This window comes from Lepidochelys olivacea, assembly GCF_965140295.1.
Source record: "Lepidochelys olivacea isolate rLepOli2 genome assembly, chromosome: 1".
Taxonomy (NCBI): Eukaryota; Metazoa; Chordata; order Testudines; family Cheloniidae; genus Lepidochelys; species Lepidochelys olivacea.
In genome coordinates, this window is record NC_140411.1 from 139,255,248 (window position 1) to 139,391,610 (window position 136,363).

A 136,363-nucleotide genomic window follows, 5' to 3' on the forward strand; every position below is an offset into this window, starting at 1 on the left:
CCCGGTGAACCTAGTTTAAAGCCCTCCTCACTAGGTTAGCCAGCCTGCTCGCAAAGATGCTCTTCCCTCTCTTCGTTAGTGCAGCAGTCTGTTGCACTTTAGTGGGACAGCAACACATGGGGAATTCAGAAGGCAACTGTTACACACTGCAAGTGTTTCTGCTCTCATAAGACAAATTGTTTCCTTTATACAGGATTTGTTCTCACTCAAACAGAAGAGAAAATAATAGAAAACAAACTGTGATAGTAGGTGTAGTACAAAATGATTTGTTCAAAATCAGTACTATTGAAAACCTCTGCTATATTACATGATTCCCGCCCCCTCAGAAACAATATGAAAAACTATAAAGGCTAATGTGACATCATGGTGTTTCTTTAACGCATTTCTCTGTGACTTGTGACACCTAGTTTTGTAATCTCGTATTTTTAGTTAAAAATGGGTTAAACAGCCCAGCTGACAATGTACCATACGTTTATTTTTCTTAAAATGTATCTATTTGACAATTGAATGTATGTAACTGCCTTGTTTCCCCTCCAATTTAAGTGCTATCAGTATTATTAATAATATTGCCATTTTTATCTGCCTTTGCATTACTTGGGAAATTGTGGAGGGCCATGGTGATTGACTCTGAAGAAGAAAAAGTAAGTTTAACGCTGAAGAAAAGGATTTATAAACTTATTTCTGCAACATTTTACTGCAACAATTGTCTGTCATTGGCAGCCAGGAGAGAAACAGTTCCAGCCTTGGAAAAACTGGCACCTGCAGGATTATACTGCAATCTCATGGAAGGGACAAATATCTGACAACAAAGGTATCAGCACCACCAGAGACTGGACAGAGCTCAGCCTGCTCCTGTATCCTCACTGAACACCCCACAGTCTCTGGCAAGGACTACACCAGCAACTGTCCATGTGCCCTTAAGCAGCATTGTGCTATAAGCTCCTTATTGTCCACATCTAAATCCTGAAAGCACGTGTCTGAAGTGATAGCGTGAGTAAGCTGAGAGGGCAGGTGTGTGGGGGTAAGAACACGCCTCAGGCTGTAGCACGGCCCCGTGCTCATGCCAGCATGAAGTGTGATCAGGAGAAAAGTTTATGTACCAACTCTCAAGTTGCAATAGTCCTGCACCCTGCATTCCCACAATGCACTGGACCCTTTTCTGCCTGACCCTTACCCAGTCTATAAAGTTTCCACTCCCCCTGTTTTTCACCGGTAGTAGCGAGAGTCAGAACGGCTTTCTGCTGCACTCTTTTGATCAATACTGGGGAATGTGGATCCTGCTCTGAGAGCAGCCGCCTGGCCTGCTAACCGCACCTGGGTGCTGATCAATGTGTGGTTGGAGTACAGCATCCTCCACATTATACCCATATCCAGTACACCATGTGTAGACACTCGGTGTGGGTATGGGGAACACGCATGAGCATGTACACAGTCAAGTAATTGGGTATGCACTCCAGGTCAGACATCGTCTCTGTTTGACAGGGCACAGGAATCACTCTGACCTCTGTGCCCTTGTGTTCCATGCTGAAGAAGATGAGATGGGACAGAGAAAACCTGAGGCCATGATTTTTATTGGGCCACAGAGCTGATCATGTGCAGGAGCGGCAGCAGGCTGTGCCATCTCAAGGAATCATGTACCCTGTGCACTCCCTCTGCATGCCAGGGACATGGGGGAGGGGAATAGTGCTACTTGAAACGCAGTCTCTGTCGTCTCACCTAGATTGATGCTGCTCTGACCTTGTTATATTTAACAGCTTCTTCTGGTCTTATGAACTCAAAAGGTCACACATCCGGCTACCGTTAACATAGCTAGCAAGTGAAACAATACTTCCAGTGACCCCCCCACCAGTTTTCCCTCCTCACTTATTAATATTGTTAATTAGCATGGAGGTAGTCCCTACAGGCCCCAGTCAATTTCATGGCTCCATTGTGCTAGGCACTGCACAGACTTAAGAGGATAAAGTCCTGGTTCCAAAGAGCCTAGAGGTTATTTTTACACTCCTGAGCCCCGTAACGTTAGAACGTGTATGCTACATGTCACATTGTACTGGGCTTGGCTGGTAGCATCTTCAGTTAAATACATTCAAATTTAAATCCTACACCAGCAGCCAACAATTGTTAAGTTTTGCTGTTCTGTCTACGACCCAAGAGCAGTAGCAGGATTGAGTTGATTAAAGTGCAAGGTCTCAAGCATGCTCCTTGTGAGATAATGAGCCCATCTGAAGTGTGGGTTTTCCTGACCCTCACCAACACTGCTCTCCCCTACTTCCTCTACATCTAGGCTCAGATCCTTCCCTTTCTGTGTAAAAAGACATGTTGATTTAGTTGGGGATTGGTCCTGCTTTGAGCAGGGGGTTGGCCTAGATGACCCCCTGAGGTCCCTTCCAACCCTAATTTTCTATGATTCTATGATTCTAAGAACATACATGAAAGGTAGTTCAGATCCTGAACTCTTCAGGATTCTTTTAGTCACTTTGTCCCTTATGGAAACTGGGGCTTGAGTGATAAGGTTCTAGGAGAAGAAACCATGTAAAATAAGAAGATTCTAGGATCCACAGGATTAACAGAGGACAAACCTCAAATGCCTTGCTTTCTACGCATATGGACTCTGGCTCACACCCCACTACCAGTGGCTCATGGCTAAGAACACAGGGATCACATACTGGATCTGACCAATAAGTCCATCTAGTGTAGGCTTCCATCTCACGTCCCAGAGGAAGGTATGAGAAATCCCATGAGGCCACATTTTCAAAAGAGCTCAGCATGTTAGGTATTGAACTCTTCTTGAAAATCCGGCTGTGACAGTTTGGGGAATATGTGTCTGTCAACTCATGAAATCTTTTTTGTATGTGAAATACGATCTATGGTTGTAATACTCGTGAATTAGCTCATCCATTTGGTAGCAGTGACCTGGCACATAGTGAACAGAACAGATTATGCCTGGGGAGCTGAAACAGGGCCATCAAGAACCATCAACAGTTGAATAGCTCTACCCTACTAGAACAATTGAGTTTCTGTCCGCAGAACCAATGACTTGTAAGGGCTCTCTGCCAGCAGTCCCACATGGGTGCATGGAAAATCCCAGCATAAAGGAGCAACAGTCAAGGTGTCTCAGACTGCTTTTAAAAAGAGATGTGCTCTCTGAGTAAGGACAGCCATCCCAAACACAGGAGACAGCTGGAGAGGTGGGTAGGAGGAGAGAAGGGAGCTTTGACTTACCACAGAGACAATGATGAAGACCCAGGGACTCTCAGGAGTTGGAAGGACTAAGGACTTGCATTCAGGTTTTATTGTCTTGCCTAGATCCGTAACTTTCTTATGCTGTCTAATAGTGAAGTATGTGTTTGTTTAAGAACTCTCTGTGCAAAGCCTATGTTCCCTACTTTACCTGCTGTGTGTCTCTGAAGAGTTAAACTATAAACCATAGAGCCTACAAGGGTGCAGCTCTGGGGGAGTGTGCCTAAGCAACTGGAGAGGCTTGGGAGATTCACCACTGGTCTCGGGGCTTAGGACAATTGGACTGCGGAGTGTCATGTCCCAAGGAAGGATTTCAGACAGGGAACTGGCACTCAGTAGTATGCTCTAGAGACTTTGAGCCAAAGATAGTGATTGAACTCTGCCCAGACCCAGTTAGCTCGGATGCAAATATGATCCAAAGGTTGGTATGATTATGAGTCTGGTGATCATCCACTATGGGGCTCTGCTAGGGGTGTTGTGCTGACCATAGCTGTCTCAGTGGGTCTGCTGAGTTCATATGAAAATCTGTCTCCATTTGTGGAAGTTTTTAAAAGGGCCTACGTGAATTAGGTCCCTAAGTCTTGTTGCCTTTCAATGGGATTTAGACACTTTTGAAAATTCTATTCACTGAGCTCTTGACTATCTAGCCCTGAGCTCTTCTGAAAAGCTGGCCCATTGTGGCCATTCATGGAATAAGGATGAGTTTGTTCCTTATAGCTGTCTATTAGTGGTTGGCTTTATGACCCTTTTTAAGAAAAAGTCCTATATGTGACTTTGGCTAGTCCCATTATCTGTCAGAGAGACACTGTAATGCAGTTGATAGGAACAGGGTTAGGCTGCAGGAGACCCGGATTCTATTCCCAGTTCTGCCAATGGCCTGCTGGGTAACTTTGTCCAAGTCACTTCACTTTTCTGTGCCTGAGTTTCCCCATCTATATAACAGAGGTAAAGGTACTTCCCTTCCTTTGTAAGGAGACTTGGCATCGAAAGATGAAAAATACTATCTAGGACCTAGCTTTTGTATAAATTTGCAATCCCTTTACCTGCCCATTGTGAGTAAATACTACAAAGAGTGAGTGTTGTGCATGATTAAAGGAAATATCCCAACCATATACAATTTATGGTAAGAATGAAAAGACCTCTGGGAACTATCTTCATTGTTTCAAAATTATTGTTCTGAATTTACAAAGGCCAGATGTTGAAGTTTCGATAAGGTCTATCAGTGAATGTTATATGCTTTGGTACAGTGAAATGGCAAACTAAGGGTATGTCTATACTATGAAATTAGGTCAATTTTATATAAGTCGATCTTTAGAAAGCGATTTTATACAGTCAATTGTGTATATCCCTACTAAGCACATTAAGTCGGTGGAGTGCATCCTCAATACCATGGCTAGCATCGACTCAAGGAGTGGTGCACTGTGGGTAGCTATCCCACAGTTCCCACAGTCTCCACTGCCCATTGCAATTCTGGGTTAAGCTCCCAATGCCTGATCGGGCAAAAACATTGTCGCGGGAGGTTTTGGGTACATGTCATCAGTCTCCCCTCCCTCCCTCCGTCCATGAAAGCAACAGCAGACAATCGTTTCATGCCTTTTTTCCTGGGTTACCCACGCAGACACCATAGCATGGCAAGTATGGAGCCCGCTCAGCTCACTGCTGCTGTTGTGACCATTGTAAACACCTCGCGCATTTTCCTGTAGTATGTGCAGAACCTGGCTAGGAGCCGCCAGCACGAGGACGACTGTGAGGAGGGCATGGACACAGACATTCCTGAAAGCACGGGATATGGCAATTGGGACATCATGGCGCCAGTGGGGCAGGTTGATACAGTGGAATGCCGATTCTGGGCCTGGCAAAAAGGACAGACTGGTGGGACTGCTTAGTGTTGAAGGAATGGAATGATTCTCAGTGGCTGCAAAACTTTTGCATGCATAAGGCCACTTTCCTGGAACTTTGTGAGTTGCTTTCCCCTGCCCTGAAGCACAGGAATACCAAGATGAGAGCTGCGCTGACAGTTGAGAAGTGAGTGGCTATAGCCCTGTGGAAGTTTGCAATGCCTGACTGCTACCAGTCAGTCGGGAATCAGTTCAGAGTGGGCAAATCTACTGTGGGGATTGCTGTGATCCAACTACCCAATTCAATCACTGACCTTCTGCTAACAAGGGTAGTGACTCTAGGAAATGTGCAGGTCATAGTGGATGGCTTCGCTACAATGGGGTTCCCTAACTGTGGTGGGGCAATAGATGGAACACATATCCCTATCTTGGCACCAGACCACCTTGCCAACCCATACATAAACCACAAGGGGTACTTCTCAATGGTTCTGCAAGCATTGTTGGATCACAAGGGACATTTCACTGACATCAATGTGGGATGGCCGGGAAAGGTGCATGACGCTCGCATCTTTAGGAACTCAGGGCTGTTCGAGCAGCTGCAAGAAGGAACTTACTTCCCAGACCAGAAAATTACTGTTGGGGATGTTGAAATGCCAATAGTTATCCTTGGGGACCCAGCCTATCCCTTGCTCCCATGGCTCATGAAGGCAGGCAGCCTGGATAGTAGTAAGGAGCAGTTCAACTATAGGCTGAGCAAGTGCAGAATGGTGGTAGAATGTGCCTTTGGACGTTTAAAAGCTCTCTGGCACTGTTTGCTGATTAGGTTAGACCTCAGTGCAACCAATATTCCCATTGTTATTGCTGCTTGCTGTGTGCTCCATAATATCTGTGAGAGTAAGGGGGAGATGTTTATGGTGGGATGGGAGGTTGAGGCAAATCTCCTGGCGGCCAATTTTGAGCAGCCAGACACCAGGGCGATTAGAAGAGCACAGCTATCTGTGCTGCACATCAGAGAGGCTTTGAAAACCAGTTTCATGACTGGCTAGGCTATGGTGTGACGGTTGTGTGTGTTTCTCCTTGATACAAACCCGCCCCCTTTGTTGATTTTAATTCCCTGTAAGCCAACCACCATCCCCACTTCAATCACAGCTAGCAAAGGAAATAAAGTCACAGAAACCATGCATTCTTTCTTTATTAATTGAAAAAAAAGTGAGCATAACTGACAGGGTAGCCTGGGTGGGGTGGGGGAGGAGGGAAGGACAAGGCCACATTGCTTATTGTAGCCACAATACACACGAAAACTGTTTGAATGACAGCCTTCTGTTGCTTGGGCCATCCTCTGGAGAGGAGTGGCTGGGTGCCCGGAGCCTCCCCTGCGTTCTTGGGTGTCTGGGTGAGGAGGACATGGAACTAGGGGAGGAGGGAAGGTGGTTATACAGTGGATGCAGTGGCGGTCTGTGCTCTTGTTGCCTTTCCTGCAACTCCACCAGACGCCTGAGGATGTCCGTTTGCTCCTCCATTAGCCTCAGCATCGCCTCCTGCCTCTTCTCATCACACTCACTTACCGCTTTCCTGGCCTCTGCCACTGAATGCCTCCATGCATTCAGCTGTGCCCTATCAGTGCGGGAGGACTGCATGAGCTCAGAAAACATGTCATCGCGAGTACATTTTTTTCGCCTTCTAATCTGCGATAACCTCAGGGATGGAGATGATAGGGGGAGCATAGAAACATTTGCACCTGTGGTGGGATAAAAAGGAAGAGTGGAATTTAAGAAGATACATTTCTGAGAACAAAAAGGAGACTCTTTCACAGTGAATCAAGCAATTCACAGCAGACAGCACATGTGCTTTAGGTACAAAGTCTCATTTTGCCTTTTATATTGAGCTCCTGCTAATATGGTGACACATCACACACAGCTGGGCAACAGAATTCAGTTTCCAGGCAGCCATGGTAAGCCAAAGGGTATGCAGGGTTGGCTTTTTACACCTTCATAACATGTGGGAATGGTTTCAAACTGCAGCACCCTCCTTTCCCATAGCAAGCAATGCCAGTTGGGTTTGCCATTTAAAAGGAGGGGCTGCAATTTTCGGGTGGATGTGCAGCACACCCCTCCCCCCACCACTTGGTTATTCTCAAGGATGATCACTTTTAACCAAGCGCAAACAGCCCAGCATGAACGGGGTTCTTTTACTGTTCCCTTACAAAAATTCCCCTATTTCAACCAGGTGACCATAAATGATATCACTCTCCTGAGGCTAACACAGAAAGATATAGACCGAATGTTGCTTGAATGCAACCAAAACCCAGGACCATTCGCTGCCATGCTTTGTGCTGCAAGGATTCCAGACTACGTGCTACTGGCTTGGCATGATAAAGTGTCCTACCGTGGAGGACGAAATAAGGCAGCCCTCCCCAGAAACCTTCTGCAAAGGCTTTCAGAGTACCTCCAGGAACGCTTCATGGAGATGTCCCTAGAGGATTCCCGCTCCATCCCCAGACATGTTAACAGACTTTTCCAGTAGCTGTACTGACCGCGAATGCATCCCGCTTCTTCAGGGCAAATCAAACATTAAACACACTTGCTTTTAAACCCTGTACTGTAGTTACAAATGTGCACTCACCAGCGGTGCCTTCTTCAGCTTCAGGGTCCGGGAACCCACCTTGGGAGGGTATTGGCTCCAGGGTGATGAAAAGGTCCTGGCTGCCGGGGAGAACGGATTCTCCGCTTGTCTGCTGTGCATTCTCCTCCTCCTCTTCCTCATCCACAAAATCCTCCTCCCTGTTGCGTGAGACACCCCCCTTGCAGATGTCAACGGACAGTGGTGGAGTAGCGGTAGGGTCCCCCCCTAGAATGCCATACAGTTGATCATAGAAGTGACATGTATGGGGCTCTGACCTGGAGCGACCGTTTGCCTCCTTTGTCTTTTGGTAGGCTTGCCTGAGCTCCTTGACTTTCACGAGGCACTGCTGTGTGTCCCTGTTATAGCCTCTCTCCACCATGCCCTGTGCGATTTTGGTATATATATATTAGCATTTCTTCTTTTTGATCGGAGTTCAGCCTGCACAGATTTTTCTCCCCATACAGCAATCAGATCTAGCGTCTCCCGTTCGATCCATGCTGGAGCTCGTTTGCGATTCTGGGACTGCATGGTCACCTGTGCTGCTGAGCTCGCCACGCTGACCAAACAGGAAATGAAATTCAAAATTTCCCGGGGCTTTTCCTATGTACCTGGCTTGTGCATCAGAGTTGAAAATGCTGTCCAGAGCGGTCACATTGGAGCACTCTGGGATGGCTCCCGGAGGCCAATACTGTTGAATTGCATCTGCACTACCCCAAATTTGACCCAGCAAGGTCAATTTTAGTGCTACTCCCCTCACTGGGGAGGAGTACAGCAGTCGATTTTAAGAGCCCTTTAGGTTGACGGAACAGGGTTGGTTGTGTAGACACATTGCTTTTAAAATCGACCTAACGCAGCTAAATTCAACCTAACCTCGTAGTGTAGACCAGGGCTAAGTTTGATGTAAACAACGCAACATTTTTGTAACATAAATACTGTTTCAAGCTTCACAGTATTTGGCTTTTCCTTCTCTTGCTTTGTTTCTTGAACTTTCCATTCTCTGGATCTCCATTTCTAATCTTCATCTTTTCCTTTTGACAAACCAGGTCAGTGCTCCCAGAACTTTTATGAACTAAAGAACTTTTCAATCATTTATCAGTGCCTAGTGTCATTTCTTGGACATCACTGAACATGATGAGCTGACTGGATTTCCCTGTCTGGCTACAGCTGACAAAGGCACTGCAAGATGATCTCCAAGAAGAAGTGAAAGAGAGGGATGGCAAATAAAGGAACCCGCTTGACAAAGACAGAGTTCAAATAATTGTCCCATCTTTACTTATTTTCCTTTTATTTGTTTGTCCCAAATAGTTTGAATGAAGGAGACTTTACATCCTAAATTGTGATGGGTTGCGGACTTATGTATTCAAAGAAATGAGACTGGCAAGTGCTGTGATTTGACTGTATTTGTTGTTTAGATTTTTTAAAATGGCCTATTATCAGAAGAGAAGTTATTACAGATCCAGCCAGAAGTTTCTAAAGTAGTATTAATATACATTGGTGCTCACTGAAAACATACCATGCTGCATGGCTGTTGTCCAGTCTCTTTTTTATAGAATCATAGAATCTCAGGGTTGGAAGGGACCACCGGAGGTCATCTAGTCCAACCCCCTGCTCAAAGCAGGACCAATCCCCAACTAAATCATCCTTTTCTCCAGCAATGTTCCCTTTCCCATGCAGTAGGTGCTATTATTAGAGCCTCTCTTCTTTTCTGCATAACCACATGATCCCATTTCTGTTGGACTCCCATGATTTGGCTCCCCATTACCCTGAAAGGAAACAAAGGCTGCTACAGTAACTAACAACAGAGTCTGATAGAGATTGTGTGTGTATCCATTTTTTCTGGGCCAAATGCATGGTATGTTCTGAAGAGTAAACTTTAACTTTTGTCATACCTTTTTGTTTCAAATGGGAACAGTGAGATTTATTTCTTTTCCTACTCTCTTCCAGTAGGCACTGGGGCCCCGCTTTGGCAAAGCAGTCATTCATGTGCTTAACTTTAATCATGTAAGTAGTCCTGGTTAAAGTGAAGCATGTATTTAAGTTCATTTCTGAATCGGGGCCTGAATGGATAGCAGCAAAGCTAGCATCAAGTGCTTACGTAGATCACATGGTTGAGTCAAAACCCAGTTATCAATATGCTACAATGCTCCCACTGACCCTTAACCTCATTTTAGCATGCAACTCATGAGTATCTGGCAATTAAAGTTTGTCCAATTATATTTGGAAATATTCAGCTCAATCTAATGGTCAGTATTTATGCTTTTTAGCAAATGTATTATTTGATTCACCCATCCCTTCTTGTGAATAATTCTGGTAATTGATAGCTTATTGTTTTACTTGCAGAATTACCAGGGTGCAATCCAGACCAGTCAGGGACTGTATCACGACATGCCCCATAACCCTCACAATGCTTTGCTGCTATAGCTCCCAACCTGGGCCACTCACAAACAGCCTGACAGCATGCAGGTCACACCCTGAGTGTCTGTGTATAGCTATAGCCCTGGTCCAACATCTCTGACCCCAGGAGCCTGTCAGCAAACACCAGCCGCATTCTGGCTTCCAGCAGCCTTGATTACTACCGGCAGGGCGAAACCAATCCACTCCCAGCTCTTATTTTTCCCAAAATGTGTGTTATGCACTGTCCAGCGTTCTCCTGGGCAGTTTGGATATTAGAGGTCCACTGCCCTTGTAAGGGTCAATATTCAACAGTTTGCTACTTTAATTGGAGTTTCCACACAGCACAGTTTAACTGCAACACTGGCTTAGTTTATATTAAAAATAAAACAAGTTTATTTCACTACAAAGAGATAGATTTTAAGTGAGTACAAGTACAAGGTATTAAAGTCAGAAATGGTCACAGGAGAAATAAAGATAAAATGGTTCCTAGTAGCTAAAACTTAACAAGCTAGACTTGATTCAAGGTAAAATCTTTACCACAGGTGCCCAGCAACATAGCTGACCAAATTCTCAGGACAGGATCTCCCCCAGAGTCACAGGGCTGGTTCCTTTGTCTTCTTAGGTGAAAGAGAAAGAGAGACGCCTTGGGATGTTTTTGCTCCTCAGTTTTGTAGTCCAGTCACCCTCTGACGTGGATTCTTCTGAGGATTACCCTCAAATCAAAGTGTATTCAAACAGTAAAGAAGGCAATAGGGAGTCTCATGGAGAAAATGGCTCCATGCTCTTTCTTCTCCCCTATGAATGCTGAAATGCAGATTTCATTGTCTTCTGCCATTTCACCTCTCTTGCTGTCTCAAGGACCCTGTTTACTACTTATATGTAAATTGAGGTAAAGATACATTCCTTTGTTTAGGATAGACCTGTATAACACCTTTCTCCTAGTCAGGGCTTTGTGGGTTTGAACATGTGCTAACAACAGCAGGCAAGGAGAAGTCATAACTTTACAAATAATGTTCCTACATATATTTCACCATGATATTATTGACTAGCAAGTTATTAGTTTTTGAATGATACCTCCCAAGGCATATTTTATACAAAAATTATTACAATAGTGGGTAAGGAGTGAATATAGGGGTGCTTTCAGTCAAAACCAATTGCAAGGGTAACTTTCAAATTACATAACATCATTGAATTTTGTAGTGTGATTTAAATTTACCCTTATTCCTTCAGAAGACAGAGTCCTCATACTGTGAGTTGCATTTCTGTTATAAAGCAGTGAGGAATTAGTCATAATGGTCCCTTGATTAATTTATAAGAAAGATCACCTGCAGTACTTGGAGTGACCTAGATACATCATCCCCATGCTTCATCTAAATGTGTATTAGTGTTCTGTGTATACAATTACATTGAAGAGAAGTGTTTGGATCACTAGCATGAAAGGCACCTCAGAAATAGAAATTCCTGAGTTAAACAGTAAAATTTACCACTCCCCATGGTTGCCATGGAATTCCTGAATTATAGTGATGTTTCCAATAATGTGCAGATTTCAGGCTTATGGCAGTTGCTTAGTTTTCATAAGTGTCTACCTAGGCTACCTGTAATATTGATTTTGTCTTAATTGGTCAAGTTCAGTGGAGTTGTCCTGGGGGGTGATTTTATTTTATTTTATTGAAGCAGATTGAATATTAGAATGCCAGCACTCTCAGTTGCAAAGGTATAATTGCTGGGCAAATCATAGTATTTGCAGGCTAATAAAACAGTCATTTTTAAGGCATTCCCTGAACCACATCCAAGAGTGAATTAAATGAGACAATGAAGCTCTTTTCGCTTATAATACTGAAAAAAACAAGAGGTAACAATAACAGTTTTATTGGTCTAAAGAGTTAACAGCGACTTCTTTCATGATCAGGCAGTGATTAAATTGTCCAGCAGGTGGCTGGCATTCTCCAGCAGAAACCTGCAGCTTCCATACTATTATTGTAATCATTTAAGCAAGCTTGCTACCCTCCTACAAAGCAGGGAGAGTGTTGACGTCCAGAGGTTCCTGCCTATAGGATCAGAGTCTTTAAAAGAGCTGTTCCCTTCCCTCACATTTAAACCCAGCCTACAGCTGCAGGTTCTGAGAACCGGAAGAGACTGGGAAATGCAGTTTGACAGCCACAATCAAAAGTTTTTGCAAAATGTAATTCATGTAATTCAGACTGAACTCTGCTCAGAAACAGTGTGCTGATGCTGAGAATTTAACTAGCCTGGATTCTGAAAATGCCTTGCGTCTATTTGTCTCTTAATTTGGTAAATGGCCTTTTAGAACTGAGTAATATGTATTCGCAAGCCAAATGAATGAGAGGGAGAAAAGTTCAAGGATCAAACTGATTCCAGATTATGGAAATAGTTCTGTTCAGTGACTTTTAAAAAAAAAATCACACAGTGATGTATGAAGTTCAGTCTCTTCTGTCTATTTAAAACAAGCATACAGCAAGAAAACTCAACTCAAGCAGCTTTATGTGAGGATTTTTGAACAAGAACATTATCTTCCAGTAGAACTGAATTCAGACAATGGCTTCTGAAGAGTGTTTTCTTCTAGACTTGGAAGTGGATAACTTTATTCTTTGCAACATCTCCATCAATCAAAGTGCAAATCTTTCCATCCTGAGTGATGATTGGTTCTACCCAGGTTTCCTGTATGCTATTCCAACTATTTATGGAATCATCATTTTGATAGGACTTATTGGCAATATCACTTTGATTAAGATATTTTGTACTGTGAAGTCCATGAGAAATGTTCCTAATTTGTTCATCTCCAGTCTGGCTTTAGGAGATCTACTCCTCTTAGTGACCTGTGTCCCTGTGGATGCCAGCAGGTACCTAGCTGATGAATGGCTCTTTGGTCGGGTTGGATGTAAACTTATCCCCTTTATACAACTCACTTCAGTGGGGGTGTCAGTCTTCACACTTACAGCTCTCTCAGCCGACAGGTGAGCTTCCTACTGAAAGCCTGAAATGTGATCTAGACTTTTATGGACCCACAGGCCATAAAAGGTACAAATGCAGATAGGTAAAATATATACTGTTGCCAATCTAACATAGTAGATTAATGCAATTTCAGTTTATTTCTGGTGTTCATGCCTCCAAACACAAATGTTAGTGGGGAAGTTTTCTGAGGCTACACTGAGTCTTTGTACAGATTAGTTAACATGGTCAGTTTAATTTAATGCAAAGAAAAATGATAGCCGATTAAGATAAAGTTAAAGCCTGGTGAGAAAAGTATCCATTAGTGAAGGATAATTTGTCCTAAGGCAGTATTACAAGTTTTTTAAATAAGATGATTTAGTCACAGGTCTTTACCAGGTCATATTTCAAGAAGTTTGAAGAGACTGAAGTAGCAATTTACTATAGGTGAAATCATTTCTCTCTGATGGCTCAGCTTTCACACAGCTGATTTCATCTGAGGCAACAGTTTATCACGTATGTTCAAAATATTCAAAATTAGGTGCCTGACGTTAGGGACCTAAATCTGTATCAGACACCTAAGTGGTCTGATTTTCAGAGATCCTGCCCTCAAAAGATTTGCCCTGGTTCACTGATTTGCCATTATCTAACCAAAACTGATCTGTGCTATAATTTCTGGCAAACGTGTTTTTCCAGTTAGTGTTCAGGTTATCTATCTATCTATCTATCTATCTATCTATCTATCTATCTATCTATCTATCTATCTATCTATCTATCTATGTTTGACTTCTTAAAACTGCTGTGAGTGTAGGAATCAAGCTGTTTTAGATTTATGTAAAGCTTTTTGAACCAATTTTATAAACTTTAGTTTTCAAAAGTCAACAGACATTTGAATTGTAATATTACTTGCAAGGATACAGCCTACTTTTCTGATATATTACAAGAATTCACTTGCAGTACAGCTCTTACATAAATGCATGCCTATGTCAAACAGCCCAGACTGTCTCATTTGCACTCTGGGCTGCAGAATTGAAGTAACAGATTAATGAATACTGCTATACCTGCTTTAAGTTCTGAACCCTCACAAAGGTACCAACTCTGCCAGTAAGAAAAATAGTGTCCGTTTTGTTCTGCACAGAAAGACATTATGGATGGTATTTTCCTATTCATAAGGAAATCAAATATAAGCTGCTGTGCGAAGATAGAATTAACCATGTGCCAGTCTGGTTGGGCTTTCCTTCAAAAATCATTTCAAATATTTTCATTTCACTGTAAAGGGAGTTTACACATCGACTCCTACATATGCTCTGTGGTTTTAAAACAAACAAACAAAAAAACCCAGTCCATGACACTTCAGAGCATGGTTGGATGTCAGTGGGAATGGAATACAGTTTTGTAGTCACAGTGATTCGACGACTGTATATTAATGCACACATAAAGACACCATTATCAGTGTCAGTCCTAGATAAAACATACACCTTAATGAAGCCAATACTCTCGCTGTAAGAGAGGCGAGAAAATGAGCAAAGCTATATCAATACACCAGAACAGATCCTGCGATCCACCTGTGCTCTTCATTTCTGTGTGACAGGCAACAGGGCTCTTCACCTAGCACAGCTCATTTGAGAGGTTACTGAAAAGCAGGGATCTGTCATGATAGTATTTTTTTCTCGAGAAACTATTGAAAACTAGTATCCTTTCTATGGGTTTAATATAAATCACTCAAAACATGTCAGGAAAAGAAGAGTTCACTGCAAAGAACAAATTACACCAAGGGAAAGATTTGTTGCTACCTAATCACTTGCCAGTAAAAGCAAACAGTGCAGATGTTTTTTACTGAACAATCAGTGAACACAAGCTACTGCTGGAACAAGGGAGCTGAACAGAAAACTGCAGCTGTAGCAAGCTGTTTTCCAGAGATTGAAGCTTTTAATTTCAGCCCCATTTGAACTCAAAGCCATTTGCCCATCATGCTGTGCTGATAGTTGAAAATTGCACCACACTGAAATGTCATTTTGGGAAAATGACTTAAGGAACTAAGGCACCCTTCTTTCTGGCACAACCTGCCCACTCTCTGAGGTAGATTTTGAACTCACTGTATGAGGCTGTATCCATGGAACTACTATTAACCTTAGAGTGAAGAAACTTAAATCCTGTGCATCATACTGACACTGTTCCTTTAATGGCCTTTTCTGTTTAGTTTACTAAGATTTTTATTTTGGTTATTGTCAGTGCTGCTGGGACAATAAAGTTGCAAAAGAACAGAGGGTCACATTGGCCAGTTTGCAGATGCTCAGTAATATAATGTTTATTTTCCGGAGACTGTCAGCTTATGTTCCAGAATCCAATTAAAACTTACAGAATGGTTTAAAAAAAAACCCCCATCTCTCTAGACTCTAACCCTCATGGGCGCAAAGAAAGCTGTCCAAGTGTGAACCACCTGTAAACCAATGCAGTGATCTCTGCCTGAATCAGCAGCCAGACTGAGATGGTAGCTTTGATGTGTATGAACTTTGTCATTCATCTCAGTAAAGTGTTGACACTTAAACCCAGTGATTACAATTTCATTGTTTACTATGTCAGAGTTGATCCAAGTATGTTAGGAAGGACAAGGAGGGTCATATTTCTGAGGAGCTGCTCAATCTACTTTGAGCGGCATCCAAGCCCCACTAAAAGTGAGCTTAGTCCACAGAACTCAGCTGGGCATCTGAGCCTCACCAAGGAGGAGCATAGCCCAAGGATTCCAGCAGGGTATGCCATCCACACGAAGGGGAACCAAGTCTGAGGGGCCCCGTAGGGCATCTGATGGTCACTAAGGGGAACTCAGGAGAATCTGAACTCCACTGCCCTGTTATACCAAAGCTGTGGAGCCAGGAGAGCATGAACATCTGCACAGCCTGCTTTTATGTCTCCAGTGGAGGGGGTTTGTCATAGCATGGCAAACTTTTTTCCCCAGTTCATCTTTTGCATAAGAGTAAACTCAATTCTAGTGTACCTCCGGCACCACTGGCAAAGTTGCACAGTGTGTTGACAGTTAGAAAAAATACTATTATTATTGTTTATTGAAGTAGTACCTAGAGGCTCCAATTAGGGATCAGAGCTCCAGTGTATTAGCTGCTGTAAGAACATATAGTAAAAATAGAGTCCCATGCCCAGACAGCTTACAGTCATATCTTACAATCTAAGCACACAATGAGAAACAATAGGTAGAATCAACAAACAGATTCGGGGGCAGGAGGGTAGGAGTCACAAGGTAGCAGTGAGATGAGTATGATAGTATAATAAGCAGTAGCCACAGCACCCCATTGTGTAGGCATCATGCAAGAGGTGAGTTTTAAGGAGATTGGAGAGAGGAGGGTGAAGTGATTGGGGAGCTGCTGCCTTGCAATCTTGCTCTGGTATTTACATTAAGCTAATTTGATATGGAAATCAGGGATAAGGAATAAATAGGAAAACCCAGATGTTTGACCATAATGACTCTTTAACCACTGAGCCACCACACTATTTTAAGTTCCTTTTAGTAGAGAAACCAGAAGAGTTACAAAAACCATAATCAGATTGAGTGCCACATAGGGTGACCAGATGTCCCGCTCTTATAGGGACAGTCCCGCTATTTGGGACTTTTTCTCACATAGGCACCAATTACCTCCCACCCTGTCCCAATTTTTCACATTTGCTATCTAGTCACCCTACAGAGAATTTTATATATTTATTTATTCTACTGATTTTAATTGCCAAATGCACTGAATTTATCAGGCAGGAAAAGTTTAATGAAAGTACAATGTAGAAGGAATGCAATTTTTAAGCTCAAGATAAAATAATTGAATGAGTTGATTCAAGTCAATTTAACATATCCTGAGCTCAGAGGAAGAGAGCATCCCAATTAGCAGAGTCCATGACAAGCTTACTGCAGCACATGGCAATAAATAACCCTTTAACCTTGACAGCCCTACACACATACACAGATTTTTTTGCTAAGTGCAAAGTAAAATCGTTATTTAATGACAGTAAGAATGATGGAAACTGCAGGAATGAAATGTGACTTTTCTTAACTTTTTTTCATTAATGAAAAATTAAAGTTTGTATTTTATGGGCAAATGTTCATACTTCTCTGGTTTTCTGAAGTTAATTTTAACATCAATTAATCCATGGTTTCATCACCTCATGTGATCGCTCTCATGTCTTTCCACTCTGTTGAAAAATCCATTCCACCAGTCTCCAGTTAGATCTGGAATCTTTAAGAAACAGCCCACTCAAAAAAATGCCACTCATGATAAGCTTTCAATGAAGTGTTCTTCCGTGAAAGGTCATTTTGACTGGCTTGGAGATATTTGTATTTCCTTTTGGCTTGGTAGCACCATTAGTTTTATATTTTCTTTAGGCTCATTCTTCCTTTTGAGCCTGTCATAACGAAGAATGAACTCACTAGGACAGTGGCATGAAGTTTGTGATCTTTAAGCAGTTTGTTTAGCGTTCCCTAGAAAGGATGAACAGAACTTCTCTGATGAGCGACCAGTTGTGATCTCAGGCCACAAAGAGACGCAGTTCAGCAGTGTAAGAAACAGAATGTTTTAAATCAGGGGTGGGCAAACTTTTTGGCCTGAGGGCCACACTGGGGTTGCAAAACTGTATGGAGGTCCGGGTAGGGAAGGCTGTGCCTCCCCAAACAGGCTGGCTCCCACCCCCCTGACTGTCCCCTTCAGAACCCGTGACCCATCCAACCCCCCAGCTCCTTGTCCCCTGACCTCCCCCTCCTGGGACCCCTGCCCCTAACAGCCCCCCGGGACCCCATCCTCATCCAACTCCCCTGACCCCTATCCACCCCCCGGGACTCCCATGCCTATCCAACCCTCCCCCCCACCACTCCCTGTCCCCTGACTGCCCTGACCCCTATCCACACCCCCACCCTTAACCGCCCCCCAGGACCCCACCCTCTATCTATCCCCCCCTGCTCCCTGGCCCCTGACTGCCCCCCAGAACCCTCTGCCCCTTATCCAAGCTCCTCACCCCCTTACCAGGCCACTCAGAGTGGCAGGAGCTTGCAGCCCCGCTGCCCGGGTAGAGCCAACCACACCGCCGCGATGCCCAGCAGGAGCAGTAAGCCAGAGCGCTGGTGGTGCAGTGAGCTGAGGAGTGGGGGAGAGGGACGGTGGGGAAGAGGGGACAATGGGAGGGGCTGGGGCGAGCCTCCCTGGCTGGGAGCTCAAGGTCTGGGCAGGACGGTTCCATGGGCAGGATGTGGCCTGCGGGCCATAGTTTGCCCATCTCTGCTCTAGAGGAACAAGCACAGGACTAGGAGCAATGAATTCTTGCTTTCTAACGGTAGATCTGATGTGGACTTCCTCTGTTGACATAACTATGTCACTTAATCTTTCTGTTGTAGTTTTCCCATCTGTACAATAGGGATCCTACCACACAGAGTGTTTGTAAACTACCGTATGAATGCTAAACTTCACTAACATACACACAAACTCCTCCAGGGAGTGATCTGCCCTCCAGGGACCTACAATTTATTTAGACTATTGAACTTTCACTTGCAAAACTTCTGGCATTGTTAGCAGCTATGCACAAACACCAGGACAAAGTTCTGAGCTCTATTTCTCCTAGAGTAGGAGACTAGGATGGGAGCTGAAAAGCCCCTCCCCCTCCCCCCAAATTGAATTGGTTAAATGTGGGTGTACCCTGAAACAAGGGTTCTCAAACTTTTTCTTTTGGAGCCCCCCCCCAACATGCTATAAAAACTCCATGGCCCGAGGGGGGGAGGGCGCTCTGGGATCGGAGAAAGGGGGCTTACGCCCCATTGGGCTGGGGGTAGCTCAGGGCTTTAGGCCTGCAAGGTGAGGGGCTTGGGGCTTTGTCCCCATGGGGTTGAGGGCTCCGGGTTTCTATCTTGTGGGGAGCTTCTGCCGAGGCTCAGGTCTCCGGGCTCAGGGATTCTGTCCCGTGGGGTGCCAGGGCTTGGGACTTCTGCCCTGTGGGGCAGCTTCTCTCAGGGCTCGGGGTGCTGGGGCTCCTGGCTTCAGCCCCACAGGGTGCTGGGGCTTGGGACTCTGGGCTGTAACTCTGCAAGCGGGGGCTCAGGGCTTCAACCTCGGAGGGTGCTGGGGCTTAGGACTCTGAGTGACAGCCGTCAGGGCTCAGGACTCCAAGCGGCCCTGCAGGGTGGACCCCGTAAAAGGGCTTGCAGTCTCCCAGTGGGCCATGGAGCTCCGGTTGAGAATCACTGCCCTAACGAATCATCTCACAAACTATCCGCTAAACCCTTAAGCCCAACCTGTGAATAATAGTGTGATCATAATAAACAGGAATCAGTTAAATTATAGGATGTGGGGAAACTGTTTTGCTAGATGGGGCATGCTACTGACTCTTTACTGTTATTTACTCTTTGTGTTCCAGTAAAGCCCAGAGGCCCCAATCAGGGTCACATCCCCACTGTGCTAGGTCTGTACAAACCAATAATAAATTATTTAGCACATAGACTGTTTAAAGAAAAGACACAACATTTGAATGAGACAACAAGTGAGGGAGGGGGCACAAGGAAGAGGTAACAATAATATGAACGTGTTGTCAGGTTGGCTACATTGTGCACACATCTGCTCAGCTGTGTTGGGTATGAGCAAGGAAGGTTGTATCCTGTACAGTTTGGCTTTGTATCTACCTGGGTGGCTTCTGGTTTCCTTTGAGCACTTCAGGGGTGTAAGGGCAGATAGGAAAGCGTTAAAGGGTGTGGGGTATTTGAAGCTGTGCTCCATGGCCTATCAGGCACCATTGCTGGGTACAAAAGAACAGGAAAATAAGTCGTGGCTGTGTGGTGGGAGAGAGATCAGGCTAAAAGAGGCTTGGTGAGTCCTTGGAGAGAGAGTGTGTATGTTTTCTAAAATCTGTGAGTGAACCCCGCTGAAGGAAAGCCGTTCATCAGGGTTATTGTCCTGTCTTGGCAGAGGACAGGAGTTTTTGTAATAGTGTTTATTAAATCCCACACAAGGACCGACTTTGTCTGCTTGGGTGTATGCTGGACACAGCTATGTGGCGAGAGCTCACACGTGTGACACTGGCCCACCCAGAAAAGTCAAAACTGTCTGTGTAGATGATGCTCTGTGAACTAAGAAAAAAGGCAATTCATTTTATTGTCCCTGTCACCGGAGATTTCTCTGTTGGTTTGTAAGAGTTTTCCCTCAGAGCATGAGGCTGACAGGCATTTCACTTTTTTTTATTTAAATGAGCTGGGCTGCCATGCACTGAACACGAACTCTCAGTTTTTCACAGAGATTGTTAAAACAAATGTCAAGGTTTTCATGCAGTGAGTTACAAGCCTTTCATCTTCCCAACATAATCTTGTTTTCACAAAACACAGGAGGAAGAAGTGTAGTTGCAGTGAGTTTGCAAATGGCATATTTATTTTAAGCATTCTAGGACAATTTCAAATGGAGGTGCGGACCCCTTTGGAAATCTTAGACATAGTCTACAGTCCCCAAGGGGTCCACAGACCACAGGTTGAAAAACACTGTTCTAGATTATCAAGGTGTTAATACTGGCAGTGTGCAGGGTTGTGTGCCACTCAGCTGTTTCAGAAAACTGCATCGTTATAGAATACAACAGCATTTGATAAATTTATGTGCAGGAGTTGCAAGCATACAGTGATGGGCTAGATCTACAAATGGGACTCAGGGTCACCACTGCAATGTCTAACTTTAGGTGCCCTGACACCTGATGGACTCCACGGCCCAGAGTTAGGTGCCCAGGTTCCCTATACAATGCCTGGGAGAGTTAGGCACCTGAGACTCCAAATTCACAAAGCCCAGCATGCTAAGTGGGGAGCTGTCTAAGCTAACCAATAGGAAGATGAGGGGTGTGGCCCAAGCTCCACCCCTCAAAAGGACTTGGGCAGCTTCCTTTGCTTGGGATTCTCAGCTGTGAGCCTCTCCTGAAGTGAGGTGCCTAAGCCATATCAGCCCTTTTTCACAAAAAAGTGAGGAGGTAGACCCCCATCCCCATAGACTAATATTTGAACACTCTCTCAGGCTGTAGGAGACCTGGGTTCAAGTCCCTACTCTGCCTGATTCAGAGCAGAGAGCTGAACACAACTCTCCCATTTCCTGGTTGTGTGCCATATCCACCAGACTATTAGGTATTGTGGGATGGGGCTCTCTCCTGTTGAAGCTGTTCCACTTAGTATAACTATTGATTGAGCATGAGAGTGATGCTATGCTCCAATGGTGAGGGCATCCACCTGTGATGGGGGAAAGTCAGGTTCAAGGCTCTCCTCCAATACTTATTTAATTATTTATACAAAATGGAACAGCTTCAGCAGGAGACCTCAAGATATCCAGAGCTCAGAGGTTCAGGTACTCTCCTAAGAGGTCTGGGGTCAAATTCTTGCTCCATGTCAGACAAAGAGGGGATTTGAAACTGGTTCTCCCACTGAGTACTCCCAGTGAGTACTCTAACCACTGGACTATGGGGAGTGGAAAGGGACTTCCACCTGTATTTTGTGGTGGTGTGTCTGATCTGGTAGGCATGCTGTATGGTGGCCCCTGAGCAGTCCTCCCATATTGGGCTCTGCAGGCAAGGTAGGTGGGGAAATGCCTAGTCTGAGGAGCCTGCTGGGACTTGGGCATGCCCAAGGCATCAGACCTTAGGTAGCTGTGCAACACTGGCAGAAATGTAGGTACCTAGGGGACTTTTCTTGGTGGAAACTCAGTCAGCGATGGGAGTTTAGGTGCCTACTGGATTAGGCGGCAGCTGAGTGGAAGTTTTGAGGATCAGAATTTTGGACTTAGGTGCCTAAAGTGGTAGTTAGGCACCTAAATCCCTTTGTGAATCTAGACCTTGGTTGTTTACAGTTGAAGACAGTGGTAGCTGCAGTAGTTCAGGGCTTTGAAAATCAGGCTTGAGGTGTCTAAAGTTGGGTACTCAAAAATTGAGGCTACTTTTGAAAACGTTGGCCCTAACACTTGGCTTTGTGTTGTCTTGGGCAGCAGCAGAAATGGAATGAAAACTCAGACACACCTGACTCTCTGTCCTGTGCTTAGACTATGTTGTGTCCCTTACAGTAAGTGTGACTATACAAACAATGTGTGCTTCTTCTATGTACTGTTATAGCAGTTTATTGATCTCAAGAAAACCATGGAAAGAAAAGAAATCCACATCCTTTGGGAAGATATTTCCAAGGACTGAAAATTAGAGAAGCCAGTCTCCTTACCTGTTGAATTAACCTCTCCTGCTCCCTGTAGGCATACAGTATACTTTAGTAACTATATGTATAATACCAGAAGAAAGGGTAATGCCTGTAGATCCATTCAGCTGTCCAATTTTATTACTAGTGGACTATAGTGTCTACAGTGGGATTAAATAAAACATGCCACAGGGAAATAAAACCACAATATGGCTTGCTTTTCGACTCAGATTGGATTTCCATGCTATTGTTTTAAAGGTTTGATCTTTTGTGGGTGAAAAAAGCTTGAAATCATTTTTAGCATGGGTTATAAAACTTTAATGTGCATCTGGGTTATGAATGTATTCCAGGCAATCTAGCAATAACACTTCATAAACTCTGTATTGCTTCCAGGGCACTAAAGCACTGTTTTCAGATAATCTGCTTGTTGTGCTATAATTTTCTGTGTAGTAACGGGAAGCTTTTGAGTAAAGTCTGAGTAAATCATTTTCTGGAATAGCAAAAGATTGCCTGTTCAAAGCTATGAAAATTTGCTGAATAGTTCCCTCACAATTACTTTCTGGATTCAGATATGAGAGCTCTGAACCTGAACATTAACACTTCCGGTTCAGATAAGAAAATCTGAACCTGCTGAATGGCATAGGGTTTGATCCAACTTCTATTGAATTCAGTGGAAAGTCTCCCTTGACTACAGTGGGAGTTGCATTGGGCCCTTAATTAATTGTTTCCTCGTGATTGCTTTTGAATAGTTCTTATTGTGCTGCATGCACGGTATACATGTAGATATGCGTATCTCTTTTGCTTGATGTACAAAATCTTACATCCTGTGTTGATTTCCACTGTGTCAACACAATACAAACTCTTATAACAGCCGTGGTTTTAGTTTGCATTAGCTCAGCTCCCTTGTCCATCTGCATGAAGAAAAACAGCACAAACAGCATGAGCTTTCTTAATATTTTGATTACACTTCCAGTTACACCAGATGGCCTAAGCATGGTGGATCCAATTCCATTATCAGAAACACATACAATGGGACTTGTGGATGAAAATCTGAGGGCAGAATTGGTGCTAATGGGCCAGTGTGTGTCAATATTTAAGCAACAGCGGATTATGGGTGGGTTATTGTTTAATATTTGATGTTTTTAGGCATTACTGTAACACAGTCAGGAACCCTGGCTCCATTCTGCTAGGCACTGTCCAGACAATTACCAAAAAGAGCCCTGTTTCTGTCCCAGGGATCTCACAATCTATACATCAGATGGAACACAACAAGGGATAAAACAGAAAAATAGGATGTAAGTGAATTGGGAGGGTGAGCTTTCTGTAAAGGGAACAAGTGTTTGTGACAGATATTAGTCATGGCCATCAATTTACTACTGGAAGGCACTTGTGCCTGGATCCACAAAGGGATGGAGACATTGCAACGCTCAGCATCGCGGCACCTAGAAAATCCAGGGACAATATTACAATCCACAAAGTCTGAGCTAGGTTCCCTATACAACAAATGGGGAGAGAGAGGCACTGTAGAATGAGATCCACAAAAGCCAGCATAGATAGCAAGGAGTTACCTAAGCTAGCCAATGAGAGATGCCAAGAGAAAGGGTGTGTCCTAAACCCTGCACCTCTCTCGGACTGAGTTGCCTAAGTCCAGGCTTCAGGGAGGTGCCTATCTCTGCTTAGTGTTCCATAAACCAGAACCCCTCTCCTGGAGTCAGACAGTTTCAGCACCTAAGTAGTTTCTCATAGGAATGACTTAGGTGGCTGCTTCGTACTGCACAAAACAACTGCTCCACTGTGGATAAATACTTACAATAGTCTGTGGGCCAGAAAGAGTGGGAGTGTCATAAATATAAAGGGAAGGGTAAACACCATTAAAATCCCTCCTGGCCAGAGGAAAAACCCTTTCACCTGTAAAGGGTTAAGAAGCTAGGAAAACCTCGCTGGCACCTGACCAACATGACCAATGAGGAGACAAGATACTTTCAAAAGCTGGAGGGTGGGGGAAACAAGGCTCTGTGGGTGGGTGTGATGCATTTGCAGGGAACAGAAAGGAATGGAGTCTTAGAACTTAGAAAGTATCTAGCTAGATATGCGTTAGATTCTGATTCCTTTAAATGGCTGAGAAAATAAGCTGTGCTGAATGGAATGGATATTCCTGTTTTTGTGTCTTTTTGTAACTTAAGGTTTTGCCTAGAGGGATTCTCTATGTTTTGAATCTAATTACCCTATAAGGTATTTACCATCCTGATTTTACAGAGGTGATTCTTTTACTTTTTCTTCTATTAAAATTCTTCTTTTAAGAACCTGATTGCTTTTTCCACTGTTCTTAAGATCCAAGGGTTTGGGTCTGTGTTCACCTATGTAAATTGGTGAGGATTTTTATCAAGCCTTCCCCAGGAAAGGGGGTGTAGGGTTTGGGGAGGATTTGGGGGGGAAAGACGTTTCCAAGTGGGCTCTTTCCTGGTTATATATCTGTTAGACACTTGGTGGTGGCAGCAATAAAGTCCAAGGGAAAAAGGAAAATAGTTTGTACCTTGGGGAAATTTTAACCTAAGCTGGTAAAAATAAGCTTAGGAGGTTTTCATGCAGGTCCCCGCATCTGTACCCTAGAGTTCAGAGTGGCGAAGGAACCTTGACAGGGAGCGAGAGAGTGAGTGATTCCGTAGCCTTGTGGTTAGAGCACCCACATAGGATCCAGTCCCTCTGCACCAATCACTCTTTCATTGTTTATCCAGCGGAACAGCTTCAAAAGAAGAGACTGAGGAAGCTCCAACATTGGAATATCTTATAGTTCAGTGATTAGAGCAGTCCCCTGCAAGGTGGGAGACCCCCTTGTTTAAATCCTTTCTTCCCCCACTTCCAGAGAGGGGGGGAACTGAATCTGGGTCTCCCGCATTCCCAGGGATGGCTCTAACCACTGGGCTAAAAGTTACAAGATGGGCACCACCTCCTCTAGCTGGATTGTGAATGGGATTTTGCCTTTTCCAGACAGATTTTGAATGAGACCCAATCCAGCCTGCAGCCTCTGCGTACACCTAAAGCAGAGAAGTTAGGTAGATGAGGATATATCTTCCCCTGGTTCATGGATAACATAACTCTAGGGCTTAGGCAGGAGGTAGGAATCCAGACGCCTAGCGTGAAGCACCAGTGCACATTACCAGAGACAGAAAGTTTGGTGCTGAGGGAGCTTTCACATGTGAAAACTTAAATGTTGAGTGAGTGTAGGTGCCTACACGGCTCAGTGGGAGTTTTGTAGTTTACAGTAGAACTGTAAAACTTGGACTTAGGAACCTAAAAATGAGACTTGTGGATCAGAGCCTTAGATACTACTACGATGAGGGAGGCATAAGAACCTACCTGAAACAGAACAGAGTTTAGCAGAAAATCATAAGCATGCAATCATGAAAAATGGACTTGCATCAAACATATTGACACATCCTGAACAATGGATAGGCACCATTGTTTTAAATTGTGTTTTCTTTCTGAAAAGTGACTTTAAACATGGTATTGTGTGAGTTCCATTGGGCTGCTTTTCACTGGTTCCATATCAGATGTGCTTATTTTACAAGTAAAATGATGGGCTCTTTCTAAATGTGATCCTTGCAAATTCAGTCTGGGATTTTAAGTTAACCTGTATTTTCCTTCTCATTTATCACCACCACTAACAAAGATTCTTCAGGTTTAATTAAGCTGTTAGCTAAACAAGAAGCTCTTTTCTCTTCTTTTCTGTCTTTCTTTTTTTTTTTTTTTCATTTTACAGTTATTTTTATATACTCTCGTATCCATTTTTATCCATGAAGAATGCAGGATCTGGGGTTTCACGATGTGGAATGGATTGTTAATCTTCATCTGAGTGACTTGTGGTGCTTGTGCAAGATACCATATAGTCAGACTAAAACATAGTACAGGCCTCCATAAATTAGGAAGAGCAAGAACAGGGGCAGTGTAAGCTTCTCCACCACGCCACCAATGCCTAAAAACTGTTCTAGAGCAGATCACTTCCAAGAGCGTAAGGCCATTTTTGTCTCCATGCTTATTCAGTTCTTGGCCTCAGTGCTAAGACTGCCATAATTGCTAAGACTTCCAAATTTTATAATGCTTTTAAATATACGGCTACAACACCTACTAGGACCTGGACTGAGACCACATATCTCATTTCACAAAAGGCAACAAAAAGCCATTAAAAGACAAACCATGAAACCCTGGCTTCTTTGAAGTCAGTAGAGTTTTACCAGGTACTTCAGTGGGACCAGGATTTCATGCAAGGACTTTTGACTGATAATCCCAAGTAGAGAACAGGGGCACTATTTAGGTGGAACAGGGAGGGGCTTCTGCACCTCCCCCACCCCCACGAGTTTCCTACAGGAGGTGTGCTCCCAGGCAGAACTCTTAACAACAGCACTGCATGCATGTGGAATGTGAGTTCTGCAGAGAGGTGCTGCTCCCAGCTTGTGCCCCTGGGGCAGGGAGTCAGTGTTTTGTTTACAAACAGAGGCAGGGTGATTACAATAAGAAAGGGCTGGTAATTAAATTAAGGATCTGGAAGTTCTTAGATGAGCCTGTAAAACAGGACTCCCTCTGCAGGGGGTGGGAGGTGTTGAAGAGAGAATGCAGGGCACTCCAAAGGAAGAAATGCAGCCAAGCCCTCTGAGCCAAGGTTACATTCAGAAAAGAGGGAGATTTGAGGTATGTGAGCCAAAACCAGGGAACAGCCAAAACCCAGGGAAGTTCCCACTCTACCTGTGGTACATATGTGGCCCCATCACCATACAGTCTGAACGCCTCAGAATATCTAACAAAAAGAAAAGGAGTACTTGTGGCACCTTAGAGACTAACCAATTTATTTGAGCATAAGCTTTTGTGAGCTACAGCTCACTTAGAATCATAGAATCATAGAATATCAGGGTTGGAAGGGACCTCAGGAGGTCATCTAGTCCAACCCCCTGCTCAAAAGAAGGACCAATCCCCAATTAAATCATCCCAGCCAGGGCTTTGTCAAGCCTGACCTTAAAAACTTCTAAGGAAGGAGATTCCACCACCTCCCTAGGCAACGCATTCCAGTGTTTCACCACCCTCCTAGTGAAAAAGTTTTTCCTAATATCCAACCTAAACCTCCCCCACTGCAACTTGAGACCATTACTCCTTGTCCTGTCATCTTCTACCACTGAGAATAGTCTAGAACCATCCTCTCTGGAACCACCTCTCAGGTAGTTGAAAGCAGCTATCAAATCCCCCCTCATTCTTCTCTTCTGCAGACTAAACAATCCCAGTTCCCTCAGCCTCTCCTCATAAGTCATGTGTTGCAGACCCCTAATAATTTTTGTTGCCCTTCGCTGGACTCTTTCCAATTTATCCACATCCTTCTTATAGTGTGGATAAACTGGACACAGTACTCCAGATGAGGCCTCACCAATGTCGAATAGAGGGGACGATCACATCCCACGATCTGCTCGCTATGCCCCTACTTATACATCCCAAAATGCCATTGGCCTTCTTGGCAACAAAGGCACACTGCTGACTCATATCCAGCTTCTCGTCCACTGTCACCCCTAGGTCCTTTTCCGCAGAACTGCTGCCTAGCCATTCGGTCCCTAGTCTGTAGCTGTGCATTGGGTTCTTCCGTCCTAAGTGCAAGACCCTGCACTTATCCTTATTGAACCTCATCAGATTTCTTTTGGCCCAATCCTCCAATTTGTCTAGGTCCCTCTGTATCCTATCCCTGCCCTCCAGCGTATCTACCACTCCTCCCAGTTTAGTATCATCCGCAAATTTGCTGAGAGTGCAATCCACACCATCCTCCAGATCATTTATGAAGATATTGAACAAAACCGGCCCCAGGACCAACCCTTGGGGCACTCCGCATTTATACTTGCTGCCAACTAGACATGGAGCCATTGATCACTACCCGTTGAGCCCGACAATCTAGCCAGCTTTCTACCCACCTTATAGTGCATTCATCCAGCCCATACTTCTTTAACTTGCTGACAAGAATACTGTGGGAGACCATGTCAAAAGCTTTGCTAAAGTCAAGAAACAATACATCCACTGCTTTCTCTTCATCCACAGAACCAGTAATCTCATCATAGAAGGCGATTAGATTAGTCAGGCGTGACCTTCCCTTGGTGAATCCATGCTGACTGTTCCTGATCACTTTCCTCTCATGTAAGTGCTTCAGGATTAATTCTTTGAGGACCTGCTCCATGATTTTTCCGGGGAATGAAGTGAGGCTGACTGGCCTGTAGTTCCCAGGATCCTCCTTCTTCCCTTTTTTAAAGATTGGCACTACATTAGCCTTTTTCCAGTCATCCGGGACTTCCCCCGTTCGCCACGAGTTTTCAAAAATAATGGCCAATGGCTCTGCAATCACAGCTGCCAGTTCCTTTAGCACTCTCGGATGCAACTCGTCCGGCCCCATGGACTTGTGCACGTCCAGCTTTTCTAAATAGTCCCTAACCTCCTCTTTCTCCACAGAGGGCTGGCCATCTATTCCCCATGTTGTGATGCCCAGCGCAGCAGTCTGGGTGCTGACCTTGTTAGTGAAGACAGAGGCAAAAAAAGCATTGAGTACATTAGCTTTTTCCACATCCTCTGTCACTAGGTTGCCTCCCTCATTCATTAAGGGGCCCACACTTTCCTTGGCTTTCTTCTTGTTGCCAACATACCTGAAGAAACCCTTCTTGTTACTCTTAACATCTCTCGGTAGCTGCAGCTCCAGGTGTGATTTGGCCCTCCTGATTTCATTCCTACATGCCCGAGCAATATTTTTATACTCTTCCCTGGTCATATGTCCAACCTTCCACTTCTTATAAGCTTCTTTTTTATGTTTAAGATCCGCTAGGATTTCACCGTTCAGCCAAGCTGGTCGCCTGCCATATTTACTGTTCTTTCGACACATCGGGATGGTTTGTCCCTGTAACCTCAACAGGGATTCCTTGAAATACAGCCAGCTCTCCTGGACTCCTTTCCCCTTCATGTTAGTCCCCCAGGGGATCCTACCCATCCGTTCCCTGAGGGAGTCGAAGTCTGCTTTCCTGAAAAGTCCAGGGTCCAGGGTCCGTATCCTGCTGCTTACCTTTCTTCCCTGTGTCAGGATCCTGAACTCAACCAACCCGTGGTCACTGCCTCCCAGATTCCCATCCACTTTTGCTTCCCCTACTAATTCTTCCCGGTTTGTGAGCAGCAGGTCAAAAAAGCTCCCCCCCTAGTTGGCTCCTCTAGCACTTGCACCAGGAAAGTGTCCCCTACGCTGTAGCTCATGAAAGCTTATGCTCAAATAAATTGGTTAGTCTCTAAGGTGCCACAAGTACTCCTTTTCTTTTTGTGAATACAGACTAACACGGCTGTTACTCTGAAACCTAACAATATCTAACCTATTTCTCCTCACAGCCCCTCTGAGGTAGAGAAGTGCTGTTATCCCTATTGTTCAAATGGGCCACTGAGGCACAGAGAGACTAAGGCCCAGATTTTCAAAGGTATTTAGGCACCTAACAGGATTTTCAAAAGCACTTAGAAGGTTTGGTGCTTTGTAAACCCCACTAGATGTTTAGCTCCTTTTTTGGGTGCCTAAAAGCCTTTGAAACTCTGTCCCTAAGGCACCAGCCTGAGGTCATTCAGGAAGTCCCTAGGGGAAGTAGAACGCAACCCAGGTCTCTCAAGGCTAACTCCGCACATGTGCTTTCTTCTTTCTGGGGGGGGGGCGTGAAGGGGGGCTCCACCCTCACTCCACTCCTTCTCCCAAGGCTCCACCCTTCCTCCACCTCTTCCCATCTCCGCTCTGCCCCCTCTCCCCAACACCTCCCACACACCACTGAACAGCTGATTGGCGGGTGACTGGTGGGTGCTCAAAACTATTTTTTTCCGTGGCTGCTCCAGCCCCAGAGCACCCATGGAGTTGGCACCTATGTAGCTCCCTATACACTGGATCAGCCTATCTTTCTGCTGTAGGCTGCAAAAAAGAAGATTGATAGATGGGAGCAAAACCAAGAAGGCCAGTTCTCTGAGACTCCAGCAATCGGTCCCAGGCGATTGGGAAGGATGTCATGGTTGACACCATGAAAAGCAGCACAGAGGTCAGGAAGGATGAAGAAAGAAAGAGAACAAGAGTCAGATTAAAGGAGATCACAACCCCCAAGGGGTGGCAGGTTCTGCCCCAGGCTGGGTTGTAGAGCAATGGCTGCTGTGCAATTTTAGATTTTAACATTTTGTCATTTTTTGTTCTGAGTTTGAGAAAAGGAAGGAATGAGAATGTCAGATGAGTATCAGATGTGTTTATGCCTCAAATTCTTAGGATTTCAGCTGTACCCAGGCCACTTCCAGAACAAAGAACAGAAGTTGCATCCACAGAGTCCATAAAGTCAAAAATTATTTTCATGGTTTGTATTATTTGCAGGGCACCATCTGTGTGCTCAGCACTGTTCAGCATATGCCAGAAAATGTAGTCCCTGAGCCAATGCATATAAGATGCATAACTCTGGATAAGATGATTCAGATACTTAACTCTGAAGTGTATAGTTATTGAGCACGTTAATATCTATGAGTGGAGGCACTGATGGCAGTAGAAGTTTTATTTAATTAAGGATTAGAAGACTTGACCGTCCAACTTTCTTTCAAGAAGAAGAGCTGCTCAGAGGTCCTGTGCCTGTGTATTTCCCTTTCCTGCCTGCAGTGGCCCTGATATAGCTCAGAAGTCTCAAATTTTCTCATCTTCAAAATGTGGAATGTTCTTGATGTTTGGTTTTAAATCTCCTCCTGTGAGAACTGCATCTCAATCACTGTAGGGCTGTGTTTAAGAGCCGCCTGGAAAGTAATTAGTCTTTAAACAGAAGTGAAAGCAGTGTTGCCAACTCATGATATTTTCATGAGTCTCATGATAATTATTGTTTTCCTTAAAGCCCCAGCTCCTGGAGTCAAGTGGAGATGTGATGATTTCAGCCTTCATTCTTAAAGAAAAACGAAGTTTCTAGCTCTTGTGGCTGCGGAGAAAGCTTCAAATTGGGACCCTAGTGCATCCTAAAAGCTCAAAAAGCAGAAGGGAAATAAAAAGAACACTGAATTGATTATTTTTACATAATCTCATGTTTTTAAAGCCAATCTCTTGATTGTTGGTGAGCCTGATTAATGATTTTTGAACATTTGGGGTTGGCAATACTGTGAAAGTGACTTGAAAGGGTCAGTTTCACTCCTGTTTAAAGTCAGTTTCTTGAGTATTATTTGTAGGGGGGTAACACCCTTAGAGCCCCAGGCAGTTGCAATATAAACTCACAGGCTCTTGCCCTAGTCGGATGTTTCCAAAAGTTAAATAATCCATTCCAAGGTTGGTGAACTGCCAAAAAGTGATAGAAAGTAATCTGGATTTTTCTACAGTTGTTTCAATTGTTGAATTCAAGTTAGTAACAAAGTAAGAATATACATTAAAATTTTAAACCTAACCAGTGTCCCTTAAATTACTTGAAACAAGATATCAGAACATGCTAGTATTAGAGCTGCGTGGGTCTAATATTTATTACATTTTCTTTCTTTATATAGGAATTAGATACTGTGCTCCTGTCTGCTAATATCTAAGTTATTAGAAAGTAGCCACTGGAATCACGGTTAGAGTTGCCCCCCACTACCAAAATCTGAAATGGTGCCCTGGTAGAGAACTACTGAAGTGTTTGCTAAGGAATAGACTGTCCCTAGGGCTGCCATTATTTCAGTGCAATAAACTACTTCACTTCTTCCACAGATTTGTTTTTTATTTTTTAAATTAATTTGGGATAGATTTGAGTGCTCATGACAGGAAGCATCTATAGCAATGATGTTAGCCAGGAATAGTGCAGTCACTGTTAATAGTCACTATTAAGCTCTCCTTCTCAAAATACCGATGAAATGTAATTCTGATCTAATCCCCTTTGCTGTATCAGTCCTGAGCCATTCCTGACCTGAAATTGCAATTCATCCAGATTGTATGGTGATTTTGTAATGCGCACAAGTGAGGAGTAGGATTTGAATTCAAGTCTCAAGAAGTGAACAGTACCTACTATGTTAACTCTGCCATTGAAATGTCAAGTCAGTGGAAAAGGAAGAGGAAGTGATCGACATTCCAAACACTAGCTGCCTATGTATTCGCTTGTCCCAGTATAGATGTATAATTTATTAAAATCAACAAGCTTCAAATACGGATTTCAACAACAACAAAAGTCCATCCTGGAATCAAACATTCTAACCACGGTCTGTAGCAAAGCCCCAGGAAAAATAGGCCCTCTATGAATTGCTAGGCAGCTGTCAGGAGTGTCTTGGTGAGTTGCACAGTCTAGCAACCATGTGTGGAAATATATCTATTTTATAGATTTGCTGATTTACTGATCTACAGATGTATAAATATTCATACGGTTCAATTCTGGGAAAAAAAAAAAACAGCCCAAGGTTTATGGTATTGTTCCACTCACTGCTGCTGCAGATGTCCAGTCAGATTTCTTTTTAATTTCTCCTGTGAAATGCTACTTTACTATCAACAAGACTCCTTCTTACATTTAATTAATATAGTAATTCACACACGTATTAAGATTAAACTACTTTCCCGACTGCTCACGGCCTTTTATATATAAATTAAGCTAGCTGGAATAATGCCAATATGTTACATTTCATGTTTTCGAGGGAACTCTTGCACTGTGACAATAGAAAACTGTAGTTACATATCTTTAATAATTTTCAAATTTTCCCTTTATACGCCGGAGCTGAGCTTGAGGTGCACATATTATGTTTAGCAAAAGGGACAGAGGAACCAGTTCAGGTGAAATTTTAAAAATACATTGAACCTAAGCCTTTTTGACCTTTGGAAAAGTTGACTTTTTAAAAATTGTTCATGTTTTTCTGTTCTTTTCAGCTGGGAGCTCAAATTTGGGAAGACAGTAATAAGAGTTGTTTTTTGCTTCATTACAGCAGGACACACTAGATACTTGATGGGAGTTTTGTTTTCTAGATCTGTGCAAAACTCAGCAGTTTCACTTCTCAGAAATTCACCTCAACAATTGTGAAAACTTCAGTCCACCTGAATTAATACCCTACCCCTTGAGCTTTTTCTTTAAGGGTATGTCTACACTACGAAATTAGGTCGAATTTATAGAAGTCGGTTTTTTAGAAATCGGTTTTATATATTCGAGTGTGTGTGTCCCCACAGAAAATGCTCTAAGTGCATTAAGTGCATTAACTCGGCGGAGCGCTTCCACAGTACCGAGGCAAGTGTCGACTTCCAGAGCGTTGCACTGTGGGTAGCTATCCCACAGTTCCCACAGTCTCCGCTGCCCATTGGAATTCTGGATTGAGATCCCAATGCCTGATGGGGCTAAAACATTGTCGCGGGTGGTTCTGGGTACATATCGTCAGGCCCCCGTTCCCTCCCTCCCCCCGTGAAAGCAAGGGCAGACAATCATTTCGCGTCTTTTTTCCTGAGTTACCTGTGCAGACGCCATACCACGGCAAGCATGGAGCCCGCTCAGGTAACCGTCACCCTATGTCTCCTGGGTGCTGGCAGACGTGGTACGGCATTGCTACACAGTAGCAGCAACCCCTTGCCTTGTGGCAGCAGATGGTACAGTACGACTGGTAGCCGTCACTGTCATGTCTGAGGTGCTCCTGGTCGCCTCTGTGAGGTCGATCAGGAGCGCCTGGGCAGACATGGGCGCAGGGACTAAATTTGGAGTGACTTGAGCAGGTCATTCTCTTTAGTCCTGCAGTCAGTCCTATTGAACCGTCTTATGGTGAGCGGGCAGGCGATACGGACTGCTAGCAGTCGTACTGTACCATCTTCTGCCGAGCAGCCATGAGATGTGGATGGCATGCAGTCCTTCTGCACCGTCTGCTGCCAGCCAAAGATGTAAAAGATAGATGGAGTGGATCAAAACAAGAAATAGACCAGATTTGTTTGTACTCATTTGCTTCCCCCCCTCCCCTGTCTAGGGGACTCATTCTTCTAGATCACACTGCAGTCACTTACAGAGAAGGTGCAGCGAGGTAAATCTAGCCATGTATCAATCAGAGGCCAGGCTAACCTTCTTCTTCCAATAAGGACAATAACTTAGGTGCACCATTTCTTATTGGAACCCTCCGTGAAGTCCTGCCTGAAATACTCCTTGATGTAAAGCCACCCCCTTTGTTGATTTTAGCTCCCTGAAGCCAACCCTGTAAGCGCCCCTCCCAGCGTCAGAGCAATGGCAAACAATCGGGCATCTGAGAGTGCTGTCCAGAGCAGTCACAATGGAGCACTCTGATGGGGCTACAACATTGTCGCGGGTGGTTCTGGGTATGTGTCGTCAGGCCCCCGTTCCCTCCCTCCCTCCGTGAAAGCAAGGGCAGACAATCATTTCGCGCCTTTTTTCCTGAGTTACCTGTGCAGACGCCATACCACGGCAAGCATGGAGCCAGCTCAGGTAACCGTCACCCTATGTCTCCTGGGTGCTGGCAGACGCGGTACGGCTTTGCTGCACAGTAGCAGCAACCCATTGCCTTCTGGCAGCAGACGGTGCAATACGATTGGTAGTCGTCCTCGTCGTGTCCGAGGTGCTCCTGGCCACGTCGGCTGGGAGCGCCTGGGCAGACATGGGCGCAGGGACTAAATTTGGAGTGACTTGACCAGCTCATTCTCTTTAGTTCTGCAGTCCTATTGAACCGTCTTATGGTGAGCGGGCAGGCGATACGGACTGCTAGCAGTCGTACTGTACCATCTTCTGCCAGGCAGGCAAGAGATGAGGATTTCTAGCAGTCGTATTGTACCATCTTATGCCAGGCAGGCAAGAGATGAAGATGGCTAGCAGTCGTACTGTACCATCTTCTGCCGAGCAGCCATGAGATGTGGATGGCATGCAGTCCTTCTGCACCGTCTGCTGCCAGCCAAAGATGTAAAAGATAGATGGAGTGGGTCAGAACAAGAAATAGACCAGATTTGTTTTGTATTCATTTGCCTCCTCCCCTGTCTAGATCACACTGCAGTCACTCACAGAGAAGGTGCAGCGAGGTAAATCTAGCCATGTATCAATCAGAGGCCAGGCTAACCTCCTTGTTCCAATAACAACGATAACTTAGGTGCACCATTTCTTATTGGAACCCTCCGTGCAGTCCTGCCTGAAATACTCCTTGATGTACATGCACACCCTTTGTTGATTTTAGCTCCCTGAAGCCAACCCTGTAAGCCGTGTCGTCAGTCGCCCCTCCCTCCGTCAGAGCAATGGCAGACAATCGTTCCGCGCCTTTTTTCTGTGTGGACGCCATACCAAGGCAAGCATGGAGGCCGCTCAGCTCACTTTGGCAATTAGGAGCACATTAACCACCACACGCATTATCCAGCAGTATATGCAGCACCAGAACATGGCAACGCGATACCGGGCGAGGAGGTGACGTCAGCGCGGTCCCGTGAGTGATCAGGACATGGACACAGATTTCTCTGAAAGCATGGGCCCTGACAATGCATGCATCATGGTGCTAATGGGGCAGGTTCATGCTGTGGAACGCCGATTCTGGGCTCGGGAAACAAGCACAGACTGGTGGGACCGCATAGTGTTGCAGGTCTGGGACGATTCCCAGTGGCTGCGAAACTTTCGCATGCGTAGGGGCACTTTCATGGAACTTTGTGACTTGCTTTCCCCTGCCCTGAAGCGCATGAATACCAAGATGAGAGCAGCCCTCACAGTTGAGAAGCGAGTGGTGGTAGCCCTGTGGAAGCTTGCAACGCCAGACAGCTACCGGTCAGTTGGGAATCAATTTGGAGTGGGCAAATCTACTGTGGGGGCTGCTGTGATGCAAGTAGCCCACGCAATCAAAGATCTGCTGATATCAAGGGTAGTGACCCTGGGAAATGTGCAGGTCATAGTGGATGGCTTTGCTGCAATGGGATTCCCTAAATGTGGTGGGGCTATAGACGGAACCCATATCCCTGTCTTGGCACTGGAGCACCAAGCCGCCGAGTACATAAACCGCAAGGGGTACTTTTCGATAGTGCTGCAAGCTCTGGTGGATCACAAGGGACGTTTCACCAACATCAACGTGGGATGGCCGGGAAAGGTGCATGATGCTCGCATCTTCAGGAACTCTGGTCTGTTTCAAAAGCTGCAGGAAGGGACTTTATTCCCAGACCAGAAAATAACTGTTGGGGATGTTGAAATGCCTATATGTATCCTTGGGGACCCAGCCTACCCCTTAATGCCATGGCTCATGAAGCCGTACACAGGCAGCCTGGACAGTAGTCAGGAGCTGTTCAACTACAGGCTGAGCAAGTGCAGAATGGTGGTAGAATGTGCATTTGGACGTTTAAAGGCGCGCTGGCGCAGTTTACTGACTCGCTTAGACCTCAGCGAAACCAATATTCCCACTGTTATTACTGCTTGCTGTGTGCTCTACAATATCTGTGAGAGTAAGGGGGAGACGTTTATGGCGGGGTGGGAGGTTGAGGCAAATCGCCTAGCTGCTGGTTACGCGCACCCAGACACCAGGGCGGTTAGAAGAGCACAGGAGGGCGCGGTACGCATCAGAGAAGCTTTGAAAACCAGTTTCATGACTGGCCAGGCTACGGTGTGAAAGTTCTGTTTGTTTCTCCTTGATGAAACCCCCCGCCCCTTGGTTCACTCTACTTCCCTGTAAGCTAACCACCCTCCCCTCCTCCCTTTAATCATTGCTTGCAGAGGCAATAAAGTCATTGCTGCTTCACAGTCATGCATTCGTTATTCATTCATCACACAAATAGGGAGATGACTACCAAGGTATCCCAGGAGGGGTGGTGGAGGAGGGAAGGAAAATGCCACACAGCACTTTAAGCACAGCACTTTAAAAGTTTACAACTTTAAAATGTATTGAATGACAGCCTTCTTTTTTTTGGGCAATCCTCTGTGGTGGAGTGGCTGGTTGGCTGGAGGCCCCCCCACCGCGTTCTTGGGCGTCTGGGTGTGGAGGCTATGGAACTTGGGGAGGAGGGCGGTTGGTTACAGAGGGGCAGCAGTGGCAGTCTGTGCTCCAGCTGCCGTTGCTGCAGCTCAACCATACACTGGAGCATACTGGTTTGGTCCTGCAGCAGCCTCAGCATTGAATCCTGCCTCCTCTCATCACGCTGCCGCCACATTTGAGCTTCAGCCCTGTCTTCAGCCCGCCACTTACTCTCTTCAGCCCGCCACTTACTCTCTTCAGCCCTCCACCTCTCCTCCCGGTCATTTTGTGCTTTCCTGCACTCTGACATTATTTGCCTCCACGCATTCGTCTGTGCTCTGTCAGTGTGGGAGGACAGCATGAGCTAGGAGAACATTTCATCGCGAGTGCGTTTTTTTTTCTTTCTAAGCTTCACTAGCCTCTGGGAAGGAGAAGATCCTGTGATCATTGAAACACATGCAGCTGGTGGAGAAAAAAAAAGGGACAGAGGTATTTAAAAAGACACATTTTATAAAACAGTCGCTACACTCTTTCAGGGTAAACCTTGCTGTTAACATTACTCTCAGAAATATAAAGGGAAGGGTAAACCCCTTTGAAATCCCTCCTGGCCAGGGGAAAGCTCCTCTCACCTGTAAAGGGTTAAGAAGCTAAAGGTAACCTCGCTGGAACCTGACCAAAATGACCAATGAGGAGACAAGATACTTTCAAAAGCTGGGAGGAGGGAGAGAAACAAAGGGTCTGTGTCTGTCTATAGGCTGGTTTTTGCCGGGGATAGACCAGGAATGGAGTCTTAGAACTTTTAGTAAGTAATCTAGCTAGGTATGTGTTAGATTATGATTTCTTTAAATGGCTGAGAAAAGAATTGTGCTGAATAGAATAACTATTTCTGTCTGTGTATCTTTTTTGTAACTTAAGGTTTTGCCTAGAGGGGTTCTCTATGTTTTTGAATCTAATTACCCTGTAAGATATCTACCATCCTGATTTTACAGGGGGGATTTCTTTATTTCTATTTACTTCTATTTTTTATTAAAAGTCTTCTTGTAAAAAACTGAATGCTTTTTCATTGTTCTCAGATCCAAGGGTTTGGGTCTGTGGTCACCTATGCAAATTGGTGAGGCTTTTTATCCAACATTTCCCAGGAAAGGGGGGGTGCAAGTGTTGGGAGGATTGTTCATTGTTCTTAAGATCCAAGGGTCTGGGTCTGTAGTCACCTAGGCAAATTGGTGAGGCTTTTTACCAAACCTTGTCCAGGAAGTGGGGTGCAAGGTTTTGGGAAGTATTTTGGGGGGAAGGACGCGTCCAAACAGCTCTTCCCCAGTAACCAGTATTAGTTTGGTGGTGGTAGCGGCCAGTCCAAGGACAACGGGTGGAATATTTTGTACCTTGGGGAAGTTTTGACCTAAGCTGGTAAAGATAAGCTTAGGAGGCTTTTCATGCAGGTCCCCACATCTGTACCCTAGAGTTCAGAGTGGGGGAGGAACCTTGACATGGTGGCATAGTGGTGGGATTAACCTGAAATCATTTTGAGATCCAGTTGAGACTTTTTTGAACTAGAAATACAGATTTTAAAAAGGAATTTTTTTTTCCTGTGGAAAGGAAGTCCAGAAAGCAGCTTTGAAACTGAAAGCAGCTTGTTTTTCTCTGCTTTGTGGCCAAGCAGAGACAAAAGGGGATTATCTTGTGAATTGCAGGTTTTCTTTGCCTGGAGGCAGGGTACTTAACTCCTGCAGGGAAATTCACAGTCTTCCAACCCAGAGGTTTTTTTTTCTTTTCTTCCTAAAAGTAAATAGGGGGTGTGTGTTCTACCCATTTGCTTTTTCTTTGGGCTGGGTAAGCAGGTTTCCAAGTAGTTGGAGGTTTTTTGCTTTAATTTGGGCCCAGAGCAGAGACAAGGGAATTGTCTTTTTCTGTAGGCTGACAGTCACTATCAGAGAATAGGTATTCTATTCCAGCATAGCAAAATTTTACAGCCAGGTTTTGTTTGTTTATTTCTAAACCTCGGGTGTAAAGTTAGTTAAAAACAGAGAGGTTAGAATGACCAAATCCTCAGCTCGACGACAGCTGGAATTAGCCAATTTTCAGGCTGAGGAAAAACAAAGGGAACATGAAAGACAGATAGAACTCATGCGGCTGGAGAAGGAGGTACAGGAGGCTGCCCACAAGAGGGAAATGGAGGCAAGGAAGCATGTGGAGGAGGAGAAGGAAAAAGAGAGGAAGCATGTGGAGGAGGTGGAGAGGATAAAGGCCCAGCAGAATATACCAACAAACCCTAGCAATCCTTCTCCAGGTACCACTTCCCATCCCAGGAAGTTCCCCACCTACAAGGCAGGTGATGATACTGAGGCCTTCTTAGAAAACTTCGAAAGGGCCTGCCTTGGGTACAACATCTCTACTGACCAATACATGGTAGAGCTGAGGCTGCAGCTCAGTGGACCCTTAGCTGAGGTGGCAGCTGAAATGCCTAAAGAACACATGAACAAGTATGAACTGTTTAAATCCAAGGCGAGAGTCAGAATGGGGATAACACCCGAGCAGTCTCGTTGGAGGTTCAGAGCCCTAAGGTGGAAACCAGACATGTCATTTACCCGACATGCCTACCACATTGTGAAACATTGGGATGCCTGGATATCAGGAGCAAGTGTTGAATCTCCAGTAAATTTGCCCTTCCTAATGCAAATGGAACAATTCTTAGAGGGTGTTCCTGAGGAAATAGAAAGATACATCCTAGACGGGAAGCCCAAAACTGTAATCGAGGCAGGAGAGATTGGAGCCAGATGGGTGGAGGTGGCAGAGAAGAAGAACACTGGTCGCAGTTGGAGCGGAGACCAGAAGGGACCACCCCAGACCACACCCTATTACCGGGGGCCACCCAAAGCCCCACCTACCTCCCAAAGAATCCTCCAGACCCCTTATCGTCCCACCACCCCATTCTCCAGCAACCCTCCTCGCCCCAGTGACCCGTCAGCTGGACGATGTTTTAAATGTAACGAGCTGGGGCATGTAAAGGCCAACTGCCCCAAGAACCCCAACAGATTACAGTTCATTGCACCGGAATCACACTAGAGGTCCACAGGCCCAGATACCTCCCAGATACCCTTGGAGCGGAGGGAAACTGTGAGTGTGGGCGGGAAGAAGGTCACCGCGTGGAGGGACACCGGAGCACAAGTGTCAGCTATCCATGCTTCCTTAGTGGACCCCAATTTAATCGACCCAGAGATCCAAGTGACGATTCAACCCTTCAAGTCCAACTCTTTCAATTTGCCTACAGCCAAGTTGCCTATCCAGTACAAGGGCTGGTCAGGAATGTGGACTTTTGCAGTCTATGATGATTATCCCATCCCCATGCTGTTGGGGGAAGACTTGGCCAATCATGTGAAGCAGGCCAAGAGGGTGGGAACAGTCACCCGCAGCCAGGCTAAACAAGCCGTGAGGCCTAGCTCTGTTCCGGAAACTTCTATCAGGACCCAGTCAGAGGTGATGGACCCGGACCCCAGACCAATGTCTGCAACAGCAGTAGTGGATCCAGTCCCAGAGACCCAGACGGAACCAGTCCCAGAACCGGAACCAGCCAAACAACCAACACCAGACCCCGTGCCAGCACTGAATCCAGTACTTGCAACCTCAACACCAGAGGGCCCCACTGAACCTGCACTGGCAGCAGCCGATAACCCTACACAAGAGGCTCAGCCGGAGCCTGAATCCCAACACAGTGCACCAGCGGAGAGCGGTTCACAGTCAACAGAAACAGCTCCATCCCCTATATCGCTTCCAGAGGGAACAAGCCTATGTCCCCAATCCAATGAGGAACTGATGTCTCCAGCATCAAGGGAACAGTTCCAGACCGAACAGGAAGCAGATGAAAGCCTCCAGAGAGCTTGGACAGCGGCACGGAGCAACCCACCGCCTCTCAGCTCTTCTAATCGATCCAGGTTTGTTGTAGAAAGAGGACTTTTATACAAGGAAACTCTTTCTGGTGGACACCAGGAAGACTGGCATCCTCAGAGACAGTTGGTAGTTCCAACTAAATACCGGGCCAAGCTCTTGAGCTTAGCCCACGATCACCCTAGTGGCCATGCTGGGGTGAACAGGACCAAAGACCATTTGGGGGGGTCATTCCACTGGGAGGGAATGGGCAAGGATGTTTCTACCTATGTCCAGTCTTGTGAGGTGTGCCAAAGAGTGGGAAAACCCCAAGACCAGGTCAAAGCCCCTCTCCAGCCACTCCCCATCATTGAAGTTCCATTTCAGCGAGTAGCTGTGGATATTCTGGGTCCTTTTCCGAAAAAGACACGCAGAGGAAAGCAGTACATACTGACTTTCATGGATTTTGCCACCCGATGGCCGGAAGCAGTAGCTCTAAGCAACACCAGGGCTAAAAGTGTGTGCCAGGCACTAGCAGACATTTTTGCCAGGGTAGGTTGGCCCTCTGACATCCTCACAGATGCAGGGACTAATTTCCTGGCAGGAACTATGAAAAACCTTTGGGAAGCTCATGGGGTAAATCACTTGGTTGCCACTCCTTACCACCATCAAACAAATGGCATGGTGGAGAAGTTTAATGGAACTTTGGGGGCCATGATACGTAAATTTGTAAATGAGCACTCCAATGATTGGGACCTAGTGTTGCAGCAGTTGCTCTTTGCCTACAGAGCTGTACCACATCCCAGTTTAGGGTTTTCCCCATTTGAACTTGTATATGGCCGTGAGGTTAAGGGGCCATTGCAGTTGGTAAAGCAGCAATGGGAGGGATTTACACCGTCTCCAGGAACTAACATTCTGGACTTCGTAACCAACCTACAAAACACCCTCCGAACCTCTTTAGCCCTTGCTAGAGAAAACTTACAGGATGCTCAAAAAGAGCAAAAAGCCTGGTATCATAAACATGCCAGAGAGCGTTCCTTCGAAGTAGGAGACCAGGTCATGGTCTTAAAGGCGCTCCAGGCCCATAAAATGGAAGCATCGTGGGAAGGGCCATTCACAGTCCAGGAGTGCCTGGGAGCTGTTAATTATCTCATAGCATTCCTCACCTCCAACCGAAAGCCTAAGGTGTACCATATTAATTCTCTTAAGCCCTTTTATTCCAGAGAATTAAAGGTTTGTCAGTTTACAGCCCAGGGAGGAGATGACGCTGAGTGGCCCAAAGGTGTCTACTACGAAGGGAAATGTGGTGGTGGTGTGGAAGAGGTGAACCTCTCCATGACCCTTGGGCGTATGCAGCGACAGCAGATCCAGGAGCTGTGCACTAGCTACGCACCAACGTTCTCAGCCACCCCATGACTGACTGAACGGGCATACCACTCCATTGACACAGGTAATGCTCACCCAATTAGGGTCCAACCTTACCGGGTGTCTCCTCAAGCTAAAACTGCTATAGAACGGGAGATCCAGGATATGTTACAGATGGGTGTAATCCGCCCCTCTGAAAGTGCATGGGCATCTCCAGTGGTTCTAGTTCCCAAACCAGATGGGGAAATACGTTTTTGCGTGGACTACCGTAAGCTAAATGCTGTAACTCGCCCAGACAACTATCCAATGCCACGCACAGATGAACTATTAGAGAAACTGGGATGGGCCCAGTTCATCTCTACCTTGGACTTAACCAATGGGTACTGGCAGGTACCGCTAGATGAATCTGCCAAGGAAAGGTCAGCCTTCATCACACATCTCGGGCTGTATGAATTTAATGTACTCCCTTTCGGGCTGCGAAATGCACCCGCCACTTTCCAAAGACTTGTAGATGGTCTCCTAGCGGGATTAGGAGAATATGCAGTCGCCTACCTTGATGATGTGGCCATATTTTCGGATTCCTGGGCAGACCACCTGGAACATCTACAAAAAGTCCTTGAGCGCATAAGGGAGGCAGGACTAACTGTTAAGGCTAAGAAGTGTCAAATAGGCCTAAACAGAGTGACTTACCTTGGACACCAGGTGGGTCAAGGAACTATCAGCCCCCTCCAGGCCAAAGTGGATGCTGTCCAAAAGTGGCCTGTCCCAAAGTCAAAGAAACAGGTTCAATCCTTCCTAGGCTTGGCCGGTTATTACAGACGATTTGTACCGCACTACAGCCAAATCGCTGCCCCACTGACAGACCTAACCAAAAAGAAACAGCCAAATGCAGTTCAGTGGACCGAAAAGTGTCAGAAGGCCTTTAACAAGCTTAAAGCGACACTCATGTCTGACCCTGTACTAAGGGCCCCAGACTTTGACAAACCGTTCCTAGTAACCACAGATGCGTCCGAGCGTGGTGTGGGAGCAGTTTTAATGCAGAAAGGACCTGATCAAGAATTCCACCCTGTAGTGTTTCTCAGCAAAAAACTGTCTGAGAGGGAAAGCAACTGGTCAGTCACTGAAAAAGAATGTTACGCCATTGTCTATGCTCTGGAAAAGCTACGCCCATATGTTTGGGGACGGCGTTTCCACCTGCAAACCGACCATGCTGCACTGAAGTGGCTTCACACCGTCAAGGAAACTAACAAAAAACTTCTTCGGTGGAGTTTAGCTCTCCAAGATTTTGATTTCGACATCCAACACATCTCAGGAGCTTCTAACAAAGTGGCTGATGCACTCTCCCGTGAAAGTATCCCAGAGTCAACTGGTTAAAATCGTCCTTGAGATGTGGAAAATATTGTTAGTCTTTATGTACTTGGTAGTATATTTAGAGATGCATGTGTCTTATTAACTCTGTTTTTCCTAGAGCTCCAGGAAGAAATCCCAGCCAGTGTTTCACCCTAGCTGAGATTTGGGGGGCGTGTCATAAATATAAAGGGAAGGGTAAACCCCTTTGAAATCCCTCCTGGCCAGGGGAAAGCTCCTCTCACCTGTAAAGGGTTAAGAAGCTAAAGGTAACCTCGCTGGCACCTGACCAAAATGACCAATGAGGAGACAAGATACTTTCAAAAGCTGGGAGGAGGGAGAGAAACAAAGGGTCTGTGTCTGTCTATATGCTGGTTTTTGCCGGGGATAGACCAGGAATGGAGTCTTAGAACTTTTAGTAAGTAATTTAGCTAGGTATGTGTTAGATTATGATTTCTTTAAATGGCTGAGAAAAGAATTGTGCTGAATAGAATAACTATTTCTGTCTGTGTATCTTTTTTGTAACTTAAGGTTTTGCCTAGAGGGGTTCTCTATGTTTTTGAATCTAATTACCCTGTAAGATATCTACCATCCTGATTTTACAGGGGGGATTTCTTTATTTCTATTTACTTCTATTTTTTATTAAAAGTCTTCTTGTAAAAAACTGAATGCTTTTTCATTGTTCTCAGATCCAAGGGTTTGGGTCTGTGGTCACCTATGCAAATTGGTGAGGCTTTTTATCCAACATTTCCCAGGAAAGGGGGGGTGCAAGTGTTGGGAGGATTGTTCATTGTTCTTAAGATCCAAGGGTCTGGGTCTGTAGTCACCTAGGCAAATTGGTGAGGCTTTTTACCAAACCTTGTCCAGGAAGTGGGGTGCAAGGTTTTGGGAAGTATTTTGGGGGGAAGGACGCATCCAAACAGCTCTTCCCCAGTAACCAGTATTAGTTTGGTGGTGGTAGCGGCCAGTCCAAGGACAAAGGGTGGAATATTTTGTACCTTGGGGAAGTTTTGACCTAAGCTGGTAAAGATAAGCTTAGGAGGTTTTTCATGCAGGTCCCCACATCTGTACCCTAGAGTTCAGAGTCGGGGAGGAACCTTGACAATTACATACATAGCACATGTGCTTTCGTTACAAGGTCGCATTTTGCCTCCTCCCACCGCGTGACTACCCCCTCAACCTTCCCCCCTCCCTGTGGCTAACAGCGGGGAACATTTCTGTTTAGCCACAGGCAAACAGCCCAGCAGGAATGGGCTCCTCTGAGTGTCCCCTGAAGAAAAGCACTCTATTTCAACCAGGTGACCATGAATTATATCTCACTCTCCTGAGGATAACACAGAGAGATAAAGAACGGATTTTGGTTTAATGCCAGCAAACATACACTGCAATGCTTTGTTCTACAGTGATTCCCGAGTACGTGTTACGGGCCTGGAGTGGTAAAGTGTCCTACCATGAAGGACGAAATAAGGCTGCCCTCCCCAGAAACCTTTTGCAAAGGCTTTAGGACTACGTCTAGGAGAACCGCAAATGCCAGGGCAAAGTAATCCTTTCACATGCTTGCTTTTAAACTATGTATAGCATTTTAAAAGGTACACTCACCAGAGGTCCCTTCTCCGCCTGCTGGGTCCAGGAGGCAGCCTTGGGTGGGTTCGGGGGGTACTGGCTCCAGGTCTAGGGTGAGAAACAGTTCCTGGCTGTCGGGAAAACCGGTTTCTCCGCTTGCTTGCTGTGAGCTATCTACAACCTCCTCATCATCATCATCTTCTTCGTCCCCAAAACCTACTTCCGTATTGCCTCCATCTCCATTGAAGGAGTTAAACAACACGGCTGGGGTAGTGGTGGCTGAACCCCCTAAAATGGCATGCAGCTCCTCATAGAAGCGACATGTTTGGGGCTCTGACCCAGAGCGGCTGTTCGCCTCTCTGGTTTTCTGGTAGGCTTGCCTCAGCTCCTTCAGTTTCACGCGGCACTGCTTCGGGTCCCTGTTATGGCCTCTGTCCTTCATGCCCTGGGAGATTTTCACAAAGGTTTTGGCATTTCGAAAACTGGAACGGAGTTCTGATAGCACGGATTCCTCTCCCCATACAGCGATCAGATCCCGTACCTCCCGTTCGGTCCATGCTGGAGCTTTTTTGCGATTCTGGGACTCCATCATGGTCACCTGTGCTGATGAGCTCTGCATGGTCACCTGCAGCTTGCCACGCTGGCCAAACAGGAAATGAGATTCAAAAGTTCGCGGTTCTTTTCCTGTCTACCTGGCCAGTGCATCTGAGTTGAGAGTGCTGTCCAGAGCGGTCAGAATGGAGCACCCTGGGATAGCTCCCGGAGGCCAATACCATCGAATTGTGTCCACAGTACCCCCAAATTCGAGCCGGCAATGTCGATTTAAGCGCTAATCCACTTGTCAGGGGTAGAGTAAGGAAATCGATTTTAAGAGCCCTTTAAGTCGAAATAAAGGGCTTCATTGTGTGGACGGGTGCAGGTTTAAATCGATTTAACGCTGCTAAATTCAACCTAAAGTCCTAGTGTAGACCAGGGCTAAGTTTCAGGATGAAATGAACCCAGCATCTCAAAGTAAAACTCAAACTGTGTGAGTTAACATTAAAAAATAAAAAGACTCATGATTTCAATGTAAAACCTGATACTAGCACACAATTGGCTCCAACTCAGCCTGAAAGGTTCACAAAGTATTCAGCAAACCTGATACAGTCTGAATGTTGAGTTTGTATTAAAACAGAGGCCAGGCAAATTTTCTGGAATTTTGTTGTAAACCTTTTGCCCAGGAGTCCGGACTCCCCCCGCCCCCCTCAATATACCCAAGTTTTCTGACCAATTTATAAATTGTAGAGGATGGTCTACTGTTTTGTTTTATAGACTGTCCAAAACCCAGCAGCAATAGGATTCTTTTTAGCTGGTAATATTTGGGCCTTGTTCTAAGACCTTCCTACAGACCCAGCCCACAGGAATGCTCTGTCTAGCAGATGTGATGCAGAGTTTTCTCCTCATGTCTCTCCCCAAGATGCATGCAGAGTCTCAGAGTTCTGCCATATAGGAGTAAGGCTTCAACCCTGTCTGCGGTGGGAGGGGAAAGGCCAGCGGAATGGTGCTCTGATGGGAAAACTGAGGATCTCTGGAGGCATTGGGAGACAAGAGACCAGGAGTCTGTAAGGGCACATGTGTACCCAAAATCTGGTGGAGTGTTGGAACAAGTGCAGTCTCACCTGGCAGTCACACTCAATAAGGCAGATATGTAATGCCTGAGAAGGGGGACATTACTATGCATGGCTGATAGGGGACTCGTGCAGGAAGTAGGTGGAACAGAGGTTCTGGGAGGGGTCTGTGAAATGCAGCAGGCTAGAGGACAGTACACTACATGTTCTGATCATCTATTCTGAGTAAAAAGAAAAGGAGTACTTGTGGCACCTTAGAGACTAACCAATTTATTTGAGCATAAGCTTTCGTGAGCTACAGCTCACTTCATCGGATGCATACTGTGGAAAATACAGATGTTTGTTTTTATATTCTGAGCTAGATCTCCAAACGTTTCCTGAGCTAGATCTCCAAACGCCTATCATATCAGAGGGCACATGCAATCTTAGATACTGCCCTTTGATTAAGCGTAATGAGGAAATTTTTCTGGTTGCCACCAAGTCAGTGCATGTTAAAGGGAGATCTCTGTCTAATTGTCAGACTGAAAGTAAGTGTGACTTCTGATCAGTAAGATGAGTTTTTAGTACACTAAATAGGCATCATTCTGAGATATACTGTTGAACATCTGGCTCACCTTCCATTGCATGTTCTTTACTGGAAACTACTGACTTTGGGAAACGTGTGCTGTTATAAATTCATATAAAGCTTCATGACAAGTCATATTTCTCAGGGAAACTGTAGGCTCCAGTTGTTTATGGGGATAAGCTAGGGCTATGGGTAATTTGAGATTTGTGAATCCATGATATCTGTATTGGAAAGGAGACTTTGGAATGGCTGTATGGCTCCTATGCACTCTGAGTTTTTAAACTAGGCCCTACCCAGGCCTCCATTTTTGTAAGTAGGTGTGTAAATAGTTGCGGGCCCCCTTTTGTTGCCATGCTCATTTGTACCCACAATTTAGGTTGCTTGGAAGTCTGTGTCTTTGGTTGCATCCACAAATAAGAACTTCAGATCTAAATTGTGAGCAAAAATAATTGCAGTACAAAATTGCACCTTCAGTTATGTGCACACTCAGAAATGGAGAGCAGTGTCCCAACGGACAGAGACTTTGGGTAGTTTAATATGGACACTAATGACTTCAGCTTCTCTGAGATGAGGCAGCCAGACTCTTCAGAGCTGACATTGTTTAGTCAAGGGTTCCCATGGTTTGTTCTGTTATTCTGTGCATGTAGCCCAGATATCCACTTCTACATCAGTGGGCAATCATTCTCTGTGAGAGCTGAATCAAAACATTTTAGACAAAATTTAGTTTTTGCCCCCAAAAAATGCATTTTCAGATCAACAGAAACATTTCACAAATTCATATCCATTTCAGCAAATTGGCTGGGTTGAAATGAATTTTTCTTTCAACATTAGCGAAAACAAAACATTTTGATTGTTTGGAGCTAGCTTCACAAAAACCAAGGAGAAGGTAGTAGTGGTCCCCTTATATCTAATAGCTCATTGGCTAGAGTGTTCACCTGGGCTGGGGAAGAGCTGTGTTCAAATCCTTGCCCCAGAACAGGCATTTGACCTGGTCTCCCCCGTGTCCCGAGTAAGTGCCCGGACTGCTGGACTACTAGATATGAGGAGGGGAACTCCTCCATTTTTGTAACTCTAGCCCTTCATTTCCTTTGTCTCTGTTTAAAGAGGTGAAAACAGACCAAAACCAAAATGTTTCATCTGACCCAAAACAATTTTTTTAAAACTTTTGATTTACCCAAAATTTGGGAAAATGTCGGTTTCAGTTCAGATCAAAACAGATTTTTTTCAGAACTGCCAGAAAACTGAAAAAGTCAGTTATTCACCCAGCTCTGTTGTCTGCCCCATCTACATCAACTCCTTCAAGGAGTGGGACAATCAGAAATAACACAGGGACCCCCATCAAAGGGCCTTATAGCAAAGCAGGGATGCAGTGATTCAAACTTCTCCTACACTTGTTTCAACTGATGACCTGAAAGAGGGAGGAAAAAAAAAAAGAGAATGTGAGTCATCAATTCAAAAGAGGCATGAAAGAGAAAAGAAAGGTAAGGCTGCCAGGGGCACCAGCTTCCTCACACAGCGCAGAATTACCTCCTTTAAACAAATGATGGAAACGGAGACAAACATGGCTAAATGGATTTAAACCCTGAGAGAAAACATCACATGTCTTTCCCCAGATTTAGTCATTTTAAAGTTATTTTGCAATGGATGCAACATCCATAGGTCACTCCTCAGCTGTAAGTAGTGAGGAAAAAAACACTAGGGACTTAGACTGTGGCAGCAGGGACAGAATGTCTCTCTCATTGCTGTGGAATAAAAACTGCCCTTCAAATCTCTACAGTTAGGGGTGTCTGAGCAATAATACATTGGGGGGCAGATCCTCGGCTGGCGTAAATTGTCTTAACTTTGTAGAGGAGCACAATGGAGCTAAGCCAATTTATACCAGCTGGCAAGGAACAGAGTTCCCGGTGTGGAGATTTGTTATAATGAATGCTTTTAGAGAATAGGTGTGCAGTTTTTTTTTTCTTATGGCACACATATTAGTCTGTTTATGTCTGTAGGTGCTGCATTAGTGCTGTTTGCATTGCACTGACTAATGTTTGTATAGCTGAAGCTGGAAAGTACATCAGTGGTGGTATTATTATTGGCAGTATTATTACATATCGGAGTGATAACGCAATTTCCCAACATTTTCCGTGACATATTAACCTCAACAGGAAAAAACCTAACCATACAGATCCCTTGTCTATGGCATTTATTAGAAAGGTAAGGCAATTTCAATGATTGGAGAAGCAGGAAATAATTATCTAATCATCACAATACAGATCCAGCCAGATGCACGTAAACAGAGGCGTGCTGGGAGTCAGTCCAGACTAGTAGAGTGGCCAATCCTCCAGGATTGCCCTGGAGTCTCCAGGAATTAAAGATTCATCTCTAATTACAGATGATGTCATGATATGAAACCTCCAGGAATATGTCCAACCAAAACTGACAACCCTAGTCTAGAGACACATACTTAGAGAGATCTAAGTACTGTCGTGTCCTCAACAGCCTGTCTTCTATTCTTCTCCCGGCTTGGTTTTTAATTCTGGCAGTTATAACAAACTCAGAAGAGCAAAAATTAAATAAATCAGACCACATATTGGAGGGAGTCAGTTAGCCATGGCTCACAAAAAGGGGTGAGGCTAGGAAGTGCTCTCGGTGAAACACGACTGAGTATTGTATGTGTAGCTATTATCCTGCTTCTAGGGCAATGGCAGGGACTACACTGGGTCAGGTTTTGCTAGGCAGATTCTTGCCTTGTTCAAATTTGAGAAAAATTCATCATACATAATTCAGTCAGACAGAAGTTTATTGGCATTTAGAGTCAGTAGGCCAGTTCCTGGGCCTTGGCTGGGGAGAGCTGGGTGCAGCTCACAGGAGATTCAAAAGGGACCTTTTGGATCTTCCAAGTGGTGACTTCAACACTAGACCAGCCTCCTGGCACAGATTAGAGTAGCCATGTTCTAAACTATGCTGGCTGCCCATGACTCTCCTGGGCTGTTCCAGCAGCCAGGAATTGCCAGGGGCAGGGATATTCTGGCCAGGCCCCCTTTGAAAAGTCCAGAGAAAAGGACTAGTGCTGAAGCTGTTGTAGCAGCTCTTTGCCACCCTGCGGGGTGCCCTAGGGAGGGGGAATTGTGAAATGGGCTAGCTGAGCTGGCTTTAGGGCAGCTTTGTACTGCTGCAGCACTGGCTGAGCATCCAGCCCTATGTTTTTATGATTGACTGCTTTCCTGCTACGTATGGTGCCTTAAGAATGGGTTTTAAAAGAGTAACTGATTTTGTTTAAAGCCTCATCTATGATTTCTTTGTCCTGGTAATAATAGGATCCCAAGGCACATAGCACTCAGGCAACCATCCTGCATATGAGGTCATTAGTGGCTTCTGTGTGATTCTCTGTCTAATGCGTACAATGGGTACAGAACAGTTCAAAGTCTGAACAGAAGCATAGGTCAGTCTCATTCATATTTCCAATTGAATCAGCAATCAGGCTTTTTCCTCTGTGCAGATTGACAACTTGGAATGCTTGGCACTGACGGTGTTTCTTGACTAGCATCAAATTTTATGTGATTGAGTCTTCAAAAGGCATGTTCTCCTTTCCAAATGTTGGCCTTTATTATGGCCCCTGAATCATCTCTTGCTTTTTAATCCTCTGTGGGAATTCCTTTAGGTATTTTTCAACTGAAAAATGTCAGTATCACACAATAATTAGAGATATTGAATTTGAGAGCAAACTGGGGTAGCAGCACCAGGAAGGTGGTGGCTAGGTTTGTTACTGAGAACTGAATGGTACCATACAATGCACACCTCAAGCTGCCATTGAGTTTAGGGGGCTTGTGTATGTATGTATGTATATAATGGCAGGATCAGGCCCTGAGTGTGTGTGTGTGTGTGTGTGATGACAAGATCAGGCCCTTAGTCTCACTGCATGGATAGCAGAGAGCACATTATATTAAGAGCTTCAGTTAGGCCCTGCTTCAGCAGGGTACATAAGCTCATGGCTAACTGTCAATATTACCACTGAAGTTCTATTTGAAATGAATGAGACTACGGTGACCCAGGAATCTCTCAGTGCCATCTGGCAAGGGACACAGAGGGAGTGTACGTGGGTTACAGGAATCTTCTGCCCCAGCCCTGATCCCCCTCCTGTACCCCAAACCCTCATCCCCGGCCCCACCCCAGAACCTGCACACCGAGCCAGAGCCGTCACCCCCCACACCCCAACCCTCTGCCCCAGCCCTGAGCTCCCTCCTACACTCCAAACCCCCCCAGCCCCAGCCCCGTATATATCACCTCCATATTGGTGCACATAAAATTCATTCCACACATGGATGTAAAAAATTAGAGGGAAAATTGATCTCGGCCAGGCTTGGCTGAAAATGCTGGAGAGACCTTTGGGTGAGAAACTTCTTTAGACAGGAAGTTAACCTGTTAGTTAGGTCTAGAAAGAAAGCATGTTATGATTTTATTTTACAATAAACCATTTGAATCTCTATTCTTTGATTGATTGATTGATAGATATAGTGAAAACAAGAGTAAGAGTAAGTGCTGTGGTGTTAAACCAGCTGGCGATCCTGAGTATATTGTGACTTTGGGAAAGGCTGACCTGATAATTAGGCGAGTCTCCAGTGGATCAGGAACAGAGCACTGCAGGGAATGCTCTGAGGACCCAGAGGTTGGTGTGTGCCTCTTGCTACCTGTACAGAGGAGGCGAGGCCTGTGGAGGCTGGTAGGCAGTGCTTGTGCTGTCAGAGAGCTTATCCACAGCAGGCACAGAAAAGACTGCTCCATGCTAAAGGCAGGTGGTGATAATGGTGAGGGGCCTCACCCCGCTGGGTACGCTGGGGAGTGTCACAATTACGCCCATGCTTAAAGTTAGGCATATGCTCAAGCACCTCGCTGTCTAACATAGAGAGTAGGAGAAGCGCAGATCCTCATTATCCCCTATGGTCAGTTATTTGCTGCGTATGTGTTCTCGCTGCATGCTGCACTGGTTCTGGCCAGATAGTCCATACAGCAGGCTCGATCAAACTGCCCCAAAAGATCACAGACTTTATTCAGTGGCAGAGGTGCTTGGCCAGGTTTATTGCCAAGAAAGCACAGTATTAATGCCCTATACGTGCTACAAGTGCACTTAATACATGTATGCCCAAGACAATGGATCAGCTCAGTGAATGGCGGGACTTTCAGTTCCCCCCTCGACCGGCCAAAGACACCCCCTTTTTGACCCCTCTTTTGTACGCCGATACAAACAAATTACGCATTGCCCCACTGACGTGGTTAGTTGCCACCCTTTACCGTGTACCTATTGGTTTGATCAAAACATCTCTAGCCATCACCCTGTCAGCCTGACCTTATCTTTAAGGGGGGGTCAGTGTGTCCACGTACCATCTTCGGGGAGCGTGTTTATACCATAACCTTGTATCGGGGTATTCTGGTACTAGCCTTCTGGAATATGTTTACAGAAATTCTCAGTGCCTAGGAATGCTTGTGTTTTTGCAATGACAGCTCTGTTCTTGCCAAGTTCATATATCGGATCGTGAACCTGCAAGCAAGCATCTGCTTTGTAACAGGGCCTGACTTTTGCTCATAGCCAAACTTTTGCTAACTTTGCTTTATATCAGCAGTGCCTGACTATTTTAGTTCAGGCCTTAGGCCTTACACCAGACCCGCTATACCAGGCCTCATGTCTCAGGCTCTCTCTTTCTACTACATCCCGCCAAATATGTGGTATTAGTAATCATGGGAAGCAAAGATGTTGATTCCTGCACTTTTACCCATCCATGGGTCTGATCCAATGTCTTCCCACTGATTTCAGTGGGCAGACTCCCATTGACTTAATCGTACATTAAGTTAGAGACAAAAGGAGCCCCACCGTGGTTTGGGGCAATATATCACTGGCTACACAACAGTCAACGTGGATGTGTCTGTAGATATTTTTGGGTAGAGACCATTTTGAATCTAGAACTTAGCTCTGAAGAATGTTTACCTGTTGAACAGGTGACCCAACAAACAGGATGCTATAATGCTGAGTGACAATGAAAGATTTAGAAAAAGCCTTCAAGAAACTTCATGAATGGTCCCTCAACACAAATGTTCTAGCATGGGTATTCAGTGTAGAGGGTTTCCCATCTGTAGATCTGATTACAACTTGACAGAACAGGAAGTATCCCTACTTCTGTTCCAGGGTGGGACACACCTCAGGATCAATGTCAGACACTTTCCTGTTTCCATGGAACAAAGAGCTCCTCTTTGCCTACCTGCCAGGACCCCTGATTCCCAGGTCATAGAATCATAGAATATCGGGGTTGGAAGGGACCCCAGAAGGTCATCTAGTCCAACCCCCTGCTCAAAGCAGGACCAATTCCCAGTTAAATCATCCCAGCCAGGGCTTTGTCAAGCCTGACCTTAAAAACCTCTAAGGAAGGAGATTCTACCACCTCCCTAGGTAACGCATTCCAGTGTTTCACCACCCTCTTAGTGAAAAAGTTTTTCCTAATATCCAATCTAAACCTCCCCCACTGCAACTTGAGACCATTACTCCTCGTTCTGTCATCTGCTACCATTGAGAACAGTCTAGAGCCATCCTCTTTGGAACCCCCTTTCAGGTAGTTGAAAGCAGCTATCAAATCCCCCCTCATTCTTCTCTTCTGCAGGCTAAACAATCCCAGTTCCCTCAGCCTCTCCTCATAACTCATGTGTTCCAGTCCCCTAATCATTTTTGTTGCCCTTCGCTGGACTCTCTCCAATTTATCCACATTCTCAAGAGGTCATTCTCAAGCTCAAGCAAGATCAAGGCAAGATGATCCTTATAGCTCCAGCCTGGCTGAGACAGATGTGGTACACAGAGTTCTGCAAATTGTCCACTCATGAACCTTTATTGTTACCAATAGTCAGAGATCTCCTGACACAGAACCACAGTTGGGTGCTACATGTTATGGCATGATTCATCAGTGGCTGAATGTAAAGAAGGCACATTGCTTAGTAGCAGTTCAGAAAGTACTCCTTAATAGCAGAAAGCCACCCACAAGAGCTACTTACCTGAGTAAATGGAAGTGTTTTTCCATCTGGGCCACCTCCCATAATTCTGGACCATTTTGTGTACCTTCAGGAGTCAGATCTAGCCCTTAGTCAGGGGATAGTCAGATCTAGCCCTTAGTCATCTTGGCATTTCACCCTTGCACAGATGATTAGACTGTTTTCACTTGCCCAATCACTACCAGGTTCCTTTAGGGTCTTGATAGATTGTTTTTATTTGTCAGAGACCCAACACCTTCTTGGGATTTAAATCTGCTGTTGTCTGCGGTTATTGACCCTCCTTGTGAGCCTTTAGCATCATGCTCATTTCAACATCTGTCAGCACAGGTAGCCTTCTTAAAGGCCATTACCTCCATCACAAGGATGAGAGAACGGAATGCATTGGTCACAGATCCATCCTCCACAGTCTTCTACAAAGACAAGGTTCAGCTGAGAATATACCCCATGTTCCTTATAAAGGTGGTGGCCAATTTCCATTTTAATTGGTTTATTCACTGGCCAGTTTCCTTCCTGAACCACATACACATAAAGACAAGCAGAGGCTCCGTACTTTGGACATTCAGCAAACATTGGTGTTTTACCTAAATAGAACAAAGCCTTTTTGTGTCTTTTCCCAGCTTTGCGTCTTTTATGGAATATATGAGAGACCACCCGATTACAACTCAGACTCTCGAAATGGATCACCAGCTGCATTACAATGTGCTATACTGGCAAAGGAGCAATGCCTCCTGAGAAACACACAGTGCACTCAACAAGAGCTCATTTGAACTCAGCAGCATTTGTGGCACAATCCCAGTTATGGGCATCTGTAGAGCAGAGACATGGTTTCCATTCATACACTCACCAAGCACTGTATGCTGCATCATAGAAGCATGCCAATGTTGGGAAGCAGTCCCTCTTCTGATGAGACTCCCTACCCTGCCTCTTGGGGTAATATCTTGGGAGTCACCTAGAGTATAACAGGCGTATGCAAGCACTTGAAGAAAAAATGGTTACTCATCTTCTCATAATCATTGTTCTTCACGATGTTCGTAGGCATGTGTCCATTACACGACCCACCCTCCTTTCCTGATGCATCAGAGCCTACTATCGGTTCCGGTGTGAAGGAACTGAAGGGGGGATGGGGCAACTCCACCCTTTATATCCTTGCTTCAGAGTATGAGGAGCCCAGCAGTGGGCAGAGCCACCCTGATGGGTACCACTACAGAAAACTCTCCAGCACCGGTGCACGTGTTGTGCAGACACCTAAAGTGTAATGGACATATTCAACACATCGTGAAGAACAGTTATGAGAAAGTGAGTCGCCATTTATGTTTTATTCTATGTTGACCACTTAACCCCTAACTCTATAGGGATTCATTTTCCATATACTCTTTTAAAGGGGGATTGGGCAAATAAAAATATCTAGATTTTAAGTAGAAAATAGGATATAAATTCCATTATCATGAGTATGATTAATTTAATAATACTGTATAAAACCTGTAGATATTATTTCCTAAATTCCATCTGTTACTTCTAATTTATACTTTATATACTATAGTATAATACTATACTATTTATGAATTGTGAATTTTTAAATGCACCTATTTCAATCTGGGGTTCTTTTTATATGTGGCTATTTTGTTATATGGGCTTTTCATTCTACATACAAGCTTCAAATATATTTTGCTTCTGTGCTGAATTGGAAATTCAAACTTTTAAAAAAGTTTGAAATTCTGGAAGGAAAAAGTGTACAGAAACACAAAATCTATTATGCATATTTACATAATGTAGCACGTAATTTCTTTCTTCATAACTTGTCTTCTGTAAATCACCACATGCTAGTTAATTTGGATACAATTAATTATGAACAAATGGAAACTGCGTCCTAGACCACACATAAGTAATTTAAATGGGTAGAATATCTGTTACAATTTTGAAAACACAAGGTCTGAGTTTCAGAAGTGCTGTGTACCCTCAACTCCAAAAGAAGTCACCAGCAGCTTTTACAAACTCTTTAAGCAATATCTAGTCTAGTTTTCTTGAACAATACTGAATGAAGTGCTATTCTATTTGTAGTAGTATCACGGTGTTTATGCTTTAAAAGTACACGCATTTATTTTACTTCCTCTTAATGCCACTTGTACACATACGTGGATCTCAGAATATATCTGTACATGTTCAAAATCAATACACCTGAAATTGAATTAACTGGTGACAAGTTGAGCTGATTGCAAAATTTCAGAAATGTTAAAAATTTCAACCAGCACCAGTTGAAAACTGTTGCTGGGATTTTCCAAAATGAAAAGGGGACTCAGTGAAAGATTGGACAAAGATACATTTGACCCAGTGTGACTATTTTCAATGTCATAGTTAGTAACAGTTCTTTCTCTTTGCTCTTAGGTATAAAGCGATAGTGAGACCGATGGATATCCAAGCCTCCCACGCGCTGATGAAGATTTGTGTGAAAGCTGCTATGATCTGGATTTTATCCATGCTGCTGGCCATTCCTGAAGCAGTGTTTTCTGACTTGCACCCTTTCTATGACAGAGACACTAACAAAACATTCATCAGCTGTGCTCCTTACCCACATTCTGATGGGCTACATCCAAAAATTCATTCAATGGCATCATTTCTGATCTTTTACATCATTCCTCTATCCATCATTTCAGTGTATTACTATTTCATTGCTAAAAATTTGATCCGGAGTGCTTACAATATACCTGTGGAAGGAAACATACATGTTAGGAAACAGGTATGAAATTATTTTATTTGAAAGTACATTACCCTTGTGGACGACACCCACCTTGATTGCATTGGCCTCGTTGGCACTACAAAAGTACTTTTCCCTCTCTTGATATTCACCCCTTCTTGTTAACTGTTGAGAATAGGCCAGTTCCACTTTAATTGAATTGGCCTCATTAGCACTGACCTCCCACTTGGTAAGGCAACTCCCATCTTTTCATGTGCTGTAATGTACTGCTTATTGTATTTTTCACTCCATGCATCTGATGAAGTGGGTTTTAGCCCACAAAAGCTTATGCCCAAATAAATTTGTTAGTTTCTAAGGTGCCACAAGGACTCCTCATTGTTTTTGCTGATACAGACTAACACAGCTACCACTTTGAAACCTGTTCTCATTTAGTGGCTGGAGATTTGTGAATCTACTACTGCTTCCAGCTAAGGGCACAAACAGTATATGTTTATACTGGAGATGGCGTTATTTCTAGCTCAGGTAGACATATCTTTCATAGCTTTGATCAAGAGAGAGTACTAAAAATAACAGTGTCCATGGGGGCACAAACAGTGAGCTGGGCTAGCTGCCCCAAGTACAATCCTGTCTGAAACCCTTGGCATGTACTTGCGGGACAAGTTGCTTGCACCAGTGTGGCTCCACTCCTATTTTTAGCACACTAGGTTGATCAGAGCTAGCACAGGTATGTCTCCTTGAGCTGGAAATGACCCCTCCAGCTCCAGTGTGCTGCTACCCTTAGATCTTGTCTAAATGGGAAAGTTACAGTTCTTTAACTTGAATTGCTTTTAAACTTTTAAATTAGTACAGCCCCCTGTGTGGACTTTCCTATTTCAGTTTACATGTGGATTATTTCAGTCTGGCTTAAGTCCCACTTGATTGTAAGTAAACTAACGTAAGCCATGCTTAAACTGAAATAAGTGTTAGTACAGGGTTTTGCTCCAGTTTCAATAAATCAGTTTAAATCCTCACCTTAAATTGAGCTGGTGCAACTTTCTCATGTAGCAACTTTCTTGCTACTTTAGCTCAATCAGTAGAGGCTCATGCTTTTATGTTTTAGGCTCCAAGTCTGCTGTTAGTCTGAGTGGGATCAGCTGTACAAACAATGACTTTACCCTAAGTCAGTAACAGATCTGAACTGAATTTCTTGAACCTTTAGAAATTTTCCCATCACTGGTTATCAGGTAGCACCACGTGGGTGAAAAGATGTGCTTTCAGCATAGTAAATGGGGGGATTTCACAAAGGACGTATCTTACATTACTTTTGAATGTTTATAAGTCTTTCTCCCACCACTCCCACCTTTCCACCTGTTTGGTGACTGCTTTGATTACCCACTAAAGTGCACTAGAAGTATAAAGAGTCACTTCTCGCCTGTCCTTTCCCCAAAGGTTTGTATACAGAATTATAAAGATAGCAAAAAGTGAGTCTGCTCCAGCAAAGTCAGTCAATGATTTGACTCCTGCAGTGCATTCAGCAGTGATAGGTCTTTGTCTTAGATAAGTGATATTGATTTCTTTATTGCATTGTTTCCTTTCTTCATAGTGCGGATGTGGGCCACAATAGCTTCAGTATCAAATTAAGGATACATTAAAAATATATATGTACAGTTCACTCATGAGAGACTTATCCCACAGGGTTTAATTTACAGTTAGATCTTTGGGGACATATGACTGTCATCTGGTACATGTCAATCTTTTCTGAATTCAATAGCTAATTTTCAGCTTATGCAATTAAAGGAACACAAAATAAAGTCATGACGTGCTATGGCAGTGTTCTGTTGCCTGCTTCGTGCTTGCTTCTATCATGGGAAAAGATTTGCTTTTTGTGACCATCTTAATTCTCAATTTACTTATAGTGCTTTGGGATGTGACTATCTGACTCAAATCTTTCATGTGAGTAATGAGAATATAGCATTTGCCACATTGGGTCAGAGCACAAAAAGCCTCAAATCTTGCCTCAAGCAGTGCCAAGCAGTACCTAATGATTGTTCAGTGCTATACATTGGGGTGTGAAAAGGAGCACAAGTGTGTAAAGGAGTGGCTGATCAGACTTTGATACACTTTATAAACATCTATACCTCAAATGAGACCCATCTAACTCTCCTTAAATTTTACAAGGATGAGAGCTGGGATTCTGAATATGACTACTCAGCAAAAGCTGTGTACAGGCTAGTGTATACCAGTGTTTCTCTACCAGGGATACATATACCCTTGGGCAGGGGAGGGCAAACTATGGCCCACAGGCCGCATCCGGCCCGTCAGGGCTTTCAATCCAGCCCACAACATTTCCAGCAGCCAGGCCCCCTGCCTGCCCTGGCCCCGTGCCACCTCCCGGAAGCGGCCAGCACCACGTCCCTGGTGGGGGGGCGGGGGAGGGCAGAGGGCTCCGTGCGCTGCCCTCACCTGCAGGCACCGCCCTCCACAGCTCCCATTGGCTGGGAATGGGGAGCTGCGGCCAATGGAAGCTTCAGGGGTGGTACCTGCAGGCGAGAGCAGCATGCGGCGGAGCTGCCTGCCCCACCCCACCCCCAGGAGCCACTGCCAGACATGCTGGCAACTTCTGGGAGTGGTGCGAGGCCAGGACAGGCAGGGAGCCTGCCTTAGGGCCGCTGCACACCGCTGCCACCCGGAGCTGCTCGAGGTAAGCGGTGCCGGGCCGGAGCCACATCCCGAACCCTTCCTGCACCCTGTACCCTCCACCCCACACCCCAACCCCCTGCCCTGAGCCCCCTGCTGCAGCCCGCACCCCTCCTACATCCCAACCCCCTGCCCTGAGCCCCTTCCTGCACACCGCACCCCCCCACACACAGCCCGCACTCCCTCCTGTACCCTAACCCCCTGCCCCAGCCCTACATTCATGGCCCTGCATACAATTTCCCCACCGAGATGTGGCCCTCGGGCCAAAATGTTTGCCCACTCCTGCCCCTGGGGGGTACGCACAGGTCTTCCAGGGGGTACATCAACTCATCTAGATATTTGCCTAGTTTTAGAACAGGCTACATAAAAAGCACTGGTGAAGTCAGTACAAACTAAAATTTCATACAGACATTGACTTGCTATACTATACACTGAAATCTATATTCTACTTGCTTCTATATCTATATTCTACTTGCTTTATGTAGAATTATATGGTAAAATGAAAAAGTGAACAGTTTTCAGTAATATTGTACTGTGATACGTTTGTATTTTTATGTCTGATTTTGTGAGCAAGTAGTTTTTAAGTGAGGTGAAACCTGGGGGTACGCAAGACACATCAGACCCCTGAAAGGGGTACGGTAGTCTAGAAAGATTGAGAACCCCTGATCTGTCCAAGCTAGGAGGTAACAAAAGCAGTGAAGACAAGAATTTGAGAACAGGTAGTGAGACTCTGGGTATGTAACCAGCTTGCTGTGCTGTCTTCCTTGCTATTGCTACCTGTGCCAGCTGGAGTCAGGCATAGGTAAGCGAGCCTGTGCACAGCGTTTGCTATGTTGTCCTACCCACACTTTCAGCTCTCACCCTTCTCAACTGAAGCAATCAGAACCGAGCCCATTACTCTGCAAGGGCCTGAATGTGCCCAGCTGCTGCCCGGATATGGAAGAGCAGGGAGGCCCCAAGCGGTGTTCACAATTTCAAGACTTACATGCAGAGCAAGTGGAGCTAGCAGCAAAAGCCACTCTAGGAAGGGTGGGGAGGAGGTAGGGCATGACCACAAAGTGACATGCATACAGCAGCCTCTTAAGACAAGTGGTAGTACACTGTCTGCCAGCAAGGTCCAGGAGGCATTGCATCTCCCATGATGCAATACTGTCTAGAGGTTCCCTGGGTGGAGCAGCTGTATCTTCCTCTTTTGGATGGTGGGTCCCCTCTAAGGTCTTGTCCTCTCTAGGGACATAAATATGTTTTTACAATGAGAGAGAGAGAGAACACATTGTATCACCTAGTGCAGACTGGGCAGGTTGTAGCTTTACTTAGATTTAGCTGCTCGAGGTGAACCCTAGGCCCCCCTCAGGATTTCCCCTTCGCCCTCTAAATCAATGTAAGACCACAGATTGCCCTGTCTGTGTAACATGTTAGCTATCATGTGGTAAAATTACAGCTTTTCCTAGTGTAGGTCAGGCCTCAGGGAGTTTGTCCTTTCATTGCGCCTCGGCCTTCTCCCATCATGGTTTGAACTGGAAGATTGGCACAGCCATTTCTGAGATGGCCCTGTGACAAGTTGGGGGTTCTGTCTGTGCAATTTACGAATGGTGGATGATATTATTAAATTGTATCATGAAATTTCTGTGTCACGGAAAGCCGATACGTATGTGGATCCATCATTGCTGACAGGACATGCAGCTGGTACTCACTAGACAAAGGACAATGGGGAATACTTAATGTTAATGATGGTTGTTTGGTCATACAAAAGTTATCCTAAAGAGTGACTGCAACTTAGGGAAAGCCATCTTTACCCTTCTTCTCTGAGGGGAGGGTTTTTCTGGAGAAAATTTACTAACCATAGATCAAAGAAACCCAGGAGACTAGGAGGGGTTTCAATAAGGAAATATACAAGAAGCTTGGAGAAGGAGAAAGGAAGGCTACAGGAGCTGGGGAAGAAGACTCCATGAAGGAGAAACAATGATCCCACCTGCCTGACGAGCAGGGTCTGCCGGCATTATATACGCGTATGTTTACCACATGGCCCCAAGTAGTAACGTATTTGCACTCTGTGAAGTATGCTAGGTAGCCCCTACCCTGGCTAATATGTTGCTGATTCTTGGACTTCTGTAGACCATGCTGGGGTTAGTGATACTCTGTCACTGAGCATTAGGTTCACCTGAGTTTTATCTTTAGGATAGAAGAGATGTTTTAGTTGTTTGGTTTCTTACTTTTTGGGCAGCTGACTCGCTCAGTGCTAAAGTCCTGTCCAGTCCAGACTCCCCTGCAATAACTGTCTCATTTCCCCCACATCCACGCCCGGTGACAGGAAAAGTAATTAGCTTCCAATTTCACCAGCTTTTGCCAAAGTGAGGAACATTCGCTAATCTACTTTTCTCTTTGTTCTTTTCAGATTGATTCACGTAAGCGTCTGGCCAAGACAGTGTTGGTGTTTGTGTGCCTCTTTGCTTTTTGCTGGCTTCCTAATCACATCATCTATTTATACCGGTCCTACCATTATTCAGAGGTAGACACCTCAGTGCTGCACTTCATCACCAGCATCTGTGCTCGAATCCTGGCCTTTGCTAACTCTTGCGTAAACCCTTTCGCGCTCTACTTGCTCAGCAAAAGTTTTAGGAAACAGTTCAACAACCAGCTGTTGTGCTGCAGAACCCGTCTCCTCATCAGGTCCCAAAGCATGGGCAGAAGCACCACTCGAATGACCTCCCTCAAGAGCACCAACCATTCAGTGGCCATGTTCAGCCTCATCAACGGCAACCACATATGTAATGAAGGCTGTGTATAGGGTACATGGCAGGGGACAGCTTTGGAAACTGTTGTGCGGTGTAGTTAGCATGGCTGCCTGCTCTGCTTTGCAGGAATAGTGCGTCGCATACATGCATAGAGAAATCAACTGCATACAAGAACTTCCAGGTACTTTAGGGCCTGACACCGTCATAGTGAACATCTCGTGTGATGTGCTGAACGCCTTCAGTGCCCACCGATTTAACAAGAGTTGAGTGCACTCAGCCCCTATAAGATCAGGCCTTCACTGGCTTGGAGTCAAATCCTGAGATCCATAGTTTTGCCTCAGTTCTGACTCAGGCAGACTCCAACCACGGTCACATAAAAAAACTGTGTAAGGGACTCAAGATTTGTCCCTTTGTTTGCGGAAACAGCTTCATGGAGTTTTTTTTCTCTGTCTTGTTTTTTGGCTGAAGTAAATTCATCTAAATGAGAGCAACCCTTTTAAAAAAAGTGAAGTGTAGATCATTCCCTAGAGCTGTCAAATATTTATAAATGTTTGAATACAGTATTCATAGTGTAAAAAGATTTTCACAGTGTTTACTGGGGTGTGTTGGCCCCATCTGAAATGAGTAGTATCTTGTACACTATCAATGTACCATTTGAATAAATGTGAGTTAGAAGATGTTTACAGTTTGAGTGTGTGCGTTTTTCCATATTGCAGAGGCAAAAGCACAGCACTTTGAGAGTCACTGACAATTCTGCTCTTCTCTTCAGGGGGCAAAATAATGGGGGTTACATTATTAAACGTGTAATACAGAATTTGAGTTGCGTTTGATTAAGGATGAACAACAAATGTCAAATGAAGCACAGAAGTTCTTCATGGGGATGTATTCTAATATGGGGATGTACAGTGAATGTCATTACAAACTCAGGGCCTGGTCTCAAACCCATTACAGTAGATTTATACCTGTATTTCCACTGAAATCATAAAACTGGTGGAGAATCAGGCCTTCACTATTTTCCACTGCCAAGTGGTTGGGGCACCATGGCATCCATTATTCTCAGAATAGGAAGATAATGTGCCACGGACACGGCAGATTGCAAATCCTGCGTTAACATAAGGCAAAATCCAGTTCCCATTGAAACAGGTGGGATGCAGTTAAGCTGTACAGTTACAAGCCTCTTAAAGCAAACTGGTGCAAGTGAGAGCAGAATTTGACCCTTGGAGCAGTGAATGCTGAGTTAATGGTGCATCTTGTTGGGGAAGGGGAAAGAATCAAAGACAAAGAGAGAATGAAACCAGCAAAACATTGTGGTAAATTTGGATTGAAAATGCAAAACCATAATGTAATGGTTGGGGTATAATCAGAGCAAAACCTCCCAGTGCCCATTGAGTTCAGTAACAGGTGCGTGCCTGCCTCCAGGGGCAGACATTGGATGTTCAGCAGTTCACAAGGGTTGGTTTCCTTCTCTTTCAGTCTACGGGAGTGCATGTCCCCTAAATTTTAGTTAGGGGGTTATATTAACTCAGCATTCACAGCCGTAGAAATGACTTTTGTCTCGTTTAGATGTGAAACCATAGATTGTCCTGGGATCTCAAGACTAGGGCCGTACCAAATTCATGGCCCTGAAAAACACGTCACGGACCATGAAATCTGATCTCCCCTGTGAAACCCTATACTATACAGATGTCATGGGGGAGACCAGTATTTCTCAATCTGGGGGTCCTGACCCAAAAGGAAGTTGTAGAGGGGTCAGAAGGTTATTTTAGGGGGGTCACGGTATTGCCACCCATATTTCTGGGCTGCCTTTAGAGCTGGGCGGCCAGAGAGCGGCGGCTGTTGGCCGGGCGCCCAGCTCTGAAGGCAGCGCCCCACCAGCAGCAGCGCAGAAGAAAGAGTGGCGATACCATCCCATGCCATCCTTTCTTCTGTGCTGCTGCTGACAGCGGCTCTGCTTCAGAGCTGGGCGCCCGGCCAGCCGGCGACGCTCTCCGGCCGCCCAGCTCTGAAGGCAGCACCGCCACTAGCAGCAGTACAGAAGTAAGGGCAGCAGTACCGCACCCCCCACTCCAATAACCTTACGACCCCCCCACCCGCCCAACTCCTTTCTGGGTCAGGACTCCTGCAATTACAACACTGAAATTTCAGATTTAAATAGCTGAAATCATGACATTTATGTTTTTTAAAATCCTATGACTGTGAAATTGATCAAAATGAACTGTGAATTTGGTAGGGCCCTGCTCATGAGATTGGGCCCAGGTCTGGGAACCTTTGAGAGACTCTGGGTTGCATTTCAAGCAGTCCAGGAAATGCCAAATGAGAGGAACATATGTGGTTTTGGATTTTGCAATGAATATTTTCCATGATCTAGTACAGTGGTGGGCAACCTGAGGCCCACGGGCCACACGCGGCCCATCAGGGTAATCCGTTGGCGAGCCGCAAGACAGTGTTTACATTGACCGTCCGCAGGCACGTCCCCCTGCAGCTCCCAGTGGCCAGGAACAGCAAACCAGGGCCACTGGGAGCTGCGAGCGGCCGAGCCTGTGGACAGTCAATGTAAACACTTTCTTGCAGCTCGCCAGCAGATTACCCTGATGGGCTGAGTGCGGCCCACAGGCCACAGGTTGCCCACCACTGCTCTAGTAATTAAGTACATTCAACTAATGTGAATTAGTGAACACAATGAGGAATGTTTAGGGCTTAACCGATTTTGAGTAGTACCTTACAGCATAAGTAGTCCCACTGACGTCAGATGGACCTACCTGTAGCTCAGGGTACTACTTAGGCCTTGTCTACATTACAGGGGGGAGATCGATCTAAATTATGCAACTTCAGCTACGTGAATAATGTAGCGGAAGTTGACGTGCTTAGATCTACTTACTGCGGGGTCCACACTAGGTGATATTGGTGGGAGAGGCTCTCCTGTTGACTTCCCTTGCACCTCTCATTCAGGTGGAGTACAGGAGTCGATGGGAGAGTGATCAGCATTTGATTTAGCGGGTCTTCACTAGACCTGCTAAATCAACTGCCGATGCATCAATTGCTGCGCATTGATCCCCCGGTACGTGTAGACAAGCCCTGAGTGTGAATAACCCATCAGACTCTGGTACTAACTGACTATTGTTAGTTTTCACCTTTCTACTGCAAGTACAGGTACTGAGATCTATGAGGGCGGCAGTGGAGAGATTTGCTGTTCCGATTTAAAAGTGCTTTCCTCAAAACGCAAACAGCAGGTAACAGTTTGTTCTTCAAAAGCAAATGCACTAATTTTGGTGCACAAGATAGATGGGACAGTACAGTGAAAGAAGAGAGTTCTTTCTAGTTACAAATTCATGTATGTAATTTACTATATTCTCCTGATGTCTCAATTTTGTTCTTCACATCTAAAGCTGGTCAAGGGTGTGTGTGTGTGTGTTTCTGCTGAAAATTTCAACTTTTCACCAAAAATTGGAAAACCTGAAAAAGTGTTTGGTTTTTAGCAACTGAAAACCAAAATAGTTTGGCTGAAAACTGAACAGATCTTGGGGTGGGGCAGAAAAAAAATCAGGGTTTGGTTTTCTGCCAAAAATATTTCAGAAAGCGTCTACTTTCCTCAAAATAGTCTCCCTTCAGTCAAAACCCCAGTTTTCCACTGAAAAAAGCATTGATCGAAAATTTTCAGATCGCAAAGAATTGAACTGGGCTGGCCCAGATGGATTTCTCAAATGTGTTTTCTTTGAAATTTGCAAAGAATTTTTTTTCTATCAGACAAAGAACAAATTTTCTCTGCAGCTTTCTTGCCTGTGTGAAGCTGGCATTTGTTTTTGGCCCGTCACTGTACTAAAGTAGCAGCAAAACACAACCTGGGACATAAGGAAGGACAGGGACTTTGAGAGGGCTTTGTTTGTTTGTCTGTTTGTTTGTTTTTAAGGACGATGAAATTTTGGGGGTGTATTTTTTGTAGTCTATTACTTGTCTCATTACCACAGTTTCAAAAACATGATGCAATTTGTTACAGAACTGCAAAGGTCTGAATCCTGATCTCATTGAAATCAATAGCAATTTTATCATTGACTTCAGTAAGCCCATGGATTTGGCCCAAGACGTAGTCTCAGGAAATTGGGTTTTTTTGTTTTTTGTTTTGCTTATTTAAAAACAAATGGGACTTTAGAAACAATTAGCACTAAAGAGCAACCTGGGGTTACACAAGTTATACATCAGGCTGAAATATTGCTTAATCAGACTGTAATCATAGAATATCAGGATTGGAAGGGACCTTAGAAGGTCATCTAGTCCAACCTGCTGCTCAAAGCGGGACCAATCCCCAATTTTTGTCCCAAACAGCTCCCTCAAAGATTGAACTCACAACCCAGGCTTTAGCAGGCCAATGCTCAAACCACTGAGCTATCCCTCTGTCCCACCCTTCAATGCTTTATACAGCAGAGGAGTCTTGCCTTTGACTTCAGTGGGGCCAGGGCCAAGATTTCATCTTAAAATTGCATTGGCTTAGAATTATTCTTTGAGAATTGTTCATAAGAAAAACACCAGAAACAACCTAAAAAGACAAGAAAACCTCTGTGATTGAAAGGAACTAATCCAGCTCTCTTATTCACCATGCAGCTCTGCACCACTAGTGCAATTGTAACCCAGTGTTTCTAAATATTGTATTCGGTCAAATATGTAATTATTGACCCTCAAATGTTTGTGCTGCATGGCAACAATTACCTAATCAAGCACATGGTGGAATGAAAGTGTGATATTGTTGAATCCAAATATTTATTTTGGGCAGAAAAGACTGCCATTTTACTCTGAGCAGTGACTTCTAATTTTTCATTTAAAGGAAGTTTTTTAACCAAGCAAGGAAACGGGAAATATGGCATATTGATAAACATATAGGCAATTTTCATAATTAATTTGATCAGTATGGAAGTAAAGCTATGGCCATAGAATAGAAAGATGACATTTTCCATGCATGATTTGGCAAAAGATACTTCCATTATTGCTTGTGCCTCTGTCCCGCTGACAAAAAAAATCCCATTTTAAAGCAGAAAATCTGTGTTTATTCCATGAGAAGAAACTATCTTTCAGCCTAGCTCAGGTTTGGCCTCTAAAGGCATGGAATTCATTGCTCCCTAACTGAGCAATAAACAATCCACTGAATGTTATTATTGCCAGTGTTATGCATCATTATCACAGTGCAGCTTAGAGTACAGATTCTGTGGAGTCACATAAGATGTGCCGATATAGTTTTTTAAAACATTGTTTAACCCATATATAGTATTGGTCAAGAGAAAAGAGGCAACTGTTCAGGGATGCAGTGGAATATGCAGAGGACATTGTTTAAAAATGGAATGCTTACCGCACCTCTGTGGCAGTATTTGTGATAAACCCTACACTTCATCCAGTTTCTAATGGTACCACTGTATATAATCTCTCATGATAAAACACACATTACTTAGCCAAGGAGCCATAAGAGATTACAGTTAAAGAGGTAGTTGATTTGAGGGTCACTTAAATCTGTATTTAGGATCAGAAAAACACACACTTTGCCATTACTGTGAGGATGTGGTTTGCCAAGTATTTGTATTTTGGTTTGTATAGTTCATGAGTCAGTTTCTGCTTTTAGTTACACCAGTACTATTCACACAAACGTAATTAAGGGTAGTTCAGGGCTATAAACTCTAGACCAGATTTTGTTCTGTCAGTGTAACTGAGCTGGCCCGAGATTTATAAGACTGACCCAGCCCCAGTTACATTAATCAGTGCCAATCATACTAACAGAAAACACGTGGCCTTTAAATTACTAGAACTAGATGTGGAATCTGAGTTATAGATATTTAGTATAGTTTTAAGCCCTCAGTTCTATAAAGGTTTACATACATTTAACTTAAGGCACATGCTCAGGTGTTTGCAGGATCAGGACCTTAGAAATGATACTGTATTGAATCAAAACATAGACCACCATTTGTAGAACAATTTGATAGATCAGTGTTAATCTTTCTATGTTACATTTCACAATGATTAGTTCACTGGGAATTATAAGTCTGTGTTGTGTCCCAGTTATCAAAGAGACTTTTTTACAAGTCTCTATAAAACCACATTCAGAATCTCTCATTTTTTAAAGTATATAATTGCTTGTTTCTGGAAATAGCTACTTTATATAATGCATGTGATTAGTTTGCTTGAATATTTACAATAAGTGGAGCCACGATGGTAGAATTCCTATGGAATTATGGATTAAATCCATTTTAGTATAAATGAATTAATTATACTTCAGGCTAATTAATGATGAATATCCTTTTGCTGAGAAGTGTTGCTGTTTGTTTGCAAGACAAGTCAGACTCTAGGGCCCACACAGTATATTGATTTGAATGAATCTTGTATATTTGTGAGCACTTTTCACCCTGGAGGCAGATAAAGAGTGCTACTGATAACCAGACCATCACAGGACATAAGCATTCAGTTACAAGGACCTGTTTTCTCTTGTTGTTGCTTTTTACTGGAAAGTGAATGTGAGAAGTCCATGCACCAAGAGGCAGACTGAGGGCTTGTCTACACAGTGGGGTAATGTGCATGATCAGGATGTGATTTCTAAAGCTCATTAACAAGATGTGCATTAATTGGTCTGTGTAGACCCTGCAGGTGCACACTAAAGATTCCCTAGTGCACTTTAGTGGACTACATTAAAGCGTACTACGGAGCCTTTAGTGCACACCGGGAGGCTTTATACAGACCAACGAACGTGGAACATGTTAATAAGCTTTAGAAATCACCCCTCAGGTAGTGCGCCTTTTCCAACCGTGTAGATAAGCCCTGAGAATGATGAGAATATTCAGCTCTTATGTAGCACTATTTCTCCTTAGAGCTCAAAGGAAGTTTTCATTGTTCCCATTTTACACTTGGTAAAACTGAGGCACAGACAGGTGAAATCACTTGCCTAAGATTACCACTGATCTCAGAGGCCACCAACAAAGTTCAGCGACCACATGAGTAAAATGAATTTGTTAACTACTAAGCCAGCTATGCCTTGTAACTCTGCTAAAGCCATGTTGTGGCCAGTTTGTGACTGCCCCTTACCCAGATGTGAGGAGAAGGGGTTAAGCAAGGATCTTCCCTCACCCTTGAACTGTCTGTGTGAGGGCCTGTCAGGTGCAGCCTATGCTCAAAGAGGCAACTCCTTTGCTATGGCCCTTGTGGGAGGGCGATGGTCACAGAAATGAAAGGCTTATGGATCCATCCCCGCTCTGCCAGGGCTGCCAAAAGGTTGGGTAGGGGGAGAACTCTGGAGTGAGCACTCATCATTCCTACAGACACATTGAGGGGATTAGAAACATGAGGCTAGATAACTGTGGTGTCTACCTCTTGCCTACCTCAGTCCCACAGTGCTTATATCTTTAACCTCTGCACCAAAGGCTGGGGGTGAAAAGCAGGCTGCAACATCTTGCCTTAGGCCAGTGACTAAATATGGCCCTTCATCTGGTGTATATTAGTTGTGGATGCACAAAGGAGGCTGGGCCAGGTTGGTGGCCTACCAGGAATATTCTGCACTGTGGTAAACCTGAATTTATTCTCAGTCTGGGTGCCATATTCCTGATACAGGCAGGAACTGGGATTGCTGCAAAAGCTCTGCATTTTACCTGTGGTGCAGAGATTGTTTTGGGGGAGGGGTCCCCTCACACTGTTCAACAGCAATGCAGCCCCTCTGTCCAATTTATAAGCAGCACCAATAAGCTTCAAAGGGGATTCCATCTAGTGGACACAAGGCAGGGCCTTGAGATGGTGATTGAAAGCAGGACTCCAACACTAATCCAGAGCCACCTTCCCATCCATGGAGGAAAAATAAATGTGTTACTATAACTGCTCTGGATGGGCATTCGGGACCAGTTGGGTACTATATAGAATTGGTTTGGATGGATGGCAATCCATGCACTTTAAAATTGTCTCATAAAAAGACCATTTAGTATTTGTTTTTCTACAGAAGTATTATGATGGTGATCAGTAAATTTGTTAGTCTCTAAGGTGCCACAAGGACTCCCCATTATTTTTGCTGATACAGACTAACACAGCTACCACTCTAAAACCCTTCTAGACTAGATTTATTAACACTTCACACTTAGGTGGTTCAAAGACACAGCCATCCTTTGTGTCATTTTCTGAGTTTAGATGTACAAGTGCTGAACAAAACCCGTACCTATTTCCAGGTGTGTATGATTTTAATATCTACTTTGAATATTTATTGCCTTATAAAGTAATATATGCATTATTAAACCATCTGGCTAGGATCACCGTATTTTAGTTATTGTGTACAGAGATAATGACATTTATTTTATTTGAAACACGCATCGCTTTCTCTTTTCCAGAATGCTGTGTAGTTAGATGTGAAATCTGTTGACCAACTATTTTTCTTATAAAAAGAAAACTTGCATTGATTGTAATGTTTCAACTCCTATAAAATAAGACTCAGAAGCCAATTTTTAGGAAAAACAAATGCTAAAATATGTGTCCTTAATTTCATCTGTATGTTTCTGAAATATTTTCTAGTTTTAAATGTGCTTTTAAATGCTCATGAACAGCCTGTACGTAAATGTGGGCTCAAATCAAATGCACTCTATCAAAAGATAAATATTGAATTACATGAAGGTTTGACTGAACAGCACCCCGGTAGCTAATAAAGCATGACAGATGAAATAAAAATGTATCTTCTTGGTTTAGAACAAATCTCCTGTTTGCTCAGAGTGTATTCTGTTCAATTGACATCAGCTGTCAAGCATTTCAACCGCTTTTCCAATATTGATCAAATGTGGAAGTTAAAGGTGGCATCACATAAAATCCTTAAGCTTTCCTTTGTCACTGGGAGTTCTTACATTGGGGTGAATTTGGTCCATGTGTCCATTTTATCTATGATGCTCGTTTATAGCAGCTGAGGATCTGGTCCTTAAATGTTTTACTTTGCTGGCAGTAAGCAAACTAAGCAAACTAAGCAGGAAAGTGCTCCTTAGGTGGGGTCCAGTTGGCTACCAAATCTCTGACAGCTGTGGCTGGCATCTAGTCAGAAGAATGGCATTCATTAGAACAATTGAATTTTCATGATAATCAGTTTCAGGTAGCAGAGTTCAACTGAATTAGTCTGCTTGATTAATGGACAAGGCATCATTCTACATTAGGGAAATTGTCAGCAGCTACACCAATGGGAGTCTTTCCATTGACTTCAGTGGGCTTTGGATCAGGTCTACTGAAAGAAATCGATCAGCCTTGGTTTAACTTTTATTCTGCTTTGACTGAGCATCCATTGCATAGCAATTTCGGCTTTTGTAGAATCAATGACAGATTGTGTTTAAGAGAGTCCCTGTTGACCCCTGATGATCCAGGATGCAATAATGTCCTTCACTAAACACTTCCCACACTTGATACAAAACAACACTGTCAACTGGACTCAGAAATAAAGAGTGAAGGAGGCTGTATGGCAGTAGAGTATCAAAGTAACAATACTGTTCGTTCAAGTCCTGCCGATTTCAGTCCCTTCTCTTTGGCATGGTATGATTCATGTTTATATTCCAGCTCATACTCTTTGTTCCATTTCTAACCTAGTCATTCCATTTGTATCATATACAGTATCCGGATACCAGGTTTGTTTATTGAAGGCATTCTCTTCAATACAGTATTCACACTAGCTAGTTTACCTAATTTTTTACCTTTGAACAGTGAGCATTACTGTTGTGTGCGCTGTATTGCTACTCTTTTATACTGCATTTTGATACTAATCAGGGGTGCTTTCAAATTAATAAGTGCTACAATATATAAGAAGAGTACTATATTTGGAGTGGAGTTTTCAGTCAGCATATGCACCCAAACTAAGATATTTCAATGTGTGTGTGATGTGAGGGAATATGAAACTTGATAGTCACAGATTCCAGTATCTTTTTAAACGCAAATTTAATTCAGTGGATTGCACAAAACAGAAAGCCCCTTTTACTCCATGGAACACTTACTTTCTGCACAGAGGTGTTGCAAGCTTCCTCATAGCACAGCACTTGAAGAAAGTCGATCTTTGGAACTGTAGAGGAAGATTAGATTCTAAGCTTATTCCATCTTGTTCCTTTCTACTGAGACAAGCAAAAGTTGTGTCATTATGATAGTGTTTTGATGATCTTGTGAACAACTATCTTCTTGGAATTAAATGAACAGTCACCTATGGCTAGATTTTTAAACAGGTATTTAGATGCCTAAAGGTGCAGATACGTGCCTAGTGGGATTTTTAAAAGCATCTAGGTAGCTAACATCTATTGAAGTCATTGAAAGCTGGCCCCTAGATACTGTGATGATTGGTCCATTAGAAATATCCTGATAGATTACAGCAGATAAAATTAGATTGACTATTGAACAATCTTATGAAAAGTCTTTGATCCATAACATAGGTAAACTATTCTGGAATTAATATATCTATAGAGATAATAAATAAAATAAGAATTGCCTGAGCTCAGGTTAAATTACTTTGTGACGCTAGAAATGCACAAAAGCTAGGGAACTGACCCTAAAAACAGAACACTTAATAACTTATTCACTAAACATAACTGAATCTTGATGTGCAGCTGATCTACTGGGGAATATGTTGGAGTTCAGTTAACATTAGTTAGCAGTACACATGCATTTATTTCTGTATGATAGGTGTTGTGAACTCTTTCCAGGTAACAAGGCCTGGATTCAAAGCTAAAATAATTTGTTAAATGTAGGTATTTTCTGCAACAAAATTTGGGGTATATTATGATTTTAGTTGATGGGATTTGGATTTGATATTTAAAATGTCAATCTAGCAGTCCTCAGATTAGATTTCTGCCAGAAGCTTAAAACAAATATTAAATAGAATCTAGATCTAGTGATATTTATTTTTCAACATGATCTGCATTAAGCTCTCCATTAATTAGTACTAACAGGGCCCTGATTCATGGCTATTTAAATAATGGCTGCATTAATTTTTTCCTAGGAGTTATACTACGATGCTTCAGGCTAGTTAATCAATTCTATTTCATGAATATGATCTAGATCAGATTCTTATGTTTTCCTAAATCCCCCTTATTATAAGGTGTGGTCCTGCAAAGTACTGTGTGCCCTCAACTCCTGTTGAATTCTGTGTGAGCTGAGAGGAGAGCACTTGACAGCTTGCAAAACTGGGCTTCTACCTAGACAGATTATTTTCCTCCCAAAAAATATGAATTTATTAACAGAGACTGTGTCTAAAACTACTGAAATCCCATGAGCAACTCCAGTGAAACTGGAATTGGGTCTTTTATCCATTGAAAGTAAAAACTTTTGGAAAGAAGCCATTGCACACAAAAATAAAATAAGCTCCTTACGAAAATCAAAGCTTCCGAGAACATGAGAGGAGCAAAAAGCAGACTCCACGAACATCTTCCTGCACCAAACAAAACCATTGGATTAAGCACTTAGACATTGTGGTGACAGGCAATCTAGAAATACCTAAAGTAGATTAGATGCATAGAAATGAGTTAACCCCCATTATCCAGTAACATTTGGTTAAAATAATTATTATTTTAGAAACAGGAAATTAGCTGTTTCTAGCCAAAATGATTACATCAATTTTTAACAGATATCACTAGAAATTTTCTCTACATTCAATTTTTCAGCCCAGAAAGATGTTATTTTAGTCTCTGCAAATAGGGTTTATAATAAAATTGCACAAAGACTGACTTATAAATACTACTTTCCTTTAACCAACAAAGTAGTCTTACATGGCAATGACTAAATTACTGTCACTACAGCTAGTTGCAGTGTACCAGTACATGAGTGATTACATTTCAAATGTCTTAGGTAAGGAACATTCACTCTTAAAAAGAGCCAATGAAAAAATACCTCCAACAATAACTAAATATAATTTCATTTAAAATAACCCATCAATCACCTTCTTGTCAAGTCCAGGGCTGCAGCAGCAGACCAGTGATTAAAAAACTTTGGAAAGGAACAATGCACTTAATTATTTTTCAGTTCAATGTAAAATAGGACAAGCAAAAATCTGAGTAAAAACATAAATGGAAGCACTAACCAATGCCATTGCATTGCTCACATAGGCTCTGATTCTTTTCCCAGTAGAGTCAATTGGAGCTGGGCCCACACTTGGCAACAGGTTAGGGCCCCGATCCTCAAAGGCATTTAGGAGCCTAACTCCCTTTGAGTTCAGTGGCAGTTAGGCACCTAAATATCTTTGAAGAGCTGGGCCCAGGAGCCTATAGTGGTCCAATTATTATTCATTTTATTATTTTATGCTTACTTTGTAGAGCAGGGCCCCATTGTGCTCTGAACTGTCCAAACACACAAGTAGATATTGTACCTACCACGTAGAGCTTCCGATCTAATTTGAAACAAGTGAATAACAAATAATGGCAGGAAACAGGCAAGGGAAAATGAGCACAATAAGGTCAAGAGGTTCCATATATGTACAGTTTGATCACTCCAAATCATTTGAAAGTTTATCTTAAAATAAAAATATCAGCTATCCCTGGCTGCTTGTCAGTCTATCATCAGTCAATGGTTGGCTGATTTCTTGAAGGTGCCACATATAAAGATGTGAAGATCTGTGATGTGCAGATGTGAAGAAGGGAAAGTGCAGTCTCATGGGGTACTCACTCAACACAGGTGGCGCCTCCTCCTGGCTGTTCTGGGGATTGTCTGTCTTCCTGGTCTAACACCTCCCCTTGCAGTCTCTCCCCACCCCCCACCCCTCACCTCCACCCCCCATCGTCCTCTTTCTCATGCTGCAGCCCCTCTCTCGCTCCAGAAGCTGCAGCTTCCTCTTAGTAACTAGGCTCTCTAGCCAGCTGACAACAGTCGAACCTCAGAGTTATGAACTGACCCGTCAACTACACACCTCATTTGGAACCGGGAGTATGCAATCAGGCAGCAGCAGAGACCAAAATAAAAGCAAATACAGCACAGAACTGCGTTAAACGTAAACTACTAAAAAAATAAAGGGAAAGATGAAAGTAAGATTTGACAAGGTAAGGAAACTGTTTCTGTGCTTGTTTCATTTGCTTTAAGATGGTTCAAAGCAGCATTTGTCTTCTGCATAGTAAAGTTTCAAAGCTGTATTAAGTCAATGTTCAGTTGCGAACTTTTGCAAGAACAACCATAACGTTTTTGTTCAGAGTTACAAACACTTCAGAGTTATGAACAATCTCCATTCCCAAGGTGTTCGTAACTCTGAGGTTCTATCGTAATGTGTGTTCCCAGGTTCAAATCTCTGTCCTTTTCAATAAATGTATGGAGTGTGTTTGTGTCTTTTTGTTAATGTTTATAGAGCAGGGGAGCAGAACTCCTGCTTAGCTACTCCGTTGTATAGTCTACACTTGACCATTTACACTGGTTAGCTACATTTCTGTCTTTCTAACGTCCTTTTCGTGCCTCACAATATGCATTTTGCCCATGACGTGGCTTTGTAGTATATGTCCATATTGCCTCTAGAGGCTCACTACTTGGTTCCCCAGGGCACTTATCTGCCCCGCCACATAACGTTTCCCACTTGTATGCTACTTCTTGTGTCCTGCTGGCAGCGTAGCACTCCACAATGAATAGGCAATGGCTAATCCTAGCCTGCCTCAGCACATTCTAAAAAAGGCTCTAAGAACCCGACCCATTCGCAAAGGTACCAGCCTTTCACTGAGCTGCTTAGCAGTCACAGTGGAGCAGTGAGGGGCACTTTTGAAAGATTCCTTAACTAATGAATGAGTGCATCTAAGAAGACTTATAGATAAAATTCTGTTAGAGCCAGCACTGTATGTAGGCTAAAATTCCTATGATAATATAGGTCTATTTCAACCTTAATTAACAGAGCTCTCATTGCCCTTTGCATAACTGTTCTTAGTGTAAACTCCAATGCTTGCAATTTCCACTAGATTAAATGGATAATTGTGATAAGACATGCTGCTATGTATCTATTGTGAGACCCTGAGATGAGAAATACATTCGTGCATGTCACAACCACTGGGTACCGCCTTCCAACATGTCGGCGTAAATAAAACTCATCAAGTATCTCTGAGTTGCTCATTACTCAGATTTGAATGACACACTTATTGTTCATCTGTCTTCTGTGTCTTTCCAGAACTCTTCATCATGTCATTTTGAATCTCTCCAGAGACAAAATGTATTCGTTTCTCTAAATTATATTTTTGGCTTGTTACTCTTTTATATTGGTCAAAAACTGCATAGGTCTCATTTTATTCTGGAAAGTCTGGGGGAGATTTTAGTTCCCCAGACATAAAGATTTCATTAAAATAAAATTTTAATCTATACTTCCTAAGTAAAATGTGTCCACGTGGATGCAGGAGATGAGGCTGGGATGCAATATGCTGCAACAGAAGCTAGGACCTGAGCCAGGATAATGAGCTGGAATACTTATCTGATATAACTGTAAGAAAAAAATTTAGGATTGCTGTTCATTATCTTAATTATCTGCTGTGCTGACATCTCTGCAGGTGTACTAATCAACAGTGAACTCTGTGGTTCGGGCAGAAATGGGAGTTAATCACTTGTGTTCTGCTTTCGTTTATCAGATCTTGGTTTCAGTCATTACTAATGGCAAATGATGGAAGGGTCAATTCAACGTTCCATCCTCACAGATGGAGGGCCAGCAAAAGCAAAACAGACTTTTCTCTAGTCCCACCTGCCCTTTAGGAAATCAGACAATGGAATTAATGTCTTTGCAAAACATCAATGAAAATGGTTCTAATATCCATGAAGTGAGGTTTAATTCACTATACGTGACATAGTACTGTGTTTTTTATCCATGCTGGATGAGATAGAATGTATCCTATAACAAGGTCTCTAGCAACCTCTGATTAGGCAACTGCAAAATTTGTTGCAATGTTTACATTCTGCGGTACGTTGGAATGACTGCAGTATTTTTAATGTTTTACTTTTTGCAGAACCCCATGGAAGAGCCTACAAGCTACTACATTTTACATAGTTATATCCTGGCAAAACTCTCCATAATAAAAAGGACCCTTTTTACATGGGTGACATATTTTCCAGTGAGGTTTTCTCCATTTAAGCCTGGATCCAGTGCCCACTGAAATCAATAGGAATCTTCTCAACAGCTTCAAGGGGAATTGAATCAGACTATACAAGCCTGATCCAAAACCCATTGTAGCTAATGGAAAAATCTCCATTGGTTTCAATGCCCTTTGGATCAGACCCATAGTTTCTTGCAAAATCTAGTAATAAGCTGTGCTCCGTCAAACCAGTGCTGAGTGATGGTTGGAGTTTTCAGAGATGTGTTAATTATCTCTCCATAACTACTTCATTAGTATGCGTCACCATGGCAAAATAATTACGAAATTAGTTATTAAGATAGCTAGGGGCAGCAGTAACTGTGAATTAGTCGGAAAGTTAAGTAGTTTCTTCAACATAATAGATCTTACTGTACTGCTACAAGATAATCCAATTTAGAAGGGGTGTGAACAGTTTTTTTTAGCCAGAAGCAGTAACGATTTCTCTAAAACAGCAGCTAATACTGGAAAATCCGACGGAGAGATCAGAATTCTGAAAAGAACAATCAAAACATATTGAAAACATTAGAATGTTTCAGTGCTTCTATGAACACACTCTTTGCTATAAATACCACTAGAACAAACTCACCGTCTTTTCACAATTCAATAGCACCACATCCTACGACAGTACAAGATTGCAATCTTCAAATGTATTGAGAATGTGCTCTGTTTCTACTCCATTTACAATAATGATCAATAGGAAATATTACTGTTTGGCCATTATATCTATTTGTGACACACTATCATGAAAATAGACCTTTTGTGTCATCATTGTACAGTACTTTCTCATAAGGATATTAAACTAGTACTTAGCTCTCCTATATACTTTTGGAAAAACAGTAAGACTTTTAAATATTATTTTGATTGTCTGCCTATGCTAACTTTTTCCTGCAGTTTACGGATGCCCCGTAAACAAAAGAGAACAGGGTGAGCATAAAAGAAATTGACATTGAAAAGATCAGATATTTGACCCTGCGGGCTCCTGTGTGCAGCTGAAAGAAGCACAGAGAACAAAATGGCTAGCACTGAGTGGCTGCTGAGCACCAATGCAGAGTCGTTTCTGAATAGTGCAGAGAAATAGGTCCAGTTCACAGCAGTGTCAACACACCATTCTTCTTGTATTCAAGATAAGCACTGCTGAGTGTTGGGGAAAGCGGGCATGGCGGCAAAGGCTGCTTTAGCTATAGGTAAGCTAGAAAACTGCCTCGGGTGGCAGATTTCTGGGCAGCAGATTTGACCCAGCCACTTCTCAGCCATGCTGGAGAGGCAGTTGGGCCAAAGCTGACAAAGTTGGTGCTGTGACTCTGTGCAGCAGGTTGCAATGCGACTCGCTCACATTTGGCCTGGCGGAGATAGTTGGACCATATATGAGTGGAGTGGGGGGCAGCACACTGAAGCATTGCTGAGGGCAACAAATTGGCTTGCGCAGCCTCTGCAATGGCAGGGGGCAGAGTTGGATCAGTGCAATTCAGTGAATGCAAATTATGGGTCAACTGATGTAAATTGGCATAATGCCACTGCTTTCAGTGGAACTGTGAAGGATTTCTGCTAGCTGCAGCAGATCTGGCTCTCTGAAAGCACCGGATTGAAGTTATTAAGGTTTTGAAATTACTTACTCTTGCTCGTCATCTGCGAGTAGTGGCTCCTCTGAGCACGCCTATGAGCAGGGGCAGCCAGGAGGGCTGGATCGTAGGAGAGAAAAGTTCTAATAAAACATTCTATTTCACAGGCAGGTGGTCAGTGCTGCATGACATGTACTGGACACAGAGTTCTTGCCAGCCCCAGCCTGTAGTCTCCTCCAGGTTAAATTATGAGAAGCAGCCCTCCTGATGGCTCAGTAATGGTCTCGCACACTCATCCAAACCCCAAAGGAGGGAACTGCAAGCAGTGCAACTGAAATTGTTTTGCAAAATAAACTACACAAGGCTTCACACGGAATTTAATCTCTAGGGATATTAACTATAATGAAAGAGAAAACAACAGAAGGGTGAAAGTACTTGAGAAACTCTGAGTTGAATTCTGCATGTAATGGGAAAAAGTTTGCTGATTTCTGGAGAGGGTGTGAGGTGGAGTCTATCCATTTTTCAGGCTCTTCCCTCTGGCACCTGAAGCTCTGTATTGCTCCTTAGGCCCCATTTCTCACAGGCAGCACAGCTCATTCCTGCTCTATGGAGCAGAAATTGATGCTGACTGGAACAGCATTAATTTACATGTATGCTAGCTGAAATCTGAAGGGAACATGCCATACAGAGCGTCTGCTCCCCAACTCCACTTCTCATCCCCAAGAAGCCCCTGAAATATGTTCGAATCCTATCCATACAGAGATACTGACTGGTGTTTCTACGAGTGAAAGGAAAGAGTAGCATATCTTAGCTATGTCTACTTTCTCCTTCTCTGGGTTCAGGGTCCTTTTGGCTCCTTTTTTATATGTTTTTAATGTCTTCAATGTCTCAGTGCATGGAGCAGAGGGATCTAGGCCATTTAACATAGAAAATAAGTTGTATTTTGTCTTTTCTGCAATTTTCATAATGCTGCCATGGCAAAGTCAAAAGGATCCATTCATAAAGAAGAGAAAACACCCCACACCCCTACTTATTTTGGGACCCAGAAGAAGGTCAGTAATCCGCTATTGGTCACAAAGAAAGACTGGACTGCAGAGTCTGGTTCACTGATGAGCTCCTGGGAGAGCACCTCTGTGATGTTCCTGTGGTGTTATCTGGACTGGTGATCTGCGAGGTCACTCCAATCCTCAACTCTGGGAGCCAGCCTTACCCTGCTCTGCTGTGAGAACCCCCACTCCCGAGCTGTTCACGCACAGCCTCTAGCATGTGAGCTGCTTGGATTGTGCAACCGAATGACACTAGCCAATATCTCCGGTCCCAGACACAACCCTAGGAACCTCCGCCTTGCGGTGTCCAGTTATGCCCGCTGGACGCTGCAAGCTTATGTGAGTTCGTCAATTTAACAAATACATTTATATGCATCAGGTTTGTTATCCCAAGGGGAGTTTTTGACATGCTTCAAACCAAATGCACTGCTTCAGGTAGAATAAACAAATGGATTTATTGACTACAAAAGGTAGATTTAAGTGATAATAAGTCAAAGCATAACAAGTCGGATTTGGTCAAATGAAATAAAAGCAAAACACATTCTAAGCTGATCTTAACACTTTCAGTGTTCTTGCAAACTTAGATGCTTCTCACCACAGGCTGGCTGGTTGCCCTTCAGCCAGGCTCTCCCCTTTGATCAGTGCTTCAGTCGCTTGGTGGTGATGTCTGTAGATAGAGGTGGAAGAGAGAGAGGAAGAGCATGGCAAACGTCTCTCCCTTTTATCATGTTCTTTCTTCTCTCTTGGCTTTGCCCCCCACCTTTCAGGGTCAGGTGAACATACCTTATCGTAGTCCCTGACTGACCAAGGGAAGGGGGGGATGACTCACTCCAGAGTTCAACAGACTCTTTGTTGCTGCCTAGGCCAGTGTCCTTTGTTCCTGTGAGGCTGGACTGGGTTTGTCCCATACATGCCCTGATGATGTGTGAACTGCCCCTCTGTTCCTGGAGAGTTTTGCCTGGGCTTGTTTTAAGCCATGAGGACACATTTTCAGCCTCATAACCATACACATGAAATTACAACCTATAACATTACTATAACATCACTATAACAACTATGCTCAGTGCATCATGAGCCTTCCAAAGACACCTGACATGACAAATTTTACATTGGATACCACACAATCATATTATAAGGATGAACATGGGGGTGCAGGGTGTTCCCCTGAGGTACAGAGTGTCACAACCTCCAACACGATTTGGACCTCAGTCAGTAACCACATTATGTCTCCAGGACCCTTCATTCCCCTTTCACCCTCATGTAGGAGCTAGCCTAGTGCAATCGCTCTGCTCTCCTGAATAGCATTACCTCTCAGAGTGCAGCATAGAGTACTGGGATACAACAGAGTTAACAGAGTTCTACTGCTCTCTTATAACCTGATCGCCCACTCAGCCACTGGCATCCTTCCTGGCACACCTAGCCTTGGACTAGAGGAGTCCACAAAGCAGAGGCCACAAGCAAGCACCCCTGTGTATATATGTGCAGCCATTCCTGAGCTAGACACAATACAGCAAGCAACCCCAGAAAAGGAAGTCAGAGGAGAACTGGAGCCATGAACATCCACACTCTACAGCCGTCTAAAGGACAGGGTGCATGCTGAATGCTGCTTCGGCATGCTACTCCGATAGGATGCTCTTTCTGTGCAATGGAAGACTCCAGGAGGCCTTGTGAGGACCAATACTTCTTGGGGCTCCACCTAGGACAACATAACGCCATGTGTCAAGGTTCCTTCCCCACTCTGAAGTCTAGGGTACAGATGTTGGGACCTGCATGAAAGACCCCCTAAGCTTATTCTTACCAGCTTAGGTTAAAACTTCCTCAAGGTACAAACTTTGCCTTGTCCTTGAACCCTATGCTGCCACCACCAAGCGTGTTAAACAAAGAACAGGGAAAGAGTCCACTTGGAAACGTCTTCCCCCAAAATATCCCCCCAAGCGCTACACCCCCTCTCCTGGGGAAGGCTTGATAAAAATCCTCACCAATTTGCATAGGTGAACACAGACCCAAACCCTTGGATCTTAATAACAATGAAAAAGCAATCAGATTCTTAAAAGAAGAATTTTAATTAAAGAAAAAGTAAAAGAATCACCTCTGTAAAATCAGGATGGTAAATACCTTACAGGGTAATCAGATTCAAAACATAGAGAATCCCTCTAGGCAAAACCTTAAGTTACAAAAAGACACAAAAACAGGAATATACATTCCATTCAGCACAGCTTATTTACTAGCCATTTAAACAAAAGGAAATCTAGAGAATTTCTAGCTAGATTACTTACTAACAAGTTCTAATACTCCATTCCTGTTCTGTTCCCGGCAAAAGCATCACACAGACAGACAGACCCTTTGTTCTCCCCCACCCTGCCAGCTTTGAAAGTATCTTGTCTCCTCATTGGTCATTTTCGTCAGGTGCCAGCGAGGTTATCTTAGCTTCTTAACCCTTTACAGGTGAAAGGGTTTGGGCTCTCGCCAGGAGAGATTTTATAGTTCTGTCTACAGAAAGGTGGTTACCCATCCCTTTATATTTATGACACCATGGTATTCCAATGGGAGCAGTTATTAGCGGCCACCATCAAGCCTCGAATGCTGATGAATGTTAGGGGCTGGTGTTTGCGTGTATTTCATTTTAGAGGAGACACTGAGGTAATGTGCCATTCGCAGCTCAGCAAGTCCCCCAATTAAGTACTAAGCACCACTGGTACATTTTAGTGGGGGGAGCACTGCTGACAAATAGGTGAAAGAAAGAATCAGCTACAGATATAAAGGCATCACCAGGACCCTTCGGAGAAGCTGTGTATTACGCAGGCTGCACCAGGCTTGCCAGCATGGGTGGAGAAAGTGCTGACTTGGTGACAACAGGAATGAAGAAATTCTGATTCGCACTGGGGCTGAGCTAAGGGAGCAACAAAAGACAGATGTCAAAACATGATTTATCTTGCAACACAAGTTTGACAATCATGCTGGAAGGCATGACTTTGAGGCTTCCTGTATTATATTTAAAGTGGAGAGTACAAAATGACAGGGAAGATATATATATGGAGCAGATGAAGAAAAACTGTCACCAAATACGAAATAAGAAATCAGTAGAGACGGAACTTTGGAAGGTCACCATCAAACAGTAAATGAGCTCATGGCCTGAGACAAGACATAGCAGATTATTATGTGAACATAGTAGTTACACAATGATCAGCTGAACAAATGCAGAATGACTTTTAAAACTTTCAGTAGGCAATCTCAAAAAACATCCCTCTTTCTGAATCCCAGAAAATAGCAGCAAAAATACCCCAAGAGAAGGCAGAATGACCAAGTACCTCTGCAGCCTTCCTATGAGAAATTCCTCTCCTATCTTACCCACCCTCAAACAGATTTTTGAGTAAATAGATGGACCTTGCACTGTGCTTCGACGGTCAATAAATTTTGGTTATGGGGGACTAAGCAGAGGAGTGAATTGCAGAGCAGAAGTCCTCACTCTGGTGGAGCCCTGCCTCCAGTCCCATGGAGTTCATATCCATGGACTGTCAGGGAAGGATGAAAGGTGGTCTCCTAGGTAGCCCAAATTCGGATTATGTGTCATGGAGAGTTGGGGTGTTGAGTGGGGTCACCCCTGTTTGCCCAATGCGGGGTTGACACACCCATCACACACACATCCCTGCAAGTCAGGACCAGATAGCAGCCCTCCCTCTTCTTCTTTCCCCTCTTTTTCTATCATTGAATACCTCATTTCACAGGGAAATAGCTTCCTGATTAGGTAGAGTATCGGGTGTTCTTCTCTTTTCTGCTCCTGAGAAAGCATCACTCCAAGGCCTATCTCTGAGGTGTTGGTCTGAAATATAAACCACTTCAAAAAGTCTGGGCAGAAAAGGACTGGTTCTTGACTTAATCAATCTGTCCAGGTCTGGAAAGCGTTTTTGCAGTCCCTAGACCACTGTTCCCTCCTAGGCTTGGAGTTTTTCTATCATGTCCAAAAGGGGAACTGCTAGGGTTGCAAAATCAGGCACAAAGCACCCATAGTAACCGGCCAGCCCAAGAAACTACCGCACCAGCTTCTTGGTTGAGTTTGTCAGGAAGTCCCTACGTGCTCGGACCTTATTCATGAGTGGATGCAGCCGACCCAGTCCCATCTTGTATCACAAGTACGTTACCTCCCTCTATCCTAGGTAGCATTTGGATAGTTTCACAGTTGGCCTGATTCCCCAAGGGCTTGCAACACCATGGTGAGGTGTCTTTGATGGTCTTCCCAGCTGGTGCTGTCATCAATATAAGATGCTGTGTATTGGTCATGTGGTTGCAACAACTGATCCATAAACCAATGGAAGGTAGCCATGGCCCCATGTAATCTGAAATCTGAAAGGCATAGTTGTAAACTGGAAAAGGCAGCATGGTGAAGGCCGTCTTCTCCCAGGAGGCCGGGGTCAGGGGAATTTGCCAGTACCCTTTTCTCAGATCCAGAGTAGATATAAACTCAACATTCCCTAACTTCTCAAACAGCTCATCTATCTGGGGCATAGAGTAGGCATTGAATCGGAAGATCACATTGACTTTCTGGAACTCTATGCAGAAGCTCATGGATCTGTCAGGTTTTGGAAGGAGGACAATGAGGCTCCTCCACTCACTGTGTGATTCTTTCATGACCCCCAGCATAGCCTCAATCTCTTCCTGGATGGCTCCCCCCATCATCCTGGGCAGTGGCCGGTGATGGTCTTGCACCTTCTGCCCTGGGCTGGTGGCTATATGAAGTTAGTCATATTTGTCTGTCCACGGTGAGATAATAGTACGCCTGTATCTATCGGACAGGAGCCCAGTTGCTGCTGTTGCTGTCCACTGAGCTCCTGTCCGATGGATACAGTTGTTGAGTGGGAGGGGTTCAATGCTACTGGCCCCAATTCTAGTTCAGCGGGGTAGAGAGCAATCAACAAGCCCTTCTGAGCCTTCCAGGCCTTTAAGAGGTTGACATGGTACACTCAGGTGCTTCGTCACCACCTGGGTAACCAAACTTCATAGTCTACTGGCTATGTTCACCCCTGCCAGTTGGCCAACATCTTGAACTTGGACAAGGGGAGCAACAATAGTACCTGATCATGGAGGTCAAAGGTCTGTAGCTAGATCCCCTGGTTGTATCTTTGCTCCTGGGTCTCCTGGGCTTTTATCAAGTTCCCATTAAACCTGTCCATTTAACCATCAGTTTATGGGTGGTAGACGGATTTCTTTAGGGCATGAATGTTCAACAGCCTGCACAACTCCACCATTATTCAAGATGAAAAGTTGGCCCCCCAATCCATTAGTATCTCCTTTGGCATCCTGACACAGGTGAATATTTTCAGGAGTTCTGTCGCTATGGCAGTCACAGTTATTGAATGCAACAGGATGGCTTCAGGGTATTGGGTTGTGTAGTCTACCACTACCAATGTGTGGTGGAACCCTGACCCTCATTTCTCTAAGGATTCCCATCAGGTCCATACTGTTCCTTTCAAAAGGCACTCCCACCACTGGGAGGGGGATCAGTGATGCCTTTATTTATCCATTTAGGGCCAGCACATTGGCATTTTAGATAGGAGGCACAAAAATAACTCACTTCCTTGTGAATGCAGGGCCAGAAAACTTTAAGGGCCACCCTCTGTAAAGTCTTCTCCTGCCCCAGATGTCCAGCCCATTGCACTGAGTGAGATAAATGCATCAGATCCCATTGGAACTTCCGGGATACCAGTAGCTGTTGCAGTACCTCTTGGGTTTGCAGATCCTTGGTCATCTGGTATAAGCGGTCATTGTGGACTTTGAAGTGGGGCCCTTGAAGTGGGGCCCTCTGTTGATCGTTGCCCCCTTCCTCCTTGGTGTTGGTCATTTGTTCCCACGCACAACTCAGTGTTGGGTCTTCCCTCTGCTCCCTCATGAAATCTCCATTGACCATCAGACAATCGTTTCCCACTTCCTCCGGTGCATCGCTCTCTACGGAGTGTGGTCCAGGGCCTTCGAACAGGTCAGGGGGCTCTCCTTCTGGCTGTTCATTCTGCTTTGGCCTAGGAGAGCCCTCAGCCATGGTCTTGGGTTTGTTTCCACTGATAGTCAGATTCTCTACTCCTCCATGACCTCCCCAAACCATGCCGTCATGTCCCAGGACCAAGGGGTATGCTAGCATCTCTGCTGCTGCCCTGGCATGTTTCCTCACGATGACCAACATCTAGCTTTATCCTGGGGGTGAGATATGGCTGTACATTCCCGTGGATGCACTGCAGATATGTCGGAGCCTCTGTCCAGCCAAATGATTCACTAGTTTGGCATGTACAATTATCTGGCTGCACCCCGAGTTGACCAGACATGTTACCAGGGTTCCATTTACCTGTACAGTGATCAGAAGCTTTGGCTGGCCTCTCTTCTGGACCCGCGAGCTTGCCACACAGGCCTGGCCATAATTACAATCCATGAAGGGGCAATCACTTCTGAAGTGCCCCTCCTGGCCACACTCGTAACACCTGTCTCTCATTGTCTCCATTGTGGAGTTCCATCATGACAATCCAGGCCCGTTGGGTGGGGTTTCATCACACTCATGGTCTTGTGCTGGGGTTGTCTCTGTGATCCACTGGTTGTCGGCTGTGTAGTACGGGTCCACGGTCCCAATGGCCTGGAAAGTCGACAGTTCCTCTGCAGCAGCCTGCAGCACACATCCTTCCTCCTCCTCAGCCAGCCCTGACTGAGCTGGGCTGCCTCCTTTTATCGGTCTCCTCCACCTGCAGCACGCACAGGAGGGGCAAGGGGGCATGATCTCCTGGGCCCACAGTAATTGGTCAGCCCTCATTTGCTCAGTGAGGGGTTGATACACCCTGTCACACTATGCACTTGGAAACAAAAAGGAAAAAAGTGCAGCGTACAAACTACAGATACATTATGCTCAAATTGGCTTGCACCCTGAGCAGGTAGGCTGCCTTATTCCACACTCACTGAAACAGAACATATTTCAGTAATCCAAAGACAGGGATATCTGAAACTATAAGATTGTAATTTATTTCAAACCCCCTAATCGGACAGAAACATTTTCCAGGACTTTTTTAGTCTTGTGTATAAATGAAGCCAGGTAAAGTCCAGAACAGGTGGTTACAGAATGCTGGATGGTTGTCTGTTAGGTTTATATTCTTTCTCCATATTACAAGGAACAAGACCGGGAGTCCAATTTTGTTTGTCCTCTTTACAATCATTGTAGAACCTAGGGCATAATGATTAGAAAGAACAAAGCCATCTGAGGTTTGTGCTACACTAGATGGAACTTCAGGTAACCCTCTATACTAATGATGTTATGCTTAGCATTAGAACACCAAATTTTTGAAATACTAATGCCCTGAATGAAGAAGAAAAATTTGGAATGAGTTTGGAGTTTAAAATACATATATATAAAAGAAGCTATGAGAACAGATATAGCAGCTAGTGATAAGGTTAGTATGAAACATTAATTCTAATTTACATAAGATAAAAATTCTCATAGGGGGTTGGGAATATAGATATCCCACCCCAATTAGAATATTTATTTGAATGGATTTATATTCTACTTCTTCATCTTAAAGATGACGTAGAAAGTTGGATGGATGTATTTGTTTCATGGTTAGGAAGAATCACTCCATTCAATGGAAGGGAATGCAAAGACTTTGTTGATGATCCAAAGGAATTTTTTAATTCAATGGAAATAACCAAGAGTCTTGGAACTCCCAAACATTAGAAGCTATTAACTATTAACTATTAACAAACTATTAAACTGAGCAATGATGAGCAATTATTGGCAGGATTTGAGCTTTGCAGTCGAATCATTGGATTGATGAAAGCAAAAACTCTGCTAGGACAACTGTTTTAAATACATACATACAAATAGATTGACCCAGGAAATTATTTATTAATAATTCAATTACTAAACTTGGCAAATCTGGAATCCTGTGGATTCAAAATATGGTCTGACATCATTTCTATCCTTCATGGTGCATATGCAAAAACTAGCACTACAGTAGGTAGTTAGATGGCTGTCCTGCTGCCCATTCTCACACCCTTTGCAGGAGGGGTTTTTTTGGTTTATAGCCCAGGAAGCACAAGGACTATAGCTGTGCTCAGGTAGTGCTAAAAATAAGATTATTAACTTGCTTAACTAAGCACATGTTAAATGCTTTGCTGGAATGGGATCAGAGTGCTCAGCACCTTGCAGGATTGAGAAGGGGAATATATCCCCTTCTCAATATATAAACACAGCAGCACAAGAAGGGGTAGAAGAGGATACATCCCATTGCACAACCATGGAGCAGCTGGGCACAATCTAGCCCTTACTTTTATAAGGTAATTAGCCAGTTTTAAAGGACTACCACTGTGCAGGTCTTAAAAAGCAAAAGTAGTCATGTGCTACATTGTTTGCTGTGTGGATCAAAGTGATGGATGAGTAGATTTGATAACAAGGCTGAAAGGGAGTGCAAGGAAAGATCCTTGTGCACATCTCCTTTATATTCTTTGATGCTGCTTGAATATAAGAACAGACTGTGACAGATATTAGGGACACAGGGGCTTTCTTTGAGACTATTGGATCACCTGTATACATTTTACATGTATCTGTATGGGCTAGACTTTATATTTTAACTCTACGGAGGAGTTACAGGGGTTTCTCACAGGAACTAAAATCACTGGGGGATAGTTAATGCAAATCCCTAGGCAGGTAAACAAGTCTGGAGAAGACTTGCCCCCTAGGATAAATTGCATAGACTGATTTGAATTTGCTGAAGTAGGCTAACTAAGAACTGAGAACTATTAGAAAGTGACCAGCCTGGCATGGTGAGGGAGGTCACTGTTGGTTGATCCAGGAACTGATGACACTGTGACCAAGAGAGACACCCTGTGGGAAGGATTTGAAGTATTTTGTTACAAACAAGATCTCCCTGTAGAAGATGAGTGACTGCCAGTGCAAGTCTTTCTATCCATTTCAATCTGATTTAGATCAAGATATACAGACGGAAACTCAGTTTAAAACTTTTTTCTTTCTGTATGCGCATACTTTCCTGACCTTTTCCACTAAATATTCAAATTTAATTAATGGAATGGAGAATTATATTTTCCAGTTACCGAGATCCAGTGGCTGGAAGTTGAAACACGGGGTGGGTTGATTTAAACCAAAACTATTTAAATAATCAATTTTAATCATGATTTAAATCAGCAAGCAGGAAACCTTGATTTAAATAATTGATTTTAATTGTGTTTACATTTGTATTTTTAGTTATTTTCCTAAAGAAAAGATGATTTTCATTGGTTTGTAATGATGACATTATATTGATTTGCAACTAAATTTAGTGTTTACTCTAAATTTGGGGCTTCTTTTTGATAACCAGGAGGGTACACTATATCCTTACATTTATTTAGGCAATTGTACAGCTTAAACATTTTACTAGATGATTAATTTTTTACTTGCAATTTGTGTCATCCTGTCTGGAGTGGCTCATGACCATGAGTGCCAACCTCAGAGCAGACTGTCAAGAAGCAGGGCACAGACCCCAAACTGGTTGTATGTTCTATAATTAGATTTCACCAACCCAGTAACAAGAATGAACACTTAAAGCACTGTAACAGTATTACCATGGACAGTTCTCTTGGGAATTCCAATCTATCTTGCCACCCAGGCAAGCTGGACTTAGTGATAGATAGTTGCTATACGCCAAAGACAATAAAATATTCAGGTTATTCCCAGTCCAAAAGGACCAGTCACTTACCCCAGGTCAATTTGCACCTTAGATTTCATACCAAAGAAAATGATTGTAGCCAATCCTATAGTAAACTATCTAAGGATTTATTAACTAAGAAAAGAAATGAGAGTTATTACAAGGTTAAAGCAGGCAAGCATATAGACACAAATGAGTTACAGTCTGTAGTTCCAAAAGGTGACAGAGTTGTAGCAATTATCAGCTCTGAATCTCTTTTAGGGCTAACCCAGGTTGACCTTGGAGATCTCTGCTTCTGTTTTATAACTCAGACCTGCGAGAGTGCAAACAGCAACAGAAATGAAAAATGTTCTTGTCAGTTATTTTTATTTCCTTCTTCTAGAATTCAAGGTGCTGGGATGAGCCCTTTTGCACTTAGCCTCTTCATGGGTCCAAGGGGCCATTAACAAAATCTTTGTATTGTGATGTCCAACAATGGCCAATTTAGTTCTGATAGGCCTTCTTGATGGGCAGGACATGATCCCTCCTGACTGGATTCACAGTTTCAGAGCAAAGATTTTTTTACAGTAACAAAGCAAAAACTTAAATATTACCATATAGCAGGTGATAAAGAAATTATAAATGAGATTAATGAATGCAGCATTTTACAAGAATTCCATAAAGTCTAAACACTAAACACATTTTATAAGTTCAATACCCATCTTAACCATACTAACACACAGGTCAAACAAACTGGTTTCCAGCAATGATTTTTTCAGGACTTGTCTGAGACCTAAAACCTTAGCAAGAGCTGGCATCTGGTCTGCCAGTATCACAACATGGATGGAAATTCAAATTCAATTAAAAATGCACAGAACAGCATTTTAATTTTTTTTATTAACTAAATCTACCTTAAATATGCTGGATACATTAAAAAGTAAGTTTATCAAAACATGTTTTGCATTTAAAACTACTGCTTTATCAAACAAAGGATGTATTATCTGTTAGTGAATTGAACTGATTTTTTCTGGTCATTGTGTCCTTCAACATTTTAGAACTAGGAGACCTCATCCTCTCACACTTAGTTTTCATTCATAGACTGGACGAAGTCATAGACAAGCTTTCATGCTTTTTCAGCTCCCAATTGGTTTCTCCACTTTGAATGAACTAGTCATTGAAGTGAACTAGTTGAATGAACTGAACTGAAAAAAAAATATCTCTGCACCTACAGAAGAGGGTACTGCTATCAAGACCTGGTTTAGCACCTCAACAAACTCTGGTTCCAGATGCTTAGCCAATGATTACTATCAGTTCAGTGGTATGACTTTCTTTAAAACTTGGCAGCAAACATGTACTGTTTATATTATTTTGTGTAGACAACACGTCTTCCGATCTTCTCTCTCTCTGGCCATCCTTCGCCATGCTTGTCCATATCTCCTTGTTAGGAAATCATCCCACCTCTTTGGAGGCCGACCGTGTGGCCGTTTCTGTTCTCATGGATACCACTCGGATATAGCTGTGGTCCATCTGTTGTCGCTGAGTCAGGCCACATGTCCCGCCCACCACATTTTGCTGAGCCTGCTTTCAAAAACAATGTCTTGCACTCCAGACTGCTGCCTAATTATTTCGTTGGGGATGTGATCGCAGCGCGAAATGCCCAAAAATGTTCGTTCCATTGCCGTCTGTGTGACAGACAGTTAATGTTCTTCAATCTTTGTCAGCAACCATGTTTCGCTGTCATATAACATTGCTGGAAGCACGGTTGAGTTAAAAAGATTTGCATGAGTTGTTTTGTTGATCTTTCCTTGGAGAGTGTCCTTAATATCATTAAATGCGCACCGTCCAACTTTTTTTCTGAGCAACAGTTCGCCTTTCTGATCGTGGCACATATTGACTTCCTGGCCCAAATAAATGTATTTATCAACCTCTTGGATCTGCTCTCTTCCAAGCGTTATTTGGGTTCTTGGCAGAATATCTGATCTCATGTATTTTGTTTTCAACCGGTTCATTTTTAATCTGACTTAACTACTTTTCACATTCAGTTTTTTAAGCATTCTCTCAAGCTGGGCTGTATTTTCAGCTATCAGCACTATATCAAACCTGAGATGGTTTAGCCACTCACCATCGATATTAATCCCGCCTTTCAAGTCTGCTCTTATTTTTTGTATTTAATTTAAATAATTTTGATAGATTATAATAAGATCAAGGCTTAACATTGGTTGTCAATTTCAAATTTTATTTTAAACAGGTTCTTTTTAATAAATCTGTATTTAATTTAAATAATAAAAAAATAAAGTCCAATTTCAATAAAAACAATCTGATTTTTAATATCAATATTTACTCACCCTGGTTATAACTAGACAAATTAAACTAGAAATAAAGCACAAATTTCTAATAATGAGATAACAACTTGCCTACAAATGTGGTAGATTACCCATGATTTGGAATCTTTAAATCAAGATTGGCTGTCTTTCTAGAATAGTGGTTTTCAACCGATGGTCCATGGACCACTGGGGGTCTGCAGATCATGGCTAAACTTTCCAAAGAGATTTGCACTTCCATTTGAAATTTTTAAGGGCCCGCAAATGAAAAAAGGTTAAAACCAATGTTATAAAATATATGCTGTATTCTGACCACAAATTTTTAGGTTTGACGGTAGAGCTGAGCTGTTGGAGTCATGGCTGTGGAGATTTGTGAGGCAATGAAGACTGTAGTTTACCCACAGGTGATTGGCATTGTGATGGGGCATCTGCCCCACTCTGGTGAAGAAAGGGTTAAAAGCCCTGGGGAGGCTATTCAGCAGGCAGCCAATCAGGGCAAAGCAGGCACATATATAAAGAGAGCTTCAGGACAGAGGAGTCAGTTCCCTTTTGGGAGCTCAGGGAGAAGGGACTTGGTCCCTAAAGGGCTGAGGGAACTGCAGGCCAGGCAAGCTCCTGTCTCACTGGCTGAAAGAATGAAGCCCTGATACAGGGGCAGGGAGCATGCTAGGGCTACCTTGAACTGACCCAGGAATTGGACTGTGGGGATTGAAGGATATGTAGTGTGTGGCTGCCACCTAGAGTGTCCTTGGATTGGGACCCAGAGCAGTGGGCAGGCCTGGGTCTTTCTCCCCCTGCCTCTCACCCCCACTTGCCCCTGAGGGGAGTGGCCAGTAAAGGTCTACAGTTTGCCACTGAGGCAAACGGCTAGAATCTTGGGTTGCAGTCGGCCATGGAAGTGAGTGGCTGGACAGAGGACTGCTGTTCTCTCGGAAGGGGGGAGAATGGAATGGGCACGGCTGGAGGGCTGTATCCTGAAGAGGACACCGTGATCCTTGAGGCAACAAGGGTCTAGAGCAGAAGTAACAGCAGGTGATACACCACCGGAGGAGAGCGCCCTGCAAAAAGACTGAGCTAATTCTGAGAACAACTAGCAGAAGGTGCCACAGTGGTGAGTTGGAACTGTTACACGTGGTAGAGAATGTGGGCACATGGTCACTCCTGATACATGAGGAAGGGAAAGGACTGTGGACTATTGCCTGTTTAAGAGGCTCAGAGTGGAGACCATGGGGATGGACTCTTATTGGAGAGCCTGGGTGGTCTGGCTTGTTGAGCAGCAATGGGGGTTGTACTGGCTGCTGTGGAAGGGGTTCCATGGTACTTACTGGAGGCCAGGCACCATGGGCTGGAGGCCAGTGTCTGGGCCAAGAAATTGTTTTGCCTGTGGGCGACCTAGACTCTTCAGAAGGGAGTGCCCATACCAGGATGGAGCGTGGAGGCCCCACCCAGAGACTAAGGGGGAGAAGCCTGATAGAGGCCTCTCCGTGAAGCAAACAGGAGGGCAACGGACATGTTGGGCCTGTAGGAAGCCAGGGCACCTGAAGAGGCAGTGCCTGTATGGGACTTGCAGGGCCCAGGCTAACCCCAAGGGAGGAGCTACGCCAGGGATAGGGGTGGAGAAGGCCGTGGCCAAGGGAAAGCATGAGGGGTGCTTCCAATGCCACCAAGAGGGCCATAGAAAATGTCATTTCCCCCGAGACAGAATGGGGGGATGTCTGAGACACGGGCTCGGGCTGAGATTGGCCAAAAGAAAGTGGCAGTGAGGACTGGGACCCTCAGAGAAAGATCAGCTGGGGCAGAGTGGCCCCAGATAAAAAGGGGAACCCACACTGGCGTGGGATGGGCTATGGTGGGAAAACAAACAGAAGAGGGAACCCACACAGAAGCTGAGAAGGCTACAGCAGGGACCCAAACCCTGGAAGAGGGAAGCAGGTTGCTACAGTCGGTGGATAACCTGCAGCAGCAGAGGGATTCCCTGAGGGCCCAGCTGAGAGGAAAGCTTGGGAGATAGAATGCATGCCGCCCCCACCGGGAATTGTCTTAAGGGGGAGGGTGTGTGATGGGGCCTCTGCCCCACATTGGTGAAGAAAGGGTTAAAAGCTGCCCTGGGGAGGCTGCACAGCAGGCAACCCATCAGGGCAGGCCCATATATAAAGAGAGCTGCAGGGCAGAGGAGCCAGTTCCCTCTTGGGAGCTCAGGGAGAGGGGACAGTTCTGATGTGATAAGTGCAGCAGACAGCTACCAGTGCATAGAGAAGGGGACAGGGTCAGGAAAAAAGGGTTCAGTACATTGTGGGAATGGGGGTGGAGGACTATTGAAACTCAAGATATACATATCCCTTGCCCCCATTCATACTGCAAACTGGCACAGGATGGGGCCAGGCCACAGCTAGAATGTGAACTTACCCACATGCCTCAGGCATGCTAGCTTGCTTGCCCCCTGCTTACCTTGAGACATGTGCTTCAGAGGTTCCAGTGTGAACAATGGGGAGGTTATGGAACAAGTCCATGCATGGAAATGTGTACCATCTCTACTGTAGACATACCCTAGAATGGGGCTGAGCAGGATACATTTTCTGAACTTTGCCTATTGCTAATCTTTTTTTTTTTTTTGGAAGTTTGTCCCATTGTGTTGCTTGATTTCATTAAGTTTCTTAAAAATGTAACTTTTCCAAATTGTATGGTCTTAAGTGTTTTGGTGTTTAATTGGTACCTAAGGTTAGGCTCCTGAGTCCATCTTTAGGCACCTCAAGTGGCCTGACTTTTCTACTCTGCAGCTCCCATAATTATAGAAGCTTGACCTTGGAGACCCATTTTTTAAAATCTTGGCTATTAAGTTTTGGATTTTGACTTGTAGTATAATGTACCTTCTTGTTTGCCCAGTTTTAAATAGAGGGGATATACCTTTTTAATCCAGGGGTGTGTAGTTTATTTATGCCTTGGCAGACTTGCTAGACAATTGTAGTGTATTCATGTAAGAGGTCTGTCTCTTTAATTGCTCTGTTTATCTGTTTGTTCTAAACATTGGTCAGTGATACAAAACATCAGCAGGTTAGTGTGTTTAACAAACTCTCCTAAAGAGCATCAATAAACATTTTAAAAATATCTCCTTGAATACTAGGCCTGTGTGTCTGTTTATCTGTTTGCTTAGGTATCTATACCATGCTCTCTGTAGTACTGGAGTGGGGACAGACATATGAACGTTTAAATAGCTCTTGGAGAGTTGGAACTACATGACCTACCCAGTTCCTCATGAGACCATTTAGTTTCTTTCTCCCTTAATCAATACAGTGTAAATAGGGCCTTACCAAAGTCATGGTCTGTTTTGTTCAATTTCACGGTCATAGGATTTTTAAAATCATAAATTTCATGGTGTCAGATATTTAAATCTGAAATTTCACAGTATTGGAATTGTGGAGGTTCCAACCCAAAACGGGATCGTGGCAATGCTATTGTGGGGGGGTCGCCGTATTGCTACCCTTACTTCTGTGCTGCTGCCTTGAGAGCTGGGCAGCCAGAGGGCAGCTGCTGGGTGGGAACCCAGCTCTGAAGGTAGCAGCACCAGCAGCAGAGCAAAGTTAAGGGTGGCAACACTATACCATGGCACCTCACTTCTGCAGTGTGGCTGGCTGCCTTCAGAGGTGGACTCCCAGACGACAGCCGTGGAGCTTCCTGCAGCCTGGGGAGGCTCCCGGTAGGGTTGCTAACCGTCCAGGATTGTTCTGGAGTCTCCAAGAATTAAAGATTGAATTAAAGATAATGTCATGTGATGAAACCTCCAGGAATACATCCAATGAAAATTGGCAACCATAGTTCCCAGAGATGGGTCTGACTCAGCCTCAAGAGCGGACTGTGCAGAAGAAAATGAAGTCCTATCCCTCCCCAGCCCATGCAGGACTAGCAGCTGGAGCCCAGCAAACAGTAGGAGCCCCTGGCTGGGGCGCCTCCAGCCCTGCCTCTCCTTGGCTCCAGGCCCAGCCCTTGGGAGTTAAAGGGGCCTTGAGCTGGCTGGGGCGGGGGGTGTGAACACAGCAGCCCCCAACCCCGGTGCTCTCGGCAGTCACCCACCTGTAAGGCCAGCCCTGCCCCCACAAAAGTGATTACTACCACCCACACCATGCCACCCTTACTTCTGTGCTGCTAGTGGTGGCATTGCCTTCAGAGCTTGGCTCCCGGCCAGCAACTGTCACTCTCTGGCTGCCCAACTCTGTGAAATCTGATCTCCCCCATGAAATCTGGCTATTGTAGGGGAGACCAGATTTCACAGTCCATGACACGTTTTTCATGGCCCTAAATTTGTTATGGCCCTAAGCATTAAGCAGTTTTTTACTTTGAAAATAAGAGTATATTCAAGTACAGTAAACAAAGCAAAGAAAATCAATCCAGAATATACCTTGGAGAATCAAGACAGAAGGCAATCACTTTAAGGCCATTAAGCAACAGCTGGTGACAAAACTCTATAATCAGGTAGGATCCATTCCATAATTATGTAAACAACAAAGGGAAGCCATTCACATATAATGTAGTGTTATGTATACTGACAACCATTGACTGGATGGAAGTTTCCAAACTGGTGAACAAACTTCAGTAATATGGAAGATATTCAGACCGCCTAAGAACAGACTAGGGGAACTCCAAGGAAATGATGAAACTAACAATCTGTAAATTCATAAAGAGCATGCCTATACTACTTGAGAATGTTTGAAGAAAAATTGATTCTATGAATGTTTGAAGAAGGATTGACAGAGCTGTAATATTTATGACATGATCATCCTCCCTCTTTGTACTTTATACCCAACAAAAGCCTGAGATCCAAATGCACTGAACCCTAAAATGTAGCTCATGCCCAACTTTCTGGTACACTGTATCTGTAACTTAGCTATGCAAGCACAGCCCGTGAAGAAGAGTAATGACTTGGACAGGCCAGCGTATTGAGAATATCATTCTTTTCCAGTGGTCTTTGTGATGTATTGTCTGCCTCTTTCATTGAGCCTCCTGCTGCCATGGGAGTTCACACTATTCCTCCCAGAACAAGGTCCATTAGCAGCAGGGTTACTATTTATCAAAGACCATTTTTATACAGGCAATTTTCCAGTTGTGTGCATCTAGTTTTATTTCTAAAATATGACCGTGTATATACACAAGTTACTGCCCTCAGGCTATTGGCAAGACATCAGTATGTTCCTTGATGTCACAAAGTTTGGGCACATTATATACAACATTGCAGAAAATAGTGATTAAAATCCTGTTATCAAAAACTTTGTTCTCTGACAACAATGGTAGCAACTTCTTCCTCATTAGTTGTCTTTCTGAAACTGATCTGTGATTCCCATTATTTAGTCTCAGATTCCTGACATCAGAAACTTGGACTTCATATTGGAAGTCATTTGACTGATATTTTAACATTTCTTTTCTTATAGACTGAAAGGTTTGGAGGAATCTGGTGGTATTAAATATCCTAGCAACATGTGGGACTTGACACTGAAAACATTTACCTTTGCTTTCATTTCCAAGAACACTAAAAATAGAAATTTGAATAGACAAATGACCCAAGGAAAAATGTTCTGAATTCAATGTAATGATTCAGCCTTTCTTCAGTGATAGTTATGATAACATAAACCAGGCAGCAGTGTTTATAGTTGCTCACAATTGATCCCACATCTTATTCAGTGTCTCTTCCAGAATGTTGCATCTAGAGTCCTTGAGCCATAATGTAGTTTCCAACTCACTTAGCAGCAATTGTTCACAATCTTCCAACTCTATGTAGCAACTGCTAGGGTTTTTTTATGATATGGTACTGTGCACAAAATCAGGTTATAAACTTCCGGTGCTAATTCTAGTGAACCAACATATGAAGGGCTGCAGCATGGTTAGTGGGATATACTGGCTGGTCTTTAGCCATTTCTGCAAAGACTTTTGTTCTCACTTTAAAAATTGCATATGTTAATAGTCTAAACATTTGAGTTTCCATTTTTCAACATCCCTAATAGGAGGCAAGAGGAATAAGGCTCATTCCTAGAGACTGTCAAAATTGAATTGGATGCCTTGAACACCTGCAAAAGGCTAAGTGCTCATAAATTACCATTGTTTACGACTCCTCTGAGCTCCTCTACTTGAATCTGGAAAATGTCAAGACTTATTAATCTTATAGGAGGGGCAGTTTTGCTTATAATTGTGTCTGTTAGTCTTCTTATTGTTTCTATCAATATCTGTTTCTTCAGATTGCCAGTAAGGGGCTTTTTCTCTCTCTCAAAATCACTGGCTGGAATTTGTCAATGCTCTGAACAGTTCCTCCAGACCCTCCCCCCCCCCACTTCCTGTCATCGCTGAGAGAATAAACAGTCAAAATGCATCATGTATTTCCAAACTGTGGTACTCATAAGCTGTTAGGTAGGTCTGGTAACTCACGCATACTTATTCATCAGTGGGTTATGTTATACTACTAATTGTGATATTGGGAACCGTACCTTTAATGGGTGTAGCTTCCCAGACGGGAAATCTGGGGAGGGGCACTTCAGAAGTCCATGTTGTGTTATACAGAGGCAGTTGGAACTATGTCATTGAATAAAGAGGCTTTTTTTTTCAAGTACTTTGGGCCCAGAGGCCTGAATCGAAAAAGGTACTTAGGCATTGCAACACTGAGCATCACGGCACCTAACTTTCAGGCTCCTAGAAAATCACAGGAGCAACACTGCAACCCAGTAAGCCTGAGCTCAGTGCCCTGGCTCCCTATACAATGAATGGGGACAGATAAGTGCTTTAGAAGGTAATCCTCCAAAAACAATACACTGGTGAGGGGTGCTGCCTAAGCTAGCCAATGGGAGATGCCACTGAAAGGGGTGTGTCTTAAGCCCCTCCCCTTTCTCAGCTATAGGTGCCTATTCAGGCCAATCTGCAAGGAGGTGCCTATTTCTATTTAGCAATCCACTACCAGGAACCCCTGTCCTGGATTCAGGAGGCTCAGGTGCCTAAGTAGTTTCTTGTGGGAATGAGTTAGGCACCTGCCACACTCCACAAAAAATGGCTGGAGGAGGTGGTAGCACACACCCAAAACTTTAGCTGGGGTTAGTGCACTCACCAGGGATGCGGGAGACCCAATTTCAATTCCCCCGTGCTGGAGGGGGAGAAGGAGCTTTGGGATATCCCACCGCTCAGGAGGGGGCTCTAACGCTGATTTGGGGAATATGGAGTTTAATTTAGGTGACGCTTTTTTTTTAACCACTACACCACCGGCTCTAACCACTGGGCTATGGGGATATCCTGATGTGGGTGCTCCCCCAGTCTCTCCTGGTGAAGCTGTTCCACTCTGGGTGAATAATGAAAGAGTAACTGGAGCAGGGGGTCAGGATCTGGGGGTCTTTCACCTCCCAGGTCAGTGCCCTAAACCATCAGGCTACAGAGTCATTTGTTCTGTTTCTCTGGCCCAATGGTTATTTAAGTATTTATCCACAGTGGAGCATCACTGGGCCAGAGAGAGACTGTAGTCCGGAGTTTAGGGCACTCATCTGGGAGGTGAGATACCCTGGGTCCAGTCACTCTGCTGCTCCAGTCACTCTTTCATTATTTACTTACAGTGGAACAGCTTCTACAGGAGAGACTGAGGGCATGCTACATCAGAATATCCCATAGCTCAGTGGTCAGAGCACTCTTCTGGGGATGCCTGGTCAAATCCTTTGTCTCCTGCTTGCAGAGGGGGGAATAGAACCTGGGTCTTTCACATCCCAGGTGAGTGGCTTAACCACTTGGCTAAAAGTTCTACACCAGGCACCAGCTCCTCCAAACAGATTTTGAATGGGATCCGATCTGGTAGGAAGCCTCTGAGCATGCCTACCAAATGGGTCTTTGCGTGAAAGATGGGTGTTCACCTGCCTATTTTCCCTCAGGTTGCGGATTGCTCTGCGGTTTAGGTGGAAGATGTCTGAAAGCCTAGAGTGTGCATGCTCAGAGACAGCCTATTGAAACAGGAATGGGTAAGTATACTTAGTAGCTTCTGCACTCAGATTCTCCTCCAGCCACTTCTGTGCCTTTGCATAACCAAGCCCCTCATAATTATAAGAGAAAAGTAATTAAAGGGGGGTGAGGGGAAATCATGAAACTCTGAAATTCTGGGTGCAATCTGGGCTCCATTGAAGTCATTGGAAGTTCTGCCACTGTTTACGGTACAGCCAGGATTGCACCCAAAGTATTCCCTGTTGACTGGAGACAAGTGAGAAAAATACATCTTTCTTTGTCCCTTACAATTATGCTTAGGTAGCTGGTTCTGGGCACTCTAATGAGAGAGAGAGGACTTTGCACTAAAACCTTGAGTTTAAAAAAAATCATGCTATCTGTAGCTGCATGTCACAAGACTGTAATATGTATATGAGATTGCATTTCTTGTGAGATGTAGGTTGCTATGGAATCCTTATTTCTCTTCATAGTTTAATTCTACAATGCAAATCACTCAAAGGGCTCTGGAAAGATAGAAATAGGAACTCACGATTTTCAGGCTGTTAGATTCAAAATGTTTTAATATATATGTACATTAAAAATTAAATGTATCGTATACCTACAAAAGACAGAATATGAGAAGTTTAGGTTAGTAGTTTAATTCTCTCTTATCCCTAGATATCCCTTCCACATGCTTTATTGTTAATATGGATGTAGCAATTGGGTCCAGAGGCCTCCATGAGGATCAGGGCCCCGTTATAATTGTCTTTGTAAGTGCTTATACAGTATCTTGGTGCTTGCCCTGCAGAATTTACAGTCTAAGACTAGAATATCTGCAGTCCCATCTAGCTGTTACCCATTTCCTGCAGGCCCCTATCGTACAAGTAAATCTTCAGGAGGACGGGGTCATGACTTGACAGGCTTCTTTGGGGGCAGTTTCACATGAACAAAGAACGTGTGGAACAGGTGAAGGCACTTGTGGCAGGAGTGAATTTAGGATAATCCGGCATCACTGGTGGATTGGAGGGCTTGAAATTGATTAAATAAGCTACAAGGGTAGATAAATAGGGAGGGCTGGATGAGGATGAGCCTTGGAGTAAAGGACAAAGTTGGGTTTGATGCTGAAGAGAATGGGCAGGTAAGGAGTGTGACAGGATCAGAGCAATGGGCCAAGAAGACTATCTGAGGAGCTGCATTTTTGAACGGATCTGAGAGGAAGACGATAGCTGTCAGAAAGTCCATAGAGGAGGATGAGGTTGCAGTAGCCTAGACGAGAGATGAAGAGGCCTGGGCAGGAAATTTGCCAGTGTGGACAGAGAAAAGACTGGATTGCAGAGATGTTATGGAAGAAGAAACACCTAGATTTAGACAGGCTAGATTTGCAAGTCTGCATGAACAGGTGTTTATCTATGTTAAAACACTTGGAAGGGGGAAAGGGCGAAGCATTCACTTATAATTATTCTCAGGATTCCAGGCTCTTTAAGAGCGAGATTTCCTACATCTCTCTGGATGTCTGTTAGTGCTATATGAAGGATATTTGTATATTACTACTACCACTTTCATTTAATATTACCTGTCATTACTTAAGAAGCACTCCAACTAACCTGTTTTGATCATATGTTGTTTTTCTGCAAACAGAAGTAGACTCCAGCCAGTAGACGCAGAAGCAGCCAAAGCAGGGATTGCTGCACTTGGAGAAAGTGAAGGGGAGAAGAAAGAGGGTAAAATGGGACCCAGCTGCTGCCACCCCTTCTCCAGTTCCCCAGAACTATGTAGGATAGATGGCCCCAACTCTGGGGGCACTAGATCCTATATGGCACCACCCATCCCTCCCACCATGTGACCTTGGAGGGGAAAAAGAGGGGAAACTTAAGACAGTAGCCAGCCAGAGTGTCCAGCTGGTAGAAGCAGAAGCAGCCACAGCAGGGCCCTCCAGAGATTCAGAGAACTTCATACAGTTCTGTTTGGACTTCCTCTGCCTCGTGCTGCTTTGAGCAAACAGCTAGTCCTCCCTCTCCCTCCAGTCTTTTCACCTCAGTGTCACTCCACATCTTATCTTCTCACCTGCTCTGTATCCCTCCCACTGCCCCTTTTCGTTCCATTTAGCTGATCCCCTCTTAACTAAGCCATCATCCCCAAAAACTGTGTGTCATAAATATAAAGGGAAGGGTAAACCCCTTTGAAATCCCTCCTGGCCAGGGGAAAGCTCCTCTCACCTGTAAAGGGTTAAGAAGCTAAAGGTAACCTCGCTGGCACCTGACCAAAATGACCAATGAGGAGACAAGATACTTTCAAAAGCTGGGAGGAGGGAGAGAAACAAAGGGTCTGTGTCTGTCTGTATGCTGCTTTTGCCGGGGATAGAGCAGGAATGGAGTCTTAGAACTTTTAGTAAGTAATCTAGCTAGGTACATGTTAGATTATGATTTCTTTAAATGGCTGAGAAAAGAACTGTGCTGAATAGAATAACTATTTCTGTCTGTGTATCTTTTTTGTAACTTAAGGTTTTGCCTAGAGGGGTTCTCTATGTTTTGAATCTAATTACCCTGTAAGGTATCTACCATCCTGATTTTACAGGGGGGATTTCTTTATTTCTATTTACTTCTATTTTTATTAAAAGTCGTCTTGTAAGAAAACTGAATGCTTTTTCATTGTTCTCAGATCCAAGGGTTTGGGTCTGTGGTCACCTATGCAAATTGGTGAGGCTTTTTATCCAACATTTCCCAGGAAAGGGGGGGTGCAAGTGTTGGGAGGATTGTTCATTGTTCTTAAGATCCAAGGGTCTGGGTCTGTAGTCACCTAGGCAAATTGGTGAGGCTTTTTACCAAACCTTCCTCAGGAAGTGGGGTGCAAGGTTTTGGGAAGTATTTTGGGGGGAAAGACACGTCCAAACAGCTCTTCCCCAGTAACCAGTATTAGTTTGGTGGTAGCAGCCAATCCAAGGACAAAGGGTGTAATATTTTGTACCTTGGGGAAGTTTTGACCTAAGCTGGTAAAGATAAGCTTAGGAGGTTTTTCATGCAGGTCCCCACATCTGTACCCTAGAGTTCAGAGTGGGGGAGGAAACTTGACACTGTGAAACTAACATAATGTTTGCTGCCATTATATTGTTCATTCTGTTGTGTTATAGCCCTTCCTCCAGCCTGCCCATCTTGTCTATTTAGACAATAAACTCTTCAGGGCAGAGATTGTCTACTTCTGCATTTGCCCAATGCCTAGCACAATGAGGGCCCCATTCTTTGTTGTCCCTTAGCCACTAGTATAATAAACAAGATTAATAACAATACTGGTGCAATCTTTCTCCATGCACACAGAAATAATAAGGTTTCACAAATGCCAAGTGCCTTCTTGTAAACAAATTTGTTAAACTATGCAGAGAAATGCCTGAACCAGAGAGACGAGGCAGGCAAACTGCAGTATCTATAAATTCTGCAAAATCCCACGCAGACTGCAACATTTATGCCAGTTAATTGGTGAGGACAGGAATGTTAGGTAGGACAGCAGATCTTCATTGCATATTGCTTAATTTCTTCCTGGGAACAAAAGCTTGATGTAGCAGTTGGGGGGTGGAGGGGAGACAGCTCCCCTTTACTTATGAGATTTGATATCTGCAGAATCTAAGCTTTAGTTAAAAGATAATTTAGAATTTTGGTTACTTCTACACAGCTTCTCAAATTCACTTTCTTTGATTCACATTGCCTGCTGCAATGTTTTCCCCTCTCCCTGATCAAGGCTTAAGCAACATTACATTTGTCCACACAGGTCAACAAGCCTGCCTTGTCATGACATGCTAGGGATCAGTATCCCAATGACAAGACAAGTTGTATTTATGGGTACATCTGCACAGTGCAAAAACAACAAGAATCCAGTGAGTCTCAGAGCCCAGGACCATAATTGCCAACTTTCACGTGGTAAATAAGCACCCCGACTTTCACAATAAGCCAAAAATCAAGCTAATCTCATTTCAAAACAAGCCAATCTCTAAGAACCCCCACACTCTATGTGACTAGACCCCCCCACCCCACTCCCCGGCATGCAGTCTGGGACTGTGGTGGGCCCACTGTGCACTTCTGACTCTCCCCCTCCCTTGCCCCTGCTTGCTGGGAGCCAATCAAAAAAAAAAAAAGGAACAACAAACTGCTACAAGCCAAACAAGCGACAAGCCAAAAACTAGCCAACAAGCAACTCACAAGCCAATTAAGTCAAAAACAAGCCCAATTTCTGCTTTTTTTTTTTTTTTCCTGCAGGTTTGGCATGTCTGCCCAGGACAACTGATTTGGGCAGGTATGGCTCATGCTACAGGGCTAAAAATAAATGTAGACATTCAGACTTGGGCTGGTTAGCCCACATTAGCCAAAGCCAGTTCCTTTGGTGTAAAGTGGCATAACTGTTGAAGTACACAGAGCTATGGTGACTGATCCTGGCTGAGGATCTGGCCATGAATCTTCATTATGAACATCTTCTACAGTAGTACTAGAGCAGTTACTCCAACATGCAGGAAGGAACTGCCTGCAGCTACTGTGTGCTTGTTGAACAGCTGCAAAATTGTAGCTGTGGTTCATACAAGTTGGAATATTTATCATCAGGCCTGTTAAAATGCAGGATATATTCTCAGATCAAAGCAAAACAGAATACTACCCCAAAAAAGCCAACAAAGGACTTCCTTGGTGGGTGTGAATCTAAGGATCTGACACTTGCTATTAGCTCAGCCAAAACAAATTGTGCTGAGATTGAGAGAAACACAAAAAATCCCACGTAAAATGACAGTCTTAAACCTTGCTCAAACCAGAGATTAAGGGGGAGTTAGTCACCTACATGACAACTGTACCTTTGAAAATCTCCCTCTCTCCTCAGGAACAGTAAATTGAAACAATGCTGAATGTGAGTGTTCCTTCTCTTTATTTGAGGCTTAACCATACTCAGGACCAGTTTGGTATAACTGATTGCTGATACCCAGACCCAGTAACCGTTCCATTTTTGTAGCATACACAAGGCCTAAGAGAATGATTCCAATCAGAATGATGGAATCCTGGTGGGTAAAGTATTTTAACTTAACACTGGCCAATTAGGTTTAATTGTAATTCTCTATCTTTTTTTTTTTTATAAAGTAATGGAAAGGTCATCAGTAGAATTTTGTTTATCTCTCCCCACTCACTCCTTAAGAGCTATGATCTCAGAAGGTCTCGGTGTGAAGCTCGTCTCATTGCTGATCTCAGTGGATGTGATATAACTAAATTATCCTAGCTGTACAAAAGGAAAAGCTTTACAAGCAGGGAGAACACTGTGAATCACTCACAGAAACTGCTTCCTCTTTGGCCAATATTGGCCAAGGCACTAAGTGCTAAGCACAAAATAAAATCAGCCTGACCTGTGTCACTACACCTAAAGATGCCAGCATTCGTGTACGTAGGGCTTTATCTCTCAGATGTATCGTTCGGTCTGGTTACTCTCGCAAGAAAGATCAATTTACATTTGACTTCATTCGAGAGACTTTACAATTAAATTTACAGAGGCAGATCAAATTTGCTATTAAATGTATGAAGACAGTGTGTTTCTGTTACAGATGAAAATCTGCCATAGGATCCACATCTCCCCAGCTCTGCTTCATGCAATTATTGTCTTGTGGCTGGAAAGAATTGTGAGTCATTGCTTCACATGGAGTAGCTGTGCCCCAAGATATAAGTTTAACTGCTGATCGCACACAAAAAAATAGACAATGGGCATACAAATCCCCCTCATGCACACAAGATTTTCTGTTTGGAATGTTGGACTATTTGTTCCTTTTGATCTGGGAATCAAATCAAATTGTCTAGAAATTACATTGCCTATAAGTGGAAACTTCCACCTCTCACTCCATATTGGACTTTTATCAATATATTTGGAACATTAGAATGTATATAAGTAAGAAACTGCAGGCTTACAGAACATGCTAAATGTATGACAGCATAGCCTCCATTTCATGTATATTCTGAAATGGAATGGTCAACTGCCCCAAATTCCAGAACCTCCATAACTTTTCTTCCCCATTTAAGTAAAAATCTAACCCACTCAGGTCAGCCACCCTCCCTCTCCCCCAACCCAGTTTACAAACTCAAGTATATTTTTCTTTTCTCCTCTATATTGTTCAGTTTGTTTGACTGACTGGTTGAGAGTTGTTAGGGTCTGAGTGTTTGCCTGACTTTCTGTGAAGCGCCTATCACAGTTACAGGTGGCATAAAATGCCCACCAAGTGCACGTCAGTGATACGTATAATAAATCTTATTCTGATCAAGTTGATTATTTGCCAACATTTCCACAGACTGCTGAAGTATAGATGACTATTTTGGTCTGTGTGAGGTCCCCACTAATTCATTCTTACCCTAAGTATCAGCATTAAAATAAAGTTTCTAATTTTGTACTGGAAAAAACACAAAGATTGACAGAATACAATCAGAAATTAAAGAGAGCAAACTGAAAAAGCTAGAACAAAAGAGCACTGGATCAGGTCTAATCTACTGGTTTCAGAGCTCCATTTTTTCTTTCCACTTTTAGTTCTGATAATTATGAATGATAATTGCAGTCCTTCTGGGTGGACTCCTGGGAGAAGGCAGTGTTGTGCAAAGAAGGAGCCTTGGTCTTGACAAGCCTACCTTGGCCCAGGGAAGGACTTCTTGTGAGTTGGATTTTCTGGCCTATCTACTGATTGGTTTGGCTAAGTGTCCTATCTGAAGCAAACACCATGAAAGAAATGCTCTGGCCTCAGTTCCACACAGCCACTGCACTGTGGAAATCTAGGAGTGGTGACAGGCATGCTCTCTAGAGGCCAAGGTTGACTCAGTGGGGAAGGCACAAGTCAGGGCTGCAGTAATCTGGGTGGCTGCAGGCTGCTGCTATCCTCCTCACAGAATGAGGTTTTATCTTCCTAGACACACAAGCACTGAGTGGGCTGTGGAGTGTACTCTACAGTGAGCCAATTCTTGGTGCTTAATTTATTAGAAATCAGGTGGGCTTCTGCTGAATACAGCCTTTATCAGTGGATGCCATTAAAAATGTTTTTCTTTGTGGAGATGCTCTGCAGCAAGTCAAGTATTTGTACATCACAGGATTGTACCATACGATGCAAGCAATGCTACAGAATAGAAGAGAGCTAATCAATTAACCAAGCTGGTTTTTAGCTGTTTGAATTAACTGAAATGACTTGCTCTTCTATTCAACACTTACAAGTATTTATGCGCTCAGCACCGACACACACGCCTGAAATGGAAAGCTATGCTTTGCTAATAAAGGACCTGACTCACTCCACTTCTGTGCTAGTTAACTCTACTGAAATCAGTGGAGTTACTGGAGCAACACACAGGTGAATGAAGACAAAAGAGAGCAGCATGGCTTTGTTAAACACGTGGGGCTGGGTTTTCATGTGGTTAGCACCCACCCCTGGAGTGAACATTCAAAAGAGCTCCATGCATGAAATCTGTTCTGAGTAAGGGCTAGTCTACACTGGCAACGTTAAAGCACTGCTGCTGGGAGAGAGTGCTGGGAGAGAGCGCTCCCAGCGCTCTAAAAAAACCACCCCCACGAGGGGCACGGCTCCCAGCACGAGTGCACTGTCCACACTGGTGCTTTACCGCGCTGAAACTTGCTGCGCTCAGGGGGGTGTTTTTTCACACCCCTGAGCGAGAAAGTTGCCGTGCTGTAAAGTACCAGCGTGGACAAGTCCTAAGAGCTGAGCTTCTTTTGAAAACCTGGCCCCACCTGTGGGTGCTTCGCACTTGTGAAAATTTGACCCAAAGTGGCAACAAATCGTTCTGCTGAGAGATGACTGTTTTTTTCAAATTCTGGCAGGCTGCTTCATCTGAAGTGTTAATAGCATGCAAATTGTTATGTTCAGAGTGTGTTGAGTGGAATTTAAGGTGCTTGTTAGTATAGCAGAAAGTTATTTCTGGTGCTTTAATTTTGTACACTACCAGTGGTGTTTCAGAGAGATATGAAACCAGGCAATTTTGTTTGCTGCCAAAGTGTAGCCAAAAATAAACCCTCCACCTCACTATGCAATAAATAAATGAAACCTTAATTATATTATTCATACTGCAGTAACCCAAAGTCTACTTAAGTTAAGACTACCAGATAAGCTTGAATGGGATCCAAAGGAGAAAAGGAAGAGCTTCTTTCATTTGCGTTTATCCTGAACGTTATGCCAGGATGTGTGTGTGTGTCAGGGCCAGATTAAGGCATAAACTAACTAAGCTACAGTTTAGGGCCTCGCAATATGAGGGGATGCTAAAAAAGGAAAAACTGACTCCATTTCAAATTTTATCAAAATCGGTTAATAAATAAAGGAGAGATGGGAAAAAGAAGATGCTCTCTAAATATAGACATGTTCATTCAAATATGACAAAAATATACATATCTGGCTACACAAATACACTTACCCTTCACTAATTGTTTGTTATTGACATGCAGGAGGCCAGGGCTGAGAAAAAAACAATAATTGCACTTTTAAAATTAGTATTTCTAAGAGTAAGTCTGCTATCAGTCTCCTGAGGCAGCATTTTGTTGGCCAGCTACTACTGGCCTAATTAATAAAATTCTGACTGTGCCTTCCTAACTTTTTAAAATAAATAAATAATCTCACTGCCGATAAAACTGGGGAAAATGTGAGGTCGGAAACGGCAGTGTCGTGAAGCAATCCTGCCACGCTCATATTCATAGTATGGGACTCGTCCTAAGAGTGATGTCATGCATAGATTGATGTCCTTGGCTGGTAAAAGCCAGAGGGCTGCCATCTTTCGGTTACGGTCCAGCACGCTCAGCTGTATAGTGCCTTCGCTCCTGTTTTTCTTCATTTTCTTAAGTGCTAGTGTGTTCTTTCTCCTTTTGATCTGTACGTACGTACAATTGTGTATTTTAGTGTGCTCACCGCTTTCTGCTTCATGCACTATCCATGCTTCACATGATTCAATTTGCAGGTGATCGTCTTATGGACTTGGGTCAAGTGGATCTTGAGGGGGATAAATTTGTGTTATCTTTCCTCCATCAGTTTCGGGAACCTTCATAGTAAATATCAGAGCGTGCTGATGAAAGAATAGAGGGTTTTGAGAGAAGTGAAGAAAGATATACATATATATCAAAATATTCTGAGTACTCAGTTTGAAATAACTTGCTCACCATGTGCATATATGATTTATAGGCTATTAAAGCCTATAATATGCATTATATTTGCTTGAACATAGGCTAGTTTTTCTCACTTTCACAATGCCTGTCTAGAGATTGCCAGTCTTTTTTCTGGTAAATTCTTTCTTTCTCTTTCGTGCATATAGCTTGTTGTCACTCTATGTGTCCAAGGTGTTTACTTGAGATTAATTAGTGGTCCTGGGGAAGACAGAGGATAGAGAAGAGAACACGAAGAGAGATGTCTGCCTAGAAAATGCTGCAAGAAAAGCCATCTGCCTTAAGCATCCTGTGCATCGAATGTGACAAACTACATAGCTTATCATTTGAGGACATCATCAATGACTTTGCTCTCCAAAAATCACAATAGAAAATGGTTTAAATTTCAGTGTTAAAATTAATGTGATGTGCAAACAGACATGCTGCCGATTGTACTGCTTCCATTAAGTAAGCTGGTCTGTGTAACTGTAACTGCTTTTGTGTTGCTATATATATAGATTAAGAAATCATAGATGAAAATATGTTAATTTGAAAAAATTTATAATGCAGACAGGCTTGCAAGATGTGTTTTATTTAGATTATTATTCTATTTTTACAATTTTGCCTTTGTATATATGCAAATATAAAGCTTTTGTGTTTATATATTCAATGTCCTTTCTGTGAAAATAATAAATTACTTTTTTATGGTATGGGGTCTCTTACCCTTGACATAGTTTAGGGCCTCAGAATGTCATAATCTGGCTCTGGTGTGTTTGTGTGTATACTGAGCAGAGATATTAATGTGAATGAGGGTTTCAGATTTAATTTTCATGATGATAGCTAATTTCTCGCATAAATGACTTGTGGAACATGGGTGCTCTTGAAAATTTTCCCCAACATGCATAAGCTGAGTGTGCAATTTATATAAATTGTTCACTGATTCCAAACAACAAATAGAACAAGGCAAAAGAACTAACAAATAAGAAAGTAACTGTTCTGTCATGAAAGGAAAGGCCTAGTAATGGAATAGCAGATGTACTGCATGTCAAAAGAAGCACGTCAAAAAGGAAGTTTACAAGAAGTGGAAGATTGGAAAAATGACCAGGGAGGAGTATAAAAATATTGCTCAGGCATGCAGGAGTGAAATCAGGAAGGCCAAATTACACTTGGAGTTGCAGCTAGCAAGAGATGTTAAGAGTAACAAGAAGGGTTTCTTCAGGTATGTTAGCAACACGAAGAAAGTCAAGGAAAGTGTGAGCCCCTTACTGAATGATGGAGGCAATCTAGTGACAGAGGATGTGGAAAAAGCTAATGTACTCAATGCTTTTTTTGCCTCTGTCTTCACGAACAAGGTCAGATCCCAAACTACTGCACAGAGCAGCACAGCATGGGGAGGAGGTGACCAGGCCTCTGTGGAGGAAGAAGTGGTTTGGGACTATTTAGAAAAGCTGGACAAGCACAAGTCCATGGGGCTGGATGCGTTGCATCCGAGAGTGCTAAAGGAGTTGGTGGATGTGATTGCGGAGCCATTGGCCATTATCTTTGAAAACTCAGGGCGATTGGGGGAGGTCCCGGAAGACTGGACAAAGGCTAATGTAGTGCCCATCTTTAAAAAAGGGAAGAAGGAGGATCCAGGGAACTACAGGCCAGTCAGCCTCACCTCAGTCCCTGGAAAAATCATGGAGCAGGTCTTCAAAGAATCAATTCTGAAGCACTTAGAGGAGAGGAAAGTGATCAGGAACAGTCAGCATGGATTCACCAAGGGCAAGTCATGCCTAACTAACCTAATTGCCTTTTATGATGAGATAACTGGCTCTGTGGATGCGGGGAAAGCAGGGGACATGTTATTCCTTGACTTTAGCAAAGCTTTTGACTGTCTCCCACAGTATTCTTGTCAGCAAGTTAAAGAAGTATGGGCTGGATGAATGCACTATAAAGTGGGTAGAAAGTTGGCTAGATTGTCGGGCTCAACAGGTAGTGATCAATGGCTCCATGTCTAGTTGGCAGCCGATAACAAGCGGAGTGCCCCAAGGGTCAGTCCTGGGGCCAGTTTTGTTCAATATCTTCATTAATGATCTGGAGGATGGCGTGGACTGCACCCTCAGCAAGTTTGCAGATGACGCTAAACTGGGAGGAGAGGTAGAGATGCTGGAGCGTAGGGATAGGATACAGAGGGACCTAGACAAATTAGAGGATTGGGCCAAAAGAAATCTGATGAGATTCAACAAGGACAAGTGCAGAGTCCTGCACTTAGGATGGAAGAACCCCATGCACTGCTACAGACTAGGGACCGAATGGCTCGGCAGCAGTTCTTCAGAAAAGGACCTCGGGGTTACAGTGGACGAGAAGCTGGATATGAGTCAACAGTGTGCCCTTGCTGCCAGGAAGGCTAACAGCATTTTGGGCTGTATAAGTAAGAGCATTGCCAGCAAGTCGAGAGACGTGATCATTCCCCTCTATTTGACATTGGTGAGGCCTCATCTGGAGTACTGTGTCCAGTTTTGGGCCACACACTACAAGAAGGATTTGGAAAAATTGGAAAGAGTCCAGCAGAGGGCAACAAAAATGATTAGGGGGCTGGAGCACATGACTTATGAGGAGAGGCTGAGGGAACTGGGATTGTTTAGTCTGCAGAAGAGAAGAATGAGGGGGAATTTGATAGCTGCTTTCAACTACCTGAAAGGGGGTTCCAAAGAGGATGGATCTAGACTGTTCTCAGTGGTAGCTGATGACAGAACAAGGAGTAATGGTCTCAAGTTGCAGTGGGGGAAGTTTAGGTTGGATGTTAGGGAAAAACTTTTTCACTAGGAGGGTGATGAAGCACTGGAATGCGTTACCTAGGGAGGTGGTGGAATCTCCTTCCTTAGAGGTTTTCAAGGTCAGACTTGACAAAGCCTGGCTGGGATGGTTTTATTTGGGGATTGGTCCTGCTTTGAGCAGGGGTTGGACTAGATGACCTCCTGAGGTCCCTTCCAACCCTGATATTTTATGATTCATGCATTGAGACACACTGGCAGAGCTGTGAGGAGAAGTGTACGGATTGCCATTTTGACTATTTCTAGCTATAATGACTGAATGCACTCCAAAATTAAAATCAGAAACAAATTATTTTTGTGGGGAACACTGGTTTTTGTTGGGGGGGGGGGTGAGAAGGAACCAAAGGAATGTTTCCTGAATATTATTAGCATTTTTGTATTCTGCAGATACAATAATAAAAAAGAGAAGCCACGGGATTCACTAATGGAATCTGTTCAGATTAGGTCTAGGGAAAATAGACAATTACTTGCAAAAAGAACTCCCTTTATTATACAATAAAGAAACATCAACACCACATGCTGAATCAAGAATTCTGTCTGGAAACCTAAACAATCCCTGAAGAAGCACCTTCTTTGTGTGCCAAATTGTGCCTGCTCAAAACGGGGTATGCTCAACTGGTGCAAATCATGTCTTTCCTTGCCTGTCCTTGGGCATTGCAATAATGCAGCTACACTGGTTGCTTCCTCCTGATGGCTGAACCAGGGCTATTATCCCAAGAACAGAACAGACCTGAGCACACACTTTCTATACCAATTTGTTGAAGCACTGGGGGTTGTTTGGGTTTTGTGGGGTCTGTCTTCTTCATTCCCTCCCCCCTTTTTTCCCTACAGTCTAAATTTTTCAGTAGCCGTTGATTCAAGTACAGAAAGGAGAAGGCAAGCTGCCCCCAGTTCCTGCTATGCTGTAGGCTATCATATGTCATGGCTACACTTGCAGATGTAGAGTGCTTTGAGTTAAACCAGCCTTCAGAGAGCACAGTAGGGAAAGCGCTGCAGTCTGTCCACGTGGACAGGAACAAGCACGCTCGTGTGACCACATTTGCAGCACTTGCAGCGGCATTGGGAGCGGTGCATTATGGGCAACTATCCCACAGAGCACCTCTTCCCATTCTGGTGCTATGGCTTGTGGGAAGGGGTTGTGGGGTACGGGGCATTCTGGGTCCTGTCCCAATGCCCTGTGATGCATGGGTTCGCATCCCAGCAATCCCTATGCTTCCGTCCACATTTGGTGCCATCTTTCAACGTTTTTGTACTGCGAGCTCTGTCTTCCCTTTCGGTCTGTGGGAATGGAGCCTGAACTGCTGAGGAGTATGCTGACGAGTCTCGCCAGCACGTCACGTTTGGCAGTCGAGTTATTCCTTATGATCCAAAGTGACAGTGAGGGCTCAGACGATGATATCGACTCAAGTAACGCATATGACACAAGTTTGCTTGTGGCACTCACGGACATGCTCACCACTGTGGAACGCTGCTTTTGGGCTCGGGAAACGAGCACTGAGCGGTGGGATCGCATCGTCATGCAAGTCTGGGATGGCGAACAGTGGCTGCAGAACTTTCGGATGAGAAAAGACACTTTCATGGGACTGTGTGAGGAGCTCGCCCGCACCCTGTGGCGCAAGGGCATGAGATTGAGAGATGCCCTGGTGGTGGAGAAGCGGGTGGCTATTGCAATCTGGAAGCTGGCAACTCCAGACAGCTAGCGATAGGTCACTAACCAGTTTGGAGTGGGAAAGTCGACTGTTGGAATCATGCTAATGCAAGTTTGCAGGGCCATTAATCACATCCTGCTCAGAAGAACCGTTACTCTGGGTAATGTGTGTGACCTTGTGGATGGCTTTGCACAAATGGGTTTCCCTAACTGCAGAGGGGCGATAGATGGCACAGCTATTCCAATTCTGGCACCAGCCCACCTAGCCTCCGACTACATTAACCAGTAATGTCTGGTGCCCTACATGGGAGTGAAGTGCAGTGGTTCCAATGCTAGTAGGAATCTGTGTTTGCTACGCTGACTTGCAGTGCCTGTTTCTTTCCTGGGCTAAGCTATATTTTACTTTATGCAATAATAAAGAATGCTTTCACCAAAAAATTCATTTATTGAAAAGAAACACAACTGCTTGGGACACAGAAGGGGCAACGGGGTGGGGTGGGGAACAGTACAATCACAGATTTGCGTATGTCCTGTTATCATACTCAGCCTTCCTGTCTGGAGTGCTGTGCAATGAGTGCTGCACTTCAGGATGGCTATACTGCATGGTGATGGGGGGTGAGTGCAGTGGGTAAGGGTTGTAGTTTTCAGGGCTGGGTGGTGAAGCTACAGGTGTTGGAGGCAGCTGGTGGCGGTAAGAACCCGGATGTTGGGGAAAGTGGGTTGGAGGTGACATGGGGGCACAAGGGAAAGAGTTTTGGGACAAGGGCTGCGGAGGTGGGGGGACGGGCATGGTAGTGAGCACCTGGATAGAGTCCACTTGGCGCTCCATTGTGCTTATCAGCTGATCCGTGCTTTGCTGCCGGAGCACCGCGCTTTTGTGCTGGCACTCCTCATTCTGCTGGCGGATCCTCCTTTCACTGTCCCACTACTCCTGCACTTTTCGATTTTAATTACTTGAATGCTGCATTACTTCATGCAACATGTCTCCCTTGCTTCTACGTGGCCTTTTTTCTGATTCTTTGGAGTCTTTCAGGCCGGTGATAACACGGACGGCTCAGATCTCAAGGTTGCATCTGTAAAGGCAAAATGCAACACTTAACAGAGGCAGCATTGTTCACACCAGACAGAGCAATGATTCCCCTGTACTTAAGGCCAAGCACAGTCTACACAATAGCATAATTTGCCCATCCCAAAGCAAGCGCACATAACCCATGGGAGCCCCAAAATGGTGAGTAAGCACAGGGTCAAGCGTGACTGACTGTTTCACGGCTGTACTGTCCTCTGGGTTTCTGTGCTTTGGGGAGAGCCAACAGTGGCAGGGGGCCCCTATACTGAACACTGTCCCCACATTTTCCACAGGAGTTCATCCTGGAAGATATCTTGCTGCTGAGGGTGAGCTGGGAAGCAAGGGAGGGTCTTCTACTGCAATGCGGATTCCGCCTGGCCCATATGCAGCTTGCCTGTGTGCAGCAATGGTCCCTGCGCCTCTCATGGCACAGTGGTGTGGACAAGTTAGCCTTACTGGGACAAGGACCACAGTGCTCTCCCGAGAAATCTGCGCAAGCACATTGCCCAAGTTCTGGATGAGACCTCTGAAGAGATCATTGAGGCCAATTACCACGATGTGAGAGAGCACATCAGTGCCCTATTCCGCATCTGCATGCAGCCCTAATCCTCCTCACCCCAAGAGCCCGCGCCGAATAACTTCCTTCCCAAAATAAAAGCCACTTACCGGGAACCTCCTCTGGTGTTTGTCCTTCCCCAAGCACAGGCCGCCACGACTGGCTACCTTCCACCCAGCTTGAGAACAGCTCCTGGCTGCATGCATCTAGGGATTCCAGGGTGTCTTACTCCGCCTCAGCACCCTTGCTCCCGCTTTGCTGCTGCTCCTCCTCCTCCCGCCTTGTTGAACTGGGCTCTGAAGTGTCCGTGGTGGTACTCGGAGTGGAGGTGGGGTTGCCCCCAAATATCACATCCAGCTCTTTGTAGAAATGGCAGGTCGCAGGGGCAGCACTGGAGTGGCTGTTTGCCTCGCGGGCTTTGCGGTACACATTCCTCAGCTCCTTCACTTTAACCCTGCACGGTCATGGCCTCTTTCCATCATGTCCCTTGATATCTGCCTGAAGGTATCGTAATTCCTCCAGCTGGAGCGCAGCTGGAACTGGACAGCTTCCCCCCCACAAACACTGATGAGGTCCAGCATCTCACCATTGCTCTACACTGGGGATCGCCTGGCGCGTGGAGGCATGGTCACCTGGAAAGATTCGCTGAAAGCACTCCACGCCTGGCTGAGCAAACAGGAAGGGGATTTTCAAAATTCCCAGAGAATTTAAAGGGCAGGTCTGACGGTTGGTCACCTGAGGGCAGGGCAGTAGAGTTCAAAGTGATGACCAGAGTGGCTAGAACAGGCATTGTGGGACACTTCTGGAGGCCGATCAGAGCGCACTAACAGACCAGGGCATCCACACTGGCCCTGCAGCACTCCAGCAGGGGTGCACAAAACGTTATTCCACTCGCTGAGGTGGAGTACCAGGAGCACTCTACGTGCCTTGCCAGTGTGGACAGGTAGTGAGCTAGTGCACCCGGGGCTCCTTTAATGCGCTGTAACTCGCAAGTGTCGCCAAGTCCTAAGAGTGAGGAGACGCACACAGCAACTGGAACTCTCCCACTGCTCCTGGCAGAACCCAAACTACACATTTCAGGCCCTGATCCTGCAAGCTGTGTGTGACTCCTGTGCCCATGCATAGCCCGGATGACAATAGGGCTCCACATGGGCACTGGGGTGTGGAACCATTACAGGATCAGAACATAAATGTTGTCTGTGGTTGCTGACTTTACGTATATTTTATAAGGTATGAATATTTTGATGGTGATATTTCTGAGCTGCATTCAGTTCCATCGAAAGAACAACATGCTCTGTGTCTTCTTGATTGAAGCCAGCAGTACAAGTCCAGATGCTCCTCTAGGGTTAGAGAAATAGTAGACTGGATTTAATCCAACTGTAGAGTGAAGCAATAATATTCCTCATTATTTTTAATCAGTTTTCAAGTCTATTGGGGATAGGCTTGTAAGCCATTCATTTAAAAGATAAGTAGGAAGGAGATATTAAATAAGATGCTTTGCTAGATACTTGAATTTAACTTGACAAATGAATGATTCAATCTCCTCCCACCAACAAATCTTTTAAATAAATATGGCTTCTTCATAAGAAATGGTTGATCAAGCCAAACCTCATCACATGTCAGGGCTTTTGATTCAAACTTGATTATCCATCTTGTTCATTATTAAATAGGAGTGGGGTAATATTTGCAGGTCACGGGAATTACCCACTTGTGGGAGACTCCAGCCCCCATCTTGCTAAATGAGTAATTTAAACTGGTGTTTAACAATTCAAATACCATCTTAAATCAGCATTTCAGGACCTATACAACTTGAAGTGCTTAAAAAGAAAACTTCTTTTTCCTATTGAAAACTGTATTCTATAGGGCCATGGCTTTGCTGGAGGTTCTGGGTAAGGAACAATCTGTAGTTAGAGACTGTCTCAGGAACAGAGTAGGAAGAGGATTATTGAGAGACACAATCAGGTCCCTGATTTGCCCTTGTTCTAGGCCAGGGGAAGTAATCTGAGCCAGTCCTATACCTCTTCGCTCAGCCTACGCTACAGTTCGATGTGTGATTGGAGCATATGTAGAAATATCTACATATCCCTCTAGAAAACTTCCAAAACTTCTGAAGAAACAAACATTTTTGATACATTGTTTTCCACCAAAAAATTTTTAAATTGTTCCTTTTCAAACCTAGTAGAATGAAATCAACTTTGACATTTTTCATGATTTGTTTTTCAGCATTTTTCAACCAGCTCTTCTAATTTCTAACTAAGAATGAAAGCATGTGCAAAGCAAACATGGCAATGGGATATTACAGGGTTTAAGGCAGTGCAGAAATTGAACCTAAAAATTCTTGTTTGAAGGTAACTCTTAACTGTTTCCAAGATTACCAGGGGACTAAAATAAACAAGCAGCAATCTATAACTTGTGTTTTTCCAAAACCCAAGCAGAACTCAACCTTTGAGAGTCTTCTGTTCGGCTCTAAATCACACATCCACATTTTGTGAGTGGATTCTGCATCTAGCAAAATAAGTTCACCCTTGCTTACTTTGAACAGCAAGGTCAAAACAATTCACACTGCCCAGAAATGCAATCTAGAACTTGATTTGCCTAGCAAAAGGCAGAAATTACATTTGAAGTCAGTAATGTATCATTGTTTGTTTGTCAGGTTAAGGGTGATAATAAATTGTGAAAATTAGTAGTGCCTACCAAGCAGCAAATGAATATTCAAAATTAATTACACTGATTCTGTGAATTGTAACCTTTCAGCCAAAGTGGGATGAAGAACAGAGAAAGGGAGTAGATGAAGGAAACTGAAGGTTGCCACTAAAGAGCAATATAAATTGATTCTACTGGTTATTGAACAGAATTTGCAGGAATGCAGTAAACTAATGAAGAGAAGGAGAAATTGTGCACAGAGGAAATTAAGATGAGACTGTCCATTTAAAATGATATCTGTGCTGTCCAAACCAAACAGTAGTTGACTTGAATCCAGTAAGAATGAAGGCAAATAATAGCACAGAGAAGGGGGATCCTCTGGTGACAGGATGGAATGCACCAAGCCAAGGAGTGTGGGTCAGTACATGAATTTTGGATGGTGGTGGGCATTAGTAAAAATTTGGACGGTCATTGTGACTGGATATAAAAGTCATTCCATGATCCTTGGCGAGGTGTTTGCAGCAATGCTGTACTCCACTCTAGTGACTTCCCTGAGGAAGAGGTACTGCCAAGCTAGACATCAGCAAGCTTCTTTTGAGGGGTAACATGTCAACAAGAGGTTGCTGCTGGGAGTGCCTCCTTGAGATGAAGAAATCAGGTGTGACTGAATCTAGTTAGGCTCAGAACCTTAAAGAGGGGTTCTGAATTTTAACCAGAAGCCTGAGCCACCCATAGGAGCTGCCCTTTCTGAGTTGTCTGCCTTCGCTGGATTTCATCCTGCTTGTCTGGAGCTTACAGACTCCATGAGAAGAATGTAGCCAGACTATCTGCTGGGTAGGGTTCTTCTGACTGAACTAGAACCTTGTAAACAGATCCGACCTCAGAGAGGCTGCCCTCATTTTACCTGGACCTCCTGTGAACTTTCTCTCTGGTTGCTCAGACCTTGGCTTTGCCACAGTGTTCATATAAGGCAACATTCCTGACTCCGCTGCTGTTCCTGACGCCACGTCCACACTACAGACTTTGACCGACGCACATTATGCCCGCATAAAGCTGCAGCAGTTAGTGTATCACTTGTGCACGTGCACACTTGGCTCCTGGCGTTGGCGCTGCACCTACTCACCAGGAGTGCTTGTGTCGATGCACAGTGCGTAGGTATCCCAGTCTGCAACCCGCCACTGTCCAAAGCCCTGTCTTTGGAGAAGCTTTGGCAATGTATGGTGGGGCAGAAACAAGTCACGCAGGGGCGACTGGTAGAAAGCAGCTTACATCAACCTAAGCTTGTAGCATAGACCGGGCCTTGGAGTTATAAAGAGGGGGCATAAGGTGAGGCAGCAATAGCAAAAACTGTATTTGTAAAGTCTAACATAAAAATGAGCGAAGCAAGATCTGAGAAATGAGAAAACAAACTGTAAAGCTGGACTGTACACAACACTTCCACATGTACGGGAAAGGACGTCCAATACTTTCTTTTCTACACCTGTTGCTTCAGGCAGTCTTACAAATAGGCTCTTGCGGTCATGCTGAGACTCAGTGGAAGTAATAGGCCCCCTCTTGGCATGCGATCAGTCCAGAGGAAACAGTGCTGGCTTTAGGCTGCTGACCTGGGAGGGCTGTAGATAATGTTGCGATGCCATTGGAGAGAGAATAATGCTGATAACCCGGTTTTGATGTAAGGGAAGTGATAAAACTATTGTTCACTGAATGGTTTGGTAGAATTTCAGAACGTTTAGAACATGGGTATCGAAAAGGCTTTTTGTTAATATGCAGCTTGTTCGTTGTTCATAAAACTGCTTCATCAGCAAACCCTTAAGCCGAATCACTTCACTGACAAGCTCCACTAGGGACTACAAAGACATCTGTACAACAGCCTTTCTTTTCTTTTTTGCCGACTGATTTTTATCCATGCGGCAAAGTGAGGGCCAGACCCTTAAGTCCCTGGGCTGATGCAATGACAGGGCAAAAAAGCACCCTTAAAGGGACACCCAAGGAAGCAGAAGAATCTATGCCACCCATTTCCCCCTGTTCTGTGGATGTGGTGTGTCAGAGAGAGAGGGTACGACGGGCAGCACACAGCACACTGCCTGGTCCTGGATGAGGAGTTCTGCAATAGGGCTTAGAGGCACTTTTCCTGACCCCGTTTCAACTGCACTGAGCACAAACATTGCCGCTGAGGACTGAGCCCGGGGTGGGGGGGAGGGGTGGGCTGTGCTCTCATGAGTCTTGTTTAGCTACTCAGAGAAGATTAATACAAAAAGCAAAGAGTTAAGTTCGTCTTTTGCTTATGCCTATGTCTCATAGGGCAAAAGAGAAACTATTTTGTATTGCTGTTTCATGAGTTTTGCAGCCGCAGTTGTGGCTGAGTCCTAGATACTCCACGCCAGGGTGGAAGGCTCTCCCTTCCCCACCCAATGCACATGTGGAAGGGTCAGTTGCAGTCTAGTACTTTGAGGATTATTCCCTCTCCCCCCCACCTAAAATTTAACAAAATTGTAAATGATGGCTCATTTCCTATGGAAAGGTCTGAGCTCTGATTATCAGCAAACACGCAGTGTATTAAAAATCAGATGTGTGTTTGGATTGTGATTAAGCCCATAATGAAGCATGGAAAATGTCAAGAAATGCAATGACTTCTGGAGATTATGCACACAGGGAAAAGGAATTCTGAAGCAGTCTTGTAGGAATTATTTAAGCTCTCCTCAGCTGCCAAACTTTATTTAAAATGGGTCCTTGTTAGAGTTGGTTGGAAGGTTGTTGTTTTTTAGGACAAAATGGTTGTTTGTAAAAAAATCGAACTTTTGGCAGGAAATGGTGAGTTTCAATTAAACTTTTGGTGGGAAACTTTCTCAGGTCTGGTCTTGGAGAGAGAAAGATTCCCCAGAACAGCCACCAGCTCAGTTATTAGGGCTCAAGCTGGGATGTGAAAGACCTGGGTTCAAGTTCCTTTCCCATATCAGGCAGAGCAGGGAATTGAACCCAGGAGACTTCTACATCTCAGCTAAAAGAACAGGAGTTCTTGTGGCACCTTAGAGACTAACAAATGTATTTGAGCATAAGCTTTCGTGGGCTACAGTCCACTTCATCGGATGCATAGAATGGAACATATAGTAAGAAGATAGATATAGATAGATAGATAGATACGTATACATATACAGAGAACATGAAAAGGTGGAGTAAGAGGCTAATTCATTAAGATGAGCTATTATCAGCAGGAGAAAAAAACTTTTGTAGTGATAATCAAGATGGCCCATTTAGACAGTTGACAAAAAGGTGTGAGGATACTTAACATGGGGAAATAGCTCAGCAGTTTCTGAGTTTTTGAGAAACTGCTGAGCTTGAATTAATATGCAAACTAGACACCATTCACTTGGGTTTGAATAAAGACTGGGATCGGCTAGGTCATTACAAATATTGAATCCATTTCCCCATGTTAAGTATCCTCACACCTTCTTGTCAACTGTCTAAATGGGCCATCTTGATTATCACTACAAAAGTTTTTTTCCTCCTGCTGATAATAGCTCATCTTAATTAATTAGCCTCTTACTGTTTGTATGGCAACTTCCACCTTCTCTGTATGTATATGTATATATATAATCTTCTTACTATATGTTCCATTCTATGGATCAGATGAAGTGGGCTGTAGCCCACGAAAGCTTATGCTCTAATAAATTTGTTAGTATCTAAGGTGGCACAAGTACTCCTGTTCTTTTTGCGGATACAGACTAACACGGCTGCTACTCTGAAACCTACATCTCAGCTGAGTGCCCTGACCTGTTTTGGGGTGGGGCTGCCTCTTGCCCCCATGAAAAATATGGAAAAGTCTTGGTTTTGTCCCGATGCGGAATAGGAAATCTTTTGAAATCTCAAAAATTTTCATGGGATGGGAAAATCTTTTCTCACCCAGCTCTAGTTATTTACATTTCAGTTAGTGTTAACCAACTGGAGGCACGCAATCCTACCCTGGATTAAATTTTCCTTTTGGCTCATCATTCTGTTTTCCTCCTTCGTGTGTGTGTGAGGGGGATGGAGGGGGGGGAGTGGAAGTGGAAGGTGAACTCTGGAAAATATGGACAAAGTGAAATAAACATTGTAAATCAAGGTATAATTTTAGGTCTTTCAGACAATTTCAGTTACACTATAGAGAGAAAAATTCCATGCAATAAAAAAGCATTTTGGATTTATAAATAGAGCAACTAAAACTTGTCCATATAAAGTTACTGAAAAATGGAATATTAAAAAAGCACATAGAATCATAGGTGTTGGACACTCTGGATTCTAAATACTGTAGATCTTTTATATCTCTGTGCCCATGCACGCTTGCTCTCTATTGTACATTAGTTAATGTTTTTTCCAGGATAGTTTTAAATACCCCCAAAAGAATTGCAGTTGTAAAATCTAAATTTCTGCACCATTAACAATCTGGTTTTTATTATCAGCTGGGTACTTAGAGATAAATGTACTTGGCTTTGTACTCACAAATTAACTGCAGGTGCAAGAATGAAGACACAAATTTTGCTGGCCAACCTGACCTTACAAAAGGAAGGCCACCACTTGGAAAATTTGCTCCTGAGCATCAAATAAACGCAATCAAAGTACTCAATATCTGCCAATCTATGCCTGGGAGTACTCTGGGTGATTATAACAAGGAGTCCTTGTGGCACCTTAGAGACTAACAAATTTATCTGGGCATAAGCTTTCATGAGTTAGAACCCACTTAAATGAGTGTGAAAATGAGAGAGCTTTCTTTCACACTTCCAAATCCATTTGCATGCTCCAGACTTGATTTGCTCAGGCCATGCTTGAATATTTAGCCCTCTGAATCATTTTATACCTCTTAACATACATGCTAATTTATAATAGGGCTAGCCCATCTCCCCACCTTTAGCAGAGCCCTGGCCTGATATTGCACGGTTTGAAGTCAATAGGAGCTTTGCCACTAATTTCAAATGAAGCAAGCTTGGACTCTCTGTGAGGCTGCAAAGGGAAAGGCCACTAACTCCAACTCAGGCAGCGCTGACATACCTCACTTTCTGCCTCTTATGATGTTTTGATGTTTTTTTTTTCCCTCCAGTTAGCAGGACATTCTGCAGTATTTGGCTCTGAATAGGTATCAACTACTTGACACCACTAGGGCACTTTGGTCGTGAATTGACTCACACCCCAGCAGTCCTGTTTATCTAGCTACTCTATCAATAGCAAGACTGTCAGCAAGCAATGTATGGAATGGGGAACTGCTCAGAAAAGCCAGACTCATGGAGTGAGGTAACCAAGGCACTCTTCTGTCTGTGTACATCATTGTATGCCAAGGTAAAGGCAAGACCTAAACAGAAGCTCAGGCTTTCCTTCCACGTCTTAAGGCGGTTGCTGACCTACAATGATCTCTAACAGCCTTGGTTGGGACTGAACCTGAGATCTCCAGGACTGAAGCATTGACCGCTACAGCTTGAGGTACAGAGCAAAGACCGCTAGGTCATGGCTGTTGCAGATTTATGCTTTGTGGGTCTAATGGGGGGGGGTTGTGTAACCCATGCTGATCACTCACACTTCATCTCACTACCCAGAGACTTTCAGGACAGACGTCACTAACTATCTCCCATGTGGTATTGGCCAAGCTGTTCTGGTACGCTGTACTGCAATGCTTTTGCCCTAATTTCTTTCCAATGGTAACACTGTGTGAATGATCCATGGACTAGCATCTTTCAGTAATTCCTCAGTGTCCTCCTCTTCCTGGCTCTTTCCATGGGGCTCACTCCTTGGCTCTCTCCTCTTCTCCCTGGATGATCTCATCTAATCACACAGCTTCACCTTCTGCCTTTACACCAGTGACTCTCAGACCCGCTCCATTTCTCCCTTGTCTCCCCCCTCTTCCAATCTTCCCTCTTCCTGGATGCCCTGCCTTTGCCATGTGTCAAAGTGGGGATTTTGGTAATATTTTTATGATTCCCATGAGTGCCTCAGTTTCCTTCTGTGCTTTGCATTCTTATGAACAGGGTGTAAAGGATTAAAAGCTGTTCTTGGGGCAGAGCAGGGGACATGAGGAGGTTGTCATGTAACTGTCTGAAGTTGGATGAATGGGGTCATTAAAGGGCTGGGTGAAACTGACCCGTATCAGTGGAGGATCCTGAAAAACAAGGGAAACCCCAATGGCTGGGACATTCATAGTTAGCCACTAACAGCAAGAGGAAGGAGGTTTCCCCCCCACCCCTCTGTGGGGAAGCAGCTGCTGTGACGGGGGAGAGGCTGGGAAGGAGGGCCATCTCTCCCCGGCAGCCGCAGCCCCGGAGCTGGGGAAAGTCACCTCTTTCTCTGGCCACCGCAGCCCTGTACGTCCCCAATTCCCCTCACCCCCTCTTCTCACCCCACTGCCCCCTCCCACCTACCCCTATTCCCCCCAAGGCCACCACCTCACCTTACATGTGCATCTTCTCCAGGGTCCAGGCACCGAATTAGTGGAGCCACACCTGCCAAAGTCTAGATATTAACATCACAGTGAACATGTCATAACATGTGTGGTCAATAACTATACACTTCATACTTAAGTATCTGAGCCATCTTATCCAGAGTTACACATCTTATATGCATTGGCTCAAGGACTATATTTTCTGGCATATTCTGAACAGTGCTGAGCACACAGATTGTGCACAGTGAATAACACAAATCATGACAATAATGGTCGACTTTGTGGGCTCTGTGGATGCAATTTCTGTTCTTTGTTCTGGAATTGGCCTGTGTACAGCTGAAACCCTAAGAATTGGATGTATAATCATATCTGATACTCGTATGACACTTTCTCATTCCTTCCTTTCTCAAATTCAGGAAAAAAAATGGTTTTCAGTTAAAATCTAAAATTGCATGGCAGGCATTGCTGTACAACTCAGCCTGGGGCAGAACCTGCCACCCCTTGGCGATTAAGTGCTCTCCTCTCATCTGACTCACATTCTCTTTCTTTCTTCATTCTGCCTGACCTCTGTGCTGCTTTTGATACTGTCAATCATGACATTGTTCCCAGTCATCTGGGACCGTGTGCTAGAGTCTCAGAGAACTGGCCTTCTTGGTTTTGCTCCCATTCATCAGAGGCCTCTTTTTTGCAGCATGAAAGCCAAGAGAAAGGCTGGTTCAGTTAATAGGGAGCTAGCCCTGAGAAACCTGGATTCTACTGCCCCTCTCCCATGGACTTCCTGTATGACCTCAGGTCAGTGCCTTAGGGACAGAGTTTCAAAGGTTTTTAGGCACCCAAAGATGCAGCTGGGCATCTAATGTGGTTTACAAAGCACCAAATCTTCTAAGTGCTTTTGAAAATCCCATGAGGTGCCTAAATACCTTTGAAAATCTGGCTGTTAGTCTCTCTGTGCCTCAGTGCCCCATCTGTACAATGGGGATAACAGCACTGCTCTACCTCGCCAAAGGACTGTGATGTGAGGTGCTCAGATACTACAGTGATGGGGCCACATGAGTACCACAGGCAGAGTGGGAATGTCTCTGTACCACTGCTAACCCTTCCCTGGGTTTTGGCCCCTTACTTCACTTATGCCCCTCACATCTTCCTCTTTTCTGAATGTAACGTTGGCTCAGCGGGCTTGGCTGTATTTCTTCTTAGTCCCCTGTGTTCTCTCTTCAAACCCCCTTACCCTGAGGGGTTCCTATTTTACAGGTTCATCTAAGGCAGTGGTGGGCAACCTGCAGCCCATCAGGGTAATCTGATTGTGAGCCAGAAGTCATTTTGTTGACATTGACTCTCTGCAGGCACAGCCCCCCGCAACTCCCAGTGGCTGCGGTTCCCCTTTCCCAGCCAATGGGAGCTGGTTGCCCTCCACTGATGTAAGGACTTCCAGATCCTTAAATTTAATTACCAGCCTTTTCTTATCTTAATCACCCTGCCTCTGTTTGTAAACAAAACACTGACTCCCTGCCCCACGGACACAACCTGGGAGAAGCACCTCTCTGCAGAACTCACATTCCACACTAAGCCTGGGAGCCCACCTCCTGTATGAAACTCCAAGGCAGGCGGCAGCCACCCTCTGCCCGACCTAACTGATGCCCTTGCAGCTTGGCTCTGATTGCACACTGGGGCTGGGCACAGCTTGAAGTAAAAAGATGCCATTCCTGCATAGTCTAAGGAGCAAGTTGTTTGCAAAGGCACCTGATCAGGCGTAGCATCAACTTTAGCTTCATTGCTATTTGAAGCAGGATCCCCTTTCCTCCAACCTAAAACCCCTTCAAGGGATAAATGTGAACAAGGAACTATGAGGTGGCCTGAGAATGCTGCCAAGGCATCTGGAGGCAGACGTGTAACTGGCAAAGATAATATTTCAACTTGAGTTGTTTGCTCAGACTCTCCAGTGAGCTCTCTTGTGTATGGCTTGTTTGAAATGAATCATCTTAACTTGCTTTTATTTTGTAAGTATTGCTCCCAGCTGGCTTCCTTTCATGGATAGTGGGTTTCTTTTTCCTTCCAGGACTGTTAAAATTGAAGTGTGAGCAGAAACCACACCGCAGGTGATTGATTGAAAAAGACGAAAGAGCAAGAAAATGGAGTCTATAAGGGGCAGGTAAGAGGTGGGGCCATGGGCTCTTTCCTTTCTCCATTAGGCCACAGAGTGGAATTGCCTGTGCAGGGGGATGTCTGTGCCATCCTAATCTAATGCTTACTAGCAACATTTGTGACTTTTTTTGAAAAAAATGCAATGTTCTCTCAAGTGACGTTCCTCATAAGTGACTGATAGATGTTCAAAACTACCGCTTCGTGAAGCATTTTCTCCTTGGGAATTTTTTTAGTTTAATAGTATTGCTGTTAGCATGGCCAGAACTTGCAGACTGTGTGGAAATAACAGGAGAGACTACAAAATACATCAGGTTGAATTGTTCTTTTTGCTGTGTGGCTTCTCCCTCTCCCTCTCCAGCTCAGCCTCCCCTGTTTCTTTCTCCTTCCCAGTCTATTGAGGCCTTTCCATGTGCTTCCTTGGCCTATTACTTCCTGCACTGGGGTCATGATGACTTTGCAAACTCCATGTTGAGGTCCATGTGGAGTTACAAAATCCTTGGGGTTCATAATGTATGGGTGGGTGAAATTCTAAATATTGCCCTGTCCCACTTCCCCAAAAAGTACCCAAGGACACCAGTTCTCCCCATGATCAAACCAAATTTGGAGCATCTAGGCCAATCTGACTTACAGAAATGATACATTTTAAAAAAATTAGGAAAATGTTAAAGTAGTAAGATCATTTCACATCTGAGCCATTGTATCACCCACATGCCTCATGTGATTTGCCTGTACAGAAACATTCTACTCAAGCACGAAATCACTGCAGTGTAACCTCAGGCAGATTGTATCTAGATTTGTCAAAGTGAGCAGTTTAAAGCTGGCAAGTTGACTGAAGTGAGGTCAAAATCAGGATTGAAATAAGTCTTTTGAGTCATACCATGGGGAATGTAATGTTTCTCCATAATCTTTCAAGATAATTTGTCAAGTCGTGTTAACTTCCCAAGGCGTATCCATCTAGTTAAAAAAAGGCAGCAGTACAGAACAGCTTTTTTCGCTCTCCCGATTTCTTCTCAAAGTCTATAACAGTGTTTAAAATGTGTCCAGCACCTCATTAAAGAAATAACATGAAATGAAAAGAGCTACCCACAGATGTGGCCGGATGGGATTCTGTAACTTTTCCAGTTTATAGTGGGGTCAGGATAGGTTAGCATTCACGGCAGGGGACTGGGTATCAGGAGACCTGGATTCTACTCCTAGCTCTGCTATTGACCTGCTGTATGGACTCAGGCAAATCCTCTTGGCTCCACATAGTTAAGTAATAGCACTAATTTCTAACCAAAGCAAACTAAAGTCGGTTCCTTGCATGGGGAAAGAGACATCTTTCTTTATTACAAGTATTCCCTGAATAAATAGTTTCTCTCTTCTCCCGCTCGCCCCCACCGTAATGCTGCCTCCCAGGTGGTAGCACCAGAAGCTCTGAATGATGCCCTCGGACTAAGGGCTTCTCTACGCTGGCACCTTACAGCGCTGCAACTTGCTCGCTCAGGGGCATGAAAAAACACCCCCCTGAGGGCAGCAAGTTTCAGCACAGTACAGCGCCAGTGTGGACCGTGCCCCCCCACAGCGCTCGGCCGTGACTACACAAGCCGCATTAGAGTGTTGCCGCACCAGCACTTTAACATTGCCAGCATAGACGAGCTCTGAGTTTGTAGTTCCCCAAGTGCTTACAACAGTACTATCTGATCATACTTTAGGCACAGGATAGCTTATCAGCTATTTGAAATTATCCTATGATAGCCTCTGGGTAGCTGTTAGCAGCTGAGAGCTCGGGCCTTTTCTACTGCCATTTGTCACCTGCAACGTTCAGTACAGGGAAAAAATAAGTCACAGCAATCACTGCCCTGAGCAGGGGTGGATTAGGGTCTTTCAGGGCCCTTGGGCCAGAGCAAGTGGGGGGCCCTTCTCACCCCTTCTGCCTGCAGTCCTCCTCCCTACCCCGGTGCTCCTGCCAGGGAAATGGGGTCAGGGCGTGGGGGCTTGACCCACTCCCATCCGCCCGGCGCTCCTGCCGGGGAGCAGCAGGTCTCAGAGCCTGGGTCTACAGACTCTGGTTCATGGGGCTCATGCTGTGGTGCTAAAAATAGCTGAGCCGGTGTTCAGGGTTGGGCTCTAAAGCCTAGAGTGAGGGATGGGCTTCAGAGCCCAAGCTGCAGCACAAGCCCAAATGTCTACACTGCTATTTTTATCGTGAGCCCTCGTCTGTAGACCCAGGCTCTGAAACTCCCTGTCCCAGGCTGCTGTATGCTTCGTAGGCACACCCTCTGAGACACCAAAAGATTAAGGCACTGGGACTCACTAACTACTGGGAAATGCTGGGCCATAATCCAAGTTTATTTTTAAAAAGAAAAATATTATTTATGTAAAATCACCAGCTCTCACCCAGACAACTTGCTACCAGCCCACTGAGTGACTAGGGACACCAGTATTCTCTCAACATCTCATGAGGCTATGAAATTGAAGAACACTGATAAGCTACGCCTTTGTCTTCCAAATGTTCCTTGCATATGATAATAGTTTTGTCAGTAGAAGGGCTGGGATCCTGACTGACAGAATTGCAGCCTGTTGCATGCTCTAAAATGGAATCAAAATTAGAGATGGGTTGAGAAGGCTGTATTCAGGTTATGTTTAGGGTAGAGTTTGGGGATCTAATGCAAAGACAAATCAAGGCCAGACCTCATAGAATCATAGAAGATTAGGGTTGGAAGAGATCTCTGCTCAAAGCAGAACCAACACCAATTAAATCCAGTTCAGCTTCTGAAATCCTGCAAGCTACTTGGGCAGCCTAATATCTGGCTTTCTCAGCTGAGTAAGAGGGAATTTCTCATAAAAATTCATCTCCTTCAAGAGGGGCAAGCCCAGATGGCCAGCACCATTGGGCAACTTGCCGGCACTTCACCCACTCAGACTGTGGCCCCAGTATAAATCCAGACCAGATGCTGCTAAGGCTTTGAATACCTCAAGGTTGGAGCAGGTTACTAGCAAGGGTGGAGGAAGTGTTTAAGAGGAAGAGGGAGGCATTCTCCTATAAATCTACCTATGCCCAGCTAACAATACCATGCTGTGCATAGGCACCTGTGAGGTGTTATACTCTAGGGGATTCATGTGTTTAAAGTCTATCATGTACATAAGTCTTTGCCAGATCTGAGCCTTATGCCCTGATTCAGAAAACACTTTGATGAACAAATAAAGCTGGAAAATAAACACTGGAAGTAAGTAAATGAGATTATGCTCATGCTTAAAGTTAAGTGTTGGCATATTGGAAGCTCACTGAGGTAGGGATCCTAACTTCGCTGTTTTCTGTGAAGAGCCTACCACACCTCTGGAAGCTAACATTTAATAAATAATAGTAAAATATGTAATTATTTGTGTTATAACACAGCAACAGTTTTATACTTTGTGTTACATTTGCTTTATTAAAACTGTATTTCTATTTGATTCACAACCTGAGAGTATCTTTCAGTAATGTTTGTATTGAAGGATTTAATTTTTCTAAATTAAATGCCATAATAGAAGAAGAAGAAAAGAAAAATAAACTGTCTAGTGACTAGTAACAAATAAATAGCAAATTGTCTGTAGGAATTGGTTTGGACTCTTTATTTCCTGTTTATGGAATTTCTACTTTGATCAAACAATTTTCAGATGAATGTTCACGGTTCAGAAAAGCTTAATATAATCTACTTGGACAGTGGAAAAGATAATCCCAACTATACATACAAAATGATGGGGTCTAAATTAGCTGTTACCACTCAAGAAAGAGATCTTGGGGTCATTGTGGATAGTTCTCTAAAAATATCTGTTCATTGTGCAGCAGGAGTCAAAAAAGCTAAAAACATTACCCATTAGAAAAGGGATAGATAATAAAACAGAAACTATCATAATGCCATTATATAAATCCATGCTTTTCACACACCTCGAAGCATGAGTACTGCATGCAGTTCTGGTCGCCCTATCACAAAAAGACATTAGAATTGGGAAAAGTACAGACAATGGCAACAAAAATAATTAGGGGGCTAGAACAGCTTATATATGAGGACCGATTTAAAAGACTGGGGCTGTTCATCTTAGAAAAGAGATGACTAACGGAGGATATGATAGAGATTTATAAAATCATGAATGGTGTGGAGAAAGTGAATAGGGAAGTGTTATTTACACGTTCACATTACACACAAACCACAAGTCACCCAGTGAAATTAATAGGCAGCAGGTTTAAAACAAATATAAGGAAGTACTTCTTCATATAACACCCAGTCAATCTGTGGAACTCATTGCCAGGGGGCATTGTGAAGTATAACAGAATTAGATAAGTTCGTGGATAGGGCCATGAATGGCTATTAGCCAAGCTGGTCAGGGACACAACCCCTGCTTTGGGTGCCCCTAAACCTCTGACTGCCAGAAGCTGGGACTAGACTACAGGGGATGGATCACTCAGTAAACTGCCCTGTTCTGTTCATTCCCTCTGAAGCATCTGGTCCTGGAGTCCTGTACTTACATGCAAATCTATGTTTTCATTTAAAAAAATAGTGAGGCCAAGATCCACAAAGGTATTCAGGCTCCTAACTTCCATCGAAATCAAGTAAGTTTAAGTACTAACAAGTTCATCACTTAAACAGTGTTAAAGCAGTCACTTATCGAGAGAGCAGTGAAAATGCTTCTGTTAATATTCATTTTCTTATAGTGTAAGTTTAGACTTCAAATGCCCAGTTATTCTGCCTGCACAAATACATTACTCAAAAGCTGGTCTTTAATCCCTAACCTTCAAAGGGTCCAGTCCTGTATTGCTTGCACACTCCAAACTTCCATTGACTTAAATGGGAGTTTCGGGCACATCAAGAATGTGGTAGCAAGATTAAAGTAAATGGTTAAATATGAAATGGCACAAACTCAAATGACTTCAAAGAATGTGTACTAAAGGTTAGCTTTATATTATATCTGTGTCATTGATTACTGGGCCTAATGATAAAAATGTAAAGCACTATCAGAACGCTCTTTTTCCTCATTCTGTTTTGTAAATCCACCTGCATGTGAACATACCGTATCTTCTGCCTCTCTTGAAGAAATGGTCTGACACAAGCTTCACACCTCTTTGGGTCGGCTGACGTAGATCAGATTTATAACGAGGGTATGTAATATTGTGGCTCTTCACAATCAAGCATCTCACAGAATCATTATATTTCCACGATGAAAAATGCATAACGTCAACCACAATCATTTCTGCCCCTTCAAGTTTTTTTCCTCTGTTATGTTATGCAGTGTGAATGTGCTAGCAGAAGATGGAAAGGAAAAATATCTGAACACCTAATATATATCCCATCAACACTCATCTGGAGAGAGACTGATGTGTGTAAGTTACAGTACGGGAGAGATGGTTTTCTCTTTCTGAACATTTCACATTTCGCAGCTGACAAGATTTCTGGTTTACGCATATTGCCTCAGGTATTACAATAGAAGCCGCAACTATTTTGATTCTAGCTCTCAGTTACCAATAATTTGCCCAAAAGGTGAAAGTTTTGAAAGATTTTTCAGCCGGTCTCTTCCCAAAGGTGTTATATGAAAAATAAAGTGCTCAGCCTTTCTTGAGGATGAAGGGAGTGAAAAGAAAGGAGAGCTTTCCCATTGTAAAAAAAACGCAGTGAGACATGAAAAATGAATTTTGGAGTAGCAATAGCCCTCATTCAAACATGCTTCTCAATACTCTAGTTTTTACTAGAATCGGTCAAATTATGAGGAGTTGAACATCTCCATGAGGTGCAAGCACAGCGGACTTTTTTCACTCAGCTTGTAAAGAATACAGCTAGGAAAGGTGATGCTGCGTATGCTTGCATGGCTAACTTAGCTGCACAATGAACCGTTGAGTACACATGTTTATGAGCGCCTTAGGAGCAAGCTGGAGCCCTACTCTAAAGCATCTTAAGAGCACCACAACTGGGGAATACTTAATTCAAGAACTATCTTCCAAAAGTTTGATATTTCCAAAAAGTCATTCATCTGAAATTATCTGATTTAGAGTTTATTTGAAGAATGTTTAGCTCATGCGTTGCTTGCAAACTAGTTTGCCATGACTTCTGCTGGGTGTATTCATGCTACATAATTTGCTATTTATGCAATTCATGGCCCTACACACTAGTATGACAGGGGCCTTCACTGTGGATTTTCCAATTCCAAGAGGATTTCTCACTAAGCAGCAGCAATTCAGCATTGCAAGTTGCCAGAGAGTGATTGCCACCTGCTTCTCTATTGTCAGTGCAGCTCTCATTCTGGTGTTCCTGTGCTGGAGGGCTGGGCTGAGCTCAGCCCACAGATACAGAAATAGAAGAGGAGTACTTGTGGCACCTTAGAGACTACAGCCCACTTCATCAGATGCATAGAATGGAACATATAGTAAGAAGATATATACATACAGAGAAGGTGGAAGTTGCCATACAAACTGTAAGAGCCTAATTAATTAAGATGAGCTGTTATCAGCAGGAGAAAAACACTTTTGTAGTGATAATTAAGATGGCCCATTTAGACAGTTGACAAGAAGGTGTTAGGATACTTAACATGGGAAAACAGATTCAATATGCGTAATCACCCAGCCACTCCCAGTCTCAAATTAATTGTATCTAGTTTGCATATTAATTGAAGCCCACCAGTTTCTCGTTGAAGTCTGTTTTTGAAGCTTTTCTGTTGCAAAATTGCCACCCTTAAGTCTTTTACTGAGTGGCCAGAAAGGTTGAAGTGTTCTCCTACCGGTTTTTGAATGTTATGATTTCTGATGTCAGATTTGTGTCCATTTATTCTTTTGCGTAGAGACTGTCCGGTTTGGCCAATGTACATGGCAGTGGGGCATTGCTGGCACATGATGGCATATATCACATTGGTAGATGCACAGGTGAACGAGCCTCTGATGGCGTGGCTAATGTGATTAGGTCCTATGATGGTGTCACCTGAATAAATATGTGGACAGAGTTGGCATCGGGCTTTGTTGCAAGGATAGGTTCCTGGGTTAGTGTTTTTGTTGTGTGCTGTGTGGTTGCTGGAGAGTATTTGCTTCAGGTTGGGGGGCTGTCTGTAAGCAAGGACTGGTCTGTCTTCCAAGAACTGTGAGAGTGAGGGATCAGGAGTGGCAAGACTGAAAAAAGGAACACACTCTCAAGAATGGGCAACCCTGCTTCAGTGTACTTTTTCTTTTCTCATGGCTGGCTGTGGCTGGGTGAGATAAACACCGCTGCAGACTTTTTGTCTAGTGCCGTGACCTTGGACTAGGGCCAGCATCTTATCATCAGACTGAGTTTGCTAGCTGCAGTGTTGAGTTAACCCGTTCTCTGCTCTCTTCCTCCTTCCCCCTTTGGGATCTCGCAGCCTGCAAAGGAATCTTCCACTATCCGCTCACACTTCTCACCTTCCCCAAAATGCTTTGTGATGCTTGCAACAGCGTTAGCAACATGCAGTGCTGATCTGCTTTCCCAGGGAACCCGCTGAGGGGGGCAGGCCGTAGGAGTGTGACAACACAAGTTATGTTCACATACAGCCACTGAAGTTTGTATGTCACTCAGGCACATGCATACGTGACTGCTTCCGTTGGCACTGCATGTACTCACCAGGAGTACTTCTGTCACCACCAAGTGCTGTGCGCCACAAGTAGGTATCCCAAGGTTCCATGTGCCACTGTCCAGCACAAGGCCTTTGGGGAAATTTTTGCAATGTGTTGTGAGATAGAAATGACTAGTCAGGGATCTCCAGCCCATAATTTTCATGCCTTTTTTTAAAAAAGAATCCCACAAACCTGCATGGCACTTTTTGATCTCTGCTATCTCTGGCAGAAGCATGGAGCCAGCAGAGCTCTGTACTATTCTCATGAATGTTGTAAATGCAAGACATGATTTTCCTGTATTTGCAGACCCTCAACAATGGGGTAAATGATGATTCCTTCATGGACAGTCTGCTGAGAGGCACCGTGAAAAATAATTCAAGGTGGTGGGTGGCATTAATGGAGTAGCTGCAGATGGTGGAACATTTCTTCTGGGCCCAAGAGACCTGCACTGACTGATGGGAACGCATTGTGACGCAGGTTAGGGAAAACAAGCAGTGGCTGCAAAAGGTCACAGCAGTATTTCCTCAGGCCCTACACTATCAGCACTCCCAGCTATCTTCGAGACACCACTGACTTCCTGAGGAAACTACAGTCCCTCAGTGATCTTCCTGAAAACACCATCCTGGCCACTATGAATGTAGAAGCCCTCTACACCAACATTCCACACAAAGATGGACTACAAGCCGTCAGGAACAGTATCCCCGATAATGTCACAGCAAACCTGGTGGCTGAACTTTGTGACTTTGTCCTCACCCACAGCTATTTCACATTTGGGGACAATGTATACCTTCAAATCAGCGGCACTGCTATGGGTACCTGCATGGCCCCACAGCATGCCAACATTTTTATGGCTGACTTAGAACAACGCTTCCTCAGTTCTCGTCCCCTAATGCCCCTACTCTACTTGCACTACATCGATGACTTCTTCATCATCTGGACCCATGGAAAAGAAGCCCTTGAGGAATTCCACCATGATTTCAACAATTTCCATCCCACCATCAACCTCAGCCTGGTCCAGTCCACACAAGAGATCCACTTCCTGGGCACTACAGTGCTAATAAGCGATGGTCACATAAACACCACCCTATACCGGAAACCTACTGACCGCTATTCCTACCTACATGCCTCCAGCTTTCACCCAGACCACACCACATGATCCATTGTCTACAGCCAAGCTCTACGATACAACCGCATTTGCTCCAACCCCTCAGACAGAGACAAACACCTACAAGATCTCTATCAAGCATTCTTAGAACTACAATACCCACCTGCTGAAGTGAAGAAACAGATTGACAGAGCCAGAAGAGTACCCAGAAGTTACCTACTACAGGACAGGCCCAACAAAGAAAATAACAGAATGCCACTAGCCATCACCTTCAGCCCCAACTAAAACCTCTCCAACGCATCATCAAGGATCTACAACCTATCCTGAAGGACGACCCATCACTCTCACAGATCTTGGGAGACAGGCCAGTCCTTGCTTACAGACAGCCCCCCAACCTGAAGCAAATACTCACCAGCAACCATACACCATGCAACAGACCCACTAACCCAGGAACCTTTCCTTGCAATAAAGCCCGTTGACAACTGTATCCACATATCTATTCAGGGGACACCATCATAGGGCCTAATCACATCAGCCACACTATCAGAGGCTCTTTCACCTGCACATCTACCAGTGTGATGTATGCCATCGTGTGCCAGCAATGCCCCTCTGCCATGTACATTGGCCAAACCGGACAGTCTCTTCGTAAAAGAATAAATGGACACAAATCAGACGTCAAGAATTATAACATTCAAAAACCAGTTGGAGAACACTTCAATCTCTTTGGTCACTCGATTACAGACCTAAAAGTGGCAATTCTTCAACAAAAAAACTTCAAAAACAGGCTCCAAAGAGAGACTGCTGAATTGGAATTAATTTGCAAACTGGATACAATTAACTTAGGCTTGAATAAAGACTGGGAGTGGATGGGTCATTACATAAAATAAAACTATTTCCCTTGTTTATTTCCCCCCTCCACTCCCCACTGTTCCTCAGACATTCTTGTCAACTTGTCAACTTGTGAAATGGCCCACCTTGATTATCACTACAAAAAGTTTCTTTCCCCTTCCCGCCCCCCTCCCCACTCTCCTGCTGGTAGTAGCTCACCTTATCTGATCACTCTTGTTACAGTGTGTATGGTAACACCCATTGTTTCATGTTCTCTGTGTATATAAATCTCCCCACTGTATTTTCCACTGAATGCATCCGATGAAGTGAGCTGTAGCTCACGAAAGCTTATGCGCAAATAAATTTCTTAGTCTCTAAGGCGCCACAAGTACTCCTT

At 44.1% G+C, this 136,363-nt stretch overlaps 1 protein-coding gene across 2 annotated transcripts; it reads left to right on the plus strand.

Moving 5' to 3' along the window:
• The first annotated feature begins 12,177 nt into the window (after nucleotides 1–12,177).
• GRPR (gastrin releasing peptide receptor) lies at nucleotides 12,178–63,200 on the plus strand. 2 transcript variants are annotated; one of them, XM_084639052.1, is made up of 3 exons: nucleotides 12,178–12,952; nucleotides 56,812–57,163; nucleotides 62,193–63,200. In XM_084639052.1, the coding sequence occupies exons 1-3, from the start codon at nucleotides 12,648–12,650 to the stop codon at nucleotides 62,583–62,585; spliced, it is 1,050 nt and encodes a 349-aa protein (XP_084495178.1). In that variant the 5' UTR covers nucleotides 12,178–12,647; the 3' UTR covers nucleotides 62,586–63,200. The 2 variants fall into 2 exon arrangements, with proteins under 2 accessions (XP_084495178.1, XP_084495177.1); XM_084639051.1 differs by having other exon boundaries at nucleotides 12,178–13,066; nucleotides 62,193–63,199.
• Nucleotides 63,201–136,363: the final 73,163 nt, after the last annotated feature.

Bases quoted from the DNA above. Each gene is read 5' to 3' on its own strand.
- GRPR (XM_084639051.1), top strand. From the start codon at position 12,648: ATGGCTTCTGAAGAGTGTTTTCTTCTAGACTTGGAAGTGGATAACTTT. The intron at 13,067-56,811 runs GTGAGCTTCCTA...CTTTGCTCTTAG, and splicing joins ACAGCTCTCTCAGCCGACAG to GTATAAAGCGATAGTGAGAC. The intron at 57,164-62,192 runs GTATGAAATTAT...TGTTCTTTTCAG, and splicing joins ACATACATGTTAGGAAACAG to ATTGATTCACGTAAGCGTCT.